This window comes from Ochotona curzoniae, unplaced genomic scaffold (assembly GCF_017591425.1).
Source record: "Ochotona curzoniae isolate NIBS_2020 unplaced genomic scaffold, NIBS_Ocur_1.0 contig_2688, whole genome shotgun sequence".
Classification (NCBI taxonomy): domain Eukaryota; kingdom Metazoa; phylum Chordata; class Mammalia; order Lagomorpha; family Ochotonidae; genus Ochotona; species Ochotona curzoniae.
Genome location: NW_024465553.1, coordinates 8,984,114 through 9,128,292, shown reverse-complemented (window position 1 = coordinate 9,128,292; position 144,179 = coordinate 8,984,114). Strand labels below are relative to the sequence as shown.

The window sequence follows — 144,179 nt, the reverse complement described above, 5'->3', positions numbered from 1 at the left end:
TCTTATTCACGGGAATTTGATAAGCACCTGCAGGGTGTACTCAGTCAAGGGAGGGATTAAGAGGTAAGAGCCAACTTCCCCCCTATTCCTTTCTAATGCTTCAGTCCACGCTCCTATTCCCGACATCAAGACCATGATGGCCCACCAACTCTATATCTAACAGCTTTTCTTACTACCTTCACATAATCAGGCATACCACCGAGTCTATACTTCTAAAAACACAACTTTCTGAATAATTACCTCCATGTTTGAATGCTTTAAATGGTCCCAGTTACAAAAAAACAAAAAAACAAAAAAACAAAAAAAAACAGCCTCAATTTCTTAGCCTGACATTCGAAGCTTTTTTCAGAAAAGCTCTTTTTCCACCGTGTCTCCAGGTATACGTGTTTTGACTCCAATTAGTCTTTGTCTGTAGATGTGTCTCTAGGACTGAGAGCACCATTCTTTTGTCCATTATCATTTGCCTTGCCTGGCATACTCTGCTTAAAGTGCTATGCGAAATTTTGAACTCCATTTTCTGTAAGGATCTCTCTGGTCTCCGACTTTCCATCCTTGAACACACATCATGGATGCTTGGATTAGTATGAACTGTAAACTGTGCCAACCGCATCAGTTAGGACTCTTTAAGAAACTAACAGTTTAGTAATTTAATGCCACACAAAGGTATTAATCTTAGAGCCCCACTATCACAAAAGGTCACAGTTCTGTAGAATGGAGTCAAACGTTTCTCTCCTCCCAATCTTGAGACCAAACTCCAGGCACTGGGCAGCCCTCACTCTTTAGCGTAGGCTCTGTTACTGGAAAAGCTCTGTGGGTTCTTTCTTCAGCTTAGTAAAGAAATAAAAAGCCAAGAGTCAGTTTCAGACAGAGAAGTTTTATTTGCAAAAGTGACCAGGTGCACACATGAAGATGAAAGTGACAGTCTCTCCCAGGATAGAGCTGGGAGGTGGGCTGCCGCTTGAGACAGGGAGAGACATCAAAGGTTTCTTGGAAGGATCTTGGGATTTTTAAACATTCTCTGACCCTCCTTGTCTAGGCAGAAACCTATAGGAAAGGTGTTCCTCATTGGTGGTCTCTCAACCAGTCACAAATGTCTGGCAATTCTTGTGCCACCCATGTGAAGATGTGGCCAAGATGATGGTGGGTTTGGATAGTCTCAGACCTTCCCCCCCTTAGAATCCTACATGCTACTTCTGTAGTGATAAGGGGAGAAGACATCTTCCAGATACTTCCTGCATTAACGGGGTATCATTTGGGTAAAAGGTCCCTGGAATATGGGATCCCCAGAGCAGTGGTCGGGGTCATGCAAGTTGTTGTGACAGAGTTGGTCTCCATGCAAGCTTTTATGTCCAGGGTCATCTGGAGTTTGAAGAGCCCTACTCATTGGGAAAGAAAGAACACAAGATAATTCAGAGTATAGGGCCGAAATAAGGCAGGTTTGGAGTACCATACCCACTAAGCATTTAGACAAGGCACTGATGGCATCTGCTGTAGCCAGCATAAGCTGTGGAGAGCGGAGCCACGTCTCAAAGATGGCACTTGTTGATCTTGTTTCGTGGCACAAAGGTGGTAAACAGGTTCTGGGAAGTTAGTGAGGATTGGGCCGAGCACGCAGGGAAGCTACGTGACCTACGTCATGATTAGTGTGCTTACCACATGATGTGAGGAGCTGTGTATGGATTGGTTTGTGTAATGTAAAAAGGTCTGGGTGAAAAATAGTTAAAGAGAAGATTCCCCCAGGTGCGCTGCTAGAGTCAGAGCTAAGGCTAAGGCTAGGCTAGAGCTAAGGCTATCGCTTCAAGGCTATCGCTAGTGCTAGGCTGTAGCTGCTTTCACTTTGCTGCAATAAATCTTACAACTGTTGTAACTGTTTTGTAACTACACTTGAAGTCTTAAGAAATAAACTTTTCAAAGAATCTTTACCGTATCGGAGTCTTGTTCGCGGGACGAGGGACCCCGATAATAAGCTACTCTCAGGTGTGGGTAATATTTTTGATGTAGCCTCTTGATATGATTTCTAAACTTTTGGCAAAAATGGAAAGCCACAATGATGATCAGACAGTGATCCTGGGTAACAGACAAGATGTGGCCCACATAGGAAACACTCGTCAGGTGCCCTTTTGAAAAGCAGCTTCAGATCCTCTAGTGGTTCTGGATAATGTGGTTGACTTAGAGTGCCGACCTCAGACTGCAAGGTCAATGTCTACTTCAGAGAGGAAACAACCTTGAATACCAGGGGGTAAGACTAAGCCCACAAGGACCTTGCCAGTACATCTCACCCCAATAAAAGGGCAGGTGCCTCAGGAATGACAAGACAAGAACGGTGGATGTGGAGATCTCTCCAGGTGCAAGCCCGTGATTGGCTAAAATGCCGTTCAACAAGCTGGCCAGAGATGCCTTGTAGAGCTACTTTTTGAGAGCAGGTCGACCCAATAGAAAAAGGTCAAGTAGAACATTCAGCACCTGTGTCTAGTAAGAACTTGGCCTTCTGAGATCCCATCATCAGGGTAAGCTGAGGCTCCTTGGTATGAATCCAGGTGGTGGGAGCCTGGCTAGGAAACCCCGGAACCCATCACTGAGGGTCCTGGTCAGAGTATTGGGGTTAACAGTAATCCATTTTCCTGATGGGGCATGCGTCCCAGAGAGACTCCCAGCCTTTGGTTTTGAGGGCATTCCCTGTTCCTGCTCCCGTTCATTCCTCTTCAGTTAAAGCACAGACAGGATCAATCATTTCCCTGCGAATTGATGTGAATGGTTTGCTGTGGCGGACAGACTTCATTTTCAGCAATAGCTCATCCCATTGTAAAAGAAGCATTATCCTCAGATCTTTTTTGTAAAGCTTCAGTGATTCCACCATTCTTCAACCCAAGCTTCACTATATATTCGATGTTTACTCTTGCTTCAACTTTGGCTGCAGAGGCCAGGAAACCCCAAATGAGAGAAGATAAGGTGCAGGCAGCACCTACAACCCAGTCCTAAGAGGAACGTGATGAAGCCAGGAGATGTTTCAACTAACATCGACTCCAAGCCAATAGATTTGGTGGTTAGGATTTCACAGACAATTTGGTGATTGGCCAACAGTGCAGTCCATCTTGGTTATCCGTTGCTTGGAGTGCACAGCTCTGATGAATATTTGGAAGTAGGTCAGTATGTTCTTTCTTCTCCTATAAGAATCAGAGTATCTTAAGGAAACTGTTGGTCTGGAATGTTGCAGGCTCAGTGCAGGATTTGACTCCCAGCAAGGATCTTGGGGAGTTGCTTATGACCTGGGGCTGCCCCTGCCTTCCAACACTAAGCCCTGCCCTCTGGTCTATTTGCAAAGTCTCTATTCCAAAGACTCACTCCCCTTCTACGTGGACTCATCCTTCCTTCTTGTCCCTTAATATAAAAGTAAGACTACCAACCCCCTGCCTTTAAAAGGAGATGTATTAATTTACACCAAACAGGAGACATGCGTTACGGTAAGTGTCCATTGTAAATGGAAATGAAATGCAATAGGAGTTGGCCAACCTAGTCTCCTTAACTTAACTGAGTTGAGTTTATAGAAGGCTGCAAGAAACACACACAGTCCTCAGTAAAGACACTCCTTTTTTTAGGAAAAAAAAAAAAAAAAAAAGATTTCATGAGCATTATCCGATGCCTCCTGCAAACTAAAACTGCTAGCCACCACGTTCACACATACTGCCTTTTTGGTCAGTGGCTCACCCAGCCACTTTTTTTTTTCAATTTTGAGCATCTGGGAACATGTAATTCTTGTTTTTCTCCTATCATTACAAAATAATTGACTCAATATGAAAGAAATTTAAAATATGGCATAAGCAGTAAGAAATCCAACTAACTCCAGGAACCAGATTCGAGGGGTTGGGCTTGGAATTAAGCAAAACTCTTCTGATGCACCACAATTTGTGAGGACCTAACTTTTCCAAAATAAAAAGCTACATAAGCAGAGCTTCCAGAAAAGACTGAATGCCCTGTAAAAGCATTCCCTCCTATTGTATTTCTCCTGGTTTTTAATTTCCATTTAGATTGAGTGTCCATGGCAGAGTTGGAAAGAAAACCCTGAATTCCTCATGTTTTAAACTCTACTGCTCTGTTCCTCCTGCCTCTGCCTCTGCAAAGAAAAAGTATGACTCAAGCAACACGATCATCTAGAGATTTAAAAAAAAAAAAAGGTTCCACCAAGCCCTTTGGGATTGTCACTGCACCTTACTGTTCTTTGGAAAATATTCTCTTGAGACAGCAAAGTTGGAGCTGCCAGCATCCAAACAGAGATGAAAGAACGTGTTCTTCAGGCTGAGAAACCATCTGAGCTGTTACCTCTTTTTACGGGATAACCAAGGAACAAGCCACAAAGAGGTCTTTATTCTGGCGGGAGAGACAGCCTCAGGGCAGACAGAGAGCAGAACAGAGGGAAGGCACCTTTACCGGGAGTGTCAGATGCAGCTGTCAGTGGATACCAGAGATCAATGCTTCTGGGGACTGTGAGGAAGACCAGCAGGTGTGGTTGTCATAAAGTAAAGCCATTTGCAGAGAGGACAATTTAAATCTACAAGGCACAAAGCTTACACAGGTGGGACCTGCAGGAGGATGAGATCTAGAGGAAGCAGGTATTGAAGGTGGCGGGGTCTCATTGACCTTCAGGGCTGCTGCTCTACTTGCTCCTGTCAAGAGCAACGTACAGAAGACGAAGCATCCGGTCAAGTCCGTTAGCATGAATGATGACTGACCTGTCATTCCTGTAGCAAGTTCATTGGGGCTGCCTTCACTCTCATTTGGGCTCAGTTGTAAGTGTCCTAACAAACTATGAGAAAAAGGAAAATGCGCTTGGATAAGACACAAGCTTTGATCCTTAGTACCAATAAAAAAAAATCAGTTTTTCTGGTTCCTGGATTCTCAGGGGATGAGCAAGGGTTTTTAAGTGAAACATGTCAGAAAAATCCCAAGAGTCATGATCCTCAGGTGACTTCCCACCTTCATATTCAGAGCTCTACTGGATTCTCCCTGTAATTTTATAAAGGATTCTGCCTGTGCAGGGAAAAAAAAAAAAAAAAGCTGGCTCAGCAAGCATTGCTATGTGGGTCCGTGGAAAAGGGGTGAAAACTCTTGGGAGAAATCCAGCCAGGGCCTAGAGTTCTCTCCTGACTCGAAGAGGACACGATGACCCACAAATGAGTCTTCCCAGAATGCTCTTGCCTTGACAAGCATCCCTACTTTGTACCTGCCTCAGGTGAATCCTTGCCTGCCCTTAAATTTTTGGGGAATCAATTCTCTTTACCTGTTCCTCTCTTTTTATCTTTTTCCTCACCTTATTTCACCCAATGTCAGCTTCTGGATCCACCAGGTGCAAAAGGTGTGAGAGAGAAAAGGTGAAAGTAGTTTTAACTCAAGTGGTGCTGCTGGGGGGCAGCCTAGTGGCTCTTGGAGTACCTCCATCATGAAATGCCAGCTTTATTTATTTTTTTTTATGAGGTTACAGGTGCACTGAAAGCTGCCTACAGGCCTCCTGTGGGAACCATTTCCTGAATTAATCAATGCTTCTCCAACCTCTACAGTCTGAGTTCAATAAGCTCCTGGCCTGACCATGCTCCTCTGTAAAGACGTTTGGGATCCTGGGTCTTTCCTTGCATTTGCCTTGTGTTCTGGGGTTACAGTCCCGTCCCTCAAGAAAGCATCACGTGTGGCTTTCTCTGCCACCATCCTTGCTCTTCTTGCTCTGTGACCGTGAGCTGCTTCAGCTAACCTTGCACCCTGGGTTTCTCCGGGAGACACACCCCTTAGCCTTTCTAGTGAACTGTGCTCTGACAGGGCTGCAAAGCAAGCTAGTGAATCTCCAAAGGAAGATGATCAGGTGGGGGAATGGGACTCATTCTCCATTCAACCCTCCAGCGAGGTTTCAAGTGCATCCACTGTGCAGCTCATGAATGTGATCAAGACACGGCACATCTTCTCATTTTCATTTGCTCCTTTTTCTCCTTGGGGTGGGGGTGGGGGCACTCACTACTGGCTTAATTCCTACAGATTCCCTTCAAAATAATTCACCCAAAGAATTCAAATCTCCCAGCTTAGGAGACAGACATGGATCGTGGGTGCAGATGTTGCAAGGATAAGCCTTGTTCCTCATAGAACTTGGGGTTGGGGGAAGGGTGTTGCTCCTGTGTTGTGCCTGTTGCTTTCAGCTTTCAAGGCTTTGGCTGAGGTTACAGTGAAGGGAGACACGTCACTCTCCACCTGCCATAGTAGATTCCGGCTCTTTGGAACCAAGACTTATTATACAAGGAAGGAATCTTAATCTCACACTCCCTCCTCAGAGTGATGTTTCTAGCCCCAGCCATGTGGTGGTATTCTGTTTTCTCCAGAGGAAAATTTGTGTCCTTTCCTCTTTCCTAGTTTTCAAGGGTCTTTCAGACAAGCAACCTAGGTCCTTAAACTTTAATTCCGTTAAGGCTCCAGAGCACCAGGTTGCGAAACTGACAACACACATACTAGAAACTCGAAGTCCTCAGTCACATGACAGCTGTTTGTCCCATTCACTTGGGTGTCTTCCTGGTCTCACAGGCTCACTCTTCCCATCAACTCCTGAACCTGAACTTTCTCTTATCTCACCCTACTCCCATCCCCTGGATTTCACACATCAAGACGCTCTCTACTGTGGGCCTCTTCAGAGAAGTTTTTGAAAAGGGTTTGATCCAGGGAGTCCCCGATGTGTGTGATGCAAGCAATTCCTCCCCATCATTCTATTCTACCTCGTGCCCACTGACTGATATGAGAACTGGGACTGCTCCCATCTAGAACTATCTCCTCTGCCCCACTGACATCCCTTATAAGGATGTTCTTTAACCAGTTTTATCGTAAAGACTCATTGTTCAAACTGTTGAACAACTGGCATACAGTCCTGGCACCAACCAATCAGAAGGGATCCCAACAATAAACAGTTATCAGGCAGGAGCAGCCAAGCACCCACTGAACGTAGATGCTGAGGAAGAGATTAAACAACACAGACCTGCGTTTGGAGCTAGTGGCTTTGCCTCTGTGGGTCAAAATGGTGGTCTTCCCACAACCATGTGACTTCTCGCACAGCTGCATCATACACACAAATGAACCCTGACTCTGAAGGAAAGCACAGAACCAGGCCTGTGTTTTCATTTGCTGCCTACTATTATTAATATTAATGTCATTCATGAGGACGGATCTCCATACATAAAAATTCCAATTTCAGATAAGTGCATGTTTTTTAAATCACTTTAATTCCAAAAGACAGCCCTTCCCTCATGGCCTAACGAAACAATTGGGAAGTTTCAAACCTCTGGGTTGGGGCTTCTCTCATATTAGAGCTATTAGGAAGAACTCCTGTGGCCTCATAAGTTGTCCTCTTCACAAGAAAACGCCACTTGTTTTAGTCTTATTCCAAGTGGGCCATGTGATTGGCCATCAAGGAAGACTCTTCCATCAAATAAAGGTTCACAACTCCAAGCACTAATTTAGCAGGCAAGGGCTGCTCATGTCAGTGGTCATGACTAAAACAGCAGCCATTTCCTGGAAATAAAAGCCTACCCGGAGGTGTCTGGGAGCCCAAAGTATTATCAACAGCAGCTGCCACTTAATCTCTAAGGAAAGCTCCTTTTCGAGAGTTCTCATTACAGGCTAAATATGTTCTGTGCAATTTAAAAATAGTCAAGCCTTCTATTCTGCACAATCCCAGGGACTTCCAGATTAAGACAGGACCAGCCCAGCAGCAATAGGCATTACAGAGTATCTGTGGAGGCAAGGTATTCCTGTTTTAGGTCATCTGCTGAAAGCAACTTGAGTTCCTCTTTTATTAAAAAAAATCAATCAATTTCTTAACTTTTTAAAATAGAGATTTGATATGGCAAGCATCAATTGCAAAACTTAAATTGCAAACTTCCCCTGGGTTGTGGGTTTTTTTTTTGTTTTGTTTCGTTTTTGTTGTTGTTGTTTTTTTTTTTTTTTGCCATAATGCTTAAAAGTTTTGAACTGAAATATATAGTTAAGTGATCTCAGAGGCTGAAGACTACCAATGGAAACGAATGTTATCTCTAGGGCTATGATGTGAAATGGCCTTAACATGCCCATTTAATTTTGTATTTTATAGACATCTCTGGGACAGAATAAGAGCAACAGAAGAGGAAAGCTTTTGAATCAGTAAGACTGAGCTTGACAAGGAAAAGACCATGCAGAGCAAGGAACTAAAATGAAGATGCCACCACCACTAGAGTCTCAGACCTGAAAGAAAAACATCCTCTTTGGAACAGCTTGGTTTGAACTAATGAGCCCAACACACACAGGTTTCAAAACCTGATAGGGCTATTCGCAAGCCCTTTGGGCCTCTAACTTTAGTAAATGATTGTATAAAAAATGCTTTGGGTGAGTTTTCAGTCTCACCCAAAAAAGGCTCTTATTACACTGAAAACTCTTTCTTGGGAGTTACTCCTATGAGCCAGGTGCTCGGCATCCTGTACTACATATTAACAACCTTCCCTGGAGTAAAGGGTTGACTTTGGCTTCGAGATTATGTAACCAAAAGCACATCTTGGATCAGAGGCAGGATTTGACCCAGCTCGGGTTGAGGATCAAGTATCTTAGTGGAAGGGAAGCCATATAGAAGCAGATCAATTAGTAGTCACTATGGAAACAAGTTTCAAAAGGCTTGGTTCTCACAAGGCAAAACTCTGAAGCCAGTTATCAGGCTAGGACCAGAAGGTGATATGCACAAAGCGTGGGATGGGTGGGGGAATCAAGGTAAGGAGAAAGGCAGTTACAGAACCAAAGGTATCCCACCCATTTTCATCGTCCTCCAGGAAGCACCCTCAATAGGAGGAGGCATATGGAGAGAGTCTGGAAGATCCTGCTAACACACCAAAGAGAGGGTTTGCCATGGGTCCGCATTCACAGGTCTACTGTCATTTGCTCCATGTCACCAATCTCTAGGCAAACATTAAACATCTATTTATACATGGGCTGTTTTCATACAGCCCAATTCCCAACAACAACAACAACAAAACAGAACCTCCAGCTTTTCCAAAAGCAAGAGTAAATAATCTCTTCGTGCACCTTCACTCCCATGACAGTTTTCCATTTTTGCCTGCCACAGCCCGGCCACCTCTCCATAGCCAGCAGCTCACCCTAGCCTCATGCTAAACCAGCCTGGCAAGGACAAGCAAGTGGTTGAGTTGCATCAGTTCCCCTACCTGCCCCTGGTGACTCTACCACCTGTGTGGGAGGACTTAGCCTTGGATCTCCTGCCTGAAGGCTGGCAGAAGAAGGGTGCCTGATGTGTAGCACGGAACCTGGAACCATCTTGGCTGCCTTTGAGATCTTAGGGACCCAGAACTAATGCCTGCGCTCCCACACTTACCCTGGGTGGCAATCTGCAACCTTTTGTCTATCCATCCTGCTAGGAAGGCAATCCGTGCTCCCACCCCCTGAGCTTCCCAGGCCAACTCTGTGCCCTAGGTCATGTTTCAGGCATGGCACACCATGGTTCCAGTTCCTGTCCTGATTCAACAAGGTGATCTTCCAGATTGTCTGGCCCGACTTTCCAGGATCCTGGAAGCCAGGAACCCAGACACCCCTCCCTCACCTCCTCCCCCAACTCCCACCCCCACACACGATGCAGCGAATGCCCCCTGTTGGGAAACAGAGCTCCATGTCCTTCTGCCCATGGTCTGTGATGGAAGCATCCAGGCTGAGAACAAAAACCACCCCCTTTCAGGAGTCCTTCTCCATCTTTACCACCCCAGCAAGGTGAGAGGCATCAGTTCATGCTGGCACAGTCAAGCATGACCCATCTCTAGGACAACACTTTGTACTGTTGTAATTTTTGCTTTAATGTGCCTGCCTCACGTACGAGACTGATCAAATTTTGATCATTGCTACAAAGCCTTAGGACAAACTTCTTATCTAGCACAGTGAATAGACAAAATATATGGCAATTCAAAGACTTTTGCATGGGTAGATTCAGAGAAACTGAATCAGATTTTCTTAGTAGCAATAGCCAGCCAGCCAGTCCACTTCAGTGGTGAGAGCTTGTGGAAAGAATCTTCCCGGAAAGCCAAACACTATGCCTGCCTCTCTGAACATTGCTGAATTTGTTGCTGAACACAGGGTGCCAGTAGCCTACCCACTCTGATGGTAATGTTGGTGGTGGGATATTTGGACCACTCCAGCCCTTCTGACTACTTCCTATGTTACCGTATCTCACAGATATTATCTGTTCATGCTACCAAATTCTGATGTGTAGCCTAGAACTCCTCCTATAACCCAGGTGACACAAACTGGTATGCTCTTTCAATGAAATTTCAACACCTTTTCATCCAAAAGACCATCTATAGAGGGCTGGAGAAGAGGCAAGTGTAGAGATGTCTCCCCTCTTTGGGCTTTCGCTGCTAGAGCCAAGCATCTGGACAGAAATGCTCAAGCTTTTCGGAGGATCCTCAAAAGAGTCTATAGAAAAACACCACCTCTGTTTCCTATGCAGGAGTCAGGAAATGGAAAGAGCAGAAAGTTCTGGGAAGCACTCAGAGCTGCAGCAGGAGGACGGGGACTGCATGCGATGGGACAAGGCTGATCCAAGGCGGGCAGGGAACTGCGAGAAACTCTGGATATTGGAAAAGCCACAACCCAAGTGGAGCTGCCCCACCGCCAAAGCCTCTTGACAATCATTTGGGCTTAAGTGACAATCTGCCTGGTGGGAAATACCCACAGAGTGTGTGTGTGTGTGTGTGTGTGTGTGTGTGTGTGTGTGTGTGGTTTTGTTCCCCCCCCCCAGAGTTCCTGAACGAGTTCCTATAGATACCCAGGTCTTTAAGAGTACCGGTCTGTTGCACATTCCATTCAGCTCTCATACGTATCAGTGGGTGTTGGAGCCTAGTTCAACCCAAGTGACCCCACTATCCAGCCCACACTCAAGCTGACAGGTGCCACCCACCTGTCTATTCAGGTCTTCTCCCAGCCCTGGTTCTCATCGTCACTAGTGCTGGTTTCAGCCCGTCGGAGAGGTGTCCACAAATTGGCCTGACCCTGCCATGTCTGCAACTTTCTCCCCGCCCTCCAACCCCAGTCCAGGAACCACCCACACACTTGGCAATAGGTGGAGCTGCCTTGCACAGCCTGACCAACACCCAGGCCTTGCACACCCAGACCAACACCCAGGCCTGAAGCACATGCTCACTAGCTGGAGCTACAGCCCATCACAAGAGTTTCCCAAGTTCCCTCATCAGGCCCATTCCCAGACCAAATCATTTTTGTGCCAGCGTATGATAGGTCCTTGCCCGACATAGCCTGCCCCTTCTGTTTCAGCCTTTGTATGTGCTGGTGGATGTTGCAGCCTGGCTTGCCCCACATCCCCTTTTCAGTGTACTGCAGGTGCTGCAGTCTGGACCAGCCTGGTCTGTTTCCAACCACAGCACCCATGAATGTTGGTGAGTTCCATGGCTATGCCTAGTTCAGCCCATCACTACCCCAGCTCTTAAGCAAACTAATGGAAACTGCAGTTCCACAGGGGTGGACTCAAGTATCCCCCACAGCATCTGCCCCCAGTCCTTTACTCATGTGCTGATTAGTGTCATGGCCTAGACTAACAGTACTGTGATCTAGCCCTGCCAGGTAAGCCCCAGGCCTAGCTTTAGTGTATGTACTAGTGAGTGGTGGTTGGTGGTAATCCATGCTAACTAACTAGTCCAGCTCAGATCTCCCACATGGGCAGGTGCATCAGTCTGATTCATAAATGTCCTCCAGCTTCACCTCTTCAAATTCATCAGTCTCAGCCCCCTTGCTTACCTGCAAGTGCAGTGGCCTTGTGGGTGGAAGTCCCCCAGGAGTCATTCCTCGTATACAACATACTCTCTCAGTGATCCTCACTCCCACACATCCCTTTTCCCTTTCCCTGATCAATGCACAGTCTCTGTGCCCAGGAGCACATGGGTTTCCTCAGGGCAGCCTCTGAAGCCCAGTCTTCCATTGGAATGGTGTGCTGGTCTATAGCTACTAGGGTCCCAAGCTCCTGGCATGTGTGCTGGCATAGAACTTTACCCCTCTGCCTATTCAAGATCCAACCAAATTCAAAGTCCCTGAAGTCCAGTCCACCTGCACGCTAGGCCAACATCCTTAACCTAGGGCTCTCCTCTTCCCTTTCTCCAGCTTGCCCAGGACCAAGTACATGGGAAATCTCCAGACTCCCTGGATTTGAGCTCCCCCCAGGTCCACGTACATCCACGATGTGCCATCCCCCAGGTTCCTTATAAGCCAGCACTCCTAGGCCTCCATGAGCCCACCTCCACTGCTAGTGCTAAAGGGCTCTGGAATAACCCCTCTTCAAATGATCTGCCATTACCAGCCTCTCTGTCCCAACCACTGTCCTCCAGACACAAAGAAGTGGCACATATCCTAGAAACAAAAAGATACCTGCTACTGTCACATAGGATGCCGCACTACCCTGTGATCTGTAGAAGCAAAGTAAAAGGCAGACGTTCTCAAATCAGTATCCATGGGTAGACAAAAGGGAGACCATAAACAAATTGAAATTATAGGCCATGGTGTTTTTTTTTTCCCCTACAAAAATGGCTTTCATCAGTCTTCATAGGACTCCATGGCCTACACAATGTCAAACCCCAATGCCACTCCAGAGTTGCCTTCTAGCTTTCTATGCGAATAGGAGCAAAACAACCTCTGTGCACAAACTGAGAGGACACTGCCACGGGACTTCCAGTTCTGTTCATCTTCCTGGTGCGAGTCCTAGTTCACCTAAAACCTGGCTCTCTGCCCACGCATCCAAGGGCCCCAGAGTTTTGGATCTTGAATGTCATCACTGGGGAAGCATTTGTCTTCATGGAAAGCATGGCCAACTTTGGAGCCTACTCCCATCAGGAAAAGTGCAGACAAATAAGTGTTGGGATGCCCATATTCCCAACTCTAGCATGCTCTTACCATCTGGGAATACAGGGCGGGGGTGGGGGGTGGGGAGAGGGGGAGCCTGCTGTGATCAGTGAGGGAGGGGCAGTGGAAGTTTTAGAGAGGTCTACCTTGTCTTTGAACATTGAAATACAGTCAAGGCCGCCTTTGTGTTACTATACAGAAACATGTAGTTAAAGTCATGATTCCTCTCCTGCTTAGTCCTGTCAACAATTTCTTCCTGTGCTCTTAGTCTCAAACAGGGACCCAGCCTTAATCCTTTGACTCTCTCATCTTTCCTCCCTATCCAAGTCTTGAGAAACTTCCTGACTTGCTACTTTCCACAGTCAGGACTGCAGACAGATCTGGAAGAGTTGGGCTGTTTATAACTATCCCCTGGATACTTGAACTATTTAGAGGGAAAGACAGCTATTTCAAACACTGCTCCAGGCAGTAAATTCGCCCCACATACTGCCATTTTAACTTGGCAAAATATGAGAGATTATCATTGATGCATTAATTTTTCCCTTTCTCTTGGCTCTCGGAGGGTAGATGTTCACTTCCTTTCTTTTTCGTCTCAAGGAATATGATGCCCAGGGAAGCCCTCGCACTTGTTTCTTCCTTGCCTTCTTCACCCTGCCCAGAAACGTAAGGCCAGTCCTTACTCCTTAGGTTACTTCTCTCCTTGGCATCCATAGGGACTCATAATGGCTAGTGTGATGTGTATTGGGAGACATTTTCTGGTCCTGCTCATTTGCCTGTGACTTCACGTACACTCTCACTTAAGGGTTCAGTGGGGATAGAGGGAGCGTTTCCACTAATACTGATCTGCCAGTTCCCCTGTTTCCCTTTCAGTAGCTTCCTTTCCTTCTTGGGGACCTCCAAGACAAGGCCCATCCAGATGCTAATGAGTGAATATTGTTGGTAGTTAGTTGAAAGGAAAACTGACGTTTGGGGCTTATAGCTCCCCTTCGCAGGAGTCTCCCACTCAACAGAATGAGAACACTAGGTCCCAGTTACCCTATTTCCCCTGTTCCCAAAGTAGCACACATTTGAGAAAGCCAAAACACCATAGGTCCTACAACAACCTCCTTTAGGTACCCCCAACTCTGTCACTCCTCCTGAATAGCAAGCTGCTGTCCCTCACCCCTAACCCTTCATTTTCCAACCCGTTGTTCTCAGCTCTTTTCCACTAACCTCCCCTTCACTTAAAATCAAAATACATATTCAGATAAGCTTGTGAAGTAAAAGAAATGCCAGGTGAGAGAAGGGAGAATGCAAAGTGATTAGACGTTGTGACTCTGCCTCACAGACAGGAGCACAGGCACCCTGTGGGATTTCTTAGAATGAAAGTAGCTGATCATGTCTTTAACTTTTGGCCATGAGGCTGACTTTACTCATCTCTCATCCAATAGCAGAGTCACACATAATCCACTATCCACTTTGTTATTTCACCTGGGAAGCAGAAAAGGGAAGAAGGAACAGCATCTAGAGCTACAGGACCCGAGGCTGGGGTCTGGTTGTGCAAATATGAGTTGCCAGTTTAACTTGTGCATAATACAGACAGCTGTAACCACAGCACCCCTTAGAACTTTATCAAAATTCCAGTTGCTCCTGCACCCCAAATACGTCAAAATGCAAATTCTAAAATAAACTAATCTGAATCCAAACTTAACACAAGTATGAGTTAATTTGATACTTTACAAAGGCCTGGCTTGGGCTTTGGTGCTCTTGAAATCTTACAGGTAGGAACGCCAAAAAAAAAAAATCCTGTGTAGATAAAACAACTAAATGATTGGTATCTTGGTATCCTGGAACACTAATAATGTGTGGCAAAGGTTATGCTCTTATCTCTAGAACTTCCTGATGGATCCTCTGAAAAATTGTGGGTTTCCCTATGGCTCCTCTGACCTCAGAGGCGCAGCAACTGCCTCAGATATGACGCTGCCCCTGGAGAAGATGGAATATCCAAAGGAACTTCATCAAAAAACTGAAACAGCTGATATGCTTTTAATACCCCTTTTAATCCACAATAGGTTGGTAGGGCAGAGAAATCTTCTACCTTCTTAGAATGTGTTAAGATTTTAAGTATAATCTATTAAGATTGTAACAGGTGACTTACACAGATTCTTAACTGCATTAGACATTAGCAAAAAAGCTAGAGAGACTTGCAGTGGGATCTAAGAGCAGTCCTGACAGCCTCTTAACAGGAGATCATGTGCACAGAGCAGGAGGGGACCCCAGAGCAGAGCAAGAGGATAAGGGGTGGTCTGTATTCTAGTCCCAGTGAGACCCCCGGAGGCATCCCATGGGCTTTCGCCACAGAGGCAGAGGATACTTCATAAAGGCTTGTCAGTATGGGCACCAAGGACTGTATTCCAACTGCCAAGGAGATCACTGGGAGTTTGAGTGCCCTGGAAGGCTGAGAACCCTGAGGTCAGTCATTTCCTGTTGGATTTTACACACGGGATTGAAGCAGCCCAGAACCCTCCTCGTGAGTCTGGTGACATCAGAACAATGGCCAGGAGCCCCAGGTGGTCCTCAGAGAAAAAAGAATTGTAAATTTCCTTCTGGACTCAGGAGAGGAGCTTTCTCTGGTGCTTACTTAGTTCCAGCTTTGGCTCCCCCTCCTCTCTTACACTGACCATCAGGGTCACTCAGGAGCCCCAACATTAGATCAAATAGACAGAGACTAATTATAGAAAGTTTGGATAGACAGGAGGAAGTCAGCTGGCCTAGAACTGCTAAGCCTGTGCCTTACTGCTCAGGCTCCCAATGTGGCTTTTCCTAGTCCTCACTAGGTAGGATGCAGAGTTCAGTTATTCTTCACTTGCTAAATTATTGGGGATTACTCTGCTCACCTGCCTAAGAATGTTCTACTCTTCAATTGTTAATATACGGCTTGTTAGAGTTATAAAACTGCTTTTGATTGCCCTTGAATGCACAAAATTCTGTAAAATCTTCCTTAGCTTGTGAATAGATAACTTGGTAATTTTATGGAATGATAAATTTTATGGGATGGTCAGTGGCTGTTGCCACCAAGGCCCTGCTCGCCCAGAGAACCCGTTCCATGTGAGAAGACATTTCACCTGCTATCCTGAGAGCAGAGCCCAGGAAACAAGAGGCAGAGGCAGCGAGCAGGGAGAGGCAAGGTTGTAAAGTCTGAGGCAAGGTTGTGAAGTCCTAAACTGCTACGTTTAAAGAAAGAAAGAAAGAAATCTTGTGGGTGGGAATGCCAAAAAGCAAGCAAACAAACAAACAAACAAAAAGAATTATCTTCAAAATGACAGAATCTTTATCTCCTAGAGCCCACAAAGGACCAGGCCCTGCCAGCTGCTATTGGAGGGTTTTCTTTGCTGTTCATGAACCTAAACAGCTGTGTTTCCCCCCCACCCCCCGCAAAGCTTAGCAGATAATTACTAAGTACCACTCAGGATGAGATTATCACATGAGGCTGTCCACGCAGTTTGAATGAAAGTAAGAACATTCAATAGGAACTGGGGCCTTTAAAATATCCTGAGTACAACACCAAGGGGGAAATAGTGGCCATAAAATAAATGGCCTTCATTTAAGCTGGGAGAAATCAGCAATTTAAGCAATGTTCAGTTCCTTGGGGAAGGAAGCGTATGGTTGAATTGAGACTGATCAGCTAGTCTCAGTGGTATTTGCCAGAGAATCGGAGAGCAGAAAAAGTTCTCTAATTTAACCCTGGCTTTTCATTTTTAGCTTTTCTGTCTGCAAGTGGAATTGGGTCCGCCAGAAATCTTGTTCCCCGTAGGGGTCACTGTTCAGCACATCTTCATCACCAAAGGATAGTTTGGAAACCTTTCGGCTTTAGCTCTTGCTCATGGTATCGAGATTTTTCTAATAAGAGATATCATTGCCGATAAGAACTGAACATCTTACAAAGTGAATCCACTGCAAAGACTGCCTAGGTATCACATGCAGCAAGCTAATCACCCTCGGGGCTAGGATGAAAGGGTCTCCTTTGCAGCAGCATGTTATAAAACAGCACAAAAATAAAGCTCATGCAAATCAGTGCTGGCGACATTGTGGCAGATGAGGCCACAAAGAAGAGAAGCAAAGCTAGAACTTCCATCTTTTTCTTAATTCTCTTAGGGGATGGTCGGTGGCTGCTGCCACCAAGGCCCTGCCTGCCCAGAGAACATGTTCCATGTGAGAAGACATTTCACCTGCTATCCTGGGAGCACAGTCCAGGAAACAAGAGGCGGAGGAGGCGAGCAGGGAGCAGCAGGGTTTTGAAGTCTGAGATACCCACTTTCCACCAACCCCAGGAAGAAACCTGTTATGCAAAAGAGCATGGTCACTAAAGGAAGGTTATTGTGTCTTAAAGACCATTTTCATTATCGAAAACGACTCTCCATGACCCCATCAAGGTCGTGCTGAACTGAGGTCTTGAATTATCGTTTCCATAAAATTACCAAGTTATCTATTCACCTGAAGAACGTCTACTCACTACCCATTTCCAACTAACTCCCCACTCTCAGGGAAAAGGCGCATTTAGCCGAATTCCTAAAGCATGGAGTTTTCCAACTCCTTAGGGACAGACAGCACTGGGATCTGGGGCACCTTCTTCTCGACCCCCATAGTCTGTCTTTCCCACTCAAGAGATCAATGGGGAGTTGTTTAAAACAACTGGAGATGACAGTTGCCATGCTTTCAAAGGAAGTGGCTTGCTTCACCGTCCTGAATGTGTGATTTCCCTGTCAGATAACATTTGATGGGCCTCTCAGTGGGGGGCATGAGAAGTGAGGCCACTGAACTGTACTAGCCATGTGCGGATTAAGTCAAAATATACTGACTTGCTTTGCACCCACAGCTTTTGAGCTGTGTACAAATGGCCACTAGTCGGCAGAAGCGTGGCAAGAGTTGGTGGACAGGAGGAGTATCTTGGCAGAAACAGGCCATAATAGCAAAGACAGCTGTCGTGGAAAAGGGAAGAGAAGCAACTCGTGGAAAAGCCCCCCTAGCCTGGAATATTGACTTTTGCTTCCCGTTCGATTCAGTGCTGAGGTCTCTTAACACCAAACCTTCAGTTGCACCAACAGGAGTAGCTATGTTAGCCGGCAAGGGACACTGGCAAAAAGTTAAACAAGAATGTAAGGCCCAGAGAAGAGTAAAAAGAGGGGGAACTCAGTAGAATGGGGAAGGTGGAGAAATGAAAGGACCCAGAAGGCTCAGACATGTTTTTGGAGGCGGCTTATCGATTAGGGAGGCATGAAGATGGAGACTCCAGCCAGACTGCTGGCTTGCTAGAGGGCCACTGCCCACGGAGGACAGGCTGGAGCCCAAATCCTTGAAGAACAGAAGTGACCCTGTGGTCAACGTTCACCTCCTCACCTACTCCCTGGCTCTTGTCTTTCCACACATCTTCATGTCACCTCCTCTGCTCTCATCGAGTCACTTCTCAAGCTCAGCCACAGGTCGGTTTTGTCTTCTCCATTTTTCTGGCATTAAGTTATTCCTGTTCATCTTCCCCAGCACTTATCCCTGCAATTTTTTGTTTTTGTTTTTACCTGGACATTGTGATAGCACGCCACACCACCCTGTCCTGGCCTCTCCAGTACCCCTCTCTTCTCTTTCCCACTCTACTACAACCAACCAGAATCAGAACCAGAATCATTTCCTTTTGGCTTGGTTTTTCTTATTCAGTGCAATTTAATTGCATGGACTTCATTGGCATTCATTTTTTATCTCCCTGCAGACTTACTGGACAGTGAAAGCACAAAAAAATGCATCTAGTGTCTGGTGCCAACTTGCCTTGAGCACCTGCTGAGGAATGTAACAAACGGTTTATCCATCTTGCTCCTTCACAAGCTCTGCCCCTTGAATCTCTGACATCCAGGCTCTCTAAAGATGGCACAGATACATATCGCTCTTGTTTCTGAAGTGTCAACAAGTATTTTTTTTTAACAGTCCGTCACAAGGATGCTCTTAGTTCCCTAAGTTTATAATTTCTAAATGTTCTGCTCAATCTAGGCCAGGTGGATTCCACAGGTTTCAGGGCAGACAATGATATGGTCAGCAAGTGGAGAGGGAAACCAAAAGCCTGGTACAGATCTGTACAACATCCAATTCTTTGTCCACTTGCCAGGTGTTTCCCTCATCCCATGAAGAAGCTTGCACATTTTACTAGTTTTTGCTAGCAAAATGAATTTTACTAATTTTAGTTGAAGCATACAAACATTATGATTTGTGTTCCAAAAACAAAACAAAAAAAAACATGTAATTTGTAACATCAAGCAGATGACTTATTCCTACTAAACTTGGGCAAGGTTGACTATTCTGTCTTGATCATCAGTTTCTACATCAGTAAAATGGAAATAAATTAGGGTGTCTGGCAAACGACTAATAAAAGCTAGATAATATGATGTATGCCAAGGACCTAGATGAGTGACAAGCCATCCAGTCAGTAGGTCTTTAAAGTGAATGTCCCTCCTCCCACCTGCTTCCCTCTTTGCCTAATTGAGGGCAGAGTACGTTTGAGAATAAGCATCACGGATCAGCATCAGGATCTTTTTGATCTCCCAAAATACCACCTTTAACATTATGCTTATGTACCAACCAATGTAAAAGAGGTGGCTTAAGAACCCCAAAAACCCAAAGGCCCAGCGACAAGGAAATGGCCTCATCTTCTACCCGGAAAACGTGCCAGTCTTTCTGTTTAGCACTTGGGTTTGCAGTTGGCTGTGGGACCATGGCTTAACATCAGCATCATGCTCTGTCAACCTCTCCCTCTGGGAAGGGGAATCATTCAGCCAGCGCCTTTCTGGGATCACTTGACCCTGAATCTTGAGAGCTGTTGGAAAAGCAGGGAAGGAAAGCAAGTTTAAACTTGAACAAAGCCCTGGGAAACTAGAAAGAGTTCATGAACATTATAAGAGCGAAGGTGTCGGTGTAATCAACCAATGAATTACTCCTGAACTGGGTTTTCCCTGAGCCAATATGCTACAAGTCAATGTAAACCCTGGGGAAACACTCTCTGTAAGGAACTAGTGTGGATCAGGTTCCTCAAAAGTGAGTTGAGCCAGTGGAGTTTGTGGGCTGATGCAAGACAACCATGTAAGCAGACAGTGATACAGACAGAACAAAGTGTTACTTCATGAAGTAGCAGGAAGAGGAATTATTAAAGGTTTCTCACAAAATAGAGTTTTGAAGAAAGCTCAGCAGGTCATTTGGGGGCAAAAGGAAGCAAGTACATCAATCCCAGCAGGTGAAACAGCAGCCCTACTCAATAGGGATGAGTTAGTGGCTTTACCTGGAGCAAGGGTGTGGTGTTTGGTGCAACAGTTAACAAGCTGGTTGAGATGCCCAAATACCATATCAAAGTGCCTGGTTCAGGTCCTGTCTCTGCTTCTGATCCAAGCTTCCTGAAAAAGCACACCCTATAAAGCATCAGATAAGGACCCAAATCCCTGTGACTCACATGGGAGACTCCCCATTTTGACTTTCAGGATCTTGGCTTCCAACCCGGTCCATCCGATCTTGACTATTGCAAACATTTGGAAAGAGAACCAGTGGATAGAAGCTCTGTCTGACTCCCTCTCAAATGAATAAACCATGTTTTCATTTTTTAAATGACTTTCAAACAACTGAACCCCAGGAGCCAAGGAGAGCTGGGGCACCAGGCAGGGTTTAGACCACAGAGCAGACCTGAGGTCATGCCCACTTGCTCCGTGAATACCACAAATGCCGCAAATGCCAGAGAACCAGGAAAGAGGCAGGGGGTCAGGGCTCCTCCTATGCCTGCTTGAGCCACAGTGTGAGTTGTAAGACAGAGAAGAGCGGGAACCAGAGGGCTGACTGAGAAGTTAGCGCTTTAGAAAAGGAAAGCAGGGAACAAATGTCTAGCACAGAGTGCCTCGCTCTGGGACACAGATGCTGGGATCTTCAGGAGGGAACAAAAGGCCAGCTAGAAGTAGTCACTCGAGGATATCATATGTCCACAGCCTAAAACTGGGAGCGTCCCCAGCTAACTTGGTTAAACTAACTTCTGAATCACTCCAATGATGCCCGTGTTGGCAAGGTAAGTGTACTAGCCAGTCCTTTAGTGCAGGTGAAGTCAAAGGAAAACTGCTGAGTGAGCTCTTGTCCTGTTGCGTTTGGGTGGCCGAGTCAGGGGCCCAGGCTGGCCTCCCAGGTGTGCCAGTGCAAGGTGCAGAGCTGAAGCAGTGACTGATTATTGCTTGAGGAGACGAATGGGTAACACAAATAGGCAGCTCTTCCATTCCCACTATCTGCGTAGCGCAGGGAGGAGCCAGAGACTGATTTCAAACTCGCAGAAACGACTCTCATTGAGAAGTGCTGTCTGCTAAGAAACAGGGATGGGAGGAAACTTGGAAAACACAAGAAACCCAAGTGTTCTGCTATGGGGAAGCCTGCCAGCAAAGAGGTCTGCTAGTGGATGAAGCAGGGGTGGGGAGGGCAATGCTTTCGCACCCTTAACATCAGTTTTAAAAGAGGAATGTTAACTGCTGACAGCAAGAGGAAGAGGGCTCAGGGTTTTCAGTACTAGGAAGGCAGAGAAACCATCTCCCTCTCCCTAAACCTAAAGGGCTTGCTTGGGTTTTTCTCTTCTTGTACTATCTACTGGGAAATTTTCTGTTCTCTCAACCAATTCCCTTCACCTCTTTTCAGAAAAGGGAGGCACCCAACAATCTATCCATTGCCTGGCACCAGGCACTTCTGGTCAAGGGCTCGCCCCACCCCACCTCACAGAGTACCACAAGAAGAAAACTCAGTATGTTGGATGAGGAGTCTTGCCTTTGTGTGCTTGTACTTAGAATGGAGCCTTGTTTAGCAAGGCTCTCTCAGTTGGTTGCCAGCAAGCCCATCATTCACACCTCCCCTCAAAAAAGATACAACTTCCTGTGGAAATAGGTGGTCTTAGATAAGTTTGTAATGGGCAGAGATTTGGGTTAACTGAACCTTTGTCATTTGTGGCTTGCCGGTAACAGGTTCCAATCCTATTGCTCCAGCTGTTCCAGTACTTTTCATCAGGCAGCTAGCTACCAGCTAACCATGAGGGCTTAGTTCCAGGTGCCACAAGCAAAACAGGGAGTGAACATCCTGGCCTTGTTGTTAGAATTGACAGCGTAGCTCTACAGATGTTCCCTAGAGTTATGAAAAATGGGCAAACTTCCCCATAAGTAGCACCAACTACAGTTTGACATGTAAAATTATTTGCTGCTCCAGTCAACATAATGCAATCTTGAAAATGAACAAAAAGCAGCAGAGAGAAAGAGGAGAGCAGTGTGGGAAATAGGGGAGACATCTGCTTTCAGCCAGGTGGACTCCTCTGTCAACACACACCACTCTGTGTTATGTTATTCTGCTTCCACCTACGCTTCTAAATCCTATCATTGCATTTCTATTGTGACTGAAGAACACAGTTCTAGCAAATCTCTTGGAGAATATAATACAGAGATCCTAACTCATTTTGTAACTAGACGTGGTTGATCCAAGAGACTTAAAATCTGTGCCTGCCTGAATGATGTCAAGGGGATTTGTGGAGCCTTTAAGTTGCTCTGAAACAGAACCAAAGGAAACCTCTCCTGGAGTCCTTTCATTGACTCTTGGGAAGTCTGACTTGTATAGGAAAGGTGAGGATGTGCCTGTACGCCTAAGTGTAGAACAAACACACAGCCTTAACACTCAATCCACTGATTCCAGCATATGAGGAACACCCACCCAGAGGGACCTGTTCGTAGCAATAAACTTCCCAAGCTGCGAAGTCTGGAAGCCTGCATGGCTGCGTGGAGGATGTGGGGGCTTACAAGGGTGAGAGGAAAGGAAAGGGATTTTTATTGGAAAGGGAAAAAGATAAAAGGAATTTCTGCAGAGCTAGAAAAACTAGTCCCAAAGAGGTACGGAAAGGACCAATTTGTATACAGGATTAGTGTTAAGTATGCCCCATGAAATAAGGATTGGAGAGATAAAAATGAAACCATGGCAGGTAGGGTCATGTGCTTCATTTTCTTCAGTGGGGAGCCCAGCAGAGCCACGGTCACGTGTCTTGTGGTTGGAAGAGAGGGCATTCATGATAACCGTGCTTCTAGAAAGCCATATCATCTCAGGGCCATAATCTGAGATTACACTGGGGAAGGAAATGTCAGAGAAGAGAGTTTGCATGTGGCCTTTGGAGAGCACAAAAAAGAAACGTTTGGAATGATTTCTTGCTTTTCTTGCTTTTTAAATACCTATTTTCGTTTCACAACATCCTTCCCGACTCTAGCTAGACGCTTTACACCATTATGGAATGCCCTTTTGGTTGATCTTTCAGAGACCATCCTAGGAAAATGCTTGCACTGACAGTAGCAGAGGACTGGTAACTGACTCAAATCAACCAGCAAGTTCTTTTGAGTCTTCCCCCCATTCAACCTGTTAGAGAAAGAAGGGAAAGCTACTAAGGATGGTACCACAACCAGAACTACAGTCTTTGAGTCTTGTCTCATCCTTAATTCCTATGTGGCTTTAGAAATGGACTGCTTTTTGCTTTGTTTTTAGTTCTAAAATACACACTTACCATTTGAGTGGTGTTATTAAAGGGGGAGAAAAGTGATGGAATCACCTGCGGTCCCTGCTATCCCAAAATAACAAGTTTTGGGTTCATGTGCAGATTCCCGCTCAAGTTAAATGATGTACAAAGGCATAATGTATTTATAGATTTTCCCAACAAATTGTTACTGCTCTGTGTCTCTGATGTGCTCTTATCTGCTTCTGTATTTAACAGTGCATTAATATTGCTCATGTGAACAAATGCTCTTTATGATTTTTAATGGCTACCTCCTATGCAGTTGAGGTGCTTTAAGAAATGAGAGGGTAAAGGGAAGGATTACCATATGTTTCAATTGTGTAACTTCCTGTAATGGGGAGGGGAGAGGAGTAATATGTAAAAAAATCACTAAATATCATAAAAGGAAATGAGGAGTCACCACTTTGTGGGCTAGGCTCCTTTCTAAGACCTGGACATTCCCAGTGCCCTTCAAGTTCCGATTTCAACCTCAACTATACCAGCTTCCTTCCTTCCTCTTCTCCCAGCCAGTCCCCTCTTATTGCTTCCCTGCCCATCCTTCAAGGCCTCATCATGAGACTTTCTGGGGTCCCTTTCCCATTCTTAAAAACACAATGCCACTGGACCCTTTTCTTGCATTCCCCAACCCACCTTTGAGTATTCAATTCACTGATACATTTCTATCCCCATGAAGCGGAGCACTGCTTGAGAAAGTCACCACAGAGGATCTCCAACCTCTCCTGGCATCAGGGTGTCCCAGTCTTCTCTACTCCACCATAGCTATTCCAAACCTTCATCACTCTTATCAAATTCCCATCGCACACTCAATTTCCTGCCCCCAGGAAGTCAGCCTTGCCTCCTACTTCAAAAGAGAAAGACAAGATGCCCCGTACCTAGAAATGATTTTAAATGTACAGCCTTCCTGAAAGAACATCATCTGTTCTCTTGACCAAGACAACTCAGCACCAGTCCTTTGCATGAATTTCCTTCTCCTCCGCCTCCTCCTCCTCCCCAGCACGACTCCATTCTCTCCCTTAAGTCTTCCTCCCTCTCCTATATTCCCAACCTCTCACATCAGGTTCTTTTTTGTGAAGCCTAAACATTGTCCAGTGTCTGCTAAACTTGTGGAGACAGCAGAGAGCTCCATTAACCTTCTGTCTTTCTGGTCACACTTGTCAGTTCAACCGGCTAACTGCATCTGCTTCTTTACACTCTCCTTCAACTCACTGTGACCAAGAAGTGCTATTCCTTCCAGGCCCAGCTTAGCCACCTGACAGTTACCTAGAAAGCCTATGTTGTATCCTCAACATGGCATTCCCTGTGAGTATATATTATAAGTTGTTTGTTCCCCTACAAAGACATTTGGTTTCCAAGCCAGCATGAAATGCACATTGAAAGATGCAGCAAACCCTATAGAAACCATAAGGAAAGGGGGAAATAACGAGAATTGGAAAAAATTTATAGCTTCAGATACAATTTGAGAGTCAAGGTGCTGCTGGAGAGAAGCTAGAGCTGGCTCTGCAGGGCTTACAAATGCAGGTGGGAAGAGGACAGCCCCAAAGACAGTTTAACAGAATGGAACCTTGGCAAAGGCAACATGCCAAAGCAACCCCCAAATCTCAGGGGGATGGCCTTTGGGCTCTTCAAACTGAGTGCTGTCCCACTAGAAGCAAGCATATGGCCCATCTACAGCCACCCGTCATTTACTTGTTTTTATCCCTCTGATTATAGGCAAGTTAATTCATCTTAATAGCTCATCTAGGCTATAACATAGCAAACAGGGAGGAAGTAGAGGAGGACAACTGGGAGATACATGTACAGACCCAGAAGAAATAAGAACTAAAGTGAACCGCAGGCTCTGTCTGTGTAATAAGGAGTTAAAAGACCCAAAAAGTTTTGTGAAACTTTTGGAACGTTCACTGGGCTCAGCTGAGTGGAGAAGAGGTCCAGAACCAAGATAAACAAGTCTAGGGTAGGAACAGAAAACATCTCCTCTAATGTGTACTGCTTCATGGGCCAGGACCAGGTGTTAACACGAAGCCTGGCAAGCAGGGACCTCCAGCAAATGTGGAAATGAATATGAAGCTCATTTCTAAGTCCCTCTCCAGTTCAGCCCGTACGTAACCCTATCTTGTAACACTATTGCAGCATGTCCCTCTGAACCCCTGTACATGTGCTTGACAGTGCAAGCTGGAATTGCAATTTAGAGGGTGGACAGAGATGAAACCAACACTGAGACTTGAGAACAAACATCAGGGAGCCTGATGTTCTTGCTGCCCAAATTGAGGCGTCCGTCTACAAACAACCATGAATGGCCGTGGATACTGTGTCTAGAGCAAGCCAAGGATTAGCATCTGCATCCAGGTCACCTTCTTGGTGGGATGATCTACACCAAAGAGCCCTCTTCCATATATTCTCTACAAAGGCACCCGCTGCAACATATCCCTACAAACGGGAGGGCCAGCTCCCAACTTTAGGCATGTTTGTGCCCATCCTCTTCCATTACAGAGTAGCTCAGCCCGGGTGGCCTTCCCTGGTGATGAATGATGAAGGGAGACTTCTCTCTGTGCTGTAACTAAAAACCATGCAAGTCAGAGGGCATGGAGTAAATAATTGTTCAGGAACTTTTGTCAGCATTTAGGAAAGGACAGCCAATGAAAATAAAAGGCAGGAGAGTATGAAGATACAGAGGGCTAGTGGGTGGCAACTGGTAAGCATAGACAGTTGCAGACAAAATAAGAATAGAAATGAACTGCAGCTCCCGTGTCAAATCCACAGCTAAAACGCAGGGAAATTCTGGTTAGAATTGGTTTCGGTGCCAGGAAAAGCCATGATCTAGATAACTAGACTTGGATCTCATGGGTGTGTTACTTTCTAACTGGGTGAACATGTCCTGTTAACCCAATCGGCCGAACCGATGGCTTTTGATTCTTTGTTCTGGCAGGACTGGAAGCACCTCCGATAGCCACAGTGTTAACCTTCTATGTGGCTCTGGGTCTGAGTTTCTAGAAATAAAAAAAAATAATAATAAACTCCACTCATATTTTGGTTTCATTCTTCCTCACATAGCGTCAGCACTGCCACGTATCCTGGAGGAGAAAGTCCAAGTATTGGAGAAGGCATTTGAGGAGGCCAAGCACCCAGCTCTTCCCCCCAAACCCCAGGCTCAGTTTTTTCATTCAAATAGCACCATATGCCACCTAGTGGCCTGAGCACACCCCAACCTAATTCTTGGTGTTTTGCTCATGGTTCTGCTCTTCATCACCACCGCATGCCAACTGCCACTTAGACCCCATTCTCAAGCCTGGTGTGATGCCTGCTCCCCCTCCTCCCTGCATGTTACTGCCATTACGCAGTGAAATCCTTTGGTTAAAAGCAGTGTCTCACCTCTCTCTGAAACTCCCCCTGACGCATAGTAGGCACTCAATAAATGTGAAGGGGTAGCCATCATCTCCTTGCACTTGAAAAACAAATGTAATTTACAAGATTTAACACTAAGTTTGAAATTCAGTGCCGCATTTACCCTCCAGTCTCTTGACAGGCACTTGTTGTGTGTGTTTTTCTCCTCACACGTTTTCTCCTCGCTTTCTTGTTGTTTGTTGATGCTTTCATAGTAGCTGGCCAGCCTCATAAGCTGAGCAGTTGGTAAGTCTGACCGTGTTTTTGACTCAGGAAAGTGTCAGGGTTTACTCTAGGCCAAGGGTCAACAGAGCACATCAAGAGTTGGGGAACAGTGTTCCCTGAGACCCTGAGTGCTGGGAAACACACAGTGCATCTTACAGAAAGTGAGAAGGACCTGTCCAGCAAGTAGGGCACCACATCAAGAATCTTGTTGTGTTCCCTTGCCGATCTTTTCTGCGTGTGTGGAACATGTACCAAGAGTAGTTAGGGAGCCACGGATAGGGATGACGCAAGTGGTTCAGGCTCCAAGTGGGAAGTCAGAGAAAGTGAACTCTTTCATGTTCCCTGCCTCTACACTGGGAGGTCTCTGTTTCTGAACTCGGTGCGGAGAAGCTGCAGTCAATCTGAGACTGACAGCAAGCTTCTCGTTCTGCCCCTCTTCCCTCCCAAGTTTTGCCTGAGAAGGTACTTAATCCTTGTACCTGCCCTTCTCCCAGCCATGCCCTAGGGAGGGGTTGAGATGCCTCCTCTCCTGGGTTCTTCCTAAGACTTGCCTAGGGAAAGAAAAAAAAAAGGAAAGAGTTATAAAAAAAGTTAGCAACCCTTTAATAACTAGAAAACCCCACCCTCCAGTCCCACTGTTAGACGAATGTGAGGTCCATGTTAGGGCGGACAGCAACTGAGATGGACAGCAGGTGAGGCAGACAGCAGTTGGGGTGGGCAGCAGCTGGGGTGGGCAACAGTTTGGGTGGACAGTAGTTGAGGTGGACAGCAGCAAGCAGGAAGGTATTTTCAGTGTCCATCACAGGAGCATCTCCTTGGACTTTGGATGTCCAGAGTCAGGTGCCAGTCACAGAACTTTCTGGTGTCTTTCTGGGCCTCTCTTATCACGTAGAACGCTGGCAGCAGCCCAGGGTCCTCACCTGGCTGAGCAACTGAAGTGAAAAATGATGAAGGCCACTAGAGGATTATTCTGAGAAGAACTTTCAAGCCATGTAAGAGGAAGTGGAGAGACTGGAGCCAGAGCATCGGGGGACAGTGCTGTGAATCCTACATCCTTCCCCTCCACCTCAAACAGGTGGTCTTCCCACATGAAGCTGAGCTGCATTTGGAATCACAGGATGAAAACAAGCAGCTCATGAGGAAGAGTTCAGACATAAGGACAGTTTGGAGATGAAGAACAATGATTTGGGCTTCATGAAGATGGTAGGAAAGGGAAGTTTTCCTGGTCCAGAAAGAAAAAAAAAGTGGGGGGGGGGCAGCAAAGGCACCCCTTGAGAGGTTTTGCCAAACTTGGACTGTCTTAACTTACAGTATCAAAACACTTAGGGAATGAACGAGTCATATTGATGTGCCCTGGCCTTGTAGCAGCTGTGTCACAACCAGTCCTTAGCCTGTGACGGGACCAGGTGGAGAAGTGGGCAGGGTGCTGCATGAGTTTTCCTTGCTAATTTCTCGCATTAATTGAGGGGCAGCCACAGGAGAGAGGACAAGTGTAGGCAGCCAGAGGGCTTGTTGCATGGAGTTTGTTATACAGCTTCTAGCCAAGAGGGAATGCATCCAAGTGCCTCCAGGGAGAGATGTGATGCCCTGACCCAGAGCCCCAGCACCCCAGCGCCAGCCTCCACCCCCACTGCCTGCTTTCAAGGTTGGGAAAAGGTTCGGCATCTGTGAAATGCCAATACATGAGAAAAATTTGGCTTGATTTTGCATCCCAGCCCTGACCACGCCCTGAGTAGTGAGTGGGACCACTGGAAACTCACTAAGCTTTCTGGCACTGGATAACACTCCACAGCCAGTAGCAACTGAGTGTTTGTTGTGATCCCCGGAAGAGAGGCTGGTGTTTCAGACTCTCACTGCACCAGATGAGCCAGCCACTGTTGAGTCAGACCTTCTCCAATGTCTCTAAGAGTTGGAGAGTGAATTCTGGAATGGAAAAGAAGAAAAAAAAAAGAAATGAAGGGGAGGAGGGATGTGTTGTCTAAAGAGGTACAAAGTCGACAGGGGCCAAAAAATGAGCTGTTTCTTCCTTCCACTGGATCAATTACACTTAAAGAATGGCAGAGGACAAAAACAATAGTGGTAGAAGTAATAGAAGTATTTGAGATTCAACACTGCCTGCTTATTTGAATGTTTAAATTTTATGCATGTCATTACTCCTCCGTGTGTGTGCACTTTGTACAAAATCAAGACCTTCACATACCATATCTCAAACAGACTCCAACCCAGAGAAGTCTAGCCTTCTGTGCCTTTTTAAAAAGTCTTGTTTTAGGAGGTCAAGTCCACCTTGTAGGATGTCTTCTGGGTCTCATACAGAAAAGATCTGCTACCATAAGCAGCACACACTGCCTTTACTTAATAAGGTGTTACATCATCCTTTCCTGCAGAGTTGATTTACTGCATCTGTACATACTGCCACACAGCCAGCTGCCCCCTCCAGTACCCACTGGAGAGACACATGGCATGGACATACCCAAAGACATTTCCATCTGTCTCCCTAGACAGCAACTATAGCAAAAGCTGAAGTTGGACCCTCCCTCTCTACACACGGCCGTTGCTTGTGCAGAACCACACGGGACCTGACAGTTGGCTTGGGTTCTGATGATTGGCTTGACTCTAGCATCCCACAGCCCCTGCCCTCCTGCTGACTTGAAAGGAATTTGGGTCTTTTTATGAATCTGGCCTGGAACCTGGATCTCCTGGGTCAGAGTCACATGGGCTTCCCTTGGCACATTTGCAGAAACAGAATGGATGAGCTGTTTGCCGCTAGAGCCACTTAGTCAGGTCTTGAGGAGGTGCCATCCCTGGCGAGGCCTCTTCCTCCTCCATCCACGGAATCTGTTTTTCCTCTGGGGGAACACAGCACAGGGTCAGCTGCCGGAAACCTGGGCAAACACAGAAGTGCCCAGAAGCTGATCTGCAGGGTGCCAGGCCCCCAACCACCCTGATCATTGTCACAAGTGTTGCTTTGGGACTCCCTCCCCTTGCTTGAGACTGTTTCCGAAATCAACTTTGAGATGCCTACCTGCTCATTTCCTGGCCCAAGCTAGGCACAGGCAGCCTTCCGCTTTGCAGCTCACCTTCTCCCTGGCTCAGAGAGGGTAAAGATTCCTTGTGGGGAGCCCCATAACCCCCAGTCCCCACCATGGCATGAAAGGACAGCTAAGGGATTTTTGTTGTTGTTGTTATTTTTTGTCCCCAGATAACTGACTCCCTTTGCCTTTTTGCTGGTGGAAGGCATTTTTGCCTCTGTCTCTTATATTTTTACCTGCATCTCTCTCTGCTACTGCTTTTTATTTCCATTAGTCTGTGGATGTCCCCCAAGGATGTAGACTGTTGAAAAAAAAACAAAAAAACAGGAAGCCATTTCTGCTTTCCTCCCCAACACATCCTCTTCTGCAGTTGTAGCAGATGCAGGGGGATACAGGACAGAGAGTAGGAGAAAGGAAAAATTCAAGGAGCAGGGTGAGGGGAAAAAGAAAAAAGATGGTTGGTACCTTGCACTCTTATCCAGCCTCTCCATGCAAACAGGAAGTAAGGTTATTGCTAAAGTTCTCCTTTCCAAGCACTCCTCCCAAACTTGGGGCAAAGAGAAGGTAAACTCGGACAGTGTGCCCACTCCTCTCCTTCATGCACATGGGCCTTCGACCCGAGGGCAGGAAATTGGTCCCGCCCACAGCCCATTCTCTCCGCTTCCCCAGGTGAACTAGTGACATAGCTTGCTCAAGATTGGATGCCAAGTACATGGCTGGCTCCCCTGTAGCTAGAGAGCCAGGCCTGGGTGGTTCTCCCATTTCTACCCTGGTTCCTCTCCTCTCTCCACTTGAGGGCAGGCAGAGGACGCAGCTGCACCTTGGGGAGATCCTCTTCTCTGGCCTAGCTCCAAAGCAAGAAGGGGCTAGAGAGTAAGGACCCAGTCAGGAGAGTACCTGGCCTCCCCTTACAGGAAACGTCTCCACCACCCCAACTCCCTCGAGAGATTGCCATCCCAGTGTGTCTAGAAGGTGAATCTTGAAGCAATGAGGGGAGCAAAGGAAACTGAAAACAAACTCCTGTTCCCACATAAAAAGCAAGACATCACAAGTGCAAATCACAATATTGTACCATTCTGCACAAAAATAAGCCTGTTCAGATATGCAAAAAGTGATGGTGTTGACCTTTTGCGGTTCTGTGTATCAATATGAGTTTGGTCTTAAGACTCATCCTGCAGCAGTGGGAGCCATTAGGTCGGATGCAGTTGGGTCAGCATCTCGGGGTGGGTGGGGCTGTATTGCTTGCTCTTCAGGATGGTGGCAGGGTGCAGGATGTGGGGGCTGAAGACTTCTCTCTGCTCTGTCCCAAATCTAAGAGGGATGCCACTCTTCCCCAGAAACAAGTTCCAAGTCTCTTCACTCCCTGTGGAGAGAAATCCTTCTGGGGGCCTGGCTTTTGTAGCCAAAGAACCAAGAACACCCCTGCCGTTGTGCTCCTCCTTGGAGGAAACGAAGCCAGAACCTGCTCCACTGGAGGCGAAGGACAGGGGAGGAAACCCAGGGAAAAGGAGAAAAACTGGGAGTTTGTGATTTCTGGCAATTCTGTCTCACATGGAGCTCGGAAGCTGTGCCTTATTTCAGTCACTTGAAAGTCTGGCTCCCTTCACAGAAAATATCTTACAACAAAGCAACTGCAAGTGAGAATATATATCTGCAGCATTTTCAGGATAAGCATTTCACTGTAAATATGATTGCGCGACGTTATGCCATTTCCTCTGCTTCCCGTACATGTGTGCACTCCGGGTGCCTTTCCCTTACAGGCAGCTGGCCTTGACAGCCACAATGTGTGCTGATCTTCATGCTTTCTTGCTTCCCGTCACACTCATGATCATCCCTTGTACTGTTGAACCTAGTTGGGCGATATTTCATTGCTCAGAGTTTTCACCTGTCCAGGATGACCTGACTCTATAATGTGAGATTTTTAGGGGCAGGGAACATTGGCCTAGCTGCCCTCATCACAAGCAGACCCTCAGACATGGTGAGACTCCATAAATATTTGTTCCATGATTGCGTGTGCAGACCGCAATCTCAACCAGTACCCTCATCATTGGTTGTTGCTGTGTCTACCGGGTGGAAAAAACATCTGGGAGTTACATCCACTTGTGGCAATAATAGAAGAGTCCATTTAAATGTCCTTTAAAGCAGGTGATTCATGTTCTACATAAAATACTGAAATGTTCAGCCATAAATCATGCCAGCGGTCTGTGTGGTTCTTCTAGTTCTTACATTTCCAAGAAATGCTGTTGGCTCCCGAATGTAAAAGTTCTCCAAGGCCTTTTCACTTCAGAATAAATTCATTGCTTACTGAGTTGGCTGATCTTGCTTCAGACTCTTGCACATAATTTAAAAGAGCCAGTGATATAGGAAGTTTGTAGTTCAGAACATTGATTATCCTATTGAAAAATAATCTGGTTAGCTCCCAAGTGAAATCTTTGTGATCAAGATTTGAATAACGAGCTTTAAAATTCACTTAATAAAACACGCTCTTCCAAATAGTTTGTGTGTGGAAAATATCTGTTTTGTTTTTAGTTACAGCCTTTTTTAAATAATGTCTTTTGTGGCTTATATGTAATAAGAATAACTCATTTAAAATGTGGAACCTTTCACATGCAGACCATGGACGGGTGCAGTCAGAGTTGCCCTGTGACTTGCACACTCGTGTTTTCGAGCTGGGATCCTTGGAGGATCCACTCTGGCTTCCGCGGCTGGTGTGTGTTCACAGAAAAGAGCAACTGCAGAGCTGCTGCTTCTGTCAATGTTCTAGTTTCTCCCTAGGTGCTTCGCTCCTGCTTGGGCAACAGGACCCCTCCACCCGGTCGTGGGTTCCTCTCTCACGCTGCATCGTTTCAGTCCCCCCTCGCCGAACTTGGACGCGTAAACTCACTTCTGTGGCTACGCTCCGCATAATTACCTTGCTTAATACCATGACTTTGGATTTATTGTTTGTTCCGCAAATGAAAAGGGCAATTTGTTTTCCCCACCTCTAAGGATCTCATAGTTGGATGTTTCATTATTCCTTGGTGAAGGGCAGGCTAAAGGAATGGATATATTCTGAGAATTTTTACTGAAATAAGATAAATAACCCTGAGTTTATTGAGATGACAGCAATGAATCATGCGGAACTATCTCACTGTGGCTTCTCATCATCATCATTAACATAAAAGGCTAATATTGTTTGATGTCCTAGCAAGGGTGTTGATCATCTTTCAAATTGTTTTGGTGGGACTAGTTCCAGTGTAATGAATATAAAGTTATGGTTAGGGCCACAAACTTCTGAGCATTAACTCTATAATGGGTCTGGGCAAGTGGACTGTTCAGCTTGACTTAAGTGTCCTAGATTTGCATCTGTGTTTTTTCAATTATTATTTTTACTTATTGGAATTGCAGTTCCACAGAGATCTTCCATCTGCAGATTCACTCCGCCACATGCCTGCCACAGTGAGAACTAAGGCTGAAGCCAGGTACCAAGAGCTCCACTGGTCTCCTGCACAGGTGGCAGAGACCCAAGTCCTTGAGCCACCACCTGCTACTGCCCAGGGTGTGCATTCCTGGAGAGTCAAGTCATAAGTAGGGAAGGGACCCAGTCCCAGGCACTGGGGTATGGGATTCATGCATCCCACACAGTAGCTCAACCTGCCGTGCCACAAGGCCTGCCTCTGCATCTGTTTTTAAAGATACACTGATGGAAAAGCTCGTTCAGTGCGACTTACCAGATGACATTTGCATTCTTTATTGGTGAATCTGTCCAGTTATCTACTGCAAGTAGTTGTAGTTTTCTGGCTTAATGTCTGCTGTAAGGATTGTATCAGAATCAAAATCTCAGGTACTCATCCTTTGTATATTTGCAGCTTCAATGTTATGAACATTCTATAGCCCTTTCACCCGGGACAGGAGAGAGTGGGCAATTATACAACCAGGATCACTGGTGTTACCAGGGGATAATTGGAAGACCATCCAATCCTACCCTGCAGTAGAAGTTTCTAGAAAAATGATTCCCATGGCATGACAGCCAAGAAACACAACCCAAGTAAATCCCTCACAGAGATTTTGAGGGCTAATTGAAAAGAAACTGGAGAAGGGGGTACGAAGCCTCCAGAGTAGTGGAGGCAGGGCCTGGGCAATACTGTTGTAAGCTCATTGCTGTGAGGGTGAGCAGAGAGCCCTTCTAGAAAAACACAAGTCCTCATTCTTTCCAGGTGCTTCTGGGTTGTCTAGAAAATGCAAGCTTCCTTGCTATAATTCTGTAAGATTTGTCTGATGTTCAGCAAAGCCTTGCTTCTGTTCTCAGAAGGATCAACACTGTTCAATTCATTTTATTTTCTTAAGATTTATTTTTATTGGAAAAACAGGTTTACAGAAAACCACTTGGTTTACTCCCTAAGGGGCTGCAATGGCCAGAGCTAAACTGATCCAAAGCCAGGAGCCAAGAGCTTCTTCTGGGTCCCCCACGCAGGTGCAGGGCCGCTCTCTGTTGCTTTCCCAGACCACATGCAGGGAGCTGGATGGGAAGTGAAGTACTCAAGATACAAATCAGTGCCCAGATGGGATCCCATTACATGCAAGGCAGGGACTGAGCCACTGAGCCATCGTGCTGGACCCAGTATTCAGTTCTTAATGCTGCATCCTCAGGAAAGAATGAAAGTCAACAAAGCAAGTGATGTCATAGTTTTGTTCTGAAATCAGTTCTCCCACCCCATCCCCACCAAAAACATCTCTAAGAGCTACTGCAGCCACAAGATGATATTTGGAGAGTTGCTGGCCTGGAGTGTGATCGTAAAATGGATTCTAATCAATTAGCTGGGTTAAAAGGGAAGGAATTTGGTAGTGGATGAACGATGTCTGCCTCTGTCATGGGAGAAAGGGGTGACAACACACTTGCCTTGCATCTAACATCCCCACGAGTATAATCCTGTATTTCCTAAGGGCACTGGCATCCCACTGTATCCATAGTAATAAGATGGATTTTTAAATAACCATTGAAGTCTACACATTTAAACAAGAGCTGTCCATTACATCAGTCAACCTTGGAGTCTAGTTAATTCACTGTGACTAAAATTCTCGGTTTCTTTTAAGTTCAAAATACAAACTGAACTCACTATCTGTAGGCAAATCTGGCTTTGACCAAAATCATACTTAGAATGAGAGAGGACTATTTATACTACCAGTCTTGGCTCCAAGTGACTTTCCAATTCATAAAAAAAAAACAGGTCTGTCTTGAAGGAGGCAAAAATGCTATTCACAAGGGCATACAAATCATCCCCCAAAACCGGAGTATCTGTGTTATAGCAAGTACCTTGTTCAGTGCTGAAGATGAAATTACAGGCACAGCCTCTGCTTTTATTTGCTCACAGTCTGCACGGGACAAACAGAGACACCAGCAGTTAAAATCTAGCATATTTTAGCTATCTAGCATATCTAGCATAGCAAGTACTATGATGGAGGGCAACTCTTGTTGAACTGAAGGCAGTGAATTCGGATTGAGAAAATGGAGAGGAATAACAAAAAGAGTTTCTTCAAGTCCCTCTTCAGCTGAATTCTGAAGAGTGACTAAGTCAATAATGGGATGGGGCAGGCAGCAAACTGAGGAAGACTTCCCAAGGGGGCAGTAGATACAGAAACATGGAGATTGAGACATCACAGGCCTTGTGGGACGGTGGTGGTGGAATGGTAGTGAAGGCAGGGAGTGGCCTATGACAAGATAGGAATGCCCATAGGGAACAACAGGCCAGCCCCAATATCTTCATTCACAATATGGAAATAACCAATGTACTGTCTTAATCGGAAGACTAAACAAGATGTAAGCTTTCTAGCAGAAGACTGGTTGCCTAACAGGTGCTCAGAAATGGTGGCCATCTTCTCTCTCCTCATTATTAATAGGTCCCAGATCTGGCAAATGCATAGTATAGGCAAAACCAAGTACAGCTCAAAAAATCCACACCAAAGGAATTGCTCACTGCGTGCTGGCAGGCCTATCACATGCCCAAATTTAGTTTTTAGTGTTTTTTTTCAACCAAGAAAATGTTATTTATCATGCTGTCCAACCCTATGATAAACAAAATAGTGACACAAAAGCGAATGCAGTGATAATACAAGGTTATTGAAGACTCTTCTCGCCTGGACTTGCTTTGGCCTCCCTCTCCTACAAGACAGTGAGGCTACACAGGCGTAGTGCTGAGCATGTATGCGTGTAGGGAGGAAGGGTGCACCATCGAGGTGGGTCTGACCTGTGGTCCCAAGCAGAGCTCCCGACCCAACCACAATGAGCCACTCGGCCCCGCAAAAGAAAACAGGAGAGACATCGGATTGAATCTTCCAGAAGGTCTTTGTTGCAATTTTCTCCATCATTAAAAAAAAAATACATCATCAAATCAAGACAATAGCAGCACAGCTTATTGAAATGTTACAAGCAAATTTGCTTTTGTACTTTTCCTAAGAACATTACGAAATCCCCCTACACACATTATTCTCTGTAAAATGTGTTTAAAAAAAAAAAAAAGCACCATGAAATCCTACAGAGAAAAAGAGAGAGGAGAAGAGGAGAGAGAGAAATAGGTAAAATCCACACTTGGATTTATTGTCCGTGTCATCACTGGGTTCCCTGCCTGTGACTCTGGGGTGGGTGGGAAAGGGCCAGAGGCTGGTGTGTGGGGTGGTTTGCATAACGCTTCTAGGCACCACTGCACCTTGTTCCTTCCAGCTTTGGAGCCCTGGTGGCAAAGGAGAGGCTTTGCAGTTGCTCCCTGCGGCACAGGTCTGCTGGAATGATGGAGTGGGTGGGGAAGGGACTCTAAAGGAATTTTTAACTGCACAGAAAACTATTTGCAGTGTTTTCAATGAAGATCCAAGAACACAAAAGTCCAACTCTGCAGCATCTTTGAAAAGAATCACCGTTAAGTAAGATCTGAGACATCTCTTGTCGATCTCCACTGCCACTAGGCTGACACCATGTGACCTACACACTGCCATGGGAGGGCTGGGGTTTCCATAAAGCACTGGCGGGGGGTGAAATTCAGTGACACTGTTGGGCAAAGTCAGAATGAAGGGCCTTATTCAGAGCCATGTAATGAGCAAGCTGTCCCAAAGTTGCCATGCACTTCCACAATGCCAACTTTAAGAAGAGCTAGGGAATGAACGGCTAGGTTCTTTTTACTTATGGAGGGGCTCCAGACATCGTGTTTCCTGACCTATGCTTTCTTACCAGCCAGGGGATACACTGAATGGCTCACATTCTTTCTACCCAAATCAGTGGGTAATAACCTGTTTTGCTCAAGCTCCGGCCACTTTCCCACTAATCCCAGAGACCCAGCATGCAAACAGATACGCAGCTTAGACTCAGCCAGGAAATGATAGCATCCCAGAGGGAGACAAGTGGGTGGTTGGCTAATGTTTACCACAACAAGACTTTCAAATGGACTGGTCCCCATAGAACCCAAAGCAGCCATTTCCTGTGTATGTGGGGTGGGAAGGAGGGTGAGGTATCTATCTGAAGTACATGAATTTATGAAGTAACCAACAGGAACTTTCAGTATAACTGACTACAAATAGCAACAGCTTAACATTCTTGAACCAGTCTTAACACCATGCAAAAAAAAAAAAAGCCCGTGTTGCATGAAGCCCTCAGGCAGATAGCCAAGGATTTATCAGGGCGGGTAGAGAGCGCCTACACAGGGCACGATTCTAATTTGGACACCGGTCTCCCAAACCCATCTGGTCTCTATCAGTTAACCAGGAAACAAATCCGAAAGGCTAACACTCTCACCTTGTCCTAAAATGGAGGGGACCATTATTGGACATTCACAAGCACACCTTGCAACTTTCTTGTTCAATCAGATTAGCCACATCCCAGGGAATGGCTCATTAGAGAACTGCGCCAATGCAAAGGTCCTTGACGACAATGTATCTGTACTCCACTTGGCTTGACCTGCAGGTGAGGTAACAGGGGTCTTAGAAGGCAACTGCAACGTGCTCAGTATCCCAGGTTGTGACTGATGGGACACAACCTGGGTTGTAGACCAGGGACCCAATACCCACCCTCTGCACAGGCTAGTTGCTAGGATCATTATTGGGCTAGTTTTGGGGTATTGAGCTGTAATCTCTGCACACTCTCCCTTGATTTTCACCAGTAAACTTTGAGGTAAGGCATCAAAGAAGAATTGAGTATTCAAATGCAGAAGATGCAGAAGACACTGCCCATTGAAGAGCACCAAGCATGTCCTCCTTTCATGAGTGAACAATTGAAGGTTTGTTTCAGATGTATGTGGAGACTGGAAGGGGGTGGGATTGGAGAGACAATGTAGATACCTGCATGGAATGAGAACACTTGTGCCTTGTCACCTCTGTGCTGCAAGCCAGTCAGCTCCATCCAAAAAAAGGTGACATTCAGGTAACCTCAAAACAACTGCCTGCTCTCCCAGTCTTAGGCTGGCTACAATAGGAGAAACCCAACCTCTTAGTCACTCCTGGCTTCTCACTGGGAGAGTACAATTTTCTAAACTCTCTGCCCACATACTTAGCAGATCAATCTCCGTGGACGGTCTTCTCGGACTTAATTCTTCAGGGTCTTGAACTTGTCTCAAAACATCCCCATGCCCAGCTCGGTGCTGTATTTCATCTCCCTATTACTATGAGTGGATTCTTTGGGGAAGCATCTATGCACACACCAACATGTACACCTGTTGCCATTGACAGGATGTGCAGCTTAGGGATCTGTTTTGTGACCTGCTGTCTGAAGATGTCCTGCGGGTTTGTAAGTAAAGTGCAAAAGAGTGCTTTTTAACCACACAGAAAGGGCACCACAAACAGCATTCCCAAACGAGAACCACAAAGAGCATTCCCAAGACAAAAACCACGTGCAGTAGGGGAGGCCATGTTTACACCAAGGCTTTATGTCCTCTTCACGATGAAGATCCTCCAACGCCTTCTCCCCACCTCTGTGAACTGTGTGCACGAAGCTTCAGAAACAAATACAGGGGTGCAAAACATGGACACTGTAGCAAAGCTGAAAGCAGACTTTGGTTAGACTTTGAATAGCAACTCAACCACCTCTGTGCTGCATGCCACTGGGGGAATTACCCTGCTTCCCTGAGCCGCCTAGTCCTCGCCAACACACAACAGATGTGTAAATACTCTTCTGTGGAGCACTCTGAGGTTTCGGCGAGGTTTTGTCCATAAAGTGTCTCACCCGTGCCTGTATCGTGGAAGACGCCTGATAAATGAGAGGGAAATACACAGTACCATGAAGATGGCACCAAGATGATAGGAGGAGGAGATGCTAATGAGAGATCCACGGACCATTTAATCACAAACCATAATTTGTCAAGGTGAGAAAGTCCCAATTATGGGCCAATTTCTTAAAACCTAGGCTAGAATAATTTCTGCAGTAAAAAAGCAACTTCTGTACCTGTCTGCTACCACTTCCGGGATGTTTGTTTAGTACTCTGCGAACACAGGACCTAGGGCTCCAGCCCAGTGAGGGCTTCACCCAGACCTACCATAGGCAAGAGGAACCTCCTTAAAGTAGAGTCTGATTTGGCTCCTTCGAAAAAAAAAAAAAACAATGCAGGACTTAGAGCCAAGGCTCAGGAGTGGGTGGGGGCTTGCTGCACATGCTCCGGGTAGGGGACAGTTGTGCATCTAGGGGAAATGGGCACAGATTGGTCTTCAGTGCTATCGGCAGTCAAGGATTGGGAAAGTAATGTTTTTTTTTCCCCCCTGGAAGTCAGAAAGCACTCATTGGTTGCTAGAAAATTATCTATACTTGTGGCCTTTGGGTGCATCCACTGTGTGAATGAGTTCTGCAAAAACCCACTAAACCACCAAAATGTGGCACTGAGTCAAACCCCATAATAAGTAACTTGCTACGGTTGCCACATACAAATGGTTGATAGTATGACCCAAATCACTGACTCCAAACCGGAACCTGCCACTAGGAGGGAACCTCAGGCATACATGCGCAGCATGAGAGCCTACTATATATTTTTCACTTTCTGACAAAAATCCCAATTTAAGCCATCCTCTCAAAATCAAACACCAGTCAGGGGTTCATTGAAGATTCTAGCCTCCTAAATGTGACAGGTTGGCTACTGTTTGCCTTGAAGCAACCACTCAGCAGAGTACTTCCATTTCCGTGGGGGGAAAAAACGTGTGAGCAGAGCGAAAGATGCAGACAAGGAAAAAGAAGTAATGTTTCCAGAAGAGACGACCGCCCAAACATAAAGGGCAAATGAATTGTCCTAAATGCCTCTTCGCTTAATTAACTTTTTTAAATGGTACTAATGGCACTTAAGTTGCAAGCACTAGAACACATTTCAATCTACTGTACAAGGGTTGGTGGGCGGCTTAACTTGCCTTCTGTCTGGAGATAGCAAGATTGTTTCTTGTAACCATGTCTCCCCTAAGACACCGCACGGGACAAGAAGCCCTGAGATGGAAGATGCCACGGCCCTCAGTACATCTCAGAAATAAAGGATGTCCAGTATTGTAAAAATGTAGGATCAGCTAGACAAAACAGCAAGCCATTGGCATCATGCAAGGCAATTGTTTTGGTCATTTTCCCCCCTCTGAATAAAACAAGGTATAACTGGAGTGACAATAGAAAAGTGAGCAGGAACATTTCAAAATCAGTTTATTTTTACCATTTCACCCACTGAGGAAAATGCATAATTTGCCTTTAACCATGCAGCGGTTGGGGTTGAGTTTTCTCCAGTGCTTTGCGTGTTCATCTGGACTACCTAACCTCGTGAGAAGAAAAAACTCAGTAGGCGTCTGCCATTGGTCAAGGTAATATCCACAGTGTGATGTGTTTGTGATGTTCTTCTTTTTTCCTTGAGAAAAGCAATTGCACCTTGTAATATGTGTGCTCACATCAGCTTCCAGCAAATTTCAGATGCTCTCGGGTCCTAAGGACATTCCCGCGGAGCTTAGAAAGACCAGGTATTATGCATCGAATGGTCCGTGTCAAAAACCAAACTCAGAGCACATACATGCCAAAATGTTGCCTCTTGCCCCAGTCACCAGTTCACGCCCAGGCAGGTCCCCCTCTTGTGCATACACAGATCACTAACGGTAGGTTCAGGAAATAAAAACTCCACTTGAAAGACACAGCTGGTTCCTCCAGGAGGCTGGTCTGAGGAATAGCTGCCCTCGTTGGCATGCCACACCAGAGCGTTGCTGCACAGGGACCCAGCATCACTCCGGAAACTCCCTCCACACCCATGGCCATGACCTGCCACATGTGCACACACTCCCTGTGGTATCTTGCTGCTGCTGTTTGCAGTGGGATGCTCTTATTCTTTAATTCATTTTGGCAGAGCAAGCTTTCGGTCGTTTATGGCACAGTGAAATATATTCTCCAATGCTATGTAGGTTTGGACTAACAAGAAGTCTGTTTAAGGCACGTGTCTCAGTGTGAATATAAAAACAAAAAAAGAAAAACAAAACAAAACAATAACGCTGAGTCCCGAGTCCACTGTCCTTCACGTGTTAGTTTTTGCCTTCAAGTAATGAGTTGTTCTCGAGTTCCCTGTCTTTGGTGTCCGTGGGTACCAGCCCATTCTCTATCTCGTCCTGCTGCTGGGCACAGTCCGTCAGCATGGCGGTGCTGGAATTGTCGGAGTTGCACATCTTCTCCGACTCTTCCTCCTTCTTTTCCTCATCCAGTGAGTAGTTGCGGAAGGATTTGTAGATTTTCTGGACATCCTCGGGCAAGGTCTTCTTGAGGTCCTTGTTTTTCCTCTTGGTGAGTCTGGAGGTGGACCCAAACTTGTTGATGATGTTGTCTTCCGATGCGCCCTGCCCATGCTTGTTGAGCTGCTCTGACCCCTTAAGGCGCAGGTTGTTGGGCCGGTTGTTGATGCTCTCCTGGGACGAGGCCTTGAAGCGGCCAGTATCCAAGGCAGCAAAGACGGAACGTTTCTCCGGGGACAGCATGTCCAGCGAGTGGGCCCTCTGGTCCAGGCCCAGTCGCCGGCGCTCCATGCTGCGAATGGTGGCCGCCCGCTGTAACTTGTCATGGATCTCCACACTGAGCCGCCGCCGCGTCTCACGGAACTCGGCCGTCACATTGGCCTTCCATTCGGCTGCATGCGCCTTAATCTCTCCAACCTGGCCAAGAGATGGAAAACCACTGAGAAATCCTCTCTTCCTGGGTTCTCCCAGCACCCACTGCCCACAGGTGTCTGACAGGGTAGCCAGAGGTGTACCCAGGAAGGGGACAAAACCCTACTTCTACCTTAGGATCTCTTGATGCCCAAAGCGCCATCTCAAACTGACTGGTGACCAGTGTATCAAGTTATACCTCTCCTACAGCTACTGGGCTTGCCCTGGCTCAGGAAGACCGTCTAGGGCATCTTCCCAGTCAGGGTACAGGAAAGGGGCCCAGGCTTCCCCTGTACAGATGAGTGATTCGAGATCTTTGTACTTCAGAAAGCCTGTATTTATATCTTTCTCTTTTGTTATAGCTGACTTTCTGCAGGTGTGTGAGCTAGCTAGGAAATCAGACTGGTTGACTGAGTTGATGAAAGCCTTCAGCATGAACTCACGGGCCTCAATCATGAAATGGGGAACTTCTCTATTCAATGACTTTCTCCTGGGACCTCAAACAGAAAATGAAGTAAACTGCTAATGCTTGAAGGGATGGCCTCTGTTTCCCTTCATCTCCCTTCCTTTCTTTAGCTCTTTCTCCTTTCTTCCAGTTTCTCCCTCTCTATTTCCCATATCTTTATTTTCTTGTTTCTTTGTGGCTTTTCATGTAAATTAGTATGCTGGACAAGAGTCTGTGTGACCTTGGCCATGGGAAGAAATCCATCTCTACAGAGCTGTTAACCTTGGGAGAAGCGGGGGACTCAGGTGAAAGAGTCCCCAACAGTTCCCTTGCTTGTGACTGGCCACCGTTCGATGGTGTCAGCCCTTTACTGAGTAGACCAAGATGCATGGAGTTCAAGTGCATCCCACACAGACCCTGAGACCAAAGGTCCAGCAGGCTGTCCTGGGTTCTCGATGAATCTTGCAGTCCTCCCAAGAATTTGCACACCACTCTTGGTCATGTATACCTTTGCTGCATCTATTTTCCTCCTTTTTCAAAAATGATCGTTGCACACTAGTCCTACCAGGGGTGATGGTCTGAAAAGTGTAGCCACATGTCCTCAGCTGCCAGAGAAACCTACAGTTGTAAACTGTTATCTCCATTCAACTCGGCTTTGAGGCGATGATTGAAAATGAGAAAGCCTCAGAGGAGTTAGACACTATAGCCCATAGATCAGAGATGAGCAACTCTTGGCACGAGCTAATCTTACCCAAGAAAAATTCATAGAATCTGAAAAGGAGAGGTCCTACCTCTTCTTTCGTCTTTTTGGATAGAACCCGTAGCCAATCTCCGATCATACTGAGCACAGCTGCAAAGTAGGCGAGGCCGACAAGGATCCAAAACCACACTAGGGGCTTATACCACTCCCGGTAATTGATGCCAGCATTTCCCCCTGAAAACAACCAGACGTTACTTTAGCCATGATCTAGCTTGACACTCCCAAACAGAATCCAGCCCCTTGTAATGGAGATGTCATTCCTGAACACTCAGCCATTAGTTTTGCATTGTGAGAGATGGGACTGGTCTTACAGGGCAGTGAAAAGATAGTTGGGCTTATGGCTTAATTTCCTTTGAGTCTTGACCATTAACCTTAACAACCAGGAAATAAAAGGCACACCTGCCTCTTTTCCCAGCCTGAGCATTGATGATGCATGCCTTTTAAGACTTTTGAGTATCTCAAATCGGGTCCAACAAGCAGGTTTTGTTTCTTAAATTCCTCTAAAAAGCAAATACTGTTAAGTCACCCCAAATAGGCTGTAACTCTTGGGACCATTTCCATCCTTGGCACATATGCACTGACCAAGAGAAAAGTGGATATGCACATGCAATGTTTAGTACAGTGAAATTATGTTGGTCCACACAACGATGATTGAATGCAGGATGGTGCTTAGGCTATCTCAAAAGGTCAGTTGGGCTAATTAGCGTCCCCATAAGTCAGAGCCCAAAGGAAGCTCAGAGGTCATCTCTGAGGTCCTTTTGTTATATATATACATATTATATATATCATATATATTAACAATATATTAAAAATATATATATGATATATATATATAAAGTCCAACCCAAATGGGCCCACTGGCCTGTCTGTATTGACTGGCGGCTGTTCCTTGAAGAAGACCTGTCATAGGTTACAAATAATTAGCCTGGCTATTCTAGCCTCTCTAAGGGTACTGCTGAAGGCTGGCATGCAAAACAGGTTGCAATCCCAGCCCATTCTCATAAAGAAGACCCTAGATAGCTTGTTGGAACAATGGCCATCAGCTCTGTTCTCACCCCGTGAGACACTGCTGCCCAAGGAAGCAGGCAGGAGCCAGTTCAAAGATGACTCACATTAGCAATGCATTGGCACTAGGGCATTTTATGGTGATAGATTGGCAGGTTTTGCCACTGGGTCATGGCACCGCTAAATCCATGCTGAGGTCTTCTAGAATTGCTAACACCATGCAAAGTCAGCCGGGCAGGCACTGCAGCCTGGGACTCTTCTCAACATGTCTGAACCCACTTTGCAACGACGCTTGTGTGGTTTGTCAAGCTGCCACTTTTGACAGAATTCCCAACCCGGCCAGAGGGCTAAATCAAGCCATCTTCATGGGATTTAGCCACCTTAATATTTTTCCCTTTAGTCAGTTCTCCCATCCAGCACTCTCTAGGATGCAATTGCAGCTTCAGAGACATGGGATGGCATTTGAGGTACATTTGCATTCTGTGCCAGGTCAGAGAATCCAACAGCTTTCTCCTTATGGCCTATGGCAACTGCTTACCTGAGTGGGTCCCTACCACCAGCACAGACCGCCACTAGGGTGCGCCAGTGAACAACACAGCAAACACCCTCCTGGTGTCCAGAGGAGCTGCTGGTCTGGATGCAGAGCTCTGCGTGTGCCCTCTGTCAGGGACACAACACTGGTAGTGTCACCAGGCTGAGGCAGGCCGGCTACAGAATAAACCAGCCATCAACCCTGGGTGGTCAGCATTCTGGTAATACTTCTAGTGAATTTGATACCATGTCAGAGCAGAGCAACCATCAACTCCTGTTCAGTTATCTTTGCTTTTAATGATTGGGCAGCCTTCCCTCTGGCTCTTAAGAATACAGCTGGCCCTCAGTATCCATGGATTCTGCAATCATGGATTCATCCAACATCAGATGGAAAATACTCAGGAAGGGGGAGAATGTTGTGTCTGTGTCAGATACGTTTTGTTTTTCTTGTCACTGTTCCTTAAATATCCCCATAGCATTTGCCTTGTGTTCGATATTACCAGTGAGCTAGAGATGATTGGCAGGATAGAGGATGTTGTGTTTATGTTACATACAAACACTACATCATTTGCATCGGGGACTTGAGCAGCTACGGACTTGAGCATCCAGCGTAGATATCATAGGACAACTCAGCATTACCAAATGGTAATATAAACTTCCAGCATTCTCCAGCTCTGAAAAGTGGAGCTTGGCAGGGGTCTGCTTTAACTGCCACCAGCACTGAGGACTCTTAAGAGACCGTGGCCCGTGCAAACATCAAGGCAAAGGAAATCTAACTCAATAATTACTAGAAAGAAAGGACATGAACGCCTGGGGCTCTGGAGGTTCTGCACTCCCTGGCTATGCAAAGGCAAAATGACAGTGAGTGCACACCAACCGCTCAAGCGTCGGTGGCCGGTGACTCAAAAGCAGAAGGGATTGACCTTTGTCCTTACAGTCCCAAGGCTCTGTTGTTTGTGCCTCCAGATTAACAGATGGAACTAGACAGCAGAGTCGGTCCTGGGCACAGCCCAGGGCTCAGCACAGGCAGCTCTGAAGCACAGCCCATTGCAAATGATATTTTGGGATGTTTGCGATACTTGCCAAATAGTCCTCGCCTCCACCTGCTGATACCTGTATGCACCTTAGTTTGGAATTGCAGCTGAGTTTTCCCATAGATCTGCTGCAGATGCTGCTATAGAATTAATGGGAATACAATCACATCCACATGTCTTCTTTCCACTTTTCTCAGCTTCTTCCTACAGCCTGAGGCCTCATTAATCAGTCATCGCTCAATGCTGAGCACAAGGAAAGATGGATGGGGTCTCTGGGCCTGTACTTCCTGGAAACACCTCTCATCACATCAGTTTTGTAAGTCTTAGCAACCAGAAAGGAAAAACAAACCACTACTCTTTCTACAACATGGATTCCAGTTTGCAGTAGCTACACACCCACTCTGTCAGCTGTCCGTCTGGTAGGAGTAACAAGGAGCCGCCCAATCACCTGCTGATGAGAAGGCAATATGCCTTCCAGAATTTTCTCTTCACTAAATTCCCAGGGTCTAGACCACCATCCTTCTCCATGCGCTACATGGAGAAACAGAGGCGCAGCTGGGATCACATGCCCGGTGAAGGGTGGGCTGCCCGAGAGCCCAGCATGGAAATGACCCGGCTGCTGCTCAGTGTCAAAACTGTGATGGAGTTGTTTGAGCCACAGGTTCACTTCTGAGAAGTGCAAAATGACCAGCTACCTGAACATCTCGGAGTGTCCCTTTAGAAAGAATGACGGCCTCCTCCTTCTGTCTCTGGGAGACAATCACACATGTGAAGCCAAATCTCATCCTCAAGCTCTCTGTCGAGGACATTGACGGTGGTTTTCCATCACTTCCTCAAACATAACACATTTTTACAATGAAGGCTATTGTCGCTGCATACATTTCTGTGGAATCCAACAGACTGTACTCCCTTTGGGCAGTTCTCAGCTCCCAGGAGTCTCCAGAGTGTGAAGTCTTGTGTCTGTGCATACCCAAAACAAATCTCACAAGGACAACGACTCCCACTGTGGGCGAGGCCTCTGCAGGCCAACCTCTATGCTAATCCTCCCCAATCTCATATATGCCACCTGCTAATACTGCCTTTAGCTATTGATTCTAGGAGGCTTCACACAATTCACAAGTTCAAGATTCCATGGGAAACTCACTTCACTCCTGTACAACTTGTGGGATGATAAGGGCACACGCATCTGAGGAAGAAAGGGCTGGATCTTCTTTCACAGCAGAACAAAAAAAAAACAAACCTGCTGCTGTTTATACCGCACGAGACTGGGGGAGCTGAAATGAGGCCACGCACAGCAGCAGCGACACTGAATCATTTTCAGTTGCTTCTCCCAGGGCATCTTTCACTGATTTCGAAAGGCACAAAGCAATAGGTTTACTTTCGCCACCAGAGGGCCCCAGTGAGTGAGGATGCCCCGACTACTTACCTGCCACAAAATCGCCAAATCCCACCGTAGTCAGAGTGACCACTACAAAGTAAATGGACTCCAAAGCTGTCCATCCCTCGATGTACTTAAAGATGACGGCAGGAATCGTCACAAACACTATGCAGCCGGCCAAGATGAACAAGATGGTTGAGATGACCCGGATCTTGGTCTGACTGACTTGCTTCTTCTAGGGAACGGTAAAGGGGAAAAGACAGAAAGGCATGTCAGCAGCTTCCCCCCTCTCATCCACAAGGTAGAGACAAAGAAAGAGGTGTTTGCTCGGAGACTTCTAATCTGATGAACGCTGTGAACCCTCTTCTAGAAACAGGCAGCTGGTCTAGTTGGTGCTTGGGTCCCTCAAAGCTTGCTCACAAACACCAGGTCTGGAAGCCCTAGCTTGGCTCATGCTTCGAATGTCCCCCTGCACAGCTGCATGACAGCAGCCCAAATACCAACTCTAATGTCCCAATGGCTTCCCAAGAAGTGCTTGCTGCCAGTTTCCATACAGTCCGACCAAGCACCGTACGTGTAGGGAGTTATTCCCACAGTGATAAATCTGGACCTACTTTCGCTCATGTCAAAGAGACTGTGCTGGAAACAAAAGAAACACGATGTGAGTCAGGCCAGCATGTTGGAACGAAACACCTCCTGGTCTTCAGTTGGGATAGACTTCAGCACCACTTCCACGCGTTTCTCCACCTGTCTGCCCCCTGCTGGTGTTGTGCATAGATAAATACTTTTGTTCTAAAACATACTCCTTTGGGCGAGTGGGATGGTCATCAGGTTCGTCAGCTGTGGCAAGAGAGACAAGGATGGCAGCCAGAAGGACAGGGTCGCTGTCTAAATGGGCAGAGGCCTTCATCTTAGCCCAGCTTCTGAAGGAATCGGGAGTTAGGCAGTGAAAATGCATTTAGAACATGAATTAGACCTATACTGGGGCCAAGGAATCATACCACTGCATTCTAGAAGTGGACAAGTAGCATCCTTGAATGCAGAGCTTCAGCACTGCCTCCTAGTGGAATGATCCATTGGGTCTTCTGGACATTTCCAGAACTGGCAGTTGGAGACTGTCACTAGGGGGCCATGGTACCAACCGCTGGCATAAACGTTTCTACTCTGCTTAACAGCAGAGTGCTTGGCCTTTCTGCATGATCTCTCACTATTTTCTGCCAAAAGACACAGCATTTGGAGCACTGAGTACAGGAAACCCTTACCGTGCGATGCTTCCTATTCCTTGTCTTCTGGTTAAGAATCTCAGGGCAGAGAGAGACCCTTGCATTTCATGTGCTTGGTTTTACAGACACCACACAGAAGCCAGAGGTGTGGAGGGACTTGTCTGAGAGAATACTGCTAATTAGAGACAGAGCCAAGGTTAGAATTCTGATGTAATTAACTCTCAGTCCCGTGTTTCATGATGGACACACCTCACCAGCCCAACCAAGTCGTCCTCTCCTAGAAAAAGACCCAAGATGAACTGCCACCTAAGAACAGGTCACCCTGTCCCTTCCCCGAGAAGACTGCAGCCAGGACACAGTCACTGGGAAAGTCGTCCAAGAAAGTATGAAGAAATGCAGTCCTGTGCTATCCAAAAGGAGACACATGTCCTAACACTTAAGACATGACTCGGTAACGAAAGCAGGAGCTGGGGGAATGATCCTGTATAAGCCTCCTCTCCATATCCTCGGAGGAGCCATCTGAGCGCGACGACCGTTTGGACAAGACCACAATCACTGCGGAAACTGCATATGAAAATATCAAGTATTTTGCACAGATGCAAGGATCATGACAAGATACATTGCCGCAGAACCACAGGGACCATTTAGCTCACGTCCCGAATGTCCATGATTGATGACGCATGCAGGACTCTAAGGAGGTCGTTGAGTCCTCCAGAGAACCCAGGAACGTACCAGCCTCGTTCTGTTTGCAGGCATGTACAACATTCCAGCCCAACAGGAGATTTCACCATAGATCATTCAGTTCATCTATTCACTGGCAACAGGAACATCACTCCTCCCCATGACAAATCATCCTCTTCAAATGCATAATGAAATTAAGGTGAAGTAAATGTTTGTGAGACGCTTGTTAAGTCATAAATTAGGATGCAAATGCAGTCGCAATCTAAATGAGGTTGAGATTGGCGAAGAAGGAGCACGTAGGAAGCTGGAGATAGGCCCAGGCTTCGGGAGACAGACAGCAGGGAGAGGAATGGGTGTGTCTAGCCACCCGGAAGGTGCCTAACAAAGCCAGGGTGGTGGCAACTTGACTGCATGATGTACAGGGGAGCCGATCAGCAATGCTCAAGCCGTCCAGTGTGTTCCCAGGCTGCGCCTCCCAGACACTCACAATGCTCGGAGGACAATTGGCGCATCGACTTCCGGGGGTATTTTAGGGAAGTAAGAAGTCAGTGAGTTGCATGAGGCTGTGAGCAGCTGTAGGAGACTATATGTGTGCCCATATGTGTCCTAAAAAGAAGACGTGGAGGCGGAAGAATTAAGCAAGATCCGTTATTCTGGATACTCATGTTTGTGCTACCCTCTAGATATCTGGTTTTTTAAAAGAAGTTTCCTTAATTGGGTATTCTAAATGGCAGTTTTTATTCTGGAGCCACAAACCTCATGTGTCACATAGGGGTGTTCAGACTTCCTGTCCTCAGTCACACTGCAGCCACCTACTCCCTCTGTTAAAAAAAAAACACGGGTTCTCAAATCGGGAGCCGAGGGGGCAGAGAACCTAAAACACAGCCCCTCACTGCTGTTGAGCAACTGAGCTCAGGGACACGTCTCACCCTCTCTGTGCAGTGGCTCCTTCTGTAAGCTGGAGACAAGAGAATCCACCTCATCAGATCCTGGGGAAGACTGAGTCACCGCGCCCGTGGTTAACCCAGTGCCAGACGAGTGCTCGGCGACTGCTACTAGGCACTTGTACTGTCCCAAGTTCAAATGTTTCCTCAGACGGAGGCAGTTCCCGATGAAATGTTTGCTTGCTGTTCAGGAATGCTCTCTCCTGTTTGGTTTCAGATCATCTGTGTTTAGCTTCAGGAGGTCACCACTGATTTTTCTCCCCCTGGATACATTATCTCCCGCAATTATCTCGTTTGCAAAAAAGTCCTGATTCCCCTCCCTTCTTCTGTTGCAAACTCTGAGTTAAGCCCTCAGATAGTCTCAGCTCACGATCTTGGAAGCTATTCGCTTTTTTAATGGACTTTCCTGCTCGGTTTCCATCATCCAAGAAAGGTAGATATCATTTGCTATGGCAGAAGCCGGCTGCGGCGGGACCCTGAGAGGACAGAACTTGCCAGCTCCTTCTCCTCTTTCGCCCCGCAGACATGTCCCCTGTCACTCACAGAAAGGAGCTGCGTTTCCACAGAGGGGTTGCTAGGCAAAATTGTGTTGCTTATTTACCAGAGAGCAGAGCAGCTAGCAGAAGGCTTTGTGAGCACCCGGATCTAATGAAGTCCATGTGTCTTTTGGCTAGAAAAGCTGTCATCTGGGGAAGAATGGCTCGATAGGCTCTCTGGGCAGGAGCAATGGGATGGTTGTGTATTTCTGTCCAAATCTTGTTTTATTGACTGATGGGTTAGAACAGATGAGGTGTCCTTCCTTTCTCGTTATATCAGTGGCGCTGTGTAGACTGAGCTCACACACCTGCCCAGCACTGACTAAAGGAATTTAAAAAAAAAACAAACAAAACTTATCGCCCATCTCCTGTTAAGTTTATCTGGCTGTCAAAATTACATATGCGATTATTCCAGAGAGCAAATAATCTCCATAAACAGGAAGAAGAGACAGCAAACAAGAGCTTTCCTTGGAGAAAGGAATGGACACCCTGACAACCCTAGAAGTGTGTGCTTGTTTCAGACATCAGAGGGCTAAGCCACACACCCAGTGTTCAGTGGGTACAATCCCCTGCCTCTTTACTGGCCCCAAGGTTACGGTAGAGAGAACATATAGCCTTTTATACAAGGGGCTACTTTTTATTTCATTTGATTTTTTTTTTCATGTCCTCTTCCCCCAAATCTCTATTCCTCTTCTTATCTTTATGCAATTTCTTAGAATCCTGTTTGTTTTGTCTGGCTGAGAACTGTTTTCTGTTGTGATTTTTTTTTTTCAAGCTAGGATGTCAGGGACTTTATTTAATAAGAAAAAAAAAATACTGCCACAAAGATCCCAGGGCAGGAGCTGTCCATGCAGAAGTCTGGTGTATGGTTTGGTTTTGGTTGAAATGCAAACACATCACCATGGTTATACAATTGAACTGAGGATAATTCCTCCAAATGGAAAGATAATAGGAACTGCCTCGCAAAAGGAATGATTTTACTTTGTTATACTATGCTTTCTTCAAAAAAGAAATTTTTGTTTTTAAAGGGCCACTTCTTACTAATAGTTTCAACATCACAAGGAAGCACCAGCAACTCTAAAACCTGCGAGCAGAATGTTTAAACACCACTTGCTTGTAATCTCCATGGCAGAGATATTCCAGACACACATGAATGAGAATGCTAAGATCTCCATGGAGACTGTGACAAATGTTCTCCTCAGAAAGCTGAGTACACAAACGGACCATCCCTGTACAAAAGCGAAAGGCCCATCCCGCCTCCGACTCTGAGCCACACAGCGCCACGACAGACTGGCCAGTACATTGCTTTGTGGGTTCTACCACAGGGAGGATTGCGTTAAGGATTTTTGGTTCATGCAATTAAACAATTTTGAAGATTTCTTTATTTTTGTTTGAAATGCAGGGTTACACAGAAGGAAGGATAGACAAGCAGAGAACAAGAGAGAGGGAGAGAAAAAAAAAAAAGAGAGGGAGAGAGAGAAAAAGAGAGCCTGACCTAGTGGCTCTCTCCCCAAGCAGCTCAGCAGGAAGACTGGCCCAAGTGAAATTTTCCACAGATGCCCCAAGAGAGTCCCTGGGGGCTGCCCTGCCCCAGATCCTTCACTGTGACCTGTTGCCTCCCTGTTGCTGCCTCCACTCCTACAATAACTACACATGCAATGGTCAGGGACAGTGGGATGAGGCAGAGATAAACATGGCAATTCCTACTCGTGGAACCTGCTCCAGCAGACAGCAGGGCCATTCCAGATTCTCCAGAACCAACCCACGAACCACTAGAGGATCTGAAGCTGCTTTTCAAAAGGGCACCTGACAAGTAAGTGTTTCCTATGTGGGCCACATCTTGTCTGTCACCCAAGAACACTGTCTGATCATCATTGTGGCTTTCCATTTTTGCCAAAAGTTTAGAAATCCAAATGTTGGCCCTATGGGCAAGAATTTCATATCAAGAGGCTACATCGAAAATATTACCCACACCTGAGATTAGCTTATGCTGGCTACAGCAGATGCCTTCAGTGCCTTGTCTAAATGCTTAGTGGGTATGGTACTCCAAACCTGCCATATTTCGACCCTATACTCTGAATTATCTTGTGTTCTTTATTTCCCAATGAGTAGGGTTTGCATGGAGACCAACGCTGTCACAGTAACTTGGATGACCCCGAACATCGCTCCGGGGATCCCATGCCTCAAAGGACCCCTTTACCCAAACAATGCCCTATTTCAGCAGGAAGTAGCAAGAAGACATCCTTCACCCCTATAGAAGCAGGATGAGGGGTTGCAAGAGGGGCTCTGAGATTGTCCAAGCATGCTACAGTCTTGGCCACACCTTCACATGGATGGCACAAGAATTGTCTAGCCATTTCCTAACAGGTTCCTTCCCAGACAAGGAGGGGTCAGAAAATGCTGAGAATCCTCTTCCAATGCCTTTGGTGTCTCGCCTTCCTCCTTTCCAGAGGCACCCCACCTCCTGCCTCTCTCCCGGCAGGTACTTTCCCCTCACTCTTCTTTCTACATTCCCTGGTCATTTTGCAAATTAAACTTCTTTGTCTGCAACCAATTCCCAGCTTTTCTATACTAAGCTGAGGAAAGAACTGACCAAGGGTTTTTTTTTTTTTTCTTTGTAACAGTGAAAGACAGAGATCTCCTCCCAGGATAATTTGGAAAATTACCAGTTTCTCACTTCTTCGCATCTCCTGTTGGGAGGACACAAGCCCATAACCCAGGGTCCCCAACCATTAAAACCTAAGTCAGATGTTGAACCACACAGTGATCCAGAGATGAGCAAGAATCTACTCATTGCATAATTTCCATGCAGTTTCCTGTCTATCTTTTCTCTCACTCTCCCCCAAGGACAGCTTCTGAGTGAGGGAGTGCAGATTCCCAGAGACTAGCTTGCAGAGCCATCTTTTCCTCCGGCAGAAGAAACAAAGTAAGAGTGGGCTGAGGATGAAGACAGAAGTTGGAATAGTCATTTGGCCTAGCAAAGAAGGATGGAGGAGGCGATAAGGTCTTCCTAGGGTCTTCCAGAGGAACTCCAGAACCTCCAAATTGTTGAGAAGACAATCAAGAAGGGATTAGAAGCAGAGCCATCCTCTAGCATGCCCACCCAATGACTCATCGTCTGTAAGCAGCTCAACTCCCAACAGATCTGAATCAGAAGGTGAGGGGCTTGGTCAGCCCAGTGGAGAGAGTGTGGGTCGCACCCTGAGTCCCTACTCCAGGTGGAGTGGGAAGCACAATGTGAGAGCTCCCCTGGTGGGGAGTGCAGGAATGATGAGCGATGAGCAGCAGTAGACTTACAATTGGCTTTGTACAAAGACTCAGCGACCAGGTGAAGGCCATTCTGGGGCTGACAGCAGCTTTGACAGAATTATCCCTAATGTCAGGGGCAGGCACCCACGGTGGTTCTGGCCAGCTGACCTGTCTGTGCCCAGCAGTTACAAGCAATGTCTTCTTCTAAGATCTATTCTGTGCCCACAACTTGGAAAACTGTTCTTAAGATGGCACCTTCCGTGTTTGGTTTTCCTGCTACACCAGGGAGTCAGTAGTTATCTAATCCCTTCTTTAAAATGTCTCCACTCTGCTGAAATTAGCCATGGTTTGTTTCCTTGATTTCAGATTAAACTGCCCGCCTGCAACAGTCACTCCTGGAGCTTGGGATAAGCCCACCTGAACCGCCTGTGACAGGCCTCAAATTCCAAGCTTCAAATCAGTCAAAACGAGAAGCAGATGTGAGGTATTCACTGTAAGCAACATCTTTCTGGCATTCCTAAATCTCGGAATGCTTTGTTGACAAGTGCAGCTGGCCTCAGCCACTATTGGGAGAGGGTTATGTCTACCCCCAGCATCCAGTGTTACAGGGGAGGGTGGTGCCAGTCCCCTCCCCCTCCTCCTAGACAGAAAAGACAATGCCTGCAGGAGGGGAGCAGCAACGCTGGCAGGAAAGGGCAGTGCTGAGAGCCGAGGTCAACCACCAGAGGAGGACCCACACGTTCATGGCAGGTCTCTCTGGACAAAGGATAGCCATGTGAGCCTACTTGGTTCTTTGTGCTCATCTTGACAGTGACCTTGTACTTTCTTTACTATGTTTGTAAGGAAAAAGGAGTAAGGATGGGAGTTGCATAAGGAGAAGAAAAGGGGAAGAAAATGAGGAGTTTGCTCATGAAGCTTGCAGGCATTCCCTGGAGAAATAATAGCCCAACACCCTTGAAAAACCATGCACTTTCTGTTTCATTTGGGAAGAGGGGGTGACAACCATGCCTTTGATGGAAAGCCAGAGGGAAAGAGGAAGAGTAGATCTCACATGCAGAGTGAGAGACAGGGGCCTGGGACATTGCCAAAGGCAGCAGTGGAAGCTGCGAGGACCTGGTCTTGCTCCAGCCCGGTAATTGCATCCTGCCTGCTGCCCCTTCCTTCCAGAAGGGAGTTGCATCCTGCTGGCAATCCCCTTCCTGGGCAAGACTGTTGGGTCCCCTGCCCCCACCCCATTGCTGGCAAGCAAGCACTCAGGCTTCTCTCTCCCTCTTCTCCTTCCCCTCCCCCTTGCTTTCACTCTCTCTCTCTCCTAATAGAGCAGTTCTTTTTGCAATCTGCCCTCTGGAGGGACTGAATTATTCACTGATACTCCAATACAGCTCTGCCTTTTGTCTTACAAGAGCAGTTTTTTCTAGAGCCCTTCGGTGTTCACAGCAAAATACACTGGAAGCTGCAGAGGTCCCCCACATGCCCTGACACATGTGCCACCTCCCCAACTGGAATCGGACACATCAGCATCACCCCAGAGCCGCAGTCACAACAGGGTCTCCTTGCAGTGTTGCCTGTTCTTAAACCGATGAGGACCCGCCACTGTCATGACCTATAGAGTAGTCTCCCTATCCTCAAGCCCCTCTCTGCTCTGCCATCACATCTGAGGTCTCCTCCATGTCTGTGCAGGGCCAGAGAGTTCATTGGCTTGTGACTTCAATGCTTCTCTAAAGATGGTTCCGTTTTCTAGACTGTTCCTCCTCCTGTTTAAAGCTTACTGAACTCCTGTGTGGTCCTCAAACCCCAACTTCCACATTACCTCCCGCAGGGTCCACATCCCCAACCCCTGCCAACACACACCTGATTGGAATTGGCATTTGTCTCTGTTGTCCAGGCTCCCTGCATGCTCCTCTCCTCGGGGAGCTGCTAGACCTAAATGGCTGCCTCTGCCTCTCTTCTGTTACAGTGCAGCTCTTTATATTCTAGGTAATCAGTCCACTGCCCAAAGGAAACATGCGTGTAAGTGTTAAGTTCAGCGTTCCTAGGAAGGGGATAAAATGATACCTTTAGCGATAGCTAAACTTTCCGTGTTTTCTAAAAATCTGTGCTACTAAAAATACATGTTATAGTGAGACACGAGCAGCTGGATAAACACAGCACACACGTTTATACACACACACACATTCATGGTAAGTACTCATTAAACTGGACAATAACAGCATGCGAACAACATCAAGGAAGAGGCTTAAGGATCTGAACACGCTATCTACACAGGAGAAGAAATTATATGTGTGCATACTTGAGTTACACAAGAGCCTCCTGGAAGTTCTTTTTCCAACACCATTCACATTCTCTAGCACAGTGAAAGGTGAGTTATAAGGAGCATGCTGGTGTCCTGCTGTTCAAAGGCTAGGGGCGCAAATCAGAGAATCCGCTCACATCTAGCATGAGTTTTGAACATCCCAGATATTTTTTTAAAAAATCACATGATTATCTGAGCCAGGAACCATTCACGTTTAGATGTAGAGTCACGTAGAAATTGTGCGCCATCTCAACAGTGAAAGGGTACAAACATCCGACTCTAAGGTTAACAAGAAGGTTGAATTTTGATTTGTGGGGAGTTACCCACATGTCCCTAGGCGGAAACTGCACAAGAGGCCTCCATATCCGACAGACACCCCTGAATTGAAGCTGTGGCAGCTGCAGGTCCCTGCATAGACACCCTTCTTGAGCAGGCCTCCGAGGGTATCGCAACCCAGCAGCTAGCAGGCAAACATTTAGTATGGCTTTATTTTCACTTCTCCTTCATATAAGAAAAATAATCATGAATTTTTCAAAATGACATACAAAAGGTAAGCGAGGCTATCCATGAAATTTGTTTGCATACACTACAGAAGCAGTCACAAGTGTCTGCCCTAAAGGGAACTAGTATGGAATGTCACAAGTTCCAGAACCACTGGTGAGGTCTTATATTTAAGAAGGTTGACTTAAGAAGTCTGTAGGCTGGGCCCAGCGCTATGGCACAGTGGTTAAGGTCCTCAGCTTGCATGCCCGGGATCCCATATGGGCACCAGTTCTAATCCCGGCGGCTCTGCTTCCCATCCAGCTCCCTGCCTGTGGCCCGGGAAAGCAGTCGAGCACGGCCCAAAGCTTTGGGACCCTGCACCCGCATGGGAAACCCAGAAGAGGCTCCTGGCTTCGGATTGGCATAGCATCAGCCGTTGCGTTCACTTGGAGAGTGAATCATCAGACGGAAGATCTTCCTCTCTGTCTCTCCTCTCTGTATATCTGCCTTTCCAGGAAAAATAAAATAAATCTTAAAAAAAAAAAAAGGAAATCTGTAGGCTTACATTTTACATTTCTAGATGTTGCCTGATGAGATAAAAGCCACTGTGAGCAGAACTGTCATTTGCAGTGAGCATTATCCAGGGGCAGCTCCACTAATGAACTATCTTTTCATCCAAATAATTCCACTTCAAAGGTTAAGAACTTTTACCCCTCTGTTGACACTTACAAATATTTGCATATGATATTCTTTTTGGTTTCATGATCATTTTCTATAACAAGGTCACGTCTAGCACTGTCCATCAGGTGTGGATAAAATGTCCTCTGTGTGGCAGGCCCTAAAATGGAGCTCAAAGATACAAACTCTCAGGCCGACAGGCAGGGTGAATCTACAGCGCACCACCCCAATGCAGTGTGATGAATGCTATTGTTAGCATATGCAGGGTGCTATGTGGGTGCAAGTGAGCTGACCTCATTTAGAAGTCAACAAAACCTCCCAGGGGAGCTGATGTTTGTGCTGAGACCAGGAGAGTGGGGACACTTACAGACCAAGCACCTTAACAGACCACATGTCAAAGTCTGGAGATGAACGAGAAGGCAACACTTCCCCAGCACACACACAGGCCCTTTGGCCCTCCCATCTCCAAAGTGACACGTCTCCCGGTTCGATCACAGAGGCCCTTACTCCAGGCCAGACAGCTCCCTGTGAGACATGTTCTAAGTGTCAATCAGTATGACTTTTCCTAACATTTCACTGCTGGCTTCGTGTTCTGTTGTTCCTCTAATAATCAGAGAGAATGGAATTGAACACAATTCTAGAATTATTCTGTAACTAACGACCTGTCATTTTCTTTTAAGCTGAAACGGAGAAGGAAAGCAGTGTATGCCCATTTTCTAGGTGGGAAAGCATCCACCAAGTCCATTAAGCTCCTCCAGTAGTGGCTCAGGAAACAGGTGTCCCATGTTTATATGGCCATATGGACAGATCCTCCTCCTCCTTTCTCCTAGGGGAGAAGGTTGACAAACCTCCAAAGGCTTGCTAAGAGAGGCAGCCACCTACCATGAACCCAGAATCGAAGGGTTCGGACCAATCAAGTGTTTTTTTAAAAGAGTGTCAGGGGCAAGAAGCAAACAGCAATGTCAGGAAAGGGATGAAAGCCAAAAGGAAAGTGGTAACAACATGCTAGCACACCATATGGCATTGATATGCCATGCATTTCATTTCAAATGTTGATATTTGCTTTCTTGTTAGCACTAGTGCCAACTCTGTTATGACACTCAGTAAAATTCATCTTAAAATAATAACACAGAAGCTCTCAGGATTCTAGTTTTAAAATCATAAATAAATCGCTTCTCAACTGAATGATATATGTCTCTATTTATAATTGTTCAAAGTGACCTGCAAAGCAATGTTAGAACAAAAGTTCTGACAACAGAATGAGATAGCCAACATGTTCATTCTTTCCTACTTAGCAGTAAAAGAGGAATTAGGGCAGGGCTGTGGATTGGTAAACAGCCAGAAGCTAATGATGCTTTTTTCTATGATAAAGAAATAGAGTGTGGTCGTGAGGCTGGTTTGGTGTGTAGGTTAAGCTGCTGCCTAGGACATTAGCACCTTACCTGAGCACCTAGTTCAAGTCCTGGCTGCTGCACTTCTAATTCAGCTCCTTGCTAATGCATCTAAAAAAGCAGCAAAAGATGACCCATGTGCTTGGTTCCCTGCATCCTCATGGGAGATCTGAATTAAGTTCCAGGCTCCTGAGGTTTGGGACTGGGCCAGCTCCAACCATTTACAGCCATTGGAGGACTGAAGCAATGGATTGAAAACCTGTGCATGTGTATGTCTTTGTCCCTATCTCTGTAAGTGCCTTTCAAATAAATAAGTGAATATTGAAAAAAGAGAGAGAGTGCTCCCATCTGTGATTCATTCCCCAAATGCACACAGTGACTTTGGCTGGACTGGGCCCAAAGCCAAGAATCAGAAGCACAACCTAGATCTCCCACATGTGTGACAGGAACCCAATTACTTGAATCATAACGATGATAATTTAGTATTGGTTCTTTCAATCATTCCCAAGTACATAACGAAAGACTGTAAGATGTCCAGAGTAAAATTCATTTCTTCTAAGCAACAGGAAAATTTAACAGGATAAGGCATTGCATAAAGAAATAGTAAAAATATAGCTACTTCCACCCACAAAGGGAAATATTTCATGATGTTCCTTAGATGCTTAAAACCACAGATAGTACAGAATCCTATATATACTCTGGTTTTCCTATGCATACATACAGACTTAAGATGAAGCTTAATTTATAAGTTATAGTCACACTAGGTGGAACCCCCAGAGAAGTCCCCAACTAGCCATCTGGACTCTTCCTATTTTATCTGACTTTTGGAATGGCTCACAGAGACATGGCCAATGTATCTTATCCTCCATGGCCAATGACTGGCATCCTAGGCCTAAGCCACACAGTCCATGGAGCCCTGACTTCCACAGTCCTACCCAACTCCTGGGAAAGGTGGGAGAGAGGGCAGCATCAGGTCTTTAGGCTGCACAGCATCCCTGTGCAGCTTAAACACCGTGGGTGTGTAAAAAGGAATGTGATTTGTGTCTCTTTCCTCTCTTATCAACTCAACATCAATAAATGCTTATTGAATTCCTCCAGACTTCTAAGCACTGCTTGAGTACTCGAAGAAACAGTGGTTGGCTTCCAGCACTTAGGTTCAAGGCCCTTCTGCAATAACTGAGAATAATCAGTAAGCAAGAAAAGGCAGCTGCTGTATGATGTCAAATGTCCAGGTTAGAACTGCGAGGCCCCTCCTCTGGTTCTCAGAGCTCCCAGAGTCCTGCAGTCATGGAGAGCAGCATGTACTGAGTACTGACGGCCAGACACGGCTCTCATACAGCAGCCAAGTAAACAAGGAAAAGACATATTATTGCTACCTTCGTTTTTCAACTAAGAAAATGGAGGCACAAGCCCGTGGCCAATTGCTGGCAAACGGTAGGTCAGGGCTCGTACATGGAGGCAGCGTGACTTCCACGCCTGCCCATCCTGGTCCCAGTATCATCCTACATGATATCATGCACATTGGTCATTATACAGAGAAAGGATGGTCTCTCGTTCATTGCCACGTGCCCCCATCACATTGAGAACACTGTATTGTGTGATAATTGCTATTAAACAGACCTGGGGAGAGACACAAAGGAGCGGACACAATGAGGAGCTGGAAAATGACTCATGATGAGATGAATAAAAATATTTCAGCGTAGAGAAAAAAAGTCTTGTGGAAACTGAATGTCATCGAGATGCAAGGGCCCACGCCAGCCTGGCACCGAGCTGTCCTCCCTGCCAGCAGCTCCACTGTCGTGGGGCCAGACATGAGGATATAGGAATGGGAACAAATGCAGGCACACAGCTGGAGGTGAGCACAGAGAAGAAAGACAAGTGTGAGAGAGAGCAGAGGCACCAGGCGCGACTCCTCCACTTTGCTCCTAATGTGTGGAATGGCAGCAGCCCTGGAAAAAGCCAGGACTTTGGGGGCAGTCAGCCTGCAATTTATTAAACCCTGTCTTTGTGGCCTGGAAGACCTGACAAAAGGAAATATTGGCGATAAAGTGGACAGATACGAAGCCTGAGGCATTGCAGCAGGGATGTAAAATGATGCAGGCACTGTAGAAAGAGTATGGTGATTCCTCAAAAACTTAAATGCAAAATCATTACATGACTCAGCCATTCCACCTTCGGGTATACATCCAAAATAATGGGACAGGGACCCAGATATCTAAGCCCCCATATTCACAACCAGCACAATTCACAACAGCCCAAGTTCACCCACAATGAATAGACAAAACATGGCCAATACAGGCAGCGAAATATATTATTCAGCCTTCACAAAGAAGGACATTCATGTATGTGCTGCAATGTACATGAATCCTTCAAGATGATGCGAAGGGAAATAAACCAGTCGCCAAAGAGTGAGCAGTGCAACGTATCACCTGAAAGAGACTCCTCAAGCAGTCCGATCCTCAGAGAGGCGAGGGAGGAACATGGAGTCAGTGTTGAATGAAGGGTGTTCCATTTGAGACAATGTAAAGGTTATGGGGATGACAATGTTGGCGAGTGCTCACAAGAAAAACGCACTTCACATCACTGACAGTGGCTTTCTGTTCTGCATATTATACCACAAAAAAAAAAAAAAAAAGACATGAGAAGAAAATTGACACAGGCACCCATTGACTCTCGGAATGATTCCATAGGGGAAAAAAGAACACTTTTTTGACGATTGTGGCCAATCAACAAATATGTTAATTCCACGGGGATAAAAGAGAAAACCCAGAATGATGTAGGAACAGTGTGAAGATTTGGAAAGCTGTCGTGCTCAACTTTTCTCCAAATGGGAATTCCTTTTGAAAGTTTTTTTTTTTTAAAGAAAAATTCCTCAGTCCTTATATAACAAGAAAACTTGTGGAATCAATGAGTCTGAAAACATCTCTGTGCAGACACTATAAATTCTGTAAATGAATGAACTTCAACGAGAACTGAAGACAGCCCTTTTAGACACATTTGAAAAAGGGCAGTTCATATGTGAACATTGTTTTTCTATCTCCTAGCAAAGCTTGAGGTACCAAAGAATTCTCTGATCCTATAAAGCAGCGCCACAGGCCCCTGGGGACTCCCCACCAAGAGAGAGGAAGACAGGAGCTGAAAGCCCAGCAGTAAACTTCCAAGTCCAAGTGCAAAACCTTTGTCAAAAAAAAAAAAAAAAAAAACTGTGCTGTAAAATACAGCTCTTTTCAGAAAGCAACAAGCGATCCATTCTCTCCTGGAAGTACAAAGCGCATTTCCTCTAACCGCAATGCACGCTTCAGAGGCCGAGTTAATTCAGGAGCATGCAGTCTGCTGGAAGCTCCTCCCCTACCCAGTCATCAGAGCCTGGCCAGCCGTGGGACTGAACATAACCGTCCTGCAATTACCTCCTTGGGGCCCTGGTTCAAAACTCTGAGATGCTCTTCAGTAAGGTCGTGAGTTCTGAACACTATCCTTTCCCTAAAGCAAAAAGTCTGACAGCTATCCTGAACTGATCCGCCACTGCTGAGCTGCCAGTCCCTGGCAGAGAGCCTTTGGTGCCACGCTAGCATGAACAAGCAGACCGCAGCTCATGTGCCCTGCTCCCTAATGCACAGACTCAGTCAACAGGAGCACCTGGAACTTTCAGGAACTTAATTGGACAGAACGAGCTGTTATTTGCTTGACCTGTTCCCAAAGAGAGTTGCATGAAGTAAACATAAAAAGAAATTTTTAAAAAGAATCCTTTTTATATTGATAGATGTAATTCAAAAATGTTTAGAGTGCTACAGAATTACTGCCCTGTTAAAGCAATGCCTTTCAGAGGAACCAGACCAACCTGTGAAAGCTGGTGATAAAGAAAACGTGGGAAGCCATCCACCTGTGAAGCTCATCTTTTTATGCTGATAAAAATGGGAGTGCTGATAAAAGTAGCATTAAATTGATCACTGGAAAGTGTCTTAAAGCTAGAACTTAAACACCATTTCAGTGAACTTGGAATGCAAATAAATACCATATTATTAAATAATAAATAATAATAATAAATAATAAAGCCTCTAGGGTTCAGGAAACTGATTATCTCCCCAATGGGCAAGACTTGCCAGATAATAAATAGTTTTTCATATCGGATGATGCTTTAGAAAAAACTTTACAGAGGCTGGCCTTGTGGCACAGTAGGCTAAGCCTCTGTCTTGTGATGTCAGCATACCATATCAGAGCACTGACTCAAATCCCAGCTTCTAAACTAGCTCCCTGCTCATGTGCCTGGGAGAGCAGTGGATAACAGGCCTTGGCCTCCCACGCAACAAGCATGGATGGAGTCCCAGGCTTCTGTTTGGACCAGTCCTGCCATTGCTGCCATTTGGAGAGTGAACCAGAGGATGGTAGAATATCAATTTCTCTCTCTTTCTCTCTTTCTCTCTCTCTCTCTCTCTCTCTCTCTCTCTCCCCCCCCTTTCAAATAGATAATTGCAAAAGAAAAAAAAGGGAGAGCCAGCATTGTGACAAATGAGTAAAACTATCACCTCTGACAGCATCCCATAGGAGCACCGGTTCATGTTCTGGCTGCCTCACTCACAATCCAGCTTCATGATAACAGCCTAAGAAGAGCAGCGAAAGAAGGCCAAAGTCCCTGCCACCCACATGAAAGACTCATATGAAGCTCCTGGGAGTGAAACAATGGGTAAAACATTTTTTCTCTCTCTCTCCTCTAATTTGCAAATAAGTAAACCTTTAAAAACAAAAAGAAAGAAAGAAAAGAAGAGAAACTTCTTCCACACATTTCTTTTAGGGTTGCACTAACAAGTGAGCTCACTTAATTCTTACTGCCCACATGGTTTGGGAAAGTTGGACAAAGTCTAAACACAAAGTTAGTCTAAATCCGTGAGATTCAGTATCATGAGAAAATTTGAACAAGATACCCAAAGGACTTTACAGAGCCACCGGAGCAAAGTGGTACTCCAGAATAAACATCTCTAATAAATTTCTTTTCCCACAGGGTCTGGTATTTAGTAAATGCTTAATGATGATTGAATATTACTTTATAAGAGTAGCTACTCATGATTGTTGAAACAATGTAGGGTTTTAATCTTTTTCCCTTACATAAATCTATCACCCCTTAATCTGCAGCTTTTTTGCAACTGGATTAAGCAGCTAATCAGTTCTTGACAACTTTTTTAGAGAAAAGTTTTTAAAAGATACAAGTTTTTGCAAGCATCTTCTACAACCTCTCTTTCTTATATGGGAAAATTTCGTGGGTTCATCTTGAGCCTCTTCATAAAAGATTTGAATCCAGATGCAGAAAAAGAAATTTAGAGTAGCTGAAAAGAAGAAAACCGGTATTTACTGAGTGTTCAGTGTACACACTTAGTGTGTGCAAAGCATTCTGCTACATGTTTTCAGAAGAGGCACATGAGGAAAGCGTTATTATCCCAATACACAGGCTGGAGACTAGTTCAGAGTGGGGTGTGGCGTGCTTAAGGTCACAGAGCTGGTAAGTACAGGACCCAGGACGCAAACTCATGCCTTCTGACTCCAATTCTTGAGTCCTTTCAGCAGAAGAGCTTCTGACACACATGGATATTCGCTGATGGTTAGACCACAGATAAGGTCATCACTGAGACCAGTCAGCACACCAAAACAACTGGATTAAACCTGCAGACTTTTATAGGTCTCTCCAAACAAGGCACTAAGCTTTGGAGTGTGGCAGTTTTTGACAGTATGCAACACCTCTCAACTGTTGGTAAGGAATTTACTCCATGCATCAGACTAGAAGCACAGGTCTTAACGGCCACGCAGAAAGAGTACAGATACTCACTCCCTACTGGAAAAGAGGCTATGATGACTGCACTTTTCACTGCATCATGTGGATGCTCCATCTTTTCTTTCCAACAAGAAAAATATGGCTGCAGGAGCTGTTAAAGCAGCAGGTGGGGATGTTTTAAGAATGTCAGAAATCTCAGGGAAAACCAGTAAAATATGAGCGACACAATGAAACAGCTAAAGAGTCTCAAGAGGAAGGGACACTCAAGGCTACCACACCAGCAGGTGTGGGTTGAGGACTGAGTTAAATCCCTGAGACAAACTGCATCTTGATGCTGATGACCTCAAGCACCACGCTTTCAAAACCACAAAAGCAGAACATTGAGGCAACAGGATAAATCCGGAAAAGGGGAAGTGCTTTGGGAGGGCAATGCCAACTGCTTCAGCTCACCAGGAGGCTTGGAGTTCCCCTCCTGTTTTCAACATTGACCAAGATAGGCAAAACGAAGCAAGAAAGTAGAAGAACAGAGCGTGCAAAACATCTACCTGGCAACTACTCTCATGGAGGTAGATCGAACGAGAGTCATTGGCACAGCATAGTCCTATATAAGCCCACTTTTGCAATTTTAGAGATGAGCAAGGAGCCATCTAAATCCAAGCTCAGGCTTCAAAAACATAGTACACCAAGAAAGAGACGTTGCTGATAATGAACTGGCAGAGGGAGGCAGAGCAGGTGCATACGGAAGAATCAGAGGCTATGATCCAATTCAACACTGATAGCATAAGGTTGAAAAATGAAAATCACCTAAAGGCAGGTAAAGACCAGGCCAGTATCAGCTGATCACCTTTGTCTGTCCCCAGGTCTTACCAAACCTCTCATGAAGACACTTCTGAGCCGGGGGAAGTTATCTCTGTAAGGAAAGAGTACAGTAGAACAACTGCGTTAGGCAGGCAAGCTGAGGCAAGAGACACACGCTCAAGTTCTGTTACTTAGTGCTGGGTGACTTTGCACATGTGGATGCAATCTCACAACATTAAGAAGATGATAGTATCAAAGCCCCATAGCCCGGTGTCTGGCCTACACTAAACCCTCTCCACACATGAGCAAGTTACCACCAGACGTCAATACTGAGTGCCAGAGTATTCAGTCCACCTGCTACCAAATCCTACCACACAGATTACAAATCCGAGGCACTTGACAAAGCTCCTCCCACCATACAGAAGTGTAGGGGTAATTTCCAACCGCAAACTAACAAATTCCCAAGAGTGATCTGTGATTCTTATTTACCAGAAAGAAAGAGATTCTCTTAAGCTACCTTAGACAATGTCTAAATGTTACACCCTATCTTAGACATTACTCTATAGTGTTACTGCTGATAGAAAAGGATAAATATACAACTGAAAGGCCATTGAAACCTCCTGCTGATCTCAAAGCAACAAGGAAACATCAGAGAAACACTGGGCCGTCATTAAAGATAAGCTAAAAAATAGAGGAAGATTCCTACATTAGATTAGTCCCTGGAGAGGCAGTCACATCAGAGCTGAGATGGCTGACCTACTGTAGAATAATCTACCTTTATGTCCACTCACCTCCTTCCTTACTTGTGAGAGATTATCTCATTACCACAATATGGAATCTTCAAATTTTCCCTGGAAGGACCCAGCTGAGAGGAAAGCTGCATGCACAGGAATGGAGGTGGCATGCAATATCCAGTTAGAACCACTGGTGGAGACACCAGGACTTGCAGGGCAGATTCAGTCAAGCAACAAGCGCACGACCTTAGAACCTGGTTGGGGGAAGTGGGACAAACAGATTTCTAAACTTCAGTAGTGCTATGGTCCTTGACCAGGATAACAAACTCTGAGAGCCATTGTAGTAGCGTCTGTAGACTTATTTCGCTATCATAGTGTGGCTGGAGATTTGGGCATGCAGTGCGTAGAGGTCAGGGATGTGGCTAAGCAGCCTACAGTGCACAGAACAAATCTCATAACAAAGAATGATCAAGACCAAGAAGTCAGTATTACCAAAGCTAAGCAGTCCTGCAGAAGAGAAAGGGACAAAAGCAAGCAAGAGCCTCTGCCGAAACACTGACATGGGCTGTCATTAAAAGATGTCGCTATGGGGTTGGCATCATGGCTCAACAAACTAACCCTCCACCTTCAAGCACTGGCACCCCGTATGTCCCAGCTGCTCCACTTCCCCTCTAGCTCTCTGCCTGTGGCCTGGGAAAGCAGTGAATGATTCAAGTCATTGGGCCCCTGCACCTACATGAGAGACCGGCACGAAGCTCCTGGCTCCTGGATTCAGACCAGCTCAGCTCTGGCCATTGCAGCCATTTTGGGAGTGCACCAACAGAAGGAAGATCTCTCCCTCTCTCTTTTCTGTTTGTAAATCTGCTTTGACAATAGAAACAAATCTTTTAAAAAAAATGTGCTTTGTGGATGTCACTTTATGTCTCTGTATAGGTCTCCCAAATATACATTTGAGACATCTTATTAGTACTACACAATATCCTGAAACTAATTTGGAAGAGTCCTGGTTGAGAAAGCTTGAAAATATTTCCCTGTTTTGCATTTTAAAGCCATTACCTCTTGCTTCCTCTGGCCTCTTGGGGAAAGTCAAAAAGTGTTTACATTAAAACAAGGCTCTTCTCTCTGATAAAAATAAACTCATTTAGAGTGGCTGTTGTGGCACAGCCCATTAAACCATCACTTGGGACACCTGCCTCCCACACTGGAGGCCAGTTCAAGTCCCAGCTATACCCCAAGGAAGCAGCAGATGATGACATAAGAACTGTGTCATTGCTACCACATGGAAGACACAAAAGTTTCTGGCTCCTGGCTTCAGTCAGCCAGCCCCAGCTGTTGCAGCCATTTATGGAGTAACACAGTAAACAGAAGATCTCTCTCTCTTTTTCTCTATCTTTCACATAAATAAATAAAACCTTTAAGATAAAAAGTCTGTGTTTAACATTCATCTTACTGAGTGATTTACAGGAGTCCATGCAAACACAGGGACATGTGGACACTCTCACAACATTATACATTAACCTTCCATATTACACCTTATTTATACTGCTGAACTGCAGCCCTTTCTTAAATTAAAACTCAGCGAACTCCCATGCCCTCCCTTCCTGCTTATTTGGATGTAAGGTTGGGAGTTGGTTAACATAACACCCTAGTGAACATTTGCACTGTCAACAGACATTGGAAACAGTAGTTGAAACAACACACAGCTAAAAATAATATCTAATTTCTAAAACATAAACTCCTGTCTGCTTGTGATAATAACGAGGCACTGTGACACAGCAAATTAAACTGCTATTTACAATATCAACATACCATATTGGAGTGCCCGTTCAAGTCCAGACTGCTCTGCTTCCGATCCAGCCTCCTGCTAGTGTTCTTGGGAAGGCAGCAGGAGATGGCCTCCTGCCAGCCCCATGGGGGACCGGCATGGAGTTTCTGGCTCCTGGCTTTGGCCTGGCCCACAGGTGCTTGCTGCAGCCACTGGGGGAATGAACCAGTTTTTGGAAGATATCCTCTCTCTCCTCTCTCCCTTTCTCCCTGTTCCTCTCTCTCTGCCCCTAAATCATCACAGCACTGATACTCAGGCACAGTCGGACTCCTTTGGCTCCAAAGCAAATCAATACTTCTTCCATATCCTTGGCAGGAAAGGTCAAAGAAGAAAAACCATGTCACTTGGCTTCTGAGGAAATTTTGGAAAGCCTGCTGGTCAGCTACCAGAGACTGAAGCACAGGTCACAGCAAGAAAGTGGAATCCAATCCAGTCCAAACTTGGACCCCCTTCCTACCGCACCCTAACAGAGACAGCCATCTATCCCAGCCCAAGGGAGAGCCCACAGCAGAGAAGAGGGCATCTTCTCCACTCCAAAAATCTGCCCTGGTACCCGGCGTCAGTCTTCCTGAATCCCCAATAATTATCTTTCCTTGCCGTCTTACCAGACTTCTCTCACAAGCCAGGAAGAAAGATTCTTAGATAACCCAGAAGAAAAGTCTAGATGACCTTAGATTTGGCAATGACTTTTTAGATCTAATATGAATGGCATAATTCATGAAAGAAATAATTGATAAGCTGAACTTCATGAAAATTTAAAACTTCTGCTCTGCAAAAGACGCTGTCAAGATGATGAAAAGACAAGCCATTTCAAAAGATGTATCTAACGAAGGGTTGCTATCCAAAACTACACAAAGGACTTTAAAACACAGTAGTAAGAAAACAAACGCTTCAATTAAACATGGACCTTAACAGATCTATTATCAAAGAAAATAAAGATAAATGGCAACTAGGTAGAATGAATTGCTACATCATACGCCAGTATGGAAGTGCAAGCTAAACCAAGGGAACACCACTGCACACGGATGGCGAACGCTGAGAGCCAGAACAGTGACACCACCAAGTGCTGCCAAGCATGTGCAGCTACAGGAATGTTTCTTCCTTGCTGTGAGAAGACAAAAGGGTAGAGCCACTTTGGAAGACAGGACAGCAGTTCCTCACAAAGTTATTAACACCAGAGATCCAGCTATCCTATGCCTTACTGTTCGGCAGAGTTGAAAACCTATGCCCACCGAATATCCTACGTGTCTCAGCCGTAATGGTCCAAACTAAGCAGGAATCGCAACATGCTTCAGGCGGTGAAAGGGTAAACTGGGGGACACCCAGAAAAATGGATTATCTTTCAGCCATGAAAGAAATGAGCTATCAAACTACACAAGGGCAACCTGGAAACTTAACTTCCTAAGTGACAAAATCCAATCTTTAATTATGCATAATATATGATTTCAAATATATGAATCCTGGGAAAGATAAAACAATGAATAAAGGCAGATAGGTGGCGTCATGTGAACCTGAAACTGCTGCAGAAAGTTCTTTTTCAAAAAAAAAAGAAAGAAAGAAAGAAAGAAATGTTAAAAGTGTCCCTTTTGTCTTCCACGTGACTGGGTGAAAACATGACATTTGGTACTGAGGTAATCATCTTGCAACACTGAGGTGCCAAGCCTGTGGATGAAAGGCCAGCACCTGCCAAGGCGAGCAGGGCAGAAAGAGAACAAAGCAGGCCACCCCCAACACTGTGGAACTGACAGCCTGCTATGGCTTCCGGCTCTATACGAGGTTCACACATGCCCCAGGTCACGCACTGTGAATCAGCAGTAATTGAGGGCATATCGCTCTTCTTGGCCTCGTGTGTCACTATGGGTTTCTGCCGTCAGGGCTCAATCACACAGATGGTCTACACGGTGGACTTGAGATTGAGAACCTTCAGCTGCGAGTCATCACCTTACAAAGGGATGTACTCCTCTGCTCTGCTCTTTGTGATGTAGCAAGGTCAAAGGTCCCTAGGACATGAGATCAGCCATCACACCCATCATTGTGATACCCTATTTAGCAGAGAGTGACCCTACAAGAGGAAAGACATCCCCAAGGGCAGGATCTGGCCACAGGAACCCTGCAATACAGAGAACTTTATGCAGGTGGGGTGGAAAGAAGATCAGAAACAGCCAGAGCACAAGCAGTGTTGGACGCACCCACACCAGATGTGCTGATGGAGCGGCTGTGGGATGTGGACAAAGTCTAGAAAGTGAAGAGTATTCCCACCTGAATTAGAAAATTCAGTCCCACAACCACAGCGAACTAATATTTGCTAAAACTCAAATGTGCTTGGCAGTAAATTCTTTCCCAGACCCAGAGCCCAGTCCAGCTGACACCTTGATTTTGGCCTTGTGACATCCTGAGAAGACAAATATTCAACCTCCAAGCAGGGGATTTGGTCCTATAGCAAAATGACATCATAAATGGGGCTGGGGGCGTTATGCTTCTGTTTTTGTGCTAATTTGCTACATCAGCACTGGAAACTCATACAGCAAGGAAATCCTCTTCATTCAGGCTAAGTTACTAAGCCCTTGTGGCAACAGAGCTATACTTCATTTTCTGGTCAGCTTATCAGCAGGAAAACTGATATTCTGATCACCATCTGACTCCTCAATTGTTTAATTGGTTCTGAGCTCTAAAGAAAAAGTTTAAAATATACATCTTAAAATAGTTATTTGAAAGGTAGAATTAGGGAGAGAGGTTTACTTCCCAGATGGCCTCAATAGGAGCCAGATGGAAGCCAGGAGCCAGGAATTTCATCTGAGTCACCCACGTGGGTTACAGAGCGCCCAAGCACTCCTGCTAAAACCAGAAACCCCTCAGAATACAGTCAGCTAGAAGGGTAGTTAATTTTTTTTAATATCCTTTCCACAACACTCTGCCCAAGAGATGACAGAAAACACAACAGATGAAGAGAAAAGATTAATTACCATTGGTGGGATGAAACAGCTGAAAATGTTCACAGCCACAAGCTTTGTTGGGTCATACCCTTCTCATTTCTCGAAGGTCACTTAAGAGGAACCAGTCCCTTTAATGTAGTTTAAATGAATGGCCAAGAACTGTGACATTTCCTATGAAACTGAACAGGCAGTAAGGAAACTATCACAGGGTCTATGTGTCCTGGGGAAGTGTGCTATGCCCATCCCCCCAAGAACTCAGTCGCCCCTTCAGCAGAGTCCTTCAGGGGACACGCAGGCAAACCAGGAATGTCCTGCCAGTTCAGTCACACTCATCTGTCTCTCCTCTAAGACTCCCAGAACCAGCCGCTTATCAGCAGTAAAATCTTTAAGACTCTGAGCCCCAAGTCTGTTCAATGATCCACATGGAGCAGCTGTAAGAGGTCGAAGTTTAATCTGCCTGGCTCCTAGGGTGAAATCCCTCGGGCTGCACAGGCTCCACACTTGGTAGCAGACGTGGTAAAATGACAGTGACCTCCATCCTCATCTAGAATGAGGTAGCTACAATCCTTTCTTCTACAAGTAAGAGCCTACATAGAAATAAAAACGCCAGGTTGGTCATTTCTCTGTTGGCATTCTCTTCTGCTGGGTTCATTTTTCTCCACCTTAGGGATCCTGAGGCAACAGCTAGGGGGCCACCTCTGAGAGGTCCAAAAAGCTCTTGGAGCCAGGAAAGCTCTCTGGTCAGAAAAGACCCAAACATGTGAGAAACAGAGCTGCTGGGGCAAAGCTGGGCATGCCTATGGGTGCAGCACTTAGCGGGCAGAGCTTGGGGAGCATGCCAGGAAAACTCACACACTCCCAGCTGCTCAGATGGATGCTGAATCCTTCCCTCACTCACAGACACATCCACGGAGGATTTCAGAACATGTGTGGGGAATGGAATGGGAACATAAGCACCCGGAGAGGTAGCAGGTTATAACTCAAGAGCTTGGGTCCCTGCCATTCCTGTAGATTTGGATGGAGTTCCTGCTCCAGGTTTTGACTTGACACAGCCCCAGCTGTGGAGTCAACCAGTAGACAGAAATCTCTCCTTCTCTCTCTCTCATTGTGTCTACACACACACACACACAAACTAACAAATGAAAGGGGGAAGCAAGGGAGGAAGGAAGCAAACAAGCAAGCTAATTTTGGTACTTGAAGTTTAAAATACTTTTTGAAGGTCTTCTTATATGCACAGATTTCAAAAAATTTTACACCAAAATACACGTTTTAACTGTCATTTGCCATAAACTTTTTGAAGTAATCCTATTTTGTATCCAGCCTTGTGCCAAGCTCTTTTCTGTATGTTGCTTTATTATAACCAAAATCTTAGGAAGTAGATCCCTTTTGCAAATGAGTACATGGAGGCAGCTTATCCAAGACTGCTAAGTTTACAATTGCTGGCCTAAAGCCATCAAGAAGGCCCTCTATCTCCTGCTCCTCTCTAACAAAAATGAACAATAGCAAAATGCAAAAATCCCTCAGGTTGGGCATTGGCTGCAGTACTTGAGTTGCCTCCTGAGACACCTGCATCCCACATCCCGGTGCCTAGGACTGACTCCTGGCTCCACTCCCAATATCAGCATCATGTGACTGTGCATCCCATGAGACAGCAAGAGATAGCTCAGGTAGCTAGGTGCCCGCTACCCACATGGGGGACCAAGACTGAGTTCCTGGCTCCTGGCTTCTGGGGCTGTTGCAAGCATTTGGGGAGGAAACTAGCAAATGGGAGATCTCTATCTCTCCATTCCTTTCAAATGAAATAAGTAAATACTAGCTTAAATACTTAAAAATCTTTGAAACTGCTCAATTGGGAAGCTTCCTTGCATTCTTCTACAGAGCAGCGTAAGCAGTGACTTCAGAGATAAACCTGTACTCAAAGTGTGGCAGTTTCTGTGTCAGAGAGGAAAATCACACAATTCCCCCACAATCGCTAGTTTCTGGAAAAGATCTCAAAATGTCATTTTTCGGAACTTGTTCATCATAATGAAGAGCTCTCTGATGAGGTTTTGAAAGGCTTGTGAATGAGGTCACTGCTGGGAAAGAGCAGAACTGGCCTCACACTAGGTGATGTGCCAAATCCCAGTTTGGTGTGAAATCACAAGGATGGATATGAGTCCCTGGGGTAATCACATCCGCTTCACCTGCCTCTCACTGGCAGGCCATCTTTAGGAAATAAGATCCATAAGTGGAGATTTTTGTCTCTTTTTTAGTGAAAATATTCCCAAAAGGGGGAAAAAAACCCCTACTAAGATAGTAATAATCATTAGCACTTTAGTATACAAGAGAATATCAGTATACTTTTGCAGAAAAACACTCAGTAGTAGAAGGAAGGAGAGGAAGGGGCCTTGAGCAGACAGGTGATAAGTCCAGAGCAGTGTCCAGAAAAACTGGCTTCTGGAAGAGGCAGCAGTCTATCTTGAAATACTGTGCTCAGTCGCAATATGGATGGGTTTACCGTACTCTCCTTCACTGTAAACTCAATAAGGAGCCCAGATGAAATATGGGCTCTTCAGAAATTCTGTGCTGATAAGTCTGTACTTAACCCTTTTGTGTTGTGATTCCAGAGACACTACGCTATTACAGGAAACTACTCAGAAAAGGGAAATTAGGCACAGTACCTCTGAACGTCACTGGCCCAAAGAGAAAACACAGCCACAGCGATAAGTTATTCAATAAAAGCAGAAGATACTTCGATGGTGCCTAAACCTGGAACTGTGTCCCAACGGTTAGGGTTCGGGTAGAGCAGTACTCACTCGAAAGACCTTCTCCACTCTTGCAATGCTTTTCCCAAAGATGGTTCCAAGTTGATCTCCAATTCCAGCCAATAAGAAACCAAAGAGTGGAATCCCAAAGATGGCATATAAAATACAAAATATTTTGCCTCCTTCAGTGCTTGGAGCAATATTCCCATACCCTGGTGAGAAATATTAAAAAGAGAGAGAGAGAAAGAGTAGTGAGGTGGCAGAGAAATTAGAGAATGGAACAGGATGTACAGGCATTTCAAAGATTCACACAATCCCCCAGCTCATGAGTTTTAGGGAGTAGCACTTCATTTCAAAGAGCCTAAGTAATTCGTCACATCAGTCTGTTGTTTCCCTTGCTTCTCTTCTTGAAAACAGTTTTGTCTCATGGATGTTAATGCATCTCATGAAGATTGTAGCCACTCATACTTGTATTTCTGGTGGAAAATGGCACAATCCTTGCTGTAGTTTGGGTAAGAGTTGACTCCTAAACACAGGCAGGATGTGAGACTGAGTGGCATAAGATTCTAAGAAGGCGGAAAATTAATGTGATTGTGGTGTTTGGAGGTGGGAACCAGAGGGTTGTCCTTTAGGCCATCAAGAGCATGCCATCAAGGATTGTTTTTAGGAAAGGGGTGTATCAAAGCCTAAGCTTGGGCCCAATCACTCTCTCTCTGACTCCTGGCTCAGAACAAGATCCTTCCTCCACATGTCACTGCACTCCACCATCACCATCTGTACCTTCCTCAAAGGCCAAACTGAGGGGGCCACCCAGTCATGCACTTGAACTTCTTAAGTTGTGATATACACAATCCCCCAGCTCATTTCCTTCTTCAGAAGCTGGTTGCCTCTGCCATCTCACTGTAGTAAATAAGAAACTTAGAGCTCTCTTGTTCTCTCTGCTGGGATTCCCACATCTTCTCTGAATTCCTGCTTCTCCTCCCATCTGCATCTTTTACCAAGGGTAATCAATGCCAAACAAAAGAAATAATTTATTGTCAGATTTATTAAAGTGTATTTCAAATAAGTCTTTGAAAATATAAGACTGTATTCTTAAAAGTTTTGCAATTGCATAAACTATATATAATACACATTGGGCCTATAGGAAAAAAAAAGGTTAATATCATTAGCAAAATTATATAGGTTGAAAGTTTCAAGGGATACTAAATATCTTTCTAACTAGAATTAGCATCCTACATGAACCAGTATCTAGATAGTTCCCTAGCAATTCGCCCAAATTGAAGTGGCTTGTATGGGGTCTTTGAATCCACATGCTGAAGGAGTTTCTGGGCCCATGGATGTGGGAGGTTGGGAATATGGCACACGGTGGTGTTGATGCTTGGTCCACAGGCACTCTCCAACAAGCACGGAGAACTCACTGTCTCTGCTTTGGGAATGAGTCACTGGTTATTTTCCTTTTCAATTTCCTGTTCAGAATCATCCAAACCTCTTATCACAAATTATCTAAATTACAGTTTCCATTTCTTCTGTGAGTATTCTGGCAAGACTTCTTAATCTTGTGTTTCCTTAATTTACCATCATTTGGACATAAATGTGCAAAAACAGCTCTCAGAACTTTTCTCAAGTGCTTTGAGAAACTTGAATAAAATCTTTTCTCCTAACATTTCTTTTCTCTAGAAGAATTCAATTTGCACTAACCTAGCCCTACTGAAAGGGAAATACATATGCTTGTTTATCTTTACTTTATGCAGATTTACAGTGACTCTTGGCAAGTGTTCTCATAACTTGTGGAAATACTGAAGACCATAGCACTGTCTCCTAATTATACGACTCAGGGAAACAAGTTTTCTGAATGTCTCAGAAAGAAATATAAGCACAAACAAAAGCAATCTGGGGGTTAGAGACCACTGAATGGGCATCAGATTAATCCTGACAGGATCACCCCTTCCTTCCTGATAACCACTTTCAGGGCAAGGTGCTGTTCTATGTCACAGAACATGTCCAGTGCCTTTCAAGGAGCAGAGAGAAGATAGAAATTTGAAGCTCATCATGCCACTTGTTGGTTCTTAGATCTATTTAAACTCTCCAAATTCTAGTACTGGGAGGGGCCAAGGAAATGCGGGGTGGGATGGAGGCCACAGAAGTACCAATGCAAAGCAAACAAGCAGTATTAAAAGAATTATTTGTCTCACATTTCTTGAACTAGAACACTCAAATCAAAGTAAAGCAAGGTTCTTAGGTCAGAGCAGTAGTGATGAAATATTCAAGTAAGTTTTCATAGCAATTTTTCCTTGGTGACTCACTTCCTAATTTAAAAAAAAAAGCAATTACCATTCTTGAGCAATGCTATACAGATGCTCCTCATCTCACAATTACATTATGTCCTGATAAACCCTTAATAGATTGAAAACAAGTGAAACACACAGTTCTTGGCCACACAGCTCGCTGAAGAGTAACGGTCGTTTAGCCTTATGATTGCTGCTGTCACCAGATATTACAAGAGTATCCTATCCTGTATCTCTGGCCCAAGAAACAGTGAAATCACAATGTGAAGCGTGGTTTCTACTGATTGTGTATCACATTTACATCATTGTAAAATTGGAAAACTCCTTAGTCGGACCATCATAAATCAGGAATCATCTACATTTTGTGTACAGGTCCAAGAGTGTGTTTATGTCCATGTGAAACACATGGAGAGACTATTTGATCTTCAAACCCATTGCGCTGAGAACAGGCCAGCTCTTACACTAAGGAATGTGGCCCTGAGACAACAGGAGGATCCTTGTAGATTTGGGGCTCTAGTCATAGCAGGCCTATTACCCTGTCTTGTCCATCCTTCCACAATGTTCGTAGAGCTTTTAAGGAAGACGTAACTGTTATATGTAGGCTTTAGAATTAGAGATATCAATTCCTATTCTGCTTCTCCTATTTACTGACTCTCAGATCTTGGCAAGTTACTTAGCCTTTCAGATTCACTCTATGTATAAGATAGGACTATCCTAGGGTTAGTCAAGATTCAAGTTATATGGGAAGCATGACGTATGTGTGAAGATCAAACACATGTGAAGCATGACATCCCATGAGAAGTAGCAATTACCTCCTTGCCCTGTAGCTTCCTGTGGAAGGAATCACTTCTAAACAGTATGTCTCCAGGAAAACTAAACCGTAGGAGAAAAGATATGGCTGATCTGTTTTCCCTGAAGGAAATGCTGTTTTCCAACTGCCACAGGACAAATGAATCAAGTAAGGTTGGCTCAATGATTTGGGTGAGTCTTTGGTTGGACTGGATGTGTGGGAAGTCTCAGGTCAGCAGGGGGCAATGGGAACTGATAAATGAGAGGGAGGAGCAACTGTTTAAAGACCTCACACACTGGCTCAGTTAGTTAATTCTCCCCTCACAAGCACCAGGATCCCAAAGGACACCAGTTCGTGTCCCAGCTGCTCCACTTCCCATCCAGCTCCCTGCTTGTTGCCTGGAAAAGCAGTGGACAATAGTCCAAGGCATTGGGACCTTGTTACCCATGTGGGAGACCTAGAGAAGGTTCTGGCTGCTGGCTCTGACTATTGTGGCCACTTCGGAGTGAACCAGAGGATGCAAGATCTTTGTCTCTTTCTCCTTCTCTCAGTGAACCTGCCTTTCCAAATAAATAAATAAATCTTTATTTTAAAAACACTGATTTTATCAAAGGAAAAGTTCAAAGAATTCTACTACCAACTGACTTCTGGTGATTTAGAGCAGAAGACAGCAGGAAGCCATCCACAACCCAAATAGGGTTTGTAATGAATGAATGGGACCAAAACAGGACTCAGCTCTGTTCATCCCTGGCTAGGAAACAGCTCTTAGTCCTTCACAAAGAGAAAATTACAATTCAAAGAGGACTAATTCCTGTGGAACACACACAGAACCCTCCAGTTGCTATTTATATGGCAAAGTCAAGTTTCTGCCAAAGTGTTCAGGTGTGTGTATTTGGTTAACAGCATGCATTCTAGAACCAGCTTCTTATAAGATGCGTAGCTGTCTTATGTATATTCAATTTGTGCAGTCACACAGGGACACACACCTAGAAGCATCCATTCTTGACTTAAGGCTCTGTTATTGCCATCTCGATGTTTTTAATTTTTTTAAACAACTGAATTTTGTCCTAAGCCCCACTGGCTATGTAGCTGGCCCTAGCAAATAATGTGGGTAGGTTCCATTGCCTCCCAACCATGAGTTATGGACCACATTAGCTTCTCTGGACTTTAGTCTTTTCATAAGTAAAATGAAGCTCACCACAGTACCTACCCCATGTTGTTATTACAGGATTAAATGAGATCATATAAGTGAAGCACAATGATTGAGACATAGGAAAGACTCAGTAAATGTTAACCCCGACTATGAAAGCCATGAGCTATGTATCCCACCCAACAGCTCAGTAAGCACAAACAGCTGCCTCTATACTTTGCTGTATACAACCATGAACCGAGGCTGCCAGCTGACAACAGTCAACAGCTACCACCTAGAATCTGATCAGTGCCATTCTAATGTGGGTAGGGATACGTGTCCCAATCAGTAAATGCCTCAGACTAAAATCTAAGTGCATTTCGTAGCCGTTAGTCAGAATGCAATCATTTGCTACCATGCTGCAAATAACAGTCGATAGGAGCACCTGCATTGTAGGATTGTGCACCATTCGTAGAGTTTAGAAAATCTAGTTTGGAGGACCTACCAGAAGAGTTGATAATCAAGGCAGATGGGGCTTTCTCAGGCCAGAATTCATGAGAAAGGGAACAAGGAGAGGACACTCATTATAAAAACTGAGCAAAGGGGCCAGGATCATGACACAGTGGCTAAAACCATAACCTGTAACATTGGCATCCCATTTGAGCACTAGTTTAAGTCCCAGCTGCTCTACTTCCAATCCAGTTCATTGCTAATGCACCTGAGAGAGCAAGAAGATGACCCAAGTGCCTGGGTCCCTGTTACCCACATGAGAGACCTGATTGAAGTTCCTGGCTTGTAGCTTCAGTTTGGTCTCGGCTCCAGTCACTGTAGTCATTGAAGAATAAACAAGCCTAAGCAGGTCCCTCTTTCTCTCTGTCATTCCCTCTCTCTCTGTAACTCTGCATTTCAAATAAATTAATCTCTTTTTAAAAAAGAAGAAAGACTGAGCAGAGCACGCCCTTCTTTCTCGTGTGGGAATTGGCTTGAACAAGCACCTAGAGGTACCCCCTTTGCTACCCAATCCTCCCTACTCTATCAGCTGGGGATTGGTTCCAGAGCTCTTTGCAAATACCAAAGCCTAAGGATGCTCAAGTCCCTCAGATAATTGAGGTATATTTGCAAATAACTTAACACAATCCTTTCCATCTCTTTATCCATCTCCAGTTATTCACAACACCTAATACAAAGTAAATGCCAGGTGAATAATTGTTCTACTGTGTTTTTTCAATGAGTGATGTTGAGGGGGGAAAACCCATGCTCAGCATAGACACAAGTGTCTTTTTGTTGAGCATTTGTGATTCACAGTTGGTTAAATTCTTGCAAATGAAACCCACAGGTGGAGAACCAGCCATTCAGGTGTATATTTTTTCATCATTTCAGCACAAGAAAGCTTTTTTTAAAAGAAGTGTTTTTTTTTTTAAACTGTCCCTGGGTTTCTGAAGCTCTTTGTAAATCCTGGATATTAGCACCCGCCCAGGCCTATAAAACCATATCATGGAAAAATAAAAACTTGAAGAAATAAAAAATTTAGAAATCTGAAAAAAGAAGTGCTTTGATAACCTCAGATAAAAGGTACCACCGATACCAAGTATGGTACTGCTTTTCAGAAAAGACTCTGGCTGTTTCTAAGAGCTCTGTATACACACTCCAAATAATGACAACATGCTCTGTCTGAAAAGTCTGTAACCTTACACTGCTCGGGAGAGTCTTTCTGGAAAGCAATTTGGCAGGCTTTTAATAGGTCTGTGCCCTTTGACAGAACAATGCCTTGGGAAACTTCCCAAAGAAACAATCAACTCTGAAAATCACACTTCTGAAAATCACACAGATTTTCACTATGGAATTCATATTCCTACAAAAGTAGACACAGCTGAAGCCTCCCAGACATGGGATTTTGGGGTGAAATGCGTATCTGTGAAAACCATCAAAGATTTCAATCTCTCAAAGAATTCTAAAGTTCTAATATTACCACTAACATGGGGAAATATGTACAATATCTCAGTGCAAATTGTATTAACTCAAGTAAGGAGCTAATATTTATAGTTTTCACCGTTAGAGCACAGTCCCTTAGCTCTAACTACTGGACATCCTGTTTTCTAAATGGTGGGAAAGTTCTCAGGAAGAAGCATTGAGCTCCAAATGTCTTAAAACCTTGCTATTATGTGCAATGAATGAATTTACTAGCAAGTAATGGGAAAAACGATTCTTTCCGCATCTCACTATTGTTGCCATTGTTCTACGATTTTCTTTGGAATTCTCTGTCAAACTTTATAAAGACTCTCCATTTTGCAGTTAAAATGTTCAACTTAGCCATACATTAGTTTTCAACTAAGAGAAAAAAGAGAGCAAGAATCAGTGTTCCCCAAATTGAACAGAACAAAATCCCAGCATCCTGTGCCAACATTGCACTGTGGTACTAACCAAACCCCCACGCCACTACAGTGGACTTTTTGGTGTTGAGATTTATTTTCTCTGCATGTTTATTTTGTAGTAGCTTACTCTTTTCACCCAGCTTCCTTCTTATTTTTGGGAAGGGTCTTAATCCTGTGTGTATATGTAACACAGAGTCCTGTCTCCCACTTTAGTGGGAGCAGCACCTCCCACAACCAACCTACATTAACATCCAGGATATATGGTCACTAGGTTGATTTGCCTAACATCTTTTTTAAGATCATCCATCCACAGATTCACTCCTCAGAGAGCCACTACAGCCCATTGTCTGGGCTACACTGAAGTCAGGCTATAGGAATTTCATCCTGGTCTCCCATGTAGATAGCCAAGTAGTAGTGACTCGAACCAGAACCTCTGATACGCAATGCTAGCATCACAAACAGTAGATTAATTTGCTGTGCCACAGGCCTAAGACTTTAAATCAGCAAAACATGGCCCCAAAATGGTGAGGGATGACAGCTGCCATGGCCAGTAGGGTCAGGGACCAGCCCTGGGATCTGAGGTTACCTTACTGGCCCTCCAGGAACTCTGACCTGTAAGTGGGCATACATCAAGGCGTTTCCAGTTGCAGGTAACAGGAAATCCAAAATGGGCTGGCTAAAGCAGGGTGAGAGGTAAGAAGGTGGTTGGGGTGGGAGTAGAAGACTTTTGTAAATAGAAAGACATGAATATTTCTCCCATTAAAAAATTTTTTTTCATGTATTTATTTTCAATTTAGCAACGCAGAGACATTTATCTACTGGTTAACTGCTTATATGTTTATAACAACCATAGTTGGAGCCAAACCCAGGATATAGGAATTCACTCCAGGTCTCCCATGTGAGTAGCAGAGATTTAACTACTTAAGTCATCAACTGCAACCTACCAGGGTGCATATTAGCAGGAAGCTGGGTGAGAAGCAGAAGCATAAAGATTCGAACCATGTGCTCCAACAGGGTGCAGGCTTTGCAAGCAGTATTGTAGCCACTGAGTAAACACGTACCCCAAACATTTACTTTTTAACATCTCATCAGTGTTCAAAGGATATGAGCAGCTCCCCAGTTACCACACCATTTCCTTGCTCTGCTTCTCCACTGGTGGAGAAAGCAACCTTGGGCCAAGCTTCTTAAAGAGTTATCTTCAGTAAGAAAGAAAGAGAAATATTGCATCCTTCCAAACCCAAGCAGAAGCCCAAGAGGTTCTCACTGGCCTTCTACTGCAAATCACACATCCTCTTGGATTAATGACAGTGTCTAGGCCCTGGGATTTTCAGTCTAGACAAGACGATTCCTCCCCCAAGGGCCATGGTTCTCAGTGCAAGGAAGAATAAATGAACAGGGATGTCACACAACAGAAACTGATGACTTCGAGTCATTTGCTCAAACTCAAACATTCCATCATCAACACATCAAAAGGGCAGAAAATATAGCATATCTGACACTATATACTAGACGTGAAAAACACCATTTCACAACCACAGAGTGCTCTGGGAGTCAATAAAGATAGTTACTCAACAAACCAAGTCCCTGGCTTCTTAACAAGCTGACACAATAAATACCACCCATGTGCAATCCAGGGCAGCTAAGACAGACCTCATGCTGTGGACCAGGCACACCACTAATCTAGCCATGTCATAAAACAAACCAAAAACAAAACAAAACTAGGAGTTTCCTGATCTGCCATCTGTAACATACACTAATGTCTCTTGGTTCCAATGCTGGGCATTAAAATCTACCACTGCAGACTTTGCCAGTCTTAATTGTTACACAGTGACTCCTCCTAGAGCGCATGACACTCTACCCCAGCTCAAGAACCACCTGCTAAACACAATGTAACTGGCATTGGTTTTCTCTGAGCTACTACAGAGAAGCACGCAGCTGCTGGAAATCACCTCACAAGCTGTGTGATTCGACTGAGAGCCTTTCTAAATTAGAATGACACACTTCTTTTTCATCCTAAATGTTCTTGTGCATTAGTTAGTCGCCCATAAATTTCTTCGCTGTCTTGCAAGTTAAGTGGAAAAGCAAAAACAAAAGCTGTGGCCCTAAAACCTCTCTTAGGTGTGGATGTTTAGCTTAGTCATTAAGACACACTTGACATACCTGTACCCCATACTGGAGTCCTGAGTTCAAATCCAGGCTCAGCATATCAACACACTGAGAGGCAACAGGTGAGGGCTCAAGCACTCAGGTCCCTTCACCCATGTAGGACACCTGGATTAAGTTTCTGGCTCCCAGATTACACTCGCTAGTAGTTGTGGGAATGTGAGAAGTAAATCATTACATGAGATTTCTACCCCATATACTCAATTTTAACGTGTGTGTGTGTGTGTGTGTGTGTGTGTGCGTGCGCGCGCCTGTGTGTATGTGTAGGTGAGATCCCTCAGTATCCTTACCCTCTGGCACTTGTGCTCACAGAAAGTTTATTTTTTAATTTAATTAATTTATTTTTATTGGAAAGGCAGACATACAGAGAGGGGCAGAGACAGAGAGGAAGATCTTCTGTCTGTTGATTCACTCCCCAAGCAGCCGCAACAGCTGGAGTTTAGCCAACCCGAAGCCAGGAGCCAGGAGCTTCTTCCTGGTCTCCCGTGCAGATGCAGGTCCCAAGGCTTTGGGCTGTCCTCGACTGCTTTCCCAGGCCACAAGCAGGGAGCTAGATCAGAAGCAGGGCTGCTCAGATTAGAACCAGCACCCATATGGGATCCAGGCACATACAAGGCGAGGACCTTAACCACTGCGCTATCACGTCGGGCCCAGAAAGTTTATTCTTTAAGCCAGGGTCAGTGAGGAGAATATCCGGTTCATGGGTTGGTTATGTAAGGCTCACAAATTCATTTGATCTGGTCCTGCCAAGGTAACCACAAGTGGGACTCAAAACACAATAAATCTATGGCAAGCTAATCTTTAAGTTAATCATTTTGCATGGCCTGTGAATGATATAAATATTATAATATTCATTATAAATATTCAGATGGTCTTTGGCAGAAAAAGGTTTCCCACTCCCTATCTTAGCTGTCCATCAGAGAAAACCTCTCCCAGAGGGCAGAGCTGGACCTGAGACAGAGAGCCTTTGTCCAGCCTGAGTGACAACATCTCACTCCCCTCCTGCCTACCATGACTACAGACAGGCAATCCTGAACAAGAATGTTCAACCCAGGGCTGTTTCATTCTGGTCTGGCAGGAAAGAAACCTCAAGCTCATCTGCCGCAGACTAGGAAGCTAATGTGTAGATTCCAGCCTGTGTGTAAGACCAGGAAAACAAAGCGAGATTAGGCAAAAGCCACACAGTAAAACGGAGTCCAGGGGAGGACAAATTTGAAGAGATGTCCTTAATGCAGCAGGTGTAGAATACAGAATGAAAAGGGACAGCAGCAGAGGCCACCCGAATTGATGGCCTTTAGAAAACAGAAGAGGCACGACACAGCAGGGAATGACACAGTGGGCCACACTGGCACAGTGACCTCTGTCTCCTTGGCAGCATAAACGAAGAGTCTTGGGGTGTGCTAATTGGAAGGTTACCCTGCCTCACCTGCTCTCCTCTCCCCACAGAAACATTTGTCAGAGAGCTAGCCCAGAAATAGCCAGCTTCTGTAGGAGCAAAGTATTTTTTCAAAGAAGCTAGTCGAGCATAAACAGAAAGCCTCCGTAAGGAAAAAAAAATGGGAAGAGTAGCTAAGCTTACCAGTGGATCAGACATTCACTAGACAAATGCTTCCCAAAATGGCAAAGAAAAAAAAATTACAACTATGAAATAATTCCTTCTAATGATCTCCACAAACTACAGAGCAGAAATGCAAGAATTGAGAGAAGAAATAGCAAGACGAGTGAAGATCAGATATGACCTAGGAAATTCAGGAAGACAAGAAGAAATCTATTACTGATCAGAAACATGACAATAAAATTAGAAGCAGTGGGCCTGGCATGAGAGCCTACTGATTAAAGTCCTCATCTTGTGTGTGCCGGGATCACATAACGATGCCGGTTCTAATCCCAGCTGCCCCGCTTCCCATCCAGCTCCCTGGGAAAGCAGTCAACGATGACCCAAAACCTTGAGACCCTGCATCCACATGGGAGACCAGAAAGAGCCTCCTGATCTGGTCCAGCTTTCACAGTCACTTGCGGGGTGAATCAGCACACAGAAGATCTCCCTCTCTGTCTCTCCTCCTCTCTGTATCTGATGCTCCAATAAAAATAAATAAATCTTGAAAAACAATTAGAAGGAACACAAGGCACAGTAAGCATTGTGGGAGGACACACACCTATCCAAAAAGAAAAGGATACTTAACATAATGCAAACTAGACCTTTAAAATTACAAGAAGTAGAAGGGAAATGACATAAAACTGAGGCAGAGAGCCAGCACAGTGGCATAGTAAGCTAATCCTGCACTACCAGCATCTCATACAGACATCAGTTCATGTCCCAGCTGCTCCACCTTCAATCTGCTGGAAAAGCAGGGCCTTGGGCCTCAAGATCCACATGGGAGGCCAGGAAGAGACTTTTCACTTTCAGCTTCAGATTAGTTCAGCTCTAGCTATTGCTCCACTTGGGGAGTGAACCAATGGATGCAATCTTTCTCTCTGTCTCTCCTTATCTCTATGTAAAAAATCTGCCTTTCAAACACAATAACATAACTATTTAAAAAAAAAAAAAAAACTGTGACATAAGGCCTGGTGCAGTGGCCTAGCGCCTAAAGTTCTCACCTTGAATGTGCCAGGGTCCCATATGGGCACCAGTTCTAATTCCGGCACCTCCACTTCCCATCCAGCTCCCTGCTTGTGGCCTGGGAAAGCAGTCGAGGACGGCCCAAAGCCTTGGGAACCTGCACCCATGTGGGAGACCAGGAAGAGCTCCTGGCTTTGGATTGGCACAATTCCAGCTGCTGCAGCCACTTGGAGAGTAAATCAATGGACAGAAGAGCTTCCTCTCTGTCTCTCCTCCTCTCTGTATATCTGACTTTGCAATAAAAATAAATAAGTCTTTAAAAAAAATACCTGAGACATAAAACTTATGCAAAAAGTTAGATTGCTGCTGGACTCAGAACCCCAGCCATGGAGAGAATTGCAGGTTCTATGATCTGACCATGGACTGCAAATATCAGAGCTGGGCCTCCTCAATGGATAAGACAGAGCAGTGGACAGCATGTCCAGATGTACAAGGAGGACATAGAGTCTGCAGAGGACAGACACCTGGTACCACAACACAAATTTATCAACGACCCCAGCCAAGTGTTGGCAGTGAATAGCTGGGCAAATGGAGACTCTAAGGTGGATTATGTCAACCAGTGGATTCTGGAGAGATTTCATCGTGCTTGGAGTAGCGAGGTCAGCAGTAATTCAGAACCGTTGAACTATCGAAACCTCTTAAGCATGTCCCACATCGGGGACCCTGGGGTGGTGTCAGGTGGCTAGACCCAGGGTGCAGAGGCATTTGGGAGGCTGGGTGTGGCTTCTCTCCTTATAGCTCCCCTTCCCCCAGATACAGGAAGGAAAAAAAAAAGAGAATATGGAAATGCTGGTCTCATTCATCTTCCTGTATCCCTAAACCCTTATCGCCCTGATTAACTACATAAAAATCATCAGAAAATAAAAACAATTAATGGAAAAAAAGAAGTTAGATTGCATTGCAATTCCTTAAAAAACAAAATCACAAAGCTGAGAAAATACTTCAAGATAATGACCAAAACGTTCCTGCTATGAAAAAGATAGGAGCTGGTGACATTATCAGATAGAAGATGACACACAGGAGCTGCTCTCAAGATCAAAACACTTATAAACGGAAAAACAAAATAGACTGCCATGGGGTATTTAACAGCAGCATAAATGCCAGAAGACAGGGCAGTGGTACCTGCAAGCCTCATTAAAAACAAAAAAAAAAGTGAGTCAATTAAATGGATTTCATTTCCAGCTGGATTCTCTTTTCCCTTTTATAAATGACTTGCAGCAGAAGCCTACCATGTGGAACAACACAAGAATTAAGGAATATTGCCCCCCTGAGCCACTTAATAAGCAAGTGATGATGAGAACCACAGCAAAAGGACTGGAGCTGAATATTGATCAAAGTCAGGGCTACCAGTGAGGCAAGTGCAAGTAGCAAGGAAACAGCCCAGAATACCCAAGGCATACCTCTGTGCTCTCCTTGAAAGGATACAAAACGTAACTGTTGGGCTCAGCACCCGTAGCCTAGCCCTTAAAGTCCTCACCCATATGGGAGCCAGCTGCACCACTTCCAGCTCCCTGCTTGTGGCCTGGGAAAGCAGTCAAGGATGGCCCACGGCCTTGAGACCCTGCACCCATGTGGGAGACCAGGAAGCAGCTCCTGGCTCCTGAGTACAGACTGGCTCAGCTCTATCCATTACAGCTGCTTAGGGAGTAAACCAGCAGATGGAAGCTCTCTCTGTCTCTCCTTCTCTGTGTAAATCAGCCTTTCCAATAAAAATAAGCAAATCTCTTTTTTTAAAAGTAACTATTGGTAAAGTAAAAAGGAAAGGGAATTGAGTAAGTTCGCTGACTGCATTTTACAGAATGCCTGAGAGCATTTAAGGCACGCAAGTCGCTTAAATGAAGCACAGCACATTTAATCAACTAAAAGTCAGTGTGGCAAAGCTGATATTTACCAACACGCGTGGTGAGGAAAGAGGGAAATGCCATCCGTTGTTACAGAGATCTATTACATAGTCAACAGAGAGAACACCAAGGTTGTCACAGACTGTGTAACTAAAAAGTGAGCCCCAAGACGAAAGTGCATAAGTCAAGTAGCAGAGAAAAGCCACGTGCAAATGAAATAGGACAAAATTTGGTTCAGGACCAAAGTAGTCATAATTAAACAAGTCAGGAATAAGAAGCATTGATTTAGTCAAAACAAAGGAAACATTCAACCTTTGTTAGACTAGACGGGACAATAGGAAGAGAGAGGGTTTCTGCAAAGCCACGGGCAGGAAGAAAGGAAATTAACATCTCATCTCGCACAGTGAAAGTCGAGAAGTCATCTCTAAACCTGAAAACCCCAGAAGCAGCAATAACAAGCATGATGTTTAAAAACATGGAAACGAATATTAAAATCATCAATCAAAAGAGATGAAAGGGATTTTATCTGGGAAGTGAATAGAGCAGAGTGCTGCTTTTCATAACAAGTTCTGTAGAATATTTGATCCCTTCGTGCCTAACTAATACAAAACATAATGCTTAAACAGGAATTTGAGCTCCACCAAACCGTATTTTCTACTCCACACTTTTCATTAGCTTTTTCACACTAAAAGGCTCCCTAGGTTTTCTTTGCAAAAGAGATTCTTCATCCCGCTTTGGCTTTTATGGAAAGCCACCCCAGGACAGAGAACCGACAGCATTAGCTTGGCAATACTTGAGGAACCTCCTGTGAGGGTCCAACGGCCCCTCTGAATTCTCTCAGGACAAAGCACTCAGGGCCATCCCTTAGGAGGGGCAGAGGAGGCAAAGATATTAGCAAATGAATAGATACCTATGGTGGTGATGACAGTTCCAGCAAAGAAAAACGCACTTCCCAGATCCCAGTGGCTGCTGTTGTTGGACGAGTTTCCAATTGGGCTGACTCCCGCGTTGTCAGCATCAAGGGCATGCTGTAAAGAAAAACAAACAAGACTCATTCTAAAAGTAAAAGGAAAAAAAAAAGCTTCCAATGACAATGATTCCCCTATCTTCTAGAACCGGACCAGCAGTGACCTAGAGGACTTGGAAGGGGTAGGGATGGGGCGGAAACCAGGGTAGAGAGCATGTTGTTGTTTATCTATAATTGCAGGCACAAAATGACCTAGATTATACAAAGCACACACACGTGGCTGGACAGACACAGAAAGGCGTCGAGCAGAATGTTCCCCCAAAGTGGTCATTTCAGTTGCTTCTTCACTCTTTTATTTCTTGTTAGAATGTTTCTTTTACAAAACAGATTTATTTAATTACTTGAAAGGTAACGTGACCAAGAGGGAGAGACACATAGAGTGAAATCTTACTTCTACCGGTTCACTCCCCGGATGGCTGTAACGCCCAGAGCTGGGCCGATCCAAAGCCAGGAGACTCTTACACATCTCCCACACGGGTGCAGAGGTCCAAACCCCAGAGCCATCCTCTGCTGCTTTCCCAAGCACATTAGCAGGACATCGGATCAGAAATGAAGCAGTTGGGGATTGAACCGGCGCCCTAATGGGATGCCCGTGCCACAGGCAGCTGTACCTGATACACTGCACCACAGGCCCTTGTTAGAATGCTTTACCCCAGGCTCCCGCTAGGGCCGTCGTGCTCTGCCTGCTACTGATTTCCAGACCTGTTCATACAGACATCACAGCATATACTTACACGAAGGCAATGGCTACAACATAACTAGGTGACATCATTTTAACTTTTCATTTCATCTGAAGAGCAGAAAGCCACTAGAGAGCTCTTCTATCCACCGATTCACTTCCTAAATACCTGCAACAGCCAGAGTTTATTTCGTTAGGCCAAACCCAAAGCCTTGAACTCGGTCTGGTGGTGATAGGGCTCCAAGGACGTGGACCATCACGACCTGCCGCCTTCCTACCACGCATTACAAAGGAAGCAGGCAGCAAAAGCAGAGTAGCTGAGACTTAACTCCAACATGGCACGCCCACATCCCAAGGGGTGAGCTAGCCACTGTGCCCACCCTGGGTCACAGAATCTGAATGGACCATGGCACATATGTATTCTATCATCACTATGTGACCCTTGGCTATAATAGTGATCTGTATGACTGTCATTTCACTCACCCGTTGCATTGCACATTGTTCATTTTCAGAATAAACTGCAGGGCCCGATACAGTAGCCTAGCGGCTAAAGTGCTTGCCTTACCCGGATATGGGCTGGAATCCCATATGAGCGCTGGTTCTATCCCAGCTTCCCCACTTCCCACCCAGCTCCCTGCTTGTGGCCTGGGAAAGCAGTTGAAGACAGCCCAAAGCCTTGGGACCCTGCACCTGTGTGGGAGACCCAGAAGAAGCTCCTGGCTCCTGGCTTTGGATTGGCTCAGCTCCAGCCGTTGAGACTGCTTGGGAAGGGAATCAACAGATGGAAGATCTTCCTCTCTGTCTCTCCTCCTCTCTGTATATCTGAGTTTCCAATAAAAATAAATAAATCTTTTTTTTAAGGATAAACTACAAGGATTTCTCATTGTCAACAGCACTTGGAATTCTGTGCACGTTACAGTTCACAATAAGCTGGACAAAGGAAGACAAATTTTCTCATACATCTGGGCAGGACCCTCTATGCCTTTGCCCCTTTGCCTAAGCCCTCCTCTGGATTTAATTCAGGCTCCACTTCTTCTGAGAGCCTCAGTCTATGCAGTGCAGCCCCACAGTGACGCTTTGTCAAGGCCCATCCTTCTGCACCAGGGACAGACTGCTAAAAGACCTTTCTCTGGAGCAGAATAAGGTGCAAAATGCCTTAACACTTGTCCTTGAATTGGCTTTGAGGCCAAGGGCAGAAGGCAGGAGGTGATGTCAGAGCAACTCGGTAGATGCAATTCACACAGGTGAGCTGTGCTGACAAAGTGACAGAAGAGTCATCTCTGGAAGAACAAAGAGACTCCGGTCCCTGGGCAGAAAACAAGACACAATTCAATACTGGAATGGGGTTCTATCTATCCTAAGTAATGTCCATAGGGCTTTGTTGACACAGCATTATGTGGTTATCACAAATCAGATTAGAATTCAAAAATGAGTCATTAGTATATTCTATTTTCATAAATCTGAGATATTTCCAACTCTCCAGGCCGAGATCAGCAACCTTTTCCATAGACAGCCAGTTAGTAACTATTTTAGCCTTGGTGGGATACACATAGTCTTTCTGGCATCTTTTTCTTTTCTTTTTTTAAACAGCCATTTAAATATGCAAAAGTCATTCTTAGCTTAGAGACTGTATAAAAACAGGCTGTGGACTAGATTTGGCAGACCTATAGACAGTCGACCAGATGACTGGAGGAAAAATAATCTCATTTATTGAAGTTTTTAATCTCTTTCTTGTTCTACTCTACAAGACTGTTGCTAGCCAATGAGCCTAAACTCTGGCTCACCCAAATTTAGAGTCTGACATCATGGGATATGTAGAGACTGTCTTTGCCGGTGGCTGGAGTTGGCCTAGCCCACAGCCATCACTTAGGGTCTGCTCTGCTTTGCAAGGAGGCAGATGGCAAATCCCTTCCCCTGCTGAAACACCCATTTTCACTGTGCCATGTGCCAGCAGCTCAAACCAAAAAGCCAGATCCAGGATTTACATTCTCATGATCTGTACAAGGCTGAAGGGTCCTCTTGTGACTAATCCCTCAGGGATCACTGCAACTGAGGTTCGCTCCAATCCCATCATTCAAAGCTGACAGTTACAACTTCCAAGAAGCTGAGACTTGAATTTCCACTAAATCTCACTGTGTGAGAATTGTATGTAAACATGGTAAGTAGACTTGATGCAGTCCACACAATTACAGATACACAGAGCAGACAGCTGAATATTATTATTTGGTTTACCAAAAAAAAAAAAAAAAAGAGCGAGACTCCTTTCCAAGTTTTGATTTTCTTAAATTGTGCAATCTATAAACATTTGATGTTTTTATCAATTGAAAGGGGGAAAAAAACACTTGGTAAGTTACCTGCCCTAAATCAGGTTCAAGTGTTATTCTGGCTTATTCTTTATACAGTGTGTGGGTGACTTCAGTCTACTCTTTGCACAATTTGCAAACAGTTAACATCATCATCACGTTTGAGTTGAGGAAACAGTTACATCACCTGCCCTGGGTCACAGTGAAGAACTGGAGAAGCCGAGAGCCAGACCCTGGGTGGCCAGAGTAGATGGCTGTGCCCTCTCCCTCCCACCAGAACACCTTCCGCCTGCACCACTCTTGTCTTCCTCCCAGGACACAAAGAAGGAAGATGACTGCCATCCAAGAATATTACCAGAAGAAATTTTAATATGTTATTGTTCTTTAAAAGATCCTATTTTTTTACCTAGCTATTCATTTATTTATTTGAAAGGTAGAGCAGCAGAGAAAAAGAAAGTGAGAGAGAGAATCATCGGTTCGTTCATTCCTCAAATGACACCAAGTTTGGCTAAGTCTGAATTCCATTCTGATCTCCCTCCCACACAAGGGTAAAGGTCCAAGTACCTGGGCCACCTTCTACTGCCTTCCTAGATGTGCTAGCTGGAATTGGAGCCAGAACTGCAATAGGCATTTCATCTGATCTGGGATGCCAGTGTCCCTAGGCCAGGTTTAATTGGCTGCACCACAAAGCCAGCCCTGCTATCTTCTCTAATTCATTTGCTTCTGTCAACATGCAAGTGGAAACATCAAAAAAACTCCACGTGGCTGTTGATGACACCTTGAATATAAAAGTTGTTAATTGCTTTCCATTTAAATAAATTTAAAAATTAATTTCATTAAAATGGAAAAAGATTGGTTGAATATCCAGAAAGAGATGTAGTAGAGAAAAGGGAAAGAAATGCCTGCAAAAATAAGACAGGAATACTAATTGACAAGTGAAAACATTTGTTTTTAAAGATTTATTTTTTTATTTGAAAGGCAGTTACAGAGAGAAACAAAGAGAGAGAGAGAAAGAGAGAGAGAGGTCTTCCATCTGCTGGTTCACTTCCAACTAGCCACAATGGCCAGAACTGGGCCAGCTGGAAGCCAGGACTCCCACATGGAGCTAGGTCGGAAATAAAACAGCTGGGATACAAACAGGGGGTCATATAATCTCTCAGCACCTCAAGCAGAGGTTTAGCTTAGTATCCCATGGCGCTGACCCCAAAAAAGGTTTTTTTTTTTTAAGATTTATCTACTTATGTGTTTGAAAGGCAGAGCCACAGACAGGTAGCAGGAGAGACAGAGGAAGAAATCCTCCATCCCACTGGTTCACTTCCCAATGGCTGTAACCATCAGGGCTGGGCCAGGCCAGAGCCAGGAGCCCAGAGCTGCCTCTAGATCTCCCACATCTGTACAGGGCCAAGCAGCTGGGCATCTTCCGCAGCCTCTCCAGATGCAGTAACAGGGAGCTGGATTGGAGCAGCTGGGGTCCAGACTGGCCCCCAAATGGAATGCCAGCAATTCAGGCAGTGGATTAACTCACCATGCCACTGTGCCAGCCCTAACAAGTGAAAAGTTTAACTTCAGTAGCAACAAGGCCCAGGACAAGGGCTTTGTTGTAAATCCTCACCTCTTCCCCCAAATCTTCAGTAAAGGGAGCACAACACACCCAAATGTCCCGGGAGAGCAATTTACTTAGACAGCAAGAATTAAAAGTAAAAAGGAGAAAGTACAAGCTCTCCAACAAGTCACCAAACTCTTGCTTAGGCTTTGAATAAACCCCACCCTGTGGTGAGAGTATTCCAGAATTAAAATGAATCCACAAACCCGGGCTATTATCACTTTGCTAATTCAATAACAACAACTCCAATTGAGTTCTCACTTGTAACTACTATTTTCTTTCTTAACACTCTTCTTTGCTTGAACTCAGGCAAAACATTTTAAAATTAAGTGAATTTGCTTTTAACGTTTGTTTGTTTTGCTCTACATTTAGGCTTCAAATGTGACAATACAGTGAGCTGTTCAGACTAACTCCTAAGGTATCACTTAAGATACCAGCAGCCCTGTGAGTGCCTTGGCTTCAGTATTCAGTGCCACTGCTGACTTCTGCTTGGGGTCAGGGAGGCAGCAATGATGGCCCAAATAACGGGGTTCCTGCCCCACGTGGGAGACCTGGATGTTGTTTAGGCTCTTGGTTTCGACCCCAGCAGGGAGTTACTCCAGGCATTTGGGGGAGTGAACCAGTAGATGGGAGTTTTGTCCCATTTTTTTTTTCTTTTAAAGTCTAGGTAAACTAGCCTATTGGGAATATCTGAGTACCTAGACAACAAGGGACACACAACTGAGTCATGCCCATGTTTAGCTTGAAAATGTTACTGGGTTAAAAAAAAAAAAAACATTTCAGAGTAGTTCAACCATTTAGGTCACAGACTTATGGATCATTATCTAATCACCTGCAAGTTCAGCCACTAAAAAAGGGAAATAGAAAAACTATGCATAATGGGCAATTACTTTATGTTTTAATTCCACACTTTCTTGATCTTCCATGTAGCTGCTAAATCAGAATTTCTAGCACCCACGCAGCTGTCCAGCAAACGGCTCAGGAATGACTCCTCAATCAGCAGTAAACAGATGAACACAATAAGCAACAGAGGCAGACAACTACTCTTCCCAGCAGCATGAAGGGAAAACGGCCTATTGACTTGGAAAGTCAGGGAAGCACACTGTAGGTCTGTGTATGTGTGTGTATATATACTTGTTGATTTATCTGGAGGAGGAAAAACGTATGGAGCTGACTTGAAGAATGCCGAGATCTAAAATAATCTGATTCTCTGCCCCGTCTTCCTCCCTCTTCCCCAATAAGAAACACTAGAAATCACCTTAAAAGTGCAAATTCACACAGAATGAAGAAAAAGAGGAGTGGGTGGTAACTCCCTCAACCAAGGACCCTGCCCTGTTCCCAGACTGGTTCCTCCCACAAGGCACGACCCAGCTGCATAAATCACGCTTCCGGCAGCGTGCAACACCATGGTGAGTGTTAGCACCACGCAGGGATGACTGATGTCCGCCAGGGGACCACTAACTGTCTGTGGCTTTTCTCCTATGATCTGTGTGTTCAATGAGATCATCTGTTTCACTGATTTCTTGTGGAGTATCCAAAAGACAGACAAATGATGCTACAGCAACAACCATTTGACTTGTCTCAGATTAAGCCAATATATTCACCAATCATGCCATCCGCATGGATGCTGAGAGCCAAGTGTGGCTGTTTGATTTGTTGTCCAAACCAGGATACTTGAAGGGTGAAAAATAGCTTTGTTAATACTGCTCAGGGTGGCTGTGTGCTTGGCCCAGGGGTTAGGACATTGGCATCACATACACAAATGCCTGGGTTCTACACCTGTTTTCAATTCCTGACTCCAACTTGCTGCTAACATAGACCCTGGAAAGCAGCGGTAACCGCTCAAACTCCTGCCATTTACATGGGAAGCCTAGATTACACAGCAGCTGCCAGCTTCCAGCTAAGACCGGGGCTGGGCATGCATCTGGGGAGTGAATCTCTCTCTCTTTATCAAACAAATAAACGAAATATTTTAAAAATAGTTATTATCACTATGCTAAAATCACAGGGCAAACAAAACCCAGGATGCAATCACTTCACAAACATCTTATATTGCTGATGCCAAAGGAACTGTGCAAAGGGACAACAGTGCCTCTGTGTCCCCCACATTCTTGCCCTGAGGGGCCAGACCAGGCCAAAGGGACTTCTGCACAGGGACCGAGGCCAAGTGAGGCTGTGAGTGTGACAAGTGTATTAAGCATGGAGCATGTTTTCAGCTACCAGTGGATGAAGGCAAAGCCACAAACCCTGTGAGAAAGCAATTGGCAGACCACACTGCAAGACACCGCTTATGATTCAAACCTCAAGACCACAGCAGCAACATCTCCCTATCCATTCACACACTCAGAGCAGAAGAGCCTCTGCTGAAAAACTGAAAGATGACATGCATGGACTTTCCACAGTTGCTGTTTGTCTCTCCTGCTTCAGATATTACTATTTCTCAGACACAAAGGTGAATGTGCTGTGGGAGAGGCAACCCACCCCACCAAGGGCAAGGCGCCATGATAGTTCCAACAACAGGGGGAACTGTCATGCACCTCGAACCTCATGCACCAGGAGCCTCTCAGTCCATTCAAAGCATTTGCTTCAATGTGCAGGCAGAGGAGTCTATACCTCTTGCAATAAAGATATTGAACAAAATAGCAAATGTTCAGCCAGTGCAAGTCACTGGGCTTCTGTAACCCTCAGCTTCCTATGAAATGAGGAAATCATAGCTACTGCGCAAGACGGTTAGGATTGTCTGAAGCGTGCAAGACTTCAGACACTGGGCCTTGTCATTTCCTCTCCAGTATTATCAGTAAGAATAGCAGTGAGAAAACACTAGTACATAGATTATCTCAGCCCTCACGATGCCTCTATATGGTGGGTAAGGCTTCCATCTCCAAAGGACACACACGGTTTAGAATAGGTAAAGGCCCCTGTCCATCGGCACACACCTGATCCGTGACAAAGTTAGCAAGCAGTGCCACTGTGATTGCCGACAGGGAACACACTGTGCTAAACACAGACAAGGAGCCTTCTCTCCATTCTGAGTTCCTCTTTCTCTCCATGTCCGATGCTCTTCAACAGGCTCCCGGGCTCACCTCCAGCCTGGGGCCTCTGTGCTGTCTGTGAGAGGATGACAGGGAAAGGAGGCTGATGTGCACCATCACCTCCTGCCGAGGCGGACAGCTGTTGTAGCACTCGGGCTTGACTAGCCTCGCCACACTCAGGTCCCCACACTAACTGCTGCACCACCTTAGAGTATCCTACGCATTGACACTAAAAACCAATCCAGATCACGAAAAGGCAGCAAGAGGCATCTCGGTGTGGTGTGAGTGCCATGATGGTGTTTATCTTCCCGCAGCCCTGAGTATTTAGTTATGTGCAAATATTAGCCTTTCCTTAGGTTCCCAGGGGAGCCAGGCAGCAGGCTTTCATCAGAACTTTATAGCCTGGTTATAAATCTAAAAGGAAGCCACCTGCAGAATGGATAGGACAAGTGGAGAATCTGTTTGACATGTTAGAGGCGACACTTAGATGAGCAAGACAAGCTTTCCTGCCACCATGGGTTAACACCGTAGGGTGGGGGACATTTTAAAATCCAGTGAACATTAGCACATGACTAGTTACATACTGCCATGTGACACTGAGACATATTTGGGGGAGTGTTTCTCTTTCACTGTTCAAACTGTGCCTTATTCTTGGGCCCTGCGCGATAGTGTAATGGTTAAGGTCCTGGCCTTGAACGCACCAGGATCCTATATGGGCACCAGTTCTAATCCTGGCAGCTCCACTTCCCATCCAGCTCCCTGCTTGTGGCCTGGGAAAGCAGTCAAAGACGGCCCAAAGCCTTGGGACCCTGCACCCGTGTGGGAGACCCAGAAGAGTTCCTGGCTCCTAGCTTCGGATTGGCTCAGCACCGGCCATTGTGGCCGCTTGGGGAGTGAATCATCGGATGGAAGATCTTCCTCTCTGTCTCTCCTCCTCTCTGTATATCTGACTTTCCAATAAAGTAAATAAATCTTTTTTAAAAAAAAAACTGTGTCTTATTCTGTAGAATTAATGTTCTCTCTTTGGCTACATGAAAACATAAAAAAGAGACATCTCAAAGCATAAGGAAGACCACTAAGGAAGCAGAGACACACGTATATACATTGATGTGGTCGATAAACCTAGACTAACTAACCATTCCATCACACGTCTGTCTCCGTTTGGATTTAACCTCTGCGGGCTTAATAACAACTGAGCCAACTGATGAGAAACCACCTTGGTCCTGAGCTGGATGAATGTCCCACCCATGCTGCCACTGAGATTATTTCTATCAAAGATGGGTTTGTTCAGCTTCTGTAAATTTTATATTTATATGCCAGGCTACAAAAAATGGCTACGGGAATCCTGATGCTTTGCAGATTTGAGAGAAATGAAAAACAATTGATGAGTCCATGGCCCCTGCACTGAACAGTCCAAAATGTAATAAAACACTAATAAAATCAGGGGGAAAAGATGTTTCTGTCCTTGAATTTCCACTGTTGCTATTTGATTGGAACTTCTGGTTGCTCTTCAGTGCGCAATATTAATTCTGAATTAATATTTCATTTCCTGTGATCCCTTAGGCAATGCATTAGCACCCATGACCAGTTCACCTCTGAAGCATACAGTTTGAGAGAGGGAAGATGAGGAAGCAGAGACAATCCCAGAGACCTCAAAGAATGTTCTAGAATATTCATTTAAAAATAACCAGAGTAGTCAACATTTGCAATATGCCAGTTCTCCCAAAAACACTGGTAATAGATCTATTCGTATCCCTCCCCCCCCCTTTTTTTTTTGCATGAGTTGACAGAAAACAGAAGCAACTTTCTCAAGCTTGCAGTAATTAGCAAATGACAGAGCTGAGACATAGCTAAAATCCTCTTTCATTTCTAGCCAACTCGTATCTCCCACAAACAGCTCTCTGTCCATGTTGTAAATGTCTTTCAAAGCTCATCTGTGATGTCATCTTCTAGAACCATAAAGGGCAATCAGGATTTGTATTTTTGGCTTCCATTTTAAGAAGAACAAAAGCTTAAATCTCCACTTACTCAGTGCCAGTGAATTTCCCATCTCTTTTGTCCATTTCCACACACACACACAAAAAAAGGCGTTGGTACAGACCGATAAGCCACTCTTAATTGTGGACCCAAATGACAACTCTGTGTTTTTAAGTGGAATAGACCGTCCCATCCTCAGTGCCTTATGGTATAGCACAAAGCCATGTTCTTTTCGATGACAACTACCAGGTCATCATTACTCCCTGCACTTTAGAGTAGGGAAGGTCTTCAGAGGGTTCCTGGAGGTGGAGCCAGCGACTCCTGCCCTGAGAGGAGGGAGCTGAAGTTTCCCTTGTTTTCTAGAACAATCACACTGGACTCTAATCATCCAAACTAAGTCAGGCTCCCAGATCTAGGAGTAGAACATCATGGTTAAAAATGCATGGATTCTGGAGCCAAATTCCTTGTCGGTATCTACTCACTTCTACAAGTTTCTGTACCCCTTTGTTCCTTTCATCACTACCTCAAAGGATTGCTGTAAAGATTAAATGATGAACTACATAAGAGATATGGGGGTCGGAGAGGGAGCCTCAAAAAGCTCATGCAAAATGTGTATTTTGAAAAAAACAGTATATAGATTTCAAAACTTGTGCACCAAAATAAACTTACTTTCTAATTCCATTTGTCCATGAAATTTTTGTGGTACTTAAAGCAGTCCTTGGAAAGTGTTAGCTAATGATATAATTATTATCAGATCACAAAGTCCTTGAGGACAGGTGCTGTCATCTTTCACTAATATACTAAGATACACAATAAGCATTTGGTATTAGTTTTTCAAGTAAATACATTTGACCATAAGAAATGAGAATAACGTGAGAGTCACACACCATCAGTATCTCACTATTTCATGGTGTTTACTAGTAGCGACACTTGAAATAAATTCAACCACATGCACAGTTTATAGAAGCAAAGATACAGAATCATTCATTTCTAGCTTTTAGTTTTATTTATATGAAAGGGATTTAGGGAGAACACTGAATTCTCATTTATAGGATGATCTCCCAGAGGCACGCCAATTTTCATTAGCTCTTCAATTTCTGGCATAAAAGCTTGAAAGCTTCTTCACTCATCCATGATAATTAGCAAGCTTTGGGATAAAAACAAAAGTAATGGTACAGCGGAGGCCTTCCAAAGACAGGGCAGATCTCACACTGAACAATCGGTGTGACCACTTGGCAGACGAGGGGCAGTGTCTCTGGCCTCACAGCGAAAGCCAGGCAGGAGTCATTATTTCACCTCCGCAGAGCTGTGTCCTTGTCCGCTGAAAACCTAACGCTGCCCTCACCAGAGATCACCTGTTGCCTGAAACGAACCTCAATTGTCATACTTTTTGATGGACTACTTTTGCTAAAATCTTTACACCCCCAAACATGCAAAGCCTTGGAGGTTATAAATACCAAGGGAATGTGTTTATGCATGAAGAAGACAGAATCATTGTGTGGCAGACAAGCCACTGACAACCAGACCAAAAAGAAAGGACTTGTATTCCTCAGAAACAAGAGAAATTTCTGTGTTCTCACCTTAACTATTCTAACTGAAGGATCTTGGCCTTCAAAACAGGTGCAAAAGCACCATTTCTTCATTTCTCCAACCTTAAGCAACTGTGCCACACATGAGGGATATACCCTGAAAAGGTACTCGTAACCTCCATGGGTCATGGCCAGGAAGAAGCTTCCCTATCCGGCCCTTTGAGTAGATTTCCCTCTTAGTCAGGAAAAATTTTCTTGAATCAGTACACATGCTCTTTAGCCAAGAAAGTATTTAATTAAGAGATCAAAGTTCAAGTTCCCCCTTTGCCACCGGCTAGTTGTAAATGACAGCATTGGCAATATTGTTTGCAATAACAGTGGCTGTCTCCTGGTATAATACAGGGTGTCAAATGAGGTTCAGCAAGCCAGATGAAATACTTAGCATGCAAGCCACACAGTCGGCTTGAATGGTGTCAAGTAATATGTGTAAGGTTGTCCCTGAAACCTCCCACAAACGGTCATTTTGTGAGCTTGCCTATGGCTTCCCTTGAGACTTCTCAGTACAGAAGCATCAAAGACGATTGTACTGGGACAGCAGGACAAGCGAGAGCAAGAGGGACAGCAGCAAGGATAGAGAAGTTCTTGAGACACAGTGAGTGTCAAATCCAGTTCATGGGGACTAAAGTATTTCAACAGCACTTTGGTCCACTGCCAAAGAAATGCAAGCATTTCATGTGTGTTTATCTATTCACTCACATGCTCTGAACTTCACTTTAAAGAAGAAAGATGAATGGGGAAAGAAAATAGCATTTCTCAATCAGATGAGTGGGAGTCTGACTTTCCCCTACCTCAAGTCCAGTCTAATCACCTACTGATTTTGTGGCCTTTGACACAATTCTTAACATCTTCAAAGTTATTTGCTCATTGAGAAAGTGGAATAATGATGGAACGTACCTTGCAAACTTGTTGTTAAAAGAATTAAAGGATTGAAACACTTCAAATAGTGCCTAAAGGAAAGGCAGCAACCAATATGTGGTAGCAAACTTGCATTTTTACACATGCGCTGCATGGAGAGTCCACGCTGTCATCTTCTGCACATTCCCTCCCGTCTCAGGGGTAAAGGTTCACAGATGAATGTGTCTCTGTCATCCTCCATGGCCTGAACTGCTGAACCCTAGCTCAGGTTAAGTGGCTTGCTCTAGGATACCAACCTCATCCTGGTGCAATTTTCACACAGGTTCTTGATAAGGGGCCTCACCATTTCTATATATGACACATACATGTTGTTCAAAGTAAGAGAACTAGAGGTCCAGCTTTGGGGGTACAAGCCCTCTTGCTGGTCCACACCTTGGAATCAAGGTTCACTCTGTCAGACAATTTGCTGCTCAGTTCTGCTTGAGCCCACAGTGTCCCTAAGGTTCACCAAAATTGTGTCTCCAAATCAGCCGTCTACTTGATAAGCATGATGCTGAGTCCCACCAGCAAAGGCTGGGATAAGGATAAACCTCGATTGGGATAGGAAATTACTGTGCTGCCTCCCTGGATTCAAGCCACAAAGACCATGCATCTTGATTTACTTGGTCCAGTCAGCACTGGGAGAAGGACTTCCTTGCAGGACACGCTGCATTTGAACAGCACAGTTTGTCAGTGAGAAAATGTTGTATTTGAAGCATATTTCAGAAGCCTCTTTTCTCTCCCTTGGCAGAACTCCACAATGCTTATAATGTAGGAGCCCCTGGGAGGGTTTCTTTTTTCTTTTTCTTGCCCTAACAAAGGAGTAGCAGTAATCATGCTAAAAGCTACTGAGCTCTTTGTTTGCATCTCAGACCATCCTACCAGGTGGACACAATTTCCCTTTCACAGAAGGGAAGTTGAGGCCAGGTGCAGACATGGTACTGGCCCAGGTGGTAAAGGATTTAACAGGGAGGATTAACTCCAGCCTGGGTGCTTAGCTACCACTACGCATGGCCTACCTGGGCTTTGCCTGAACAAGCAGGGATCTGGAGCTCATAACAGGCACTGCAAAGACCTTTCCTTAACAAGGTGAATCATTTTCAAGAATTTTTTGTCAACCCTTAATTGCAGCCTTTTCTCTGTCTCTCAGCATCTCTGATCTATGATGTGGCAATATTATTTTTCCAACTGATTTTCCTTCTTCCAGTGTGTCCTTCTAACTCAATTTCCTGATGACCAAAAGATTTATTTTTTCCAGTAGAAATTTTCCATCCTGTCACTACCTTGCTGAAATCTTACAGTCCCCACCACATGCAGCCAAAATTCTTAGCATCAAATCTCTCCTCTACTCCTTTTCCCCAGGCTCACTTCCTACCACTCTTCCCACCCTTCTCAATGGGAGCCACACTGATAACATTTCAGGTTCCTGGAGTGGCTGCACATAAACTGTTGGGGTGGTCTTCAAGTACAGCCTGCCCAACGACACTTATTTTGTATTTGGCATGTCTGATGGAACGGGTGCTAGTTCAGAGCCTAGGATACATGTGTAGGCTTACTGACAGCAAACCCTGAATCTTCTGCTTTCCAACCAAGTGACCCTGAGCATCTAACTTCACCTCCTCCTGCCTCACTTTGTCATCTGTAAATGGGTACCAACGACTATCCTCAGGGGAAAGTGCGGGTGCACGTGTCTGACATCAGAATCCCTGTGTTCAATTATCAGCTCCAGCTGCTGATTCGAGCTTCCAGCTGATGCACACCATGAGCGGCATCAGGTGATGGGACAAGTAACGGTCTCTGCCACCCATACTGGGGGAGACTCAGACTGAGGTTCCTGGCTCCTGGCTCGAGCCTATGCCCAACTCCAGCCATCTCAGCAATTGGATCCTGTATGGGTGCCAGTTCATATTCCAGCTGCTCCACTTCCCTTCCAGTTCCCTGCTTGTGGCCTAGAAGAGCAGTCGAGGACGGCCCAATGAATGAACCAACAGATGAGCTCAGTCTATCTTTCTTTCCCTCTTTGTCCTCAAATTAAGTAAACAAACAAACAAATAAATAAATAAATAAAAAGACTACCCTCATGGAATAGCTTTGGAGACTGAAGGAGATAAATAACCACTAAGTATTTTCTGACTTCTGTCTCACCCAGTTTCCATTTTTTCACATATTCCAAAAGGTCTAGTGCAGTGGAAGCCAGTCAGTCTCACTTGCCTCCTTCTCCAGGGCTTCTCAGCCTAATGACAGATTGGAGCAGATAATCGGTAGTAACCAGGAGCTGTACTGCGCACTGTAGAATGCTCTACAGAGTCCTGCCTCCTATTCACAACATGTCTGTAGCATCTTCTCCCTTCTGGCAACAAAAATGTCACCAGACACTGTCAGATACCCCCAGGAGGCCACCCTTCCAGAAAGAGCCATTGCTTGAAACCGAACTCCTGAATAACACTCACAGCAGCCACAGCTCCTTATCTGAACACTTACCACATGCCCAGCACAGTTCAAAGTTCTCAGAATGACCACGTTTAATCCTCTCATTACCCAACAGGCAGGGAATTCAGCCACATTTTATGGATATTGGATATTGAAATTGGAGCACAGGATCCAGTGTGATGGTTCAGAGGTTAAATCCTCACCTTGCTGGCATTAGGATCCCATATGGGTACCAATTCATGTTCCAGCTGCTCCACTTCCCTTCCAGCTCCCTGCTTGTGGTCTGTGAGAGCAATCAAGGACAACCTAGTGCCCTGGGACCCCGCACCCACATGGGAGACCCAGAAGAAGCTCCTGGCTTCGGATCAGCTCAGCTCTGGCCCCTGTGGCCACTTGGGGAGTGAATCAATGGATGGAAGCTCTTCCTCTCCAGCTCTCCTTCTCTCTGTAAGTCTCTTTCCAATAAAAATAAATAAATCTTAAAAATAAATCAATAAGCTGGAGAGAAGTTAGTGGAGGTGTATCCTATTCCCATCTTTTCTGTCTCCAGTGCCTGGGATACAGCAATGCAAAGACTCAGTGCATCAATGAATGGACAGACGAATGGATGAGTGAATTAATGAGAGATCGCCTCCACAACAGCTGCCTTGCTTCTTTAGCGTACAACCCAACTTCTTTGCACTACTGTGTTCATGGCTCCATTTTCCTTGATATGCACAGAATATCAACATCTTAGCACAAGACAAGACATACACTAAGAGGTCCAAAATCACAAATTGAATGAAAGCTACTAATGTGATATTATTATTCCAGTCTCATAATCTTACCAGAATGGCTCTTCCATGTCCCCTTCAGCCTCTCTATCCATACACTCAGAGGCCTTTTCTCTACCTTACACTCAGTGGTGTTGAACAGGTTAGTCCATCATGGTTTGTTTAAAATTTCTTCCTTCCTTGGCTTTTAGGACACCTTCTTAGCCCAGCATTCCCAAGACGAGTTCAGCATCCAGAAGTAAATAAGCACACATAGGTGCACTTGAATTTGAAATCCAAAGCCCATCTGCCTGCTGTTGCCTGTGGCCTCCACATCCAAAACCAGATAAGACAGAGCATAACCTGCTGCTCCTATGTCAGGGCCACCAGCCTCTGTCACGTGTTTCTTGCTCTTCCCTGAGGTCTCAGTTCAAATGTCTCCTCCCCCAAGAAGACTCCCTTGTCCACTGGAAGAAGGTCAACTAACGGTAAAACTTAGTGGTCCAGGACGGATTCCATGCCGTCCTCCCTCCCCACAACTTGGTCTGTGCCTGACCAGCCCCTGCTCACCTGAATCAACGTCTCCAGCTCCTGGGGGCTCACACAGATGTGATCCCGCAGGAATTCTGCCTTCTCCAAGGCAATGGTGTTCTTCTGGCTACTCTCAAAGGGCTGCTCCAGGGCCCGAAAGACGAGCCCGCCCGTGACGAGGTAGACCACTACGACCACAAAGATGGCGACCACTGTCTTCCACTTCATGACGGTCTGCAGGCCTCCCTGGGAGGCGCCTTCCATCCTGGCTACCACCGTGGCTCGGGAGGAGATGGAGAGACGGGGAGCCACAGGGTGCCCGTTAGTGGCGCTCTTGGGTTGGCACACGGGTGGTGCTGCTGCAGGCACGGCCACTGAGGATCAGGGAGCAGGGAGGAAAAGAGAGAGGGTGTTGATAAAAACAAAACACAAGACTTGTCAGAAACAAAGTACAGACAACCCTCTTATGCCAGCTGTTAAACGTAAGGATTAAGAAAGGGTTCCCCAAGCCCAGGGAATTTGATCAATTGCTAGATGCCCACTGGAGTTCTTAATCATTGAGCTCCAGGAGTCCTGGGTTTTGTTTGTTTGTTTATGTTAATTTGAGTTTGGACTGTTTATATTTTTCTAGAAAGGGTCTAAATTGGCAAATCACCTCACTGTTATTTATAGTTTACCTCCTCCCTTTGTTTCGTTATTTAAACAGTATAAAACAAACACAAGAAATCACCACAGACATGTGAGTTAGGTTTATTTGGAGGCAAAAAAAAACTTCTGAGACCCAAGCATAGTTTTTCATCATGTGCATTTTCCATGAATGCTTTAAAATTTGTATTTTACTTATTTGACAAGCAGAAAGACAGAGGAAGAGGAAATAGAGGAAGACCCAGCTCCCATATCCAAGCACAGAGGGCTAGAACAGAGCCAGGGGCAGAAATGAGACAAACATCCAATGGCCAAAACGACCCTCTCATCATAAAAGAAAGGAGGATGAGCTTGAGACAAGGTAAAACAAACAGGCTTGGGTTTCCGAGGGCAATCAGCAGCAAACACAAAGAAAATAAAAGGTAATTGCAATGATGAAACAAACAAGGATGATATTCTATGTCAGTAAAAGAGGTTTCCTTAAAAAAAAAAACTAACAAGAATAAAATAGATCCTAACAGTATTTCTAGTATCACACATTATGAATAACTTAGATGACCACTCCCGATCTACTCATAATAGAATTCTTCTTCTATCATCTTCTAATGAGAAGTCATTGGAGCGGAAATTTCCCCTTGGTTTTCAGAACACAGAGAACTCTCCAAGGCCCCTTGTTCTCCAGAAGGGCAATTGCATTACCCTAGAAATAAACATATTAAGCAGAAGGCTTTTCTGCAGTGGCAGGAAGTTCAAGGTGGCATCCTATACATGATGCCTTCATGAATTACAGAAATGTGTCTCATGCAGCAGCAAACGCTCACTGCACTTCGATCCTGCGCTCCCTTGAAGTATTCACATTCTTACAATGGGCTCCGCATGCTGCAGCCTGCCTGTGGATGGAAATAAGGCGCTATGAATTGGCAAACCTAAGCACTTCTGTGGATCAACCAATCCCTCTCCAGAGGTGGTTAAATCACTCAAAGCAAGTTCAAAAGTAGACGTGTCTCTCCTTGTTCAAAACACTGGCAATCCTAATAATCCCTGGCCATCAGGGTGATCCCTGAAAATAATCTGCATTGGGAAACATCTGCCTCTCCTCCTTTGGAAATCTGCTTTTCCCTTTGGAAACCAGGCCTTACATCAGCCTCTCCCTGGATAGCATGCTGTCCAGTGCAATAATTCAATGTGACATTTCCGTCAGACTTACATGAACACAAAATACTCAGGGCTCTCTAATGGAACCATCTGTGAAATGGAATGAGCTCCTGTTAAACTTCCCTAGTGATGCTACATTCAGGTTCCTGTTTGTCTTGACTGACATGGAGAAAGTGAACCTTGACAAGGGTGGCTTTCCTTCAACCCTGATCCCATAACGGATTCATTCTAAATCCTCCTGGCCCAACCCCTTATGTCTTTCCCCTGCCCACAAGCTTCAGCCTCATCTTTCAGGCCACCCTCACCTGCAAACTGAACCAAGCTTACAGGTCCTAAATAACCTCCCTGTTTCACTTCTACACAGCTCCTGCCCTACACGTAAGTCATGGGCTAAATTTTACTTCTGGAAGCACTTCTTTTCCTTCACCCCGCCTCCTTTTTGGTTGGCAAACTAGCGGTCTCCAAAGACACCTGCATCCCAATCCCCAGGAACCATGAATGTGTTTCCTTGCATGGCAAAGGGGATTCTGCAGATGTGACTAAGGACCGTAAAGTAGAAAGCTTATCCCAGATTGTGAGTGAGCCCAATACACTCTCGGGGGTCCTTAGAACAAAGAGACAGATGGGTCAGAGAGAAGAAGCTGGGAAAGAAGATGAGGTTGAGGTAACACAGACACAAGAACGAGGTAACTGGAACAGGCAAGAGACTGTTTCTCTCTTAGAGTTTCTGGGAGGAACCTACCCTATGGTCGCTTAGCTTCTGGCCCACTGACCCTGATTTTCAGCTTCAGACCTCCAGAATCACAAGACAATCAACTTACACAGTTTTAAGTCACCAACTTTGTGGCCATCTGTCACTCATACAGCCTTGCCTAGCACTCACAGGGGTGCTGAGAGCCTGTATCTATGTCACTCACTGGACGGAAAGCTCCATGAAGGCAGGCACAAGTTCCACCTTCACTCTCTTCAGTCTCAACCTGGAGCTGCCTCCTTTGTGAAGTCCTCCTTTACCCTCCCAGTAGACTCGGCATGCTGGTCACCCCCAGCGGGTCTGTGAACTTCTTGGAAGCACATAGTTCACCTTTCCATCACTGGCTCGCCACTTCCTAGCATAGTTCCTGGCATCAAGCACGTTTGGTTTCTGCTGCTGTTGTTGATAAACCCTTCAGAGTACACACAAATGCCCTATCAGAAGCAACACCACCCTCAATAAGATGCATTTATTTAACACTGACTTGGCATAAGTGACTTGTGGTGGGGTGAGAATAGGTCCTGATCCCTTCCAGCTTTGGAGTTTGACTGTCTCCTGAAGGACAGCCCACAATGGATCTAGCATTAGATAGAGTCCAAGCAGGAGAGAAGCAGTGCTCTGGGGAATGGAGGCCAGTTGGAGCTGGGTTTCCTTCACTGAGCTGCGTCGAGTGTGGTTCCAGCAGAACAAGACTTGGGAAAGGTACATTCAGGCCAGGTCTTGCTGCCGCCTTCCTAAAAGACTGTCCCCAAAAGCAGTGTGAAAGGAATCCACCAATTCCTGAACTTCTAAAGCACTATAACAAAACAGCAGTTTCTGTTCCCAACCCATTAGAAACTGGGTGACTCTGACATTGTTTATTTATCTATGAAATATGAATCATTGCCCCTACAAAGACCCCAGGCACAGAGCGTGAGCCTCCCTGCTTTCCTGGCTGAGGTGTATTTGCACACATCAGGAAGATTGGCCAGGACCTCAGATTGCTACAAAATGTTTTGTGTGCCTGACTAAAAATGAAGTTGCCTGCTGTGACAAATGGGACCGTGCATTTCAATGACTGGAAAAGAATTTGGAGTGTGGTTTTTTCCTTAAGCTGGATCCATTTTCAAAGGGAGTTTGAATGGACCCATCTCTTCCTCTGAGAAACCACAGTTGCTCTCGCTCTGGCACAAAACTGCTGCCCTGGGATGAGCCACCAGAGGATTCTGCACCTGATGCCAGCAAACTAAAAGCACGAGGCAGGCGACGGTGATGTGATGGTGGTGACGGAGTTCCTGAGTACCCGCCCACACATGTCACTCTGCCACCTTGCTGACATCATTGCATTTGGTCCTCACCACAAGGTCTTCTCATGTTATGTGAAGCAAAGCCTTCCAGAAACAGATGCCAAGACTGAATGTGTAGGGATTTTAACAAATGTGCAAGGATGTGGAGAAAGAGGGACCCTGATACAATGTTCGTGAGAATGCAAATTGCCACAATTGCTATGGGAAACAGCATGAAGATTCCTCTGAAAAACTAAAAATATATCTTCCATATGACACAACTCTCCCACTCCTGGGAATGTATCCAAAGGAAATGAAATCAGCATATAAAGAACTACCTGCCTCAGTTCATAATAACTAAGATATGGAATCAACCTAAACATCCACCACCTGATGACTGCATGAAAAAATGTTGTATATATACATGATGGAATACTACTCGGTCATTAAAAAGGATGGGATCCTAACATTTGCAACTTGGAGATGACGTCATTATCCTAAGTAAATAAGCCAGACCCAAAAAGATAAATATCACGCTTTCTCTTATTTGTGGTTGTAAGCATCTAAAACATAAGAAGTGTGTGGCTGTCATCTCATTTGGTGTATACTTACAAATATCAATTCACTGAATCATACTTGTAAATGACAGTATATTCTTTCTTTCCACATAAAAAGAAGAGAGTGAAATGAAGAGGACTCTTGAGGTACTAATGGTGTGTTGTTCTTAATTTGAGTGTTGATAATGCACATGATCAGAAGACAAAACACTCATTTATCTGTCTCCTTATGTGCACTTATTGGTACAAATACTGTATTTCAACAAAATACTTTTTCAAATGGGTAGGGATTTTCATCAGGACAAATGTGTATTTGAGAAAAATGAGAGGACACAAGGGAGGCTAGAGCAGCCAGAAGATGCTAGCTCAGTCTGACCAGCAGTGGAGAGTGGAGGAACGGTGAGGCAAGTGTGTGAGCATGTGAGCAGCGTAAGGAAGGTCCTGGAAGGTTGTCAAGGAGTTCCTGAGCTGAAGTGGCCATCAGAGGAGTTCTGTGCCTCCCTGGAACAATCCTACAGCAACCCTCACCATGCGATCCTTGTCTTGCTCAGTCAGCGCCTGGGAACAGCCCAGGGCAAGTGCACCTGCTGTGCAAGCCCAGTGATGGTTACCAGAGCATCCGGTGAGGCTCTCAGTCAATTAGACCACAACTGCAAGCTCAGGGTGGCTGCACAGCAGCACTCCGCAGACAAAGAAACTAGGACCCAGACATACAATCTGGTTAAGCCACAGTCAAGTATCTAGAAAGTTGTGGAACCAAGATTAAACTAAAATCATCTGGAGTCAGAGCTACAGCTTAGTAAGTTAAGCTTCTGCTTGAGGCACCGGCATCCCATATGGGTACTGGTTTATGTCCCAGCTGTTCCACTTCTGATCCAGTTCTCTGCTTATGGCCTGAGAAAACAGGATGGCCCAAACCCTTAAAGGTCCTACACACATGCAGGAGACCCAGAAGAGTCTCTTGCTTTTGGATCGGCTCAGCTCAGGCCATTGTGGTCATTTGGGGAATAAACCAGAGGATAGAAGATTGATCTCTCTCTCTCTCTCTCTCTCTTTCTCTCTCCCTCCCTCCCTCCCTGTTAACTGTGCCTTCTAAAAATGAAATAAATCTTTTTTTAAAGAAAAACTAGAATAGTCTGTTAACAGCACTGCGGTGCAGCAAGGTAAACCATCATTTGCAATGCCAACAGCCCCTTCTCAAGTCCCAGCTGATCTGCTTCTGATCCAGCTCCCTACCAATGCAGTTGAGAAACCAGCAGAGAATGATCCAAGTACTTGAGTTTCTGCCACCCACATGGTAGATATGTAGCTTGAGTTCCAAGCTTCTGGCATCAGCCTGGCCCACGCACAGTTATTGCAGCCATTTGGGGAGTAAACCTCCAAACGAAAGATGTCTTTTACTGTCTCTCCCTTTCTCTGTTTTTCAAATAAATAAAATTAACTTTTAAGAAACAGTAACAAAATGAGACCAATCTGATTTCCGAGTCAGTTCTACTATGGAGTGTAGTCATAGGAAAAGAGAAAACAAAGCAAGTTCCTTCTATTCAGAAGTGAGAAAGTCCTTTGTTTCAGAAAAGTGAACAAATATTTACCTGTCTATGAAATTGCCTACTGCAGCCTCCTAGTGTGGATGGAGTAACGGATAACTCACAGAAGGCAATGGCCTATCACACTTCACAACCAACAGAAAAGATTTTGATGACAAACGTGCTGGCAAGTACTGACCGGAAAGGAAATTTGGGGGGACAGAAACCCTTCAGTCAATGCTCATTTTCAAATGTTGATTCATAAATGCTGGCACATATCATTTTTGCCTGTATGCAAGCAGATATGGGGATTGCAGTGAGATATGTAGAAATCTGCTTGTTCATGGCTGAAGACATTCTTAATAATTGTAATTCTTCACCCTTTCAATTCCTGGGGACTCCACAGCAGCACTCATGTATGTTTGCCTAGCACCTTGCTTGGCATTGAGGGTACCTGACTGAGTAAGATCCATCCTGGCTTTCGGAGTGAATGGAAAAATCAACAAGAGATTTTACTCATGAGCCCATTTGCTTTCTACAAAACTTTCCCTAAAGAAAAGTGATCATCACCTGCCTTCTAGAAGGGTGAAAAAAAATGGGGTTCAGGGAGGTTTCCCCGAGTGGCCTCCCCAAGTGAACAGGCAGCAGCATCCTTGAATCCCACTTCAGACACCTAACCCTGAGCACCATCTGAAGAGACGAATGGCATCCAGTAGCTCCCGGGTCTCCTAGCAACTGAGCTGCAGCCACCCCAGAGGTGCCACTGTCACACAGCAACGTGACTCTGCCTATTGATCCAGCCAAAGTACAACTGTGTCTGTGGACACACCCCCATATCCACCTGCAATGACAGCCCAACATTGCCAAAGAGCACCCAGATTTAGTATGGAGTCCCTAGAAGGCTTTCTGAGGCACAAGCAGACTTAAGGCTGGTGGAAAGGAAGGATGTCTGGAAGAGGGCAGGGGCAATGAGAAGCAAATGATTCCCTCTTAGATGCTCCTTCCACCTGTCCACAGTTATTGTGGGTGTCATTGCAGCCCGTGTGTTTCTTCCCTCCGGTGTCAGACATTCCAGCAGCCAAATCTTGTTTTTCCCATTACCATGCATTAGTCCCATGCCTTCAAGGTGACCAAGCTCATGCCAGTAAGAATGCCACTGAATGAGCAAGCCATGTGTCTGCAGTGCTACCCAAGGCTTTGTTTTTAGAGAGAAGAAAAGGATCTCGTGGAAAGACCAGGACCACAGTCTGGAAAAAATAAGCACAGCTGTAAGTTGAGTGGAAGGAAGAAGGAACAGGCTGCCACCAAGTCCACATCTGTCCCTCCCCTCACCTTAGCCACACTCTCATCTTCTCTCACCTGAATCACGGTAGCAGCCTCCGGTCCCGTCCCCCTGAAAGCCATCCTCCACACCCCAGCCGCCTGGAGCTGTCTAACGTATGACTCTGATCACATTAACCCCTGCTCAAGATTCTCTGAAGGCTCCGTGGAGACTCGGGGTAAAGTTCAGGCTCTGGGGCTCACTCCAAGACTCTCCCTTCCAGGACCTGGCACCTGCCTATCTCCCCAGCCTCACCCTCTGCCACACTCCCACAGGCAACCTTTGCCCCAGCCAAACCCAGCAGCACCCAGGTCCAATCCCCTTGTAGCACCCAATGACGCCACCCTCTGGCTGCCCCAGACAAACAGGGCTTAATTCCCAGGTTCCTTTCTCCTCCCGACTCTTTTGATGTTTGTTGTTTTGTTTTGTTTCTGCTAACTCTTCACACTTCAAAAATCACCTTTTGTGTCACTTCTCAGTCCTCCTTCATTGCCCACTCCCTCAGCTTAGAGCCTCTTCCTAATGTCTCAATGTGGAGCTTAGTAGATTGTGTGCAACTAGAAGCTCCTAATTATAGTTTGTTCATTCTTAAATGTATTCATTTATCCATCCATAAATTAGCCTTTAGCAGCACACAGGATATCAAGTTCACAATCCTGCACCCAAGAAAACTTGACTGCACATGGCTAGTCTAACAGAGAGAAGCAGCCTGTTGCTACTACTGGGGTGTGTGTGTGTGTGTGTGTGTATGTGTGTGTGTGTGTGTTCTATTCATAAACACCCAGAGTCAAGGTGTTGAAAGCAAGTGGTCCTGGGAGAGCTAGCTCTTTGTGAAGTGTACAATCCCTGGAAATCATTAGAATGGAAATAGGGTTATAATCCTCTTCCTGGGGCTCCAAACAATTCTGTTCTAGATTTTATGGTTCCTTGTGATGGAATACAAGGTTCTTTTATTCATGGGTGTAAAATACTCGTTATGTCAGGGGAAAAAAATGATTTAACAGCACAAATCATCACTGGTGAATCCACACAGGCAGAATTCTCCTCCAGTATGTATTCCTGGAGTCCTTCCAACAAGGACCAAACTGCATAAACCAAAGCTTGCAGGATTGCCCTGCCCCATCACTGCACACCCCACTGAGGTTCAAAGAACCAATGACTTCCTTTTTTCAAAGGCAACAAGCAAATGGTTTCTGCTGATCATTTCCCAACTCATATTTATAAAGCAACGTCATGGTACAGCGTCAGGGGCCTTCTCCAGCAGCAAACAGGGCCCAAAAAACGAGCTCCAGTGGTGATCCGGTCTACCCTCCCAGCACAGGTTGAAGCTCCATTCTAGCCCCTTCCTCCCCCAGGAAACATCAGGTGTAGCTCCTGAGGCTTCCTCCCCTCCCACCTGGAAAGCTACAGACAGTAACACTGTCAGGAGATTCCACGCAGTAAGTAGGGCATGTTACTCAATGCCACTTCAAAACACACACTCTGAGTGTGCTCTCTGCCAGGTGCTCTATGCAGACAAACGCTACCAAGTGTGCAGATGCTACACACTAGACACAAACAAGGGATACAGAGAGACACAAAGAGGGAATGGTCAACTCTATCAAAGAGGAGACCACAGAAGATTTCAGACACTTATAGAAAGAGTATTAGGTGTCTAACAGAGACAAGGGGAGGAGAGAGGAAGACAGAACAAAAGTGGACACTGAGGACAAAGCACTCAGCCTGGGGTGTTTGGGAAATCACCCTGGGTCCGTGTGTCAGGACTAGTGGGTGTGTTCACCAAGAAAGAAAGTGAAGAAGATTCATATTCCTGGAGTATGTCCTGGGAAACTATCCCAAAGATGGTAGGCACAGGGAGAAACATCAGCTAGTCCCTAGGTTTAAGAGTGAAGGGTATGGGCCCGGCACGATAGCGTAGTGGTTAAGGTCCCCTCACCTTGCATGCACTGGGATCCCATGTGGGCGCCAGTCCTAATCCCAGCAGCTCCACTTCCCGTCTATCTCCCTGCCTGTGGCCTGGGAATGCAGTCGAGGATGGCCCAAGACTTTGGGACCCTGCACCCGCGTGGAAAACCCGAAAGAGTTCCTGGCTCCTGGCTTTGGATTGTCTCAGCTCCAGCCACTGCGGCTGCTTGGGGAATGAACCACTGGATGGAAGCTCTTCCTCTCTGTATATCCGTCTTTCCAATAAAAAATAATAATAATAATAATAAAATCTTTTTTTAAAAAAAAGAGTGAAGGATATACTCAAGTGCTATTAAAGCCACAGGACTGAGTGAAATGGCCCTGACCAGACACCAAATCTACCTGAGTGTGCGACTTTCAAGTCATTAGAATAGTGATGAAGAAGTTGGCGCTGTTTAAAAGTTCTCCAGGAGCAGGAATGTGACCCAGTGTGACCCCTACCAGGTCCCATATCAGAGTGTCTGGGTTGAATATCCAACTTTAGCGCCTGACTCCACTTCCCCTGCTAATGCAGACTCAGAAAGGCAGCAGGAGCTAGGTTCCTGTCACCCACATGGGAGACCTTGAGTTCCCAGAATCTAAGTTTGATGCTGAATCTGGAGAGTGAACCAGCAAGTGGGAGCCTTTCTTTCTGTCTCTCATTCTTTCAATAAATTAAAATAGGGAAAGAAAACAAAAGAGCTATCTAGACTACGACACTTTGCTACCATAGCCCAAACTGATTGACTGAGACACTGACTGGCACATCCCGTCCTTTCAGTCCTCTTCCTTAATTCCTCCAACATCATCCGGCCTCTGCTTCCCAACTATGATAACTTCACTACGTTCTCCTCCACCATCCCACCCTGCTTAGATCCCATGTCCAACACTTCTCTCCAATTCAGCAACTCAAGTCCTATCCTTTCATCTATGTTTAGAAACACCCCTGTTGGGTAGCCTATAGTTTCAGGTGCTGGAAGCTGGGTCTCCAATTTGTGAGGGTAGGAAGTGGTGGGATCTTTGAGGTCTGGTTTGGAGGCCCTTAGGTCATTGGGGATGCTGCCCGCGGAAGGGATTGTGAGACCACAGTTCTCTGACTTCCTGTTTGCAGTGGGAGTCCCCCCTTCAACATGAGCTCCCACCAAGACCATCTGCAATGAGTGACACAGCTTGGTAGCAGCAGAGGGGTGGGGGGAAGGAGAGAAGGTGAGAGCACGCCCAAGCCCCAAGCCTACATCATGCTATCTGGACATTCAATATCCAAAACTGTTAGCTCAATGAATATCCTTTCTTAACAAAAGTAGCCAGCCTTGTGTATTTTATTACAGAAGGAAAAACAGACTAGCACAAATCCTCTATATCATATTCCTTCTCCCTGCTCAGAGTCCTCATCCCAACCTCTGAACGCTGCTAGAGAAGTCAATCACTCTCAGCCCAGGGTTCCCTTCTTGGACTGGCCCTCCATGCCCCACAACAGTCCCATCCTGCTTCCCTACACATCTGTTGTCACAACAAGTCATGATGACTTAAAGGTGCATCTCACTACAAACAAACCTGAAATTATATGTAGACATCCTACTATTCAAGACAGACAATGACTTCACAAAAGGATTTCCTGCAGAAAGCCTTTAAACAGCACTCTGCTTATGTCTAAAATGGGTCTTGGTTTATATTTATATGTTCATTAGAACAAACCACTTATGCAGCGTGTGGTCTGCCCTCCCCGTAGTCACCCTGCTCCTGGGTCAAGGCGAGGGAAGCTCCACTCTCCGGTACATTCTGCTTCTCAAGCCACCTCTGTTCGCCAATGCAGCTGTGCACTGCTCCTGCTCATATCACAACCACTAAAACCTCCTACAAAAAACCTAAATGGAAAAAAAATGTGGATGTTTCTCTCCTCAATGTGCCTACCAAGTCACAAAAATAAACAAGATTCGTCAAAGGGAGAAAATAGTTTTCTACAAAACACCCCCACCAAGTGGGTATGCATGGTGGCAGCACCCGCTGGGTAATTTCCCCCAAAGTGGCTCCTCTAAATGCATATTAGTGCTGCTGACATCAGCAACATTTCTGTGATTTGCTGCAAATGCAGCTATCAGAGGCTGGGAGTGGGCGAGCTTAGAGGAAGAGAGAAATCTAAAAGGGAAAATAATACGCCCATTATTCCGCATAAGGCTAGGGAGACAGCGCTGTAGAAAATGTACAAACCCATTCATCTGAACATTGAGTCATGTTCTGAAATATTCATAGCTCTGATTAATGAAGTCTTCAAGGAATCCACAGACTTACTAAGAAGAATTGCAGAAGCAGATTCCCTTCCACAAATCAGTGAACCGATGAATTCCCAGCGACACCTAGGTTTAAGGGAGTGAAAATGCGGCCTGAAGGATATATGCTCAAATCTGCCTGGAACATGTGAGGGCTGAACCAGCCACATGGGGAATAATCCACATCAGAGATGCTGGTTAGACCAAAACTTAGCCATTCCCATGATATTCTTTGTTGGGTTGTTGTTTTTTTTTTTTTTGAATTTTTGAATTATATGGTACAATTTTGTATAGACTGGGATTTCCCACCCCTGACAGATTTTTCCCCATTTTGCTACAATGGTATATAGTCCTTTGTAAGGAATCATAATTCCATCAGTCTTTTATATAAGTGTACCCCGTCATTGCATGTACAGACAATGTCAGACAGTACAGCATTCCATCGTCTACACATTTCCAACAGTTTCATTGGGAATCCACCTTCCGTCTGGAAGCAGGGATACCCAGAATATTCTTTGTTCCTATTAATTCCCCCAGGAAGGCTTGACTTCCTGTAGATGCTTCTTGAAGGCATCGGAATCTCCCTTAGTCCCAATCCCAGTGCGAAGCTGTAGCAAGACCTCCCCAGTTACTGGTCACAAAAGGAATCCAGCAGATGTCCGCCTGTTGTGCTTTGTCCAGATCTCCCAACTGAGCGAAGAGTAAAGGAATCCGGTGCGAGGGACAAGCGGAAGGACCGCCACCTCCACGGCCTAGTCATTCAGAAAAAGCCCAGTGTTTAAGGTCTGGGAAGGCATTCCAGATCCCAACAAGCCAGCAGATCTTCTCATGAAGGAATCTGCCAAGCTGCTGAGCTGGGCTGGGCCTGAGGCTGTGTCCCAACCAGCGGCCCAGACGCAAGGGTGCACCGAAGTTGGCTTCAGGATCAGTTTCAAGAGTTCAATTCTTCTTCCCCACTCGGACCCAAAGCTGCTCCCCAGGCAAAATCTCTATGGGATGAGTTAATCACAGTGAAGCAGTCCCTGCGGACATATTTGCCTTCAAAGAACTCCTCAATTATAAAAACTATGGGACAGTATGCAAAAACCTAAGAAAAATCAGCAAACATTGGCATGTGTGTTCAATAGAGTCCAATAATTTAGTGCAGAGCGAAAGTACTGCGTTGTGTTTGCCATGTAAATGACTGTTGACTTTTTTTTTTTAGATTCTTTTTTTACTGGAAAGGCAGATTTACAGCAAGAAAGAGATAACAAAGAGAAAGATCTTCTGTCCACTGGTTCAATTCCCAGGTGGCCTCAATGGCCAGAACTGAGCCCATCTGAAACCAGGAGCCTGGAGCTTCTTCTAGGTCTTCCACACATGGGTATAGGGTCCCAAACACTTGGACCATACTGCACTCTCAGCCATAAGCAGAGAGCTGAATGGGAAGTGGAACAGCCGGGACACAAAGCAGTGCCCATGTGGGATCCCGCCAGATGCAAGGTGAGGATTTAGCCACTAGGCTATTGCACCAGGTCTGACTCTCAATTATTGATGCAGGATCCTTGTTAACAGCAAATGGCAGGGGGAAAAAAAAACACAAAAGAAGAAAACCACTTCATCAACTTTAAAATGTTATCTTTAAGTTCCCCAGTTTTGGCCAAGGAACAGAATCCTCATAGAAAATCTTCGCTTATATTTAATTCATCATACAATTTGGACTCAGCCCATCCTTAATTGCTTTGAAATTGCCTCTGGAAAGATCATTTGAGAAACTCCTCGATGGCTATGTCTCCTCCATTTCACAGAAAGAAGTTAAAGGGAAGGCATAGAAATGGGTAGAACTAATTAATGTTGTAACAGACTCTGCCTGGCTGTGTGGACATTTGTGAACCTTTCCAAGAATTCCCTGGGACCTGTGCTGTGGTAGTAGGTTAAACTTCCAACTGCAGTGCTGGTATCCCATATGGACACCAGTTCCAGTCCTGGCTGCTCCACTTCCCATCCAACTCCCTGCTTGTGGCATGGGGAAATCAGCAGAGGATGGCCCAATTCCTTGGGCCCCTGCACTCATGTGGAAGAAGGGCCTTAAGGGATGTCACTGTGGAGTGCTGTGATTAATCATATAAATTCAGGATCAGACAGACCTGAGTCATGTCATTAGCCACATACGCTTCAGAAACATATTTCGGCACCCTAGACCTCAGTGTTTTTATCCTTAAAATGGAAATAACACCCTTCCCACAGTGCCATGGTGGGATTTCAGCAAGATAATTCATTTAAAGCACCAAGCACAATATCCGCCCTATACATCCAATGAACATCAACTAATATGATCAATACTGAGCATACTACCATCCCCTACCTATTCTGGCATAAGTGTGGTAGTGTATTCACTTGGTGTGTACATGGCTTGTTATGTGGCTGCATGTTACCTGTTATGTGGATTGGCTAAATCATGAGGAACCTCAGATAGCCAACCAGGACCAAGCAGATTCTACTGCAAGTGTTTTACTTCAGCATTTAAAAACTGGATTTTCTCTTTCCTGAAGCATGTCAATTTGGAAGAAAGAAAACCTTCAGGAAGGAACCTTGCCTAAGAACAGAACAAGGCAAAGAAGATAAAATCAAGGACTGAAATACCCAGTCTCGGGTGGATTATCTGAGCCCTAAACTGAGCTGGGCCAGATCTCGGACTTGGGAGACTCAGCAGTTCCCTAGTGGACAAAGCCAGACTCTGTCAGTCGCTACAGGTACACTGGCTGATGCCTACGAAACTCAGGTCTCCAACGAATGTCCCTAGAGAGCCACATGGGCAAAGGCTCAGAAGAGACCACAAGGTCTACAGAATACAATTCCAGCAGCCATCCATGACTGCCACAAGCAGGGAGCTGGAAGGGAAGTGGAACAGCTGGGATTAAAACTGGTGCCTACAGAATCAAAATCAAAACAGAATCCACCGAGAACATCTTCACAAATGTTTGTCGCTTAGTTAAGATTACTCATCAGCTTCCAACTGTGCACTCAAAAAGTGCATCCCAAAGCCTTGGGATCCTGCACCCACATGGGAGACTTGGAACGGGTTTCTGGCTCCTGGCTTCGGACTGGTTCAGCTCTGGCCATTGTGGCCACTTGGGGAGTGAACCAGTGGATGGAATATCTTTCTCTGTATCTTATTCTCTCTGTATATCTGCCTTTCCATTAAAAATAAATAAATTCTAAAAAAAGAAATGTGGCTCTTATTTCCTATTTCTCACAGTCTTGCACAGAGTTTGACGACTACTAGGTAAATATTTGTTGAATAAACAAGTACATGAATAAGTGAATTTACTAGCAGCCACATCATAATGTTCTATTATTTAGAAAGCAAGTTTGGTGGTAATTATTAGATAAGTGATTGTGACACAAGTTGGAATGACACATCCCACATGGAGCACTCGAGGCATACATCCTGGATCCATTCCCAATCCCAGCTTTCTGCTGGAAGGGACAAAAGGTGATGGATTGGTACTTGGGTCCCTGTCTCCCACCAGGGAAACCTTGATTGGATTTATGATTCCTGATTTGGGAAATGAACCATCAGATGGAAATGTTATCTACCTCTGTACCTATGTACGTACCTAATCATCCACCTATCTACCTATGATCTACCTTTCTTTCTGTCTTTATCTCTACCTCTCAAATAAATAATAACATATGCTATAATAGGAAAATCATGCTAAATATTTAACATTCATCATTTCACCAAATCTTTCATTTAAAAAAAATATATTTCATTCCAGTTTATCACCACTGGAAATCTAAATTTGGAAATCTAAATTCAGTAATAGATTTTTAAAAGTTTAGTGTCTACTTAATAGCCAGTTTCAAAGGAGATGCTATTTTTCAACCTGCAGTATTAGGACCATAAAATGCAAGGTGCTTATTTCAGAAACATCTGGCAGCTTCCTCAGGGCATACTTCAGGTTCCCATTAACTTACAAGATAATGTTGGCATCTTTTATAGCTGAGAATACAGATGTGTTTAAAGGGATCTTCTCCTTGCTTTTGTGCGACTCAGAGGACTGCACACTTCCAGCCATTCCTGAACTCAATCCCTACATGGTGATGCAGATGAAGGCCAGTGGATCACTTTCCTTTCAGCTTCCATTAGAAGAATTCAACCTCCACTTCCTACCCATATCAACTCTCAACAGTTGCTTGCCTCTATTCACTGCAATTAAAATTGGTGCATTTTATCCCAGGTACCACAGAAATGGGAATTTTATAAAATAGATAAAATTTTAAAAGAGGCTAGGAACATGGAGAGATTCCTTGGCCACCCGGTCCGTTAACTAGTGGGAGTATCAATTCCCAGACTTGGCTCTAACGAAACCTTTGTTCCATGCTCCCGTGAGTGCACACTCAGTCTTTCCTATGTAAAGACAGAGTGGCATTTACAGCTCCTGTCCTCTTCAAGTGAAAAATAGGGATTGAAATGGAGAAATTTGGAATGCATGTCTCTAATATAATGAACTGATAAGAAAATAATGGACAAAAATGAGTCAGTCGAAAGACTTTTTCCAGGATACTATGAGCCAATTGCCCAAGATCCATTACCCTTGTGCAGGTCAAAAGTGAGAACATTCATTTTCAGCACACCCTCCATGGCATTTGAGCACAATGGACCATGCAGAAATTATATAGCGTTTTATCTTTGAGTATACTTAAGACAAAATAAAAGGAATTAATTACAGCCTAGACTGCTTCTGATCTTTCACAGCAAAGAATGATCCATAGGATGCCTCCCTCTCCTTGTCCGACATGGACTGCAAATGCAATCATCTTTTCCCCTTCATTCAACATCATTCCTTATTCCCTGAGTGGCATTTGGATTAGTCATCTTTCTGTTACTGCAACAAAATACCTAGAAAAATTATCTGGGAAGAAGAGATGTGTATTTTTGGCTCACAGATTTGGAGGTCCACATTAGCTCAGCCAACTGGCAAGGCCAGAGGATAGAAACAACCACATGGCTAACAAAGAAGCAGAGAGAGCTGCAACACCAGACTCTAGCTTGTATCGCTACTCTCTTGCAAGAACTACCTTCCAGCAGCACGCACAATCGACCTAAGAACCTCCCATTAGGCCCATCTACTGAACACCATAATAATTAGGTTGCATTTCAACCCTGTTTGTGCCACCACTTTATGACTCTGGAATTAAACCATCTCTATGAGTTCCAAGATCCACATCCTATTCAAGCCATAGCAATAGTCCTCTCCTCTCATAATGTAAGGAGAATGATTGACTCCTGTGTATTGGTGGTCAGCTAGTCACCAATCCTCTGCACTGACTTTCCTGGTTCCATGGCTGGCTTTCCTTCCACAAGCTCTAAACCCCATTCCCTTGGTCTTAGGGTCCTTCTCCCACTCTGCCTCCTCTGGCAAATGCTTGCTGAAGTGAGGCATCCACAGCCAGTCCTTGTTCCAGGGTGGGAACTTGCTGACTGCCCAGCTGACTTAGCTACCTTCACACTGGTATGCCAGTCTCCCTGGCTTTGCCCCAAATCCATGAAAGACAAAAACTGAGCTCTAATTCATATGTTCATCTCTTCCAGCATAGGCACCTATACATAGTGAACAACTACTACGTGTAAGTTGAATCCCATTTATTCAATGTTATAATGGCACAGAGTTTATAAGGTGCCATGACTACTCCCGAACGTGTAGTGCATGAACCACTAGTGGAATCAAGATAACTTAAGGTCCCACACAGATTTAGCCCTTTTTAATGGCTGTGTATTCATCTGAATGTACAGCAGGGAAAGTAAAACCAGCACAGAATAGCGAATAACTCATAGATATTATCACACAAGACTAGGCTATACTGATTCAAGGTTTAAAATGGGGGATTTGGGTAAATGTAAAGAAAAATACTAAGTATTGACAGGTACTGTCTCTTAGGACAAAGCAAAATTTAGTTCAGACTGTTTTAATGAAATTAAAGAAAAACATTAACTAGTGGTACAGATGATATTTAAATATGGCTCCCTGGGGAGGTGGTAGCCTAGCAGCTAAGATGCCCATTAAGATGTCTGCATTTCACATCACAATACTTGGGTTGCATCACAGGCTCCAGCTTCCTGCTAGTGCAGACCTTGGGAGACAACAGTGATGGCTTAAGTTACTGTGTACAGATCCCTGATTCTGGCATCAGACCAGCCCCAGGCTTCTCAGGCATTTGAGCAGTGAACCAAAAGATAAAACCCATACACTCTCTCTCCGCCCTTCTCCCTCCCCCATATCCATGCCTGTTTCACACTTCTTCTCGCAAATGTTTAAAAAAAAAAAACTTTTTCAAATAAATTAATAAATACGGTTCTACAAAAATTAGATTGTGAAGGAAACGTAGCAAAGGTTAAAGTGTAAGAAACCCTGCTCAGACTAGGAGTTCCAGTCCAAATCTTGTTTTGCTCCCAAATCTCCTGCAAAGTTCACACCCCACAAGCATTCCTTCATGTCACATCAGGCTTCAGGAACCCCAGCCAGCTCCCACAACCAGCGTGACTCATTTCTTCTACTAACATGAACGGTTCTCATTTGCTCAACTATCTTTTCCCACCCCCCAGCTGACTCAGCCCTTTTTGTCCCTTGAGCACTGTCTTGCCTCTGCTTTAACTACTGTCCCGCCCCCTTCTTCTCCACCAACCAACCTGCCTTCCAGCCCCTGACTCATGAAAGTTCAAAATCACCCACTTCTCCCACTCCTTATTCTAATCCATCCTGAACCTCACTTTCTTCATCAATGAGGCTGATGTTTTTCACTTGTGACTTTGCATGTATTTACATGTATGCTTCACCAATCGGATAATGAAGCCAACAAGGACAAGGCTATGTCCTTGAAGTTGTGTGAGGTCTCACTCAGCCCAGAAGAGTGCTGACATGCCACAAGCATTACACTTGTGTCTCATGACAGCACAAACCCAAAGCCAGCGTGTCCAGAAAATGTCTAACATTGGAAGCCCTACTAGTGTCAGCCCCTGAGCTTGGTTTAGGATGCACCCACCCACTATATCATCCTAGGGGAGCCTTATTGTACCCATCACAATATGAGTTTTAATAATTTCCTTGCACAGTGAACCTGTATTCACTGTAAGAATGCATCTTCGGGGTCTTTCAATAAGAAAATGACCAAATCTAGATTCATCCTTAATGTTCGTACAGAACGCAACCATGCTTTCAAATGAACTGAATGGAATTTCAAGTTCACAAGGTTTGGGACTAAAAATGATCTGTATTATTCTTTAAATAAATAATTCCCTATCCCAGTCCCCATCATACATCCCTGTCTCAATCCATCATGGGTTTTCAGCCTACATGAAAGCAAACACTGACCACTGATTATAACCAAAGACTTGTTGCATTCTTTTTGATCTAAGATGGATTCTCAACCCTGCAATTTACTAACTATAGGACCTTGAGGAAATACATTTATTCATAAAGAAAACATTAATTGGGGCCCGGCGCGGTGGCGCAAGTGGTTAAGTCCTCGCCTTGCACGCCCGGGATCCCATATGGGCGCCGGTTCTAGTCCCGGCAGCCCCGCTTCCCTTCCAGCTCCCTGCTTGTGGCCTGGGAAAGCAGTCGAGGACGGCCCAAAAAGCTTTGGGAACCTGCACCCGCGTGGGAGACCCGGAAGAGGCTCCTGGCTTCGGATCGGCATAGTATCGGCCCGTTGCGCTCACTTGGGGAGTGAATCATCGGATGGAAGATCTTCCTCTCTGTCTCTCCTCTCTGTATATCCGCCTTTCCAATGAAAAAATAATAAAAATAAATCTTTAAAAAAAAAAAAAAAAAAAAAAAAGAAAACATTAATTGAAAAGTACTACGTGCCAGGCAGTGTGATCAAACCTCCTTAAATGTCGGTGTTCTGCTCTGTAAAAGGGGATTAATAGCATTCCCTGACAACACAGATACTGCCAAGATTAAATAAGACAAGATGTGTGAAGCGCCTGGCACTCTTCCATATTCATCGTAACAATAACTGTTAGTGTCTTTCATCATCACCATTATCATCTTCTTCTGTCTTTGTAGAGCATTTAGCACCACTAATTAAGTTCTCCTTGTTAAAGCTCTCTCCTCCCTTAACTTCACAGAGATAGTCATTTTGCTGGCTTTATTAATTTTTTTTTAGTTTTGGTTTACAAAATTAACAAACAGAATTTTTCAGGGAGTTATAGGCACAATGCAGAGAATCGTAGCCATGTGTTATTACAGAGGGTGCCCAGCAGGAGTGGGTGGTTAGCAAAAGCTTTTCTGAGGACATGACATTTGGGCTATGATTTCAGAGAAGAGGAGAAGCCACTTTGGAAGTTTGGGTAAAAGAGAATTCCAAGAGAAAAAGGTCCTTCGGGACAGGGACATTTTGATAAGGAGCAGTTTGGTTTATTCAAGGAACAAAAAGAAGGCCTGGGGGAAGATGGCTCAAGACAAAGTTTAGAAAGGAAGACTGCAGGCCAGCAATAGAAACTCCTAAGTCACACTGGCCTGTGGAATTAAAACTGAAAGCATGACACAATCCTCATTTCTTTCATTCTGATCACGTTGGCCGCTCCATGGAGGATCTGATCACGGGAGCAGGAGGAGCCCGATAGAAAGGCGGTGTCAGCCATCCAAGTGGAAACAACACAGGATGGAAGACACAAGAGAAGCTGAGGTTTGAGAACACGACACGCTGCCTCGCCCACAGCAGCCCTGCTCATCTGGCCCCACTACCCAAACCACTTCCCTTCTGGGCATCACCAAACCCCACCCTCCTCCTTTTGCTGTGTAGTGGAAAACTATCCTGACCATGCTTTTTCCACTTAGAACTGGTGCTAGCTAAAAAAATATCCAATATGGCTCATTATAATAAAAAAATTACCATGAGAAACGTTCTAGCTCCTAATGAGTCAACTGATACCACGAGACTTCTGGGATTTCCAAAACAGGGAAAACAGGGACTTAAGCCCCATCCCAAACTCCACCACCTTTATATATGTATATTAGAAAGGCAGATCAGATTTATGGAAAGAGAGATCTACCATCTGTTGGTTCTCTACCCAAATGGCTGCAACAGCCAGAGCTGAGTTGATCTAAAGCCAGGAGCCAGGAGCTTCCTCTGGGTCTCCCACACAGGTTCAGGTCCCAAGGCTCTGGGCTGTCCTCCACTACTTTCACAGGCTGTAAACAGGGAGCTGGATGGCAAGTGGAGAAGCAAGACTAGAAGTAGAGCCCCATGGAGTCTTGATGCTTGTAAGGTAGGGATTAAGCCATTGAGTCATCACACGGCTGTCCATCACCTTTGCATTATCAGTTAAACCACACCATAGGTACCAGCCCCAAACCTTGTTGACTGCAGCTCATTTTCTCCTGAGTTTGCTTGTGCTCCTTCCTGTTTGTACACTTCCACTTTAAACAAATCTTGTTTCTTCACTCATCTTCACTTACCTGTGTTCTTTGACTTCCTATGGAGATTAGAATCTGGACTAACCCTATCCAGGGTCGAGCCCACAACAGAGCCAGCACAGAGGCAGCAGACATAGGCAGAGACAGATTCTGGGTCTGTGTTAGAGGTTTTAGTGGGCAGGACCTGCTGGTCAACGTGGTGTTAAGTGGCAGAGGGCAGGAAAGTGGTGACTCACACTGCAGGCCTAGGTTTTAGCTGATACAACTAAGTAGAATAGAGGTGCTAACTTTTGAGAAGAGGAAGTGCTGGGAGGCACAGGTTCAAGTTGAAAGTCGGCTATTCTACTAGGAGGAAGCCATGAGACCCTTGAGTGAAACCATCAGGCAGACAGTTGGATATGAAAGTCTGGCGAGTCACACTCCAAAGTGATGGTTCAAGTCCTCAGGACCCTGCATCTAGGTGAAAGACCTGGAGGAAACTCCTGGCTCTGAGCTTTGGATCAGCTCATCTCTGAATGTTTCAACCATTGTGGAGTGAACCAGTGTACAGAATATCTTTCTTTCTGTCTCTCCTGTATTCAAGTATCTCACAGAAAATTCTTGAAATTCTTCAGTGATGACTCTACATGCCATTATCATGGAGGACACTCAAAGTTTCCTCTCCTGATACACAGCATAAGGTATAGAGTCCTAATTAACCAGGATCCTTAACAAAATTTAATTACAAATAGCAGCTTGGAGGGCTTCTTTGAACTCATTCATTTTCTAACAGAACATCACAGCCTTCAGCAGGATCACTGCTCACTCCACAGTAAATTATCCAACAGAGCAACATGATGTCAGAATGGCCTCATTTTCATCCTTATTACACTATTGTTTGAACCTCTTTACTTGTCAAATATGTGTCTGAAACAGATTTCTAAAACACAGAAGAGCTGACCTGAGTGTCTGTCAAAAATGCTGAGTTCTGGCTGTGTGGTTAAGCTCTGCAAGTACAAAACCATGTCTGCACCTTCGGGGTCTAGAAACATGCCTGGTGCAAACAGGATACTTGGACGCAGACACCTGGCCTGGCAATTAAGATGCCAGTCAGCACACCAGCATCCCGGTCCCAGTTCCAGCTTCCTGCGAATGCATACCTGACAGGCAGCAGTCAGAGCTCAAGTGGTTGGATCCCTGGCACCCAGATGAAAGACCTGGATTGAGTCCCCAGCTCCCCACTTTGACCCACCCCACTGGATGAAACCCATGAGCCCCCGCCATCGGATGAAACATCAGATAACATCTCATTGCAAGAACAGGGAGACTGAACAGACCATCCAGCTAAACTACCCAAATCCTGAGTATAAAAGAATTCTTTCCTCCTCACCCACCTTCCCTCTTCTCCTCCTAAATGAATAAATAAATAAAAGGTACTCAGAAAAATATGACTGAATATATGAATGCCCCAGGACATGGCTCTTCATTAATTCTGTTTCCCAAAAGAAGGATAAGGGAATAAAGGCCCCAGCACCTGTTCACTGTCATAGACGCCCAGTTTAATCATGGAGTTTAGTAGATGTGCTTCATCTTCTCTTTGCTGGCTGGGCAAGGACAAATTGCTTGACCAACACAGATTCTTTTTGTCCTCCAAGAAACTTCAGTGGGCTGGGATATCCCAAAAGTCCCTCACAGTTCCCAAAGTAAGTTCAACGTGACCAGAGTGGCTCAAGATGTTCATACAAATGGAAGTTTGCTTCCAGGGCTCTTCCCAGCTTTTCCTGGCACCTTCTTCCTTCCAGTGTCTCTGTCTGCTCCCTACAAGGTACATCCCCAATGCCTACAGTTCTCACTTCTGACTTCTCCCTTTCTTACTCTATCCCAACTCATCAAGACTTTCCTGCCATGGCTTCCCTTGCTTCCTGACCTAGCTCACTCACAGAACTAATTCACTTGGCTGTGGATCCACTGGAACTGGAAAATACATTATCCTGAAAAAATTGCATTTGCATCATAACGAGATGGATGGTGGAAGTGATGTTTCCATCAGCTTCAGGTCTTTTCACCTTTCTGTGTCTAACACCTAGCTCTGTCTTGGCAAGCACTCACTCAACAGCAAGATGGATAGATAAGGAGATAGATGAACAGCCAACGGACAGAGTAAATGGGAGACTGTAGGAAAGAAGGAAGTAGGTCAGTGTGCAGAAGGACTTTACAGGGTCCCTCAAACCCCACCCTCTGCCATTGTCTGCTCTGCCTAGCTTTAGAATTGAGACTGAATACAAAGATTGTGCCCTGACCAGTAGGCATTCCTGCTCCTATGGAAACTGTATCCTCACTCCGCCAGAGAAAGAGATCAGCATATCATAGCCTCTCATTAATTCAGGCTTTGGGGAGGCCTTCTGAATCGAAGCCACAAGGGCATGAATAGCAGGCGGTCTCATTATAGTAAAAGGAGAAATACCCTAATGCCACAATACCTCCAGACACTCCAGAAACAAAGTGACAGCAGGGACTGAGAAGATGCTGGCAAAATTTTTTAGACTCATTATTCTGCACTGATAATTATATGCTTCCAGAAGTTTAATGTACAACAGAATATGAGCATGCCTTAGTTTTTGGTTAATTGATTTATTCACTCCAGATATGTTAATTACCATAGAATCAAGGACTGTGCAACAAAGCCAAGGAAAAGATTATGTTAATTAACATAAATTGAAAACGAAACAGGCATTGCTTTAAAATTAGGGACTGCCCTAAACCAAAGATGTCAAGAAAAGCTTTTTTCTGCCTCAATGTTTCATAATAATTTCTGTGACTCTTCCAAAAAAAAAAAAAGAAAAATCTCAGGTGAGTCCAGTAGCAGCACACATAGGTTTCCTCCCTAAACTTTTTTTACAATTGATCATCGAATTATGAGTGATTTAAATAGCCTTCAGAATAGACATTTGATTCTGTCATCCTTCCACTTTAGGCCATTCAAGTCCTTCCCACTATTCTTAGGGAGAAAACCAAAACTCCTGAATATGACCTACTCTACCTTGCATTCACACCATACCTCACTTGCCAGCCAGCACCAAGGACCAGAGCTCATTTTGTTGTGCCTCATCAGCCTTCTCCATTCTTTGAGAATACATCCAAAAAGCTCAGGAACAAAATCAGACTAGAAGCACCATGAGCCATCCATGTGACACAGAGCTGCAATGAAATCTAGAGAACACACATGCCATACAACACATTTTTTCACAATAAAAATGGAAAAACTAGGAGCAGGCATTGTTGAAGAGGTTAAGGTGCTGACTGAGACATGCATCCCATGTTGAAGTGTCTGGCTTGGAGTGCTGATTCTGCCCCTGCTTCCAACTTTCTGCTAGTGAGCACCTGAGAGGCAAAGGGTGATGGTTCAAGCAGTTCTCTCCCCGTCACACACATAGCAAACTGTAGTTGAGTTCTAAGGTCCTAATGTCAGCCTGGTCCTACCTTGGTCATCATAGGCTTTGGGGGAGGGAACCAGTTGATGGAAGATCTTACTTTTTCTCTCTGTATCTTTCTGCTTCTCAAATAAAATGTATTTTATAAATCCATAATTTCATGATTCCTACATTATATGAATTTTTTAGTAAATGGGGAATCTGAGGAAATGTGTATATGGCTTCAACTGGAGTTATATGGAATCTATTGTGAATCTGAGAATTGAAAATGGGGTCTTAGGAAGTGCAGTATTAATTGGTAATTAAAATAATCAAACTACCCTGAATCTCTGTGGGGGATAAAAGAAAGGAAGGGAAAACTCCCGGGTGGAGGAATAGAAGGGAACAACAGAACTAGAGGTGGGTGCAATGGCACGTTGGAATCCTGAGATGAGCTAGGCTTTGGTTACTATGGTTACAGATGCTATGAGAGCCGGCCTGGGCCACGAAGGGGGCCCCAGGCAATCTCATTCAACTGATTTGCACCCTATCTTAGATCCAGTTTTGTCATTTTGTGCAACAAATATCTAGCTCCCGATGATCCTCAAGTTAACACTGCCACCAAAAGAAACAGCTCTTAACCCAAAACACACAAACCCCAAATTTTCTTCAGAAGACAAAATCACCTCAGAACTAAAGCCATAAGTGTACTGTTGGGAAACACAGGAATCTCCAAGGCAGCAAAGGCTTCCTGCTTCCTGGAATGTACTGGAAAAGCAACAAGACCATTCAGAACAGATTTACTTGAAACAGGATGGGACATGCTCGCAGTGTTTCTTCACAAGACCTTTTCGCTGTGTCCTGACACCTCCTGCACACTTTTCCTGCTACCAGGGCGAGACTCTGCCTTTCATTTCAGTCCCACCAGGCAGACTGGTGGCCTGGCATCGCTGCAGACACCAGGCACCCCATTACCAGGGGCTTCCACTGCTCAGCACTGGTGTGTTCATCTTGCCTTGAGAATTCTGGGTTTTCAATCAGTGAATCCATGAGAGACAGGAGACTGACCAAGGGAACCTATCAGAGAAGATGGACCCTGAGTCTTCACACACAACCTCTGGTTTCATAGTGATAAAAAAAAAATGGGATATATCGTGTGATTGTGATTTGTGCTAATATTTTGGAGATATACACAGAGCTCAGCACCCATACATGATACCCTGGATAGATGCTTTTAGTTTTTGAAAAGAAAAATTTTAATTCTGGACAGTTAGACATACCAGAATCTTTATAAGACCATACACCTTATATATATCATCAACACACTCACTGCCTTTCTAGAATGTTTTGAGCAATGACTGAAAGAAGGGGGAAAATAGTTAAGTGAATCACTTTGTTGTTAAGTGGAAAATGGCTTCATCCAAGGGAAATGTTCAATGGAAACCTAGTTGGCTATAGGTGATGAGGCTTCTTTCTGTCTCCCTCCTAATTCCCCATGGACTCACTGTACCTATATAAAACCCAGTTGGCATAGATCTCATGTGTGGTTGTTTCTCAACTTGGAACAAGACTGCACTGCATGAAAATGAATCTTACTGAAGCTATGATTGAAATAAAGACAAAGCACAGGTGTTTTGGAAATAAGATGAAGCAGCAAGGTCAACTTACCCCATTTCATCTCTCTCTCTGTCTCTCCCCACACACCCCCCCCACTTTTTCAACAGAGAAAGATACAATTCTCATTTCCTGAATCACTCCCCAAATGCCTGAAACAGAGAGAGCTTGGCCAAACCAAGGCTAATACTAAACCATGGGATCCAGGAACTCAATATAGGTCTCCCAAGTAGGTAAAAGGAACGTAGCTACTTGCATCATCTTGGGATGCGTATTAGAAGAAAGCTGGAAAGTAGAATGGAGCCAAGACTCAAAACCAAGTATTCCAATATGGGATGTAGGCATCCCAACTTCTGGCTTAAGTACTGCACCAAATGCTCATCCTTGTGACATGCAATTGGCAAAAGGATGATGGAGCCCCTTCGCCCCAGACACTGCTGGGGAAGAATGCTGAAATAAATCTTGGCTCAGACAATCTCTGGAACATCATTACTCCATATTGGCTAGGATAATGGCTATGATTTTAGCACATTAATCTCATTTGAAGTGCTGATCTCCTAAAAATTGGATATTAAATCAAAAAAAAAAGATTATTTCCTCCCCAGAAAGTCTGAGCCATGCAAATATGTGTGTAGAAATACATTAACGAAGAGAGCACTAAGCAACCTTGTAAGGTATCTACAGCTCACTGCCACAAGAGACCAGAATCTCCCGAGAGCTAGGACAGCAGAAATGAGAATCAAGGAGCTTTGGCTGAGCTCGTGGGAGAACAGGTGCTAACCTGCGCAGGTAACACAACCTGCCGGAAACAGCTGTGGGCTGAGAGCTCCCCGACCAGCGGAGAGAGCATGCCCTCTACAGCTCTCAGACAAACCCAGCAATACACTTTCGGGAGGTGTAGAGGTGGAGGAGGAAAGTATGCCAGGGACCCAAACCCTGTAAAGAAGGGAAGCTTGAAGGAAACCACATCAAAAGGCATGGCCTGGCCCTGGCTCTGCTGGATAACCGCACTGGGCCTCCGTAAGTCATTTATCCGTTCAACATCTTAATGAACACAACAGTGAAGGTAAGGTTCTAAAGTCTACAAAAACAGGGTTATTTAAAGAACAAGTAAACTCATTTGTAAAGAAACATTTTGTAAACCTAAAAGACCCCATACCTATTATGGTTCAGGCCCCTGCAGAATTTTGCATTATAGCCTATGCACTAAAACTGCAGCTTTCAAACTCCAGTTCCACAGCTTTGCTTCTTTCTTAAACGCATTAAAGTGCCTAAAAATACCTGTGCTCCAATAGCTAATGCGAGTCAAATTATTAATTGGACACTGACCATGTCTTTGTCAGAATGGATCGACTCCCTCCCCCACCTTCACCTTCCTCTCATGCAGCCTTTTCACTCTTGGTGAAAGTGGAGTAAATGAAAACAAAACAAACATAAACCCAGAGTTCCCTTGGAGCTTGAAACACCTGGGAGCCTGAAGGAGATCTCATTATTTGAGGATGTTCTTCCTTCCTCCTTATTTATACGTTCCCATCTTTAGCTTAAAGTAGTTCTGAAACTCCCACATTACATAAAGCATTCGGGATGCTCTCCAACCCCACGATGCAGCCATTATTGTGTGTCATGGGCCAGGCACTTCCCAGGACACTAGGGGTGTAACAATAAGCAAGACAGAGGAACTGCTTGCTTGTAGAGCTCATGTGCCAGGGAAGGTGGATGGCATTAAGCAGGACCCATGAGTAAGTAATTGTTTTCAGATCATGACCGTTGGATAGGTGCCACAGTAAAAAGAGATAGGCCTGGTGAATGATAGAAGGGGTCTTTAGATGAGACAGGGAAGCCCTTACGCACAAAGGGACACTTGAGCTGAAATTCACACGAGTGGAAATGAGCCAGCTATGTGAACATGCTTTATAAGCAAAGGGAGATGATTGTGCAAAGTCCCTGAGGCAGGAACAAGTGACATCTGTTGGAGGAGCAAAAAGAAACCAGGACAGATTATCAAGGGAGACCCTTCAAGAGACAAAGGCAAAGAGGCAGAGGGAGGCAATGGCAATGTCTGCTCCCCACATGGGAGGAAAGTAAAGCCCAGAGAGGCAGCACAAAGTCACACAGCTCATTATTGCTTCAGCTAGTTGCAGAACCTAACTCTTCTGCCCTAACTCCAGAAATCTTGCCACCATATTGACCTCCTTACTGCAGGTCAGGAATACTGTTTGCCAATCTTACTGATGTTTAATGAACTCTCTCAACATAAATAAGCAATAAACAAGCATCAATTTTATTTTACTCGAAATGCAGAACAACAGAGAGATATCTTCCACCCACTGGTCCAATCTTTCAGATACCCAAAATTGCTAGGGTTGAACCAAGATGAAGCCAGAAGCCAAGAACTAGAACTTCCTCTGGGTCCCCTCATGGGTGGCAGGGACCCAAGTGTTTGAGCCATCAGCTGCTGCCCATGTGTACACCAGGAGGAAACTGGATCAGACTTTCTCACAAGCACTCCAATACAGGATATGGGCATCCCAAGCAGCAGCTTAACATGCTGCACCACAAAGCCTAATTTTGTACAGAAAGTCATCAACAAGTGCTGCTGGAGACAGTCAATGCACAAATGGGGCAGGCTTAACATATAGCTTGTATGCCACTTGGCATGCCTGTATCCTTGGGTTTCTGTCCCATCTCTGCTTCCAATCCCAGCTTTATGCTAATGTGCCTCTTGGAAAGCAAGAGATAGTAACCCAAGTGCTTGCACCCCCTGACACCCATTTGAATTCTAGGCTCTGGCTTTGATCTCACCCAGTCCAGGTTTTGCAAGCCAGCAGACAAAAGATTTCCCTCTCCCTCTCCCTGCCCTCTCTTCCCTGGCTCCTTCTCTCTCTACCTCTTCCTCTGCCTCCCCTCTCTTCCCTCCCTCTCCATGTTTCCCTCTCCATATATAGAAAAATAACTAATTTTTAAATGCATAAAAATTGCGCTATGAAAGGCAAGGGTTTGTATCAGTCCACCTTTTGTGTAGGTTCTTTCACAGGTAGCACATTTCTTTGTTGAAGGTTCAGTTTCATGAACAAAAAAGAAAGCCACCGCTTACCAGAGACTCACCCTTTTATATTTAGGTCTTATTTCTGCACCTACACCTCTTGACAGTGCTTTGCTTAATTCACCCAAGTGCAATCAAAACCAATCTGTTCTCAAACCACCTTCATTTTGCGCTATTAAATTGTCAGGTGATGGGCCATAAGCAAAACATTGCAATTACAACTTCCCTTCACAACTCAAGAGCATCCCTACCTGAAGGTTCAAGTCTGTTTCCAGGAAAATATTACAGGCCATGGAATGGGAACAATGGGAACCTCCCCTCTTTTGCTTTTCCACCAGAATGTTGGTCTCCTCCTCATCTTTGCCCTGCCAGTCACACTTACTCCATGTAAACGTAAACTTGTACAAAACAGACCCAATGTCCAGCTAGTGCCTATTGTAAATGGGTTACCAGACAGAAATGAAGACACTGGATAGATGGGTTAGTGGAGAAAGCAATGAATAGGAAAAGGCTGACTCAGAACCTCACTCTTCCCTATTTCACCTCTTCATGCTTCTACATTCTCCTCACTATTCTTCCAACAAACTTCTTTAGCCCCTGAGTTTTGGAGGTCCTTCACCAGGCAAGAGCCGCAAGTTCTGATAACCTCAAAAGCATAGACTGGAAGTGGATTTTTGTTGGGTTGTTTTTTTTTTAAAAGAGTCACTTTTTTATTGGAAAGTCAGATTTACACAGAGAAGGTGGGACAGAAAGATCTGGTTTACTCCCCAAGTGGCCGCAACAGCCGGAGCCGAACCAGTCCAAAGCCAGAAGCCAGGAGCTTCCTCTGGGGCACCTATTCAGGTGCAGTGTCCCAAGGCCTTGGGCAGTCCTCAGCTGCTTTTACAGGCCACAGGTAGGATGATTAATGGAAGGTGGAGCAGCCAGGACACAAACTGGCACCCCTATGAGAACCCAGCACACACAAAGCGAGGACTTTATCCACTAGGCTACTATGCCAGGCCTAGACTTGAAGTATGTTTAAGATCTCAGATCCCAGGCTATTTCTATCACTTACTAAGCTGTGCAACACTGGACAATTTAATTATCCTATCTCTTCCTCAATTTTCTCATTTGTAAAATTAGCTTCCTGTGTAGTATGTGATGGTTAAAACTAATATAAATATAGGATTAGTGCCTCACATATAATTCTATACAAATGTGAAATTTGCTACCTCCACCTCCCCCACTCCCCTCTTGCCACCAACTCCTGGCTAGAAAAAAAAAAAACTATTCTGGGGTCAGCACCATAGCATAATAAGTCAATCCTCCACCTATGGTGCCAGTATCCCATACAGGTGCTAGTTTGCCTCCCAGTTGTTGCAATTCTAACCCAGCTCTCTGCTTGTGGCTTGGAAAAGAAGAGAAAGATAGCCCTTGTGCCCCTGCACCTGCATTGGAGACTTAAAAGAAGCTCCAGGCTCCAGGCTGCAGACTGGCACAGCTCTCCATTATAATCATTTGGAAAGCAAACCAGCAGATGGGAGATATCTCTCTGTGTGTGTTTCTCCTTCTGTATCTGTAAATCTTACAAATAAAAACAAAATAAATTTTAAAGAAAAGGAAAAGATTATTGTCACTCCCACCTTCAAAAACAACCATACATGAAGTCAGAAGGTGGAAGGTAACTGAGTGTCAATCATTGTCATGATGTCAATCAAGTGTCACATGGCACACTAACACACACCATTGGATCACAGTTATGAAAGTAATTGTATGAAGGAATGCACACAAGACAGCTGCTATGCAATGATTGCTCATTCAATAGTGTTTTGTTTGTTGAGGTCTTTTCATGTGTAGCACCTTTGGTAATTGTGTATGCTACCTGCCTACTTGTCTTCACTATTGATCAAACTGGAAATGCACAAAAAGCACACCTGTGCTTATCACTGGGACATGAATATATACAGAACAAAGATCATACAAAAATGTTTTTTAAATCAAAGGCCAGCTTCACAAAGTCAGTGGCTCAGCTCTCACCCTCTCCCAGAATTCCCTGAAGATCCTAATCCCACCCTTTAGACAATTACCGCCCTGACACATCCTTGCATGGGACATCTCCCATTCAATGAGTCCGTCCTAAACTCATGAGGTTTGTCAGGACTGATCCCACCCTGGTTGCCAACCCAGTTATTCCAATGCTTCTGCCTCCACATTCTATTCACACAAAACCTTTTGGTTCCATGTCTCCAATAGCTTCCTACTCATCCACTTCTCCAACCCCACAGCCACACCTGGGTCCATGTGCCATTGTATCTGGTGTTCCACATGAGCCACAGGGCACATGTTTTGAAATTTGGTTTGGATCACATCTTTCAGATTGAAAGTCTCCAGTGGCTTCAGATAGACACTGCACTGCTCCTCCCACACTTCAATTCTACCCTACCTCCGGCAGCACAGGACACTGGGGTCTGATCCCAGGGATCCCCCATCACATCTCAAAACACAAACTCCAGCCTTTCAGTTCCTAAACTAAATGTACTCCTGCCTCAGGACCGCCGCACCTGCTGTTTCCTCTACTACAACAGTCACCTTTCCATTAGGCAACTGACTTCTACTCCTTGTCTCCATACAGTGTAACTCTCCTTAAGGAAATGTCCCCTAATGACCCACCTAACATGCTCTTGATCAAGCTCTTTCACCAGACTTTTTCTTAAAACACTTCATGGAACACAGATAAACTTGCAATTACTCACTTCTCCATTCCACGATTAATTTAGATCCATCCCCCTCACTATAAACTACAAAAATACAGAGCTTCTTTTTTCTCTCCCGTGGTGACTTTCTCCAGTGCCTACTATAGTGCTTGCTTGGTATGCAGTAGGTATTGGATAAACATATTTTGAAGGGATCCCAAAAATAGCCAAAGTACCCTTCCATATGTTCAGAGATTCGGAGACAAAGTAGAAGTTTGGTGTGGTGCTGAAGGTGTGTTTAAAAAAAAAAAAAAAAAAGACCTTGATGTTTGCAGAAGCTAATACTTCACTCTTTACCAGCCAGTCAATTCATACATTTATTCAACCAACACAAGGGTTTCCTCTTTCCAATCTGGAGGAAAAGAAGCCGTGTGGCCAAAGAGGACATTAAGCACATATACACTATACAAATGTCAACCCCAATACACACAAGTGGTGGGGCGGGTGGGGGGGGGGCAATGGCTGGCCTTCTTTTCACCCCTGGACACAGGGTGTCAACTTCTGCCTCCTCATTGATCGCTCCAAAGATGCCTTAACATCTGTGTAATTACAAACATAGTGAAGGAAGTGTGGCACACAGAGATCTATCTCCCGTTGGCCCGGAGAGGGCAGGGCAGGGTCCAACTTCCCCAAAAATCTATAAACCCCAACCTGGGCCAGCCCCGCCCTTCCAGACAACCCCCACCCGCTCCCTCTTCCATTCCCACCTAAGCCAAACTCAAGCCTGGTTTAGTAATAGAACTGAGCCCAGAAGACTCCCAGAGGCCCTAAGGGCACCAGTCCTCGGCAGTGTGCCCTATGAGAAGGGCCACCCCAGGGACGGTGGCTACAGATGCGAGCCCCACTCGCTGCCTGGAAACCCTTCCCACTGAGGACAGTTCTGGGCACGCGGCGCAGCTCCAGGTCCAAGGGGAGACACCCTATCCACCTCCGAGAGACAAAGATCACTAGAAACAAAGGACACGCACACACACACACACACACACACACACACAAATGCCCACACTTGGTGCCATTTCAAGCCAAACAGCTGGCTTGGTGTATTTCTAAATAGATCGTGAAACAATCCAGGAGGGACAATGATTATGTGACAATGACAGGCACGATCTGGGTTCGGAACCCACGCTGCCTCCGCCCTCCTCCCACCCGGCGCTGCAGTTCCTGGGCACATTTCCCAGTCTCAGGACACTGGCTGCCAGGAGCAAGAGCGCTGCCACTCCTGCAAGCGTGCACACGCAGAGAGGCAGGGCGAGGAGGACAGCCAAAAGTAAGAAATACCAACCTTTAGGGTCCCAGTTCACCTGTTTTCTTGGCGTCTCGATTGGAAATTTCATTGCTCCGTTGCCCAGAAGGGGAATAAAGGAAAAGAATCAACAATAAAGCCCTCGGGCTTTCCACGCCTCAGTACAGCAGTCCAGCAAAACAATTTCTAAGGATTGGGGGCCGGGGAAGGGCCTTGGATCGGCTCGTGGAGGCACCCCAGAGAAAGACGGGTGGAGAAAATAGTGGCTTAGGAAAGAACTGGAGACCGCTTGGGTGACTGCACGGGTGGAAGGGGTAGCTGATCGCAACCCAGAAGGAAAAGCAAAAAGTGATACCAGCGAGGGGAGAATGAAAAGGATGGAGAGAAAAAGGCTCGGGAAAGCTTTCCCAAAGCGCTGCGGGCAGGCTGGGAGGCGAGCAGCCGTAAGCCCCGGCGAGCGAAAAGCCCACTGCAGTGTCACTCCGGCCCCCCGAAGGCGTGTGCGCCCACACACCCGCACACCCTCTCCCGCGCGCACACACACACACTCGCCCGGGCGCGCGCTTGGGCGGGCACGTCAGCCTCACTCGACCGCGCCGAACGCACACGCCCCACCCCGCCCGCCGCTGCTCGCCCCCGGGCGACGCCCCCCACTCCCCACCCCCCGAAAGCCATTGGACGCAGAGGTGGCGCGGCTCCCGGGGAGCGCGCGGAGACAACGACCCTCCCTGCTGTGCGCCGCAGACGCCGCGCCACGGAGGGAGAGAGCGCGGGGCGCGGCGGACGCAGGTGCCCAGCCCCGGCTGCGAGCTGAACCACCGGCCCGCGGCCCCGGCAGCGAGCAGCGGTGGGTTCGCCGGCTGGGCGGCGGGAGCGGCAGGGTGGGGAGAGAGCGGCGAGCGTGCCGCTACTTACTTAGCTGGGCTGGCCGGCCGGCGGGGCGTATTGGTGGCCGCGGCACGCTCGGTGGAGTTGCAGCCGGAGACACGCTTGGCTGCCTGGAAGGCGCTGCAGGAGGCGGAGGAAGGGCCGCTGCGGCCCCGCCGCAGACCTCTGCCTCTGCCACCCTGGACGCCCCCCTTTTCTTCTTTTCTCACTTTGTTTCTTTACTCCGGTCCCCTCCCGCCTGAGCCCCGAACCCCGGTCCCCAGCGCACCCAGAGGACGCTGGTGCCAGCCATGAGCCTTTTGTTCTGGGACCGTTCCGCGTTGGCTGTGGTCTCCCCGCCCGGGGAAGCTCGCTCCCCAGGCGCAGCTTGCCTCCTTACCCCAGCTACCTGCAGACCGGCTGGAGCCGCCGCCCTAAGGCCGGGGAGGGGCTGGAGAGAGATGCAGGGGGCCCACAGAGGAAAGCAGAGTTACCAGACCAGGCAGCTGACCAAGGGGCAGCCCTGGGAGCCGGGGACCCAGTAAGAGCAGGTGGGCAGGGGGCCCAGCAATGTTCCTGGGAAGACACTGAACCCAGATCATGCTCACCCCTCCTCCCCACTTATAATGACCCGATTGAAACCCCAGCGGGGTTTGTGGTCGGGTCTCGGCCTCCAAAAAAGCCAGCCAGTGAGGAGACGATCGTGAAGGCTGCTTACAAATCCCTTCCCAGGCCTGGCCACCAAGCCTCACACATACTACCTGCTCAGAAATACTTGATTTAAAAGGCATGCCACTGTAAGGCACAAGCCTGGCTCATCACCTGTGCCCCTCTGTCACACCCAGGCTTGTGAGTCCAAGGACAACAAACACAGAAGCCCACTGTGGACTCGGAGAAAGCCTGGCAGTGTTTTGTCCCTGGCTCTCCAGGCAGCCCAGGCTGCAGCCCTGAGTCTTCTGCAGACCTAGCTCAGGGAAAGCTTGTGCCAGTGCCATGGGGTTGCCCTGCCTCCTTCACCCTTCAGATAGCTTCCCAGGACTTTAGAGCCACCTTCTGTGGACTGTTGCCACGCGTTTGCTCCTTCTGGCAATGAGACACCGAAATGAAACAAGCAAGGAATGTCTTCTCTTCCCAGCCATGCCCCCAAGAGACGTGTGTGTGCGCCCCCACCCAAAGGAAGCTACTCTGAGTGAGATTTCGAAGCCTCCCTCCCCCCTCCCTGCCTCCAGAAGTCCATGGGCAGTTGGCCTCTAGCCCCATCCCTGTACTGCCACGCTTTGACCTCCAGAGGGACCCGCAGAGAAAGATGCCCTCTCCCCCAGAATCCTGGGAGGATGGGAAGCAAGACTGAGTTCCCTGAGTGCGTCTCTGCCGCGTGTCTCCTTTCCACTCATCCTCCATACATCACTTGGAGCAGCTGAGATCAAAGTTCAGAGGGAGAAGCACACCAGCTCACCACACAGAGATTCAAACCCAAGTGTGCCTCACCCAACCCCCAAGGCGCTTTGTGTTAGACTCCCGTGAGCCCCCCTGACTCCTGACCCTGGAACTCGAACCCGGAAGTTGTGACATGGGTTCTTTTCTGGCAGCTAAGAGCCAAGTGTATTATCCCCCTGCCTGTGATTGTGTTCCAGGCTGTACATCAGGGAGTTTGCTCAGTGTCCACTTCAAATTCCTGGGGAGTGGGGTTCGGGGGTGGGCACACCTACCTCTGTAGGATATACCATCCTTCAGTCAATCAACAAACTGGTAAGCATGCCTGTGTGTGTAAAACAAGCTGGTCCCGGGGTTTTGCAAGACGTCCATGAGAATGGCAGCAAGGCAATTATGGGGGGAGGGGAACGTTGAGTTCTGGGGGTGATATGACTGGGGTCGGGGATGGGGGCCCAGCGCTCTGGATCTGAGATTGATGCGCACTAAGTAATGGCCCCGGACTGGCTCGAAGCTTCCTTCCTCCGCCGCCCTCCCCTCTCCAACCGCTAGGCTTTTCTCTCACCCCGCTAGGACTCTCCCCAGAATGTAAGTAAACCACCCTTGTGACCAATAAAGAGGGAAAATAAATAAACACTAAACCCCAGCACCCAACTGCCTGAAATCAAACCCATCCTAAACTGCGCTTGTGGCGGCGGGTGGGGGGGAGGGGGCAGAGGAGTGGCGGGAGACCCCCATCCCAAGAAACTTAAACAACCTGGCCCTTTAACCCGCCACCCCAGGCTGAGGCACAGCCATCCCCTCCGGCCACCCTCAAGGTGTCCCCCTTGGGTTACTTACAGACTGGACCCCACTTGGCCGAGAGAGGCGAAAAGAAGTGAGCTGAATGGAGGAAAAACCTCCCCGAGCAACGCGGCTCCAAGCGGTTCCCTCCCGCTCCAGGCCGCCGCCACTTCCATGGCTACGGCTGCGGGCGCCTCAAGTCTGAGGGGAGGAAGAGACGGCGCTGGGTGCCTGCGGCAGGAAGACAAAGCATCGTGGCACACGAGTCCCGCCGCACTCGCGCAGTCGGGCCTGGAGCCCCGGGGGCCGGCGGCTGCCGCGTCCCGGGCGCACTGGCGGGAAGAGTCCCGGGCGCACTGGCGCTGCGGGTCTCCGGGTCCTTGCGGCTCACGGGCTGGCGGGCTGGCGCGCGCCCAGGCTCTGCCGCACCTCTTCGCGGCGCGCCGGGCCACGGCTCGGGCAGCCCGAGGCCCGCGTCATCACAGGCCAGCAAGTTTTTCCGGAGTTGGCGACCCCGGTGACCCTTCTCCCTCTTCTCACGCTGCAGACCCGACCGGCCGGCCGAGACCCCAGAGCTCCGGATGCGGTCGCGAGGGGCGTCTCGGGCGCCTGCGGTGACCGGCCCAGCCGGAGCAGAGCGCAACGCGGACTCCGGGGGTGGACCGGAGGATGTGCTGGGACGGCGGGTCGTTCGCCCAGAGTGATGAAGCACCTTGGGGAATCCTGCGAAACGTTGGCTCCGCAAACACACGGGCGAGGAGGCGGAGCGGATCCAAATCTACTTTTGAGTTCACCGATAACCGAAGGGATTCGTCAAACTGCCTAGGACTGTTGCCCTTGCTTTCCATCATCCCTCCATGAAGTTCAGAGAAGGAAAAATGCGTCTCCTATCGCTTCTCCGCCCCGAGACTCTTTCCAAATCAAACTATAGGTAGTTTTCCATGTTATTTTGTAAAGCTGCCCATCACCCTTATCCCCTGCGGCGGCAACACACACACACACACACACACACACACACACTATGCATTCCCACTCACTGAGAGAAAAGATATTCTCCGTTAATTCAACTTCTACCAGAAATGCTCTGTTTCCCCAGTGAAGTTTCCAGCATTTAATCACTCCTGCTTTTGTCTTCATGTTCTAGCCAGCACCTGCAAAGACACACCCGTAAGCCCACAGGTTTCTCTAATCTCTGGCTCAGCTCCGGCTTGGGTAAGCCCACAGGTTTCTCTAATCTTTGGCTCAGCTCTGGCTTGGGAAAGCTGGCGACCGCATCAGCAGGGAAAGGGCAATGGGTGTCGAATATCAGACCCCTGGAACCTGAAACTGAGTCGTGGATCCTGCAGCTTTATGACTCAAGCCTCTGATTGGGAATGAATGAGAACCACATACCATGAACTCAAAGGAACTTGTAATTAAGGCGTTTGGCTGATGAACACATTTCATAGCCAGGAAGTACGTCCTCTTGTAAGTTTCTCTGTATTAAGTCTTAGCCCTTAAGATAATTAAGCTTCTATAAGGCATTATGCCAAACATGGCACCAATGCGGATGCACACACACACGTACATATATATAAAGAATATAACCCTGCTTCTTACAAAACAAGTTCACTGGCTCGGAGTTAACCCAAAACATTATCCAAGGTTGATTTCTCTTTCCTCCTCAACTTTTTGTTTTAAAAATGGTCAAATATACAGAAAAAAAGATAGTTGCTTTTTTAAAATCACATGCTGCAGTTTGAATGTTTGTGGCTCTCCAAAGTTCATGTTGAAATGTAGTGTTCGATGAAATAGTATTAAGAGATGGGGGCCCAGCATGGTAGCGTAGTGCCTAAGTCCTCACCTTGCATGCTCCAGCTTCCCATATGAGTGGCAGTTCCTATCCTGGCTGCTCCATGTCCCGTCCAGCTCCCTGCTTGTGGTCTGGGAGGACCCTGCAGCCTCATGGGAGACCTGGAAGAGGCTCCTGGCTCCTGGCTTCGGCTTGGCTCAGCGGCAGCTATTGAGGCCACACGGGGGAGTGAACCAGCAGATGGAAGATTTTGCTCTCTGGCTCTCCTTCTCTCTGTAAATCTTCCTTTCCAATAAAAATAAATAAATCTTTCAAAAGAAAGGAAGAGGTGGATACTTTGGGATATTCCTGGGTGGTGAGATTTCCACCCTCAGGAATGGGAGCAGGTCTGTTCTTTTTGCCCTTGCATCAAGTGAGGATACACAAAAAGGTACCCTTTGAGAAGCAGATACCAAATTTGCTAGCATGCTGACCCTGGACCTCCCAGCTTCCAAAATGGTGAGAGGTAGGGGTGTGTGTGTGTGTGTGTTTAATGTATATAAGACCCAGTCTAAGAGATTTTGACCCAGCAGCATGAACAAACTAAAACCACAATGACCAAATCAAAGATTGTTCCTGATTGTCTTGTCTATTTAGTTCTAGAATGCTCTTCCCATCTTTTGAAAATAAACTTCCTTTCTTCCTTTCAACACCAAAATTCATTTGCTTTCTGGTAACACAGAATATCATGATGTAGCTGAAGCCCAACAGTTAGCAGGTTATCAAATTAGGGCCTTCTGTAAATTCAACATTATTCAGGTTCATTCCTCCTTGGACCTAGACTTGGCTGAAGAAATTACCCTTGTTTTTTATGCTTCCAAAAGGCCACGTTTCAGGAATGGGTGAGTGTTTTCATGCATTCACACCAAGCTAACAGTCCATTCTGCCCCGTTTAAAAACAAGAACTCAGAAAGGTTGTACATCACTTCAGGAGTTCTTTTCTCGTGTAAATCTAGAAAGGCTTTACTTTGAACCAACAATAGAAAGCACACGTTTTAAATAACCTGTTTGTAATGGAACAGAATTTCTTGCAGTCCCTCACCTTGGCAAAGTTGAAAATCCTCCAACAGGCCTAGGATCTGAGCATGCTGAGAAATGCCTCTCCCGGCCAGCCCATCTGAGAAGTGGAATAGTTAACAATAGACAAGGCTCCGTTGAGCAGGGACTGAGACATAGTCTCAGCATCTAATGGAAACCTTTAACATATATTCATGTCAGCTGTATGGTCTTTAAGGCTAATATTCGGTTGAAAATGATTGAAGCATATTTAATGTCACAGCTTTGCTCTCTACCATTAAGCTATCTAAATGTTTGCTGAATCATGGAACTGCATTTGAAAGATCATTTTAAGAAATACCCTGGCTAAGTTTTCTACCTCTAAATAAGATTCCAATTTATGTGACTAACCAAGATTTCTAAATATATCTATTGAAAGAGATTCTTAATTCTTTATTGATAGGTTTGTCCAAAATTTAAGAACCTTGTTTAGATAAAAATCTGTTCTTACTTCCATTCTGAATCCTTTCCTTAAAATTTCCAATGGGTACGTAAAGACGAAGAACAGCAGGACTCACCCAATAACTTATTTATTTATTTCTTTGAGAAGCAACAAGAGAGAGACATAAAGAGAGTTGAAGCCAAAAACCCGGAACTCTGTCCAGGTCATCCTTATAGCTGGGAAGGACTAAAGTACTTGGTCCATCACCTGCTGGCTCCTTAGTCTACATTAGCAGGAATCTGGAATCCAGAGCTTCCGGGATTAGAACCCAGGCTCTTGGGTGTGGGACATAGGTACTTTAAGCAATTTCTTAACGGCTGGGCTAAATGGCTGCCCAGAAATAGTTTTTACCTATTGAGATTAAATGGTCCAACGTTCTCTTCATCATGTCTGGTAACTCTGTTTACCCTTTTACCACAATGTGTAGGAATTTGGTCAACTCATAGTTTTTCTAAAAGCATCTTTTTCACTACAGGTTTTAGAAAACAAAAGCTAAATATACATAAGCCTGAATGAGTTTCTCCATCTATAAAACAGGAACCAGTAACAAGTTCAAAGTAGTTGACCAATTTACATACAGTTTATTAGCCATCCTTTTCAGAAGGAAACATAGTGAAGAAGAGGTTAGTGGTACCAAATTTCACTCAGTTTCCTAACTTAAATAACGAGACATGGAGTATCTATCCAGTTCTGCCCACAGGATGCCTGTACAAACACACTAGATGTTCAAGGGCCTTTTACATTATGCAGGGATTTATACACAAAAGAACCATCCTTATGATTGCTTAATTCCTGAGATTCTTCTTACTGACAGCTGGGGACATGGCAATTACTTTTTTGAGATTATCTCACTTAGTTCTCCATCAGTCCTAAAAGATGGGTATTATTATTATTATTACCAAGAGTTTCTTTAGAAGATCATCTGACATCTATCTGGCGCATGTATATTTGTTGAGAAGGAAATTGGGACTAAGAGAAACTCATACTTGACCAAGGAACCACCACTAGTTAGAGACAGAGGTAGGAATCAAATCAGAGTTATAGGATTAACCCACGTTAATCCTAAAATTACCATTCCCTAAGCAGAACTTATGACATAAAGTTGTTTTGATATCTGAAATGGAATCAGCTTCATTCAAAATTAGAGTAGAAACCCCTTGACCCTTTTTTTCTTCCAAGCACTATTCCCATATTCTGTTTTCCCTGTCAAAGTTAACCCTCTGTGCTCTCTAAAAGAACCAATACAAAAAATGATTTTTCTGTCCCAGAGCTATT

The 144,179-nt window shown here is 45.5% G+C and overlaps 1 protein-coding gene across 2 annotated transcripts; it reads right to left on the bottom strand.

Annotated features, from left to right (window-relative positions):
• Window positions 1-40,632: 40,632 nt before the first annotated feature.
• Window positions 40,633-137,034, bottom strand: KCNK10 (potassium two pore domain channel subfamily K member 10). 2 transcript variants are annotated; one of them, XM_040975201.1, is made up of 7 exons: window positions 136,534-137,034; window positions 103,672-104,006; window positions 87,726-87,843; window positions 73,667-73,827; window positions 47,391-47,577; window positions 43,426-43,568; window positions 40,633-42,195 (listed from the first exon to the last, which is right to left on the bottom strand). In XM_040975201.1, the coding sequence occupies exons 1-7, from the start codon at window positions 136,583-136,585 to the stop codon at window positions 41,575-41,577; spliced, it is 1,617 nt and encodes a 538-aa protein (XP_040831135.1). In that variant the 5' UTR covers window positions 136,586-137,034; the 3' UTR covers window positions 40,633-41,574. The 2 variants fall into 2 exon arrangements, with proteins under 2 accessions (XP_040831135.1, XP_040831136.1); XM_040975202.1 differs by lacking the exon at window positions 136,534-137,034 and adding an exon at window positions 110,891-110,945.
• Between the last annotated feature and the right edge of the window lie 7,145 nt (window positions 137,035-144,179).

Coding starts and splice junctions, on each gene's coding strand:
- KCNK10 (XM_040975201.1), bottom strand. CDS start 136,585: ATGAAATTTCCAATCGAGACGCCAAGAAAACAGGTGAACTGGGACCCT. Junction 104,007..136,533: donor GGTGAACTGGGACCCTAAAG/GTTGGTATTTCT, acceptor CCTGATCCTCAG/TGGCCGTGCCTGCAGCAGCA. Junction 87,844..103,671: donor AGCTGGAGACGTTGATTCAG/GTGAGCAGGGGC, acceptor TTTTCTTTACAG/CATGCCCTTGATGCTGACAA.